General features: G+C 41.4%; 12 protein-coding genes across 30 annotated transcripts in view; 8 read left to right on the top strand and 4 right to left on the bottom strand.

The window, feature by feature from the left end:
• Positions 1-12,396: 12,396 nt before the first annotated feature.
• On the top strand, positions 12,397-20,429 carry rbpms2a (RNA binding protein, mRNA processing factor 2a). 2 transcript variants are annotated; one of them, XM_035523558.1, is made up of 8 exons: positions 12,397-12,912; positions 15,776-15,853; positions 16,022-16,060; positions 16,217-16,279; positions 16,690-16,840; positions 17,585-17,733; positions 19,525-19,597; positions 19,662-20,429. In XM_035523558.1, the coding sequence occupies exons 1-7, from the start codon at positions 12,859-12,861 to the stop codon at positions 19,588-19,590; spliced, it is 600 nt and encodes a 199-aa protein (XP_035379451.1). In that variant the 5' UTR covers positions 12,397-12,858; the 3' UTR covers positions 19,591-19,597; positions 19,662-20,429. The 2 variants fall into 2 exon arrangements, with proteins under 2 accessions (XP_035379451.1, XP_035379450.1); XM_035523557.1 differs by having other exon boundaries at positions 12,399-12,912; positions 19,688-20,429.
• Positions 20,430-25,784: 5,355 nt separating this feature from the next.
• LOC113571413 (AP-3 complex subunit beta-2) lies at positions 25,785-58,477 on the top strand. 7 transcript variants are annotated; one of them, XM_027000339.2, is made up of 29 exons: positions 25,785-25,996; positions 38,163-38,238; positions 40,924-40,998; positions 41,506-41,601; positions 42,104-42,264; positions 42,506-42,572; positions 42,693-42,875; positions 43,055-43,234; positions 43,510-43,607; positions 44,066-44,120; positions 44,377-44,448; positions 44,572-44,634; positions 44,722-44,854; positions 45,019-45,128; positions 45,435-45,611; positions 46,193-46,379; positions 46,781-46,899; positions 49,061-49,099; positions 49,987-50,101; positions 51,175-51,352; positions 51,492-51,660; positions 52,334-52,421; positions 52,558-52,667; positions 52,764-52,992; positions 53,435-53,519; positions 54,248-54,345; positions 54,841-54,855; positions 55,732-55,870; positions 56,169-58,477. In XM_027000339.2, exons 1-29 carry the CDS (start codon positions 25,884-25,886, stop codon positions 56,317-56,319), a joined length of 3,381 nt encoding a protein of 1,126 aa, XP_026856140.1. In that variant the 5' UTR covers positions 25,785-25,883; the 3' UTR covers positions 56,320-58,477. The 7 variants fall into 7 exon arrangements, with proteins under 7 accessions (XP_026856140.1, XP_026856168.1, XP_026856131.1 ...); XM_027000367.2 differs by lacking the exon at positions 54,841-54,855; XM_027000330.2 differs by lacking the exon at positions 54,841-54,855 and having other exon boundaries at positions 56,130-58,477.
• Positions 58,478-58,568: 91 nt separating this feature from the next.
• On the top strand, positions 58,569-61,228 carry tmem258 (transmembrane protein 258). The gene is made up of 4 exons (XM_027000322.2): positions 58,569-58,674; positions 59,327-59,436; positions 59,604-59,732; positions 60,214-61,228. The coding sequence occupies exons 1-3, from the start codon at positions 58,672-58,674 to the stop codon at positions 59,728-59,730; spliced, it is 240 nt and encodes a 79-aa protein (XP_026856123.1). The 5' UTR covers positions 58,569-58,671; the 3' UTR covers positions 59,731-59,732; positions 60,214-61,228.
• Positions 61,229-61,459: 231 nt separating this feature from the next.
• Positions 61,460-65,458, bottom strand: tmem138 (transmembrane protein 138). Of its 3 annotated transcripts, XM_027000299.2 has the most exons (6): positions 65,327-65,458; positions 64,031-64,142; positions 63,475-63,699; positions 63,066-63,237; positions 62,743-62,818; positions 61,460-62,522 (listed from the first exon to the last, which is right to left on the bottom strand). In XM_027000299.2, exons 3-6 carry the CDS (start codon positions 63,600-63,602, stop codon positions 62,410-62,412), a joined length of 489 nt encoding a protein of 162 aa, XP_026856100.1. In that variant the 5' UTR covers positions 63,603-63,699; positions 64,031-64,142; positions 65,327-65,458; the 3' UTR covers positions 61,460-62,409. The 3 variants fall into 3 exon arrangements, with proteins under 3 accessions (XP_026856100.1, XP_035377418.1, XP_026856109.1); XM_035521525.1 differs by having other exon boundaries at positions 63,475-64,142; XM_027000308.2 differs by lacking the exon at positions 64,031-64,142.
• Positions 65,459-65,794: 336 nt separating this feature from the next.
• On the top strand, positions 65,795-72,836 carry cracr2b (calcium release activated channel regulator 2B). Of its 2 annotated transcripts, none has more exons than XM_027001237.2 (10): positions 65,795-65,851; positions 68,702-68,943; positions 69,087-69,198; positions 69,311-69,419; positions 69,589-69,735; positions 70,050-70,140; positions 70,276-70,368; positions 70,515-70,702; positions 70,923-70,994; positions 71,347-72,836. In XM_027001237.2, the coding sequence occupies exons 2-10, from the start codon at positions 68,710-68,712 to the stop codon at positions 71,501-71,503; spliced, it is 1,203 nt and encodes a 400-aa protein (XP_026857038.2). In that variant the 5' UTR covers positions 65,795-65,851; positions 68,702-68,709; the 3' UTR covers positions 71,504-72,836. The 2 variants fall into 2 exon arrangements, with proteins under 2 accessions (XP_026857038.2, XP_026857030.2); XM_027001229.2 differs by having other exon boundaries at positions 70,273-70,368.
• Positions 72,837-78,417: 5,581 nt separating this feature from the next.
• cpeb1a (cytoplasmic polyadenylation element binding protein 1a) lies at positions 78,418-84,889 on the top strand. The gene is made up of 11 exons (XM_027000607.2): positions 78,418-78,781; positions 78,932-79,126; positions 80,068-80,282; positions 80,974-81,223; positions 81,399-81,512; positions 81,745-81,834; positions 82,248-82,384; positions 82,512-82,710; positions 82,793-82,887; positions 83,028-83,108; positions 83,500-84,889. The coding sequence occupies exons 1-11, from the start codon at positions 78,754-78,756 to the stop codon at positions 83,608-83,610; spliced, it is 1,515 nt and encodes a 504-aa protein (XP_026856408.2). The 5' UTR covers positions 78,418-78,753; the 3' UTR covers positions 83,611-84,889.
• Positions 84,887-91,173, bottom strand: sv2 (synaptic vesicle glycoprotein 2). 3 transcript variants are annotated; one of them, XM_027000585.2, is made up of 13 exons: positions 90,822-91,164; positions 90,591-90,671; positions 90,172-90,333; positions 89,553-89,592; positions 89,014-89,135; positions 88,525-88,688; positions 87,655-87,735; positions 87,252-87,347; positions 86,863-86,951; positions 86,590-86,717; positions 86,418-86,513; positions 86,077-86,236; positions 84,887-85,798 (listed from the first exon to the last, which is right to left on the bottom strand). In XM_027000585.2, exons 1-13 carry the CDS (start codon positions 90,922-90,924, stop codon positions 85,615-85,617), a joined length of 1,506 nt encoding a protein of 501 aa, XP_026856386.2. In that variant the 5' UTR covers positions 90,925-91,164; the 3' UTR covers positions 84,887-85,614. The 3 variants fall into 3 exon arrangements, with proteins under 3 accessions (XP_026856386.2, XP_026856377.2, XP_026856395.2); XM_027000576.2 differs by lacking the exon at positions 89,553-89,592 and adding an exon at positions 89,390-89,552 and having other exon boundaries at positions 90,822-91,161; XM_027000594.2 differs by lacking the exon at positions 89,553-89,592 and adding an exon at positions 89,390-89,552 and having other exon boundaries at positions 85,614-85,798; positions 86,190-86,236; positions 90,822-91,173.
• A 4,913-nt stretch (positions 91,174-96,086) lies between these two features.
• snx1a (sorting nexin 1a) lies at positions 96,087-105,403 on the top strand. The gene is made up of 15 exons (XM_027000962.2): positions 96,087-96,228; positions 97,587-98,352; positions 99,019-99,155; positions 99,402-99,468; positions 99,959-100,002; positions 100,272-100,413; positions 100,552-100,630; positions 100,738-100,813; positions 100,989-101,102; positions 101,247-101,340; positions 101,540-101,745; positions 102,046-102,189; positions 102,888-102,968; positions 103,095-103,166; positions 103,270-105,403. The coding sequence occupies exons 1-15, from the start codon at positions 96,106-96,108 to the stop codon at positions 103,318-103,320; spliced, it is 2,196 nt and encodes a 731-aa protein (XP_026856763.2). The 5' UTR covers positions 96,087-96,105; the 3' UTR covers positions 103,321-105,403.
• A 1,407-nt stretch (positions 105,404-106,810) lies between these two features.
• Positions 106,811-118,069, top strand: snx22 (sorting nexin 22). 7 transcript variants are annotated; one of them, XM_027000207.2, is made up of 7 exons: positions 106,811-106,900; positions 107,567-107,654; positions 113,220-113,400; positions 113,508-113,602; positions 113,976-114,014; positions 116,483-116,550; positions 117,286-118,069. In XM_027000207.2, exons 2-7 carry the CDS (start codon positions 107,632-107,634, stop codon positions 117,465-117,467), a joined length of 588 nt encoding a protein of 195 aa, XP_026856008.1. In that variant the 5' UTR covers positions 106,811-106,900; positions 107,567-107,631; the 3' UTR covers positions 117,468-118,069. The 7 variants fall into 7 exon arrangements, with proteins under 7 accessions (XP_026856008.1, XP_026855984.1, XP_026856002.1 ...); XM_027000183.2 differs by having other exon boundaries at positions 106,817-106,900; positions 113,212-113,400; XM_027000201.2 differs by having other exon boundaries at positions 106,849-106,905.
• A 78-nt stretch (positions 118,070-118,147) lies between these two features.
• ppib (peptidylprolyl isomerase B (cyclophilin B)) lies at positions 118,148-120,502 on the bottom strand. The gene is made up of 5 exons (XM_027000226.2): positions 120,164-120,502; positions 119,461-119,574; positions 119,261-119,354; positions 118,715-118,899; positions 118,148-118,523 (listed from the first exon to the last, which is right to left on the bottom strand). The coding sequence occupies exons 1-5, from the start codon at positions 120,296-120,298 to the stop codon at positions 118,401-118,403; spliced, it is 651 nt and encodes a 216-aa protein (XP_026856027.2). The 5' UTR covers positions 120,299-120,502; the 3' UTR covers positions 118,148-118,400.
• Positions 120,503-121,038: 536 nt separating this feature from the next.
• depdc7b (DEP domain containing 7, paralog b) lies at positions 121,039-126,352 on the bottom strand. Its single transcript, XM_027000239.2, has 9 exons — positions 126,203-126,352; positions 125,351-125,777; positions 124,967-125,088; positions 124,542-124,734; positions 124,048-124,313; positions 123,817-123,959; positions 123,155-123,280; positions 122,652-122,724; positions 121,039-121,351 (listed from the first exon to the last, which is right to left on the bottom strand). The coding sequence occupies exons 1-9, from the start codon at positions 126,276-126,278 to the stop codon at positions 121,128-121,130; spliced, it is 1,650 nt and encodes a 549-aa protein (XP_026856040.2). The 5' UTR covers positions 126,279-126,352; the 3' UTR covers positions 121,039-121,127.
• Positions 126,353-130,435: 4,083 nt separating this feature from the next.
• Positions 130,436-140,362, top strand: part of nuak1b (NUAK family, SNF1-like kinase, 1b) — a 19,513-nt gene continuing 9,586 nt past the window's right edge. Inside the window, exons 1-2 of the mRNA XM_027000251.2 lie at positions 130,436-131,652; positions 138,094-138,214. Of these exons, the coding sequence (XP_026856052.2) occupies positions 131,374-131,652; positions 138,094-138,214 (400 nt within the window). The 5' untranslated portion in view covers positions 130,436-131,373. The remainder of the gene's footprint in view (positions 131,653-138,093; positions 138,215-140,362) is intronic.

The raw sequence follows: 140,362 nt of genomic DNA, 5'->3' as shown, positions 1-140,362 counted from the left end.
TGGATATCTGAATGGGTTCACATCTGAGACAAAGCCATTGCGAAGTGAGTTTAGTTATGCCGGAGCTGCTCTAAGTTTTCCAAGCAAAAATTACCCATACCTGAAAGTCATATGAGAGGTACTGCATGAACAGGGAGCTGCCAGAGATAGGCTGGAGGTGAAAGGAGTGAGAGGCTCTAAGTTTTCCAAGCAAAAATTACCCATACCTGAAAGTCATATGAGAGGTACTGCATGAACAGGGAGCTGCCAGCTTTAACTAGTGATACATTTTGCTGAAGTGTAGTGAAGGCAAAGTCCTAAGCAGTGGAGTAGCACTCCATGGCCTAGGCTCCTGGGAGTACAGCTTAGGGTGATACACATTAGGTGGTGTTCTGATTTTGAAGATGCACCAGAACCTGAGAGTCAGTCAGGACCCACACTGGCTTTGTGCTGTGTGGCATGCTGGGTGAGTTCCCACGCTGTGCAGGCAGGCCTTCAGGCACTGCACAGAGGAAACAGTATGCTGTGAGAAAAGGGTGGGGGAGGGGGTGGTGCAGCAATGGCCTTCATCTGTGCTGGGGGTTCCTCCTAAACGAGACGCATGGTGGTCACAGGGGTAGGCTTTTAAGCAATGCAGTTTGGGGTTTGCAATCCTGGGAAACAGAGTAGGGACAGAGCTGCTACTGAGTCAATTTTGGTTTGCTGTTTGCAGTGATTTAGAATTGGCAGGGTCAGCAAAGGGACTGATCCGGGACCAGTGCTCCCACAGCAGGGGAGTTTAGTATGGGAAATGTGAAGATGGACACGGATTGCCCTCGGACCACAGGGATCAACTTTTCTATATGTGTAACGCACAGAAGGAACTGACATCCTTACAATGTGGGAGAGAAAAAGAAACAGAGAGGGACGTGTGCTAATGTTAACCCCATGTTTCCTCTGTTCCCTGCACATTCTCAGGGAGCTAAATTTAGCATATCTTAAGTCACTTGTGTTGCAAAGTTTCCTATCTTAAACTGGAGAGAAACTTAAACTGCATCATTTTATTGGCTTGTTCTCCTGAGGGTCAGGTCCCTTATGAGTTGTACCACTGAAACACTAATTTTGCCCCATGGGTTCTATAGAATCCCCTTAATGCATGGGTTCCCAGGCCTAGTAATCTGGACTTTTCTCCACATGTATGTAGGCTGGGAACTTTCTGCCCTTAGTCCTGAGCTCAGTTCCATCAAAACCTGTGGACCAGCACAGATGGGCCTGCGGCTACTTTCAGAACCTGGCAGGATCTAATGTTTCAGGTTTGTAACCTTTAGTTATCTATAGACATAAATGAACTACTGGTAATAACAAAATCTCAGCTCCAATTTTGGGATTCAAGATCCAGACATAAATAACTCTGGCCTTTTCCCAAACCTGTTACACCGGAATCATACCAGATCATGGCTTGAATTAATATTATATACTGTTATGCAATCTTTGCAAAATCTTATAAACTATTATGCATTATACTATAATGATGTACTAGTAAAGATTTAACTTATGCATTATGAAGCATTTTGTATAATATGTATCATGTATTAAATGCATTTATGATGTGTTATACACAAGACATATAGGAAATGTTACCGTCTCTTCAGATACATCACATTCTTGAGGATGTATCAATTTAATTAAACATAGTAGCAAGATATCATATTTTTCTCAAATGCAATATGCTTAATATTTTTTTAATACATTTTAGAAGCAAGGGAAGCTTACTAACTTTTATCCAGTCTGTCTGAAACTGAAATACTCTCAGAAATCAGAGAAGAGTCACAAAGCAAGGAATGAATGGGCCAGTGATCTGCCCCCCCACCCACCCACCCCCCTCGCTCAGTTATTCTCTTGCCCTCTCTCATTCTCTTTGACTTTTGCTGTCTAACATGGAAATTTCTTATTTGTATGTGTGATGTTGTGTGACTGTGTCTGCAAGTGTGTCTGTGTGCACATTACAGGCAAACAGGAGGATGTACTGGCCAGCAGCTATTGTATTCATTCATTATTCTTCATGTATGTAGTTAAGTAGGAGGTAAATGGGGAGAAGATGAAAACACTGCAGTGGGGGCAACATGGTACATGTACTCAGCTCTGGTCTGCTCCTCTATACAACCATGTCTCTCACTTCACTATCTCCCTCTTGCTACACTGCTGGCCTCAGTCTGAGTGTCTGTGCCTCTGTGCCAGAGGACTGTCCTCCTCCACAGAGAGAAGGAGTGGAAGAACCTTGGGGAGATGGGAAAGAGAAAGAGAGTGATAGAGAGAGAGGGCAGAGGGAGACAGAGAGGGGGGAGAGAGAGAGAAAGAGAGATGAGTAAAGAGAACTGTTATACAGAATGTAAACACAGCCCTGAGGACACACTGTTCTGTTGTTTAATGCTCTAGAGATTTATTAAGTTTAAGAGGACACCAGAAAGAGAGAACAGAGAATACACCGAGATAGAGAGAAGAGAAAGAGACAGAAGAGAAAGAGAAGAAGAGAGAGAAATACATATACTGCATGCTATTGTAGAGATATGATTTTGTTGGTTGTTTAGATTCTGTTTAGATTCTGTTATCAGTGTGTTGTTCCTTTGTTTCTACAACATTATTCTAAATACATGCACTACATCAGAGAGAGAAAGGAAAAGTAGAGCCCCAAGTGTGAAGTTCTCTAGAGGTGTGTGTTCTCTAGCAGTTATTCTGACATAAAAGGAGTTTCCCAGTTCCTCTGGCTCTCGCTCCATCCAGAACACTGCAGCGTTAATGTGTGCATGAATGAGAACAAGACCTCTTTGTTTCTGTAGATTAGTGGTTAGCTACTCCTGGCAAAGCCTCCTCCCAAAAATGACCACCCTCTGGAGAGTCAGTATCTGATTGGATGTAGGTCTGAATCATTAAGACAAATGCTAAAATGATAAGGGTAATGTTACACTGGAAAAAAATACCTGAGGTCCAATCACTATCAATGATAAAGCAAGACCAGAAAGAAAACAGCTTTTTCACTCCTGCCTCTTTCTGTGATTAGAGATATTGCTATAGTTAGCATTATATAGCAAGGATTGAGTCTCCATTAGCATTAAAGTGTTCTCCTTTGGCTTTGGCAACATATGAACACACAAACATTCTGTAAGACCCCTCCCTCAGATATTAAACATCCAGAAGTTCAAAACAGGAAACTGGTTAGGAAGGGCAGACATCCTTATACCAAAGCAACATCTGTGTTCTAGATGATCTTTGTCCAATGAGTGGGAGATTGGACATTTACGGTCAGAGATACTGAAAAAACAAACATCATGGTCAAATTATAACTCAAATACGATTCAAGCAAATTGCATTGGTAATTTGAAGTCATTACCACTATTATGTGGTAAGATAAAATAAGATAAGAGGAAAATCTTGTCTTATCAAATACAAACATTTTACAAGAAAGAGGGGTGGGGATCCTTCCTGTTTTCTGATCCTGCAGAAGCTTAAAAATGTTCCTGTGAAAATAGATGTAACATAGAGGACAGAGAGAGAATGAGTAAAGGAGAGTGTTTTAGCAGCAAGATGAAGCTAACACGACAGGACAGCGCCAGTGAGGTGAAAGAGGGTGAGAGTCACTGAGAGAGAGGAGTGATAAGGAGCAGAAAATGGAGGTGGATAGATGGAGAATGGTCTTAGCTCACCTCTGGGATGGTGAGATCACAGATCAAGATGGTCGCAGGAAACTTAGAAGAAAGGTTTCTCCACAGATGCAGACATTACCTCTTTTTTGCCATAAAGACATCAGATGTGAGTGTTTTTTGAGCTGCAAAAATGAGAAGGTGTGTGGTCATCTACACCCCCCCCCCCCCTCATCGCATGGGTGTGACTGAAGTGAGCTGAATGGAAGTAAGAGATCTGTTCAGCTGAAAAAAACAGTACTCAAACCTGCATATTCTTCAGAAGTACACTTATGTTGCCTACTCAGTCAAAATCAAAATCAAAGCCTTGGTAAATGACAAACAAGGTGGAAGAATTTGGAGCAGACCTCAAAGATGGAGATGCTTCTAATTCACTCTTCAGAGATTTCCAGAGATTTCCAGATCTCTGAGTTGTTTTACATCGAGCCCTTAAGCATCTGGTAGATGAAGACCAGATTCATTAAACATCTGTGCTCTACTTCTCCCTTAAACAATTGATCTCCCATTTCATCCCAGCTGCTGTTACTTCAAGTGGTGGTACAATAGAATGATGTCACATCCTCACTTTGTTGTGTTTCCTTCTTGTCATTTTGCTTAGTCAGCAGACCTTTCAGCTCAAGCTATAGCTACATCGCAAGCCATCTTGTGCAACAATAGCTCTTTGGAATAGTTCTGTGAAACTATTCATCTTTTTATCATGATGCTAAGAAAGTTCAAAGCTAGTCATTCAAATCCCCTCTATTAATGAAAAGAGTTGAGAAAGAAACTTTGCAGAGTCTGTGTACCCTCTGTAAGGCTCACAGCCCTGTCAATGATTTACCCTTTCTGATGTGTTGCTGCTGTGGGGCAATGAGATGCAGGCCCGCAACATAGCTCCTGGCCCCCGTGATTTGTGGAGCTCCAATGGAAACAGCAGCTCACTGCAGCATCTCCTCTCCAGTGAGAGCCACTCAAAGCTGGGTAGCATTAATAAGGCATAGCCCCCTCTGGGTCTCCACTGACTTGGTCAGAGGAAGAGGCCTGGATAGAGTCTAGGGGTTTGTACCCCTGTCACTCGTGTAGATGGTCCCATCAGACTGCATTAGCCTGCTGGCGTGTTAGAAGGATGCAAAGAGACCATACAGGAACCCAGGAGAACATAGAGGCAGGGGCACACAGACAGGCGGAGGCAGACAGTGTACATGTTGTGGCTGAGGCCAGTGAGCTTTATTCAGCATGACAGCAGCAGCATGAAAAGAGACTCAGTTGGGTGATGGACTCACCTGGGACTGGTCAAAGGTGGGGGCAATGCCACTAGCCAATGCGAGTCCAAGATTTGGCCCAATGATAGACACATCAAGTGTCTGTTATTGATCTAACCAGATGCATAATCGGAGATGCAGTGGAGCAGACCTATAACAAAGGCAGAAGCAGCACACTGAGTGGTCAGTAGTTGGACATTTGTCTGGCTTGCTACCTGACTGAAAAATTTCCTTAATTAAGTGGTCAAAATGTGTCCTTTGAGCTCCTTTCAGTGAGGTGGTCTTGGAAATACCAGTACTACTGTGTAGTTTAAACGGCACGGTTTAATTAAAAATAATGCATTTATTTTTCATTTGCTTTCCATGTCTGTGTAAGAGGGGTACTGAGCATGGTGGCTGCGGAAGTGCACCGCTGCAAGGTTCTGGGTAATGAAGTGGAAGGATCGCCTGTGCACAAGGCGAGGCAGTGAGACGGAAGCCTCGGAGGACTCTGCTAAAAGCCTCACCGGCCGGCCGCAACACCCACCCGCCCCGCCTGGCAGCCCCTCAGCCTCTCACAGTGTGGGAAGAATCCAGTGCCTGGAGCTCTGCCTGGTGCCCACACAATCCAGCCGGCACAAACGGGCCGCCGAGCCCCTCCTTTCAGCCGAGCTACTGGGGGTAACAACAGCCACTGCGGCCAATGCTGTAAGCTTTAGACTTCAGCTTTGCAATGCTGATCGATGACCATTGTTTTGGCTTTTCATATCAGTTATACTGACAGGAAGGTTCTAATGCAAGTCTGAGAAATCCAGCTGTGGCTTGGTCTGTGCTGTGACCCTGGTGCAGACAGAGTCGCTGTTACAATGGCAACACAGTGCTCTTATCAGGAAACCTCCCCTGAGGTTCACACACACACACACACACACACACACACACACACACACATACACACACACACACACACACACACACACACACACACACACACAAGCACACACGCACACACACAGTGTCCAGACATCGGTCACCTGCTAGTGCTCATGGAAAATGCGACTGACAAGCTGGCCCTTTTTAGGAAGAGAAGAGAAAGCCCTGCTTATCTGCCTGTCGCCTGGGCCTTCACCCTGCTGCAGCTGCCTGCTAGTGCAGCCCTGCCACCCTGCAGCTTCCACACAGCACACGCACAGCGAGGGAGGTTAGGCATTTGCACAGAGAAGTGGACCCACTGTTTCTCTAATGTGGTATCCTACTTCGGTTTGCTAGGTTATGCCTCTTTAGTGATGGTATGAGGAAATCAGGAAATCAGAGAGAAATGGTATTTTCCATATTTTCTGTGTGATTAAAAAGGAGTATGATAAAGCCAGGTTTGAGAATATGCCATACACAAGTGGCATATGTGAGGATTAATGACCACACAAACAGTACATCATTTGTCCTTCAGTCTACTGGTCTGTTCATTTGCACAAATGCATATGTATACACATACACAAAAAGTGTAACAATAGCTGGAAGAGAGATTTGTCTTTGATGTTCATGAATGACTCTCTTCCCTAAAAGGACTGAGGGCCAGTCTCTACTGAAAGCTCCTGAAAAATACTTTTTTTAAAACCACTAACTCCATAAACACTTTACGAGCTCTCATGACCACAATGCCTTATGAGCCTCCCGATCTTCCATCTGATAAGCTGAACTGACTCAATAGATTTCAATCCCTTCCTATTTTGTCCTGTCATTCCTGAACCTATTTCTATTGTCTTCCATGTTAACTCCACCTGCTAAACTATAGCGGAATGGTAAGTGTTCCTGACCAGTAACGGCGTCCTCCTTACCTCCTTACGGATTGGGAAGTAACCCGGGCAGCTTGAGCTCATCTCTGTACCTACACATGCCATAAAAGGCCCTGCTTCACTCAGCCTCATACTGTTTACAGTGATGTTATGGGAGAGTGATGCATTTCCTGCAATAATTTCCCATTAATAAAAAAAAGAAAGAAATCTAAGTCCATCCAAGGCAATATTAGCATGTGAATTCATTCTCTGTCACAGAACACCCATGAGCCGACATTGGTGCTGCAAAATGACAGCTGAGCTACTGATGAGATTCCTAAAACATTTACACTTTACATATGGCATATTTTATGGCTGTGTACACAAAGTACAGTTCACGGTTTGTGGATATGTGAATACTGTTGCAAGAGGAAGCACAGGGAGAGAAGATGGGAAGAGAGAAGGAGAGAGAGACAGAGCAGCCATAGAGTCGGCTGGGGAACATCGTTGTGACGGTGAGGGGAGGCACTCTTAATGTCTCCCAGCAGCTTTTGGCAGTGGATCAGCGAAGCAGAGCTCAGAGAAAATGGAGAAATCACCTTAAAAGGAGCCAGAGTGGGACTATAAGACACAGAGATCTGTGTGTGTGGATGCCTACTCTGAGAAAGCTCTAACCAAGAGTTTACACACACACACTGTTAGTTGCAAAATGCCATCCTTGTTATGGTTGCTTGCTTATATATTAGATTTTGTTGTGTGTATGTGTGTGTAGGAGGTTGATGGTGCATGTTAGAATTAACATAGGGTTTGCATAGGGTACAAACAGGGTGTTAGTCACTGCTGTCTTATCCATCTGAGCTCCTCAACACCATCATCACTCACACTGGAATTACTAGCAAACATACAATTTGTTAGAAGAATCGGGCTGTTATTGTATGAAAAAGCAAACTATTAATTTCATTTGCATGCTTGAAATCTTATTTGAAATATGTAGGATATGATCAAAGTCCTAACAGATCTGTGTTTTCTCGAGGTATAAATTCTAAAATAGACAGCAGTCTCAAATAGTTTATCATATGACTAAACAGCTCACAACAGAACACTGATGTTGATTGCCCTCTCAGGTTTTCATAGGGTATTTGTGGTAATTATTTAGAACAACAAAAACAAAACCACACAAACACATTTTAGCTATGCCAGAAAAAACACGGAAAAGGAGAACATACATCTTCTTTATGGTGTCATACATGAACAGAGGGTATATTTTGTTTTGTTTAATTTTGATATTTTTATTGTTGGCTACTTGAGATACTTTCGCTGTCTCCACTGCACTTGAAAAGAGTAATGCATCCATTTTGTTAAGTGTTTGGGTTGATGGAGTCATTATAGGTGGGTACAGTGAATAAATATAAGACTTTAAAATATTCACCTCCCTGCCAGCATCAGACAGATGCAATAAGGCCTTTAAATATTTCAACCAGAGCCTGAAGGCAGAGGGAGAGGCAAGATCATGTGTGGGTGGATGCAACCCCATGTGTGGGTGGATTCATGTCCATGTCTGGGTGGATTCATGTCCATGTCTGGGTGGATTCATGTCCATGTCTGGGGGATTCATGTCCATGTCTGGGTGGATTCATGTCCATGTCTGGGGGATTCATGTTTGACTTGCTCAGATCTCTGCAAGGTTGTTGTCCATTTTGGATCCTTTTTTGTCCCATAACATAAGTTACATTTTAATTAGTGTCTTATGATGCTTAAATATTTTGGATATGACAAAAGGTAGAGCAAATCCTCAGCAAACACATAGTGCTTTAACTAATCCAGAGTGATTTTGCATTCTATTATATGGTCTATTATAATGCTGGTTATAAGTCTCTTTTAATCTTGGTTTCTTGAAAGAAGCAATAACCTTTCAACCTCAAGTGCATCTAACAGCTTTTGTTTCACCGGCTCACACAAAGCAGATTCTGGGCGCCCAGGAGACAGCCTGGTAGTCCACATTTCCAGCTGATGTTAGACTCAAACCATCTACGCTATGCTCTCTGTTTGGAAGCAGTACATCTATCTTCCACAGGCTGTGTAAATCAGAAGGGCTTAGTGGGAACGACTCTTGTTCAACTGTCAAACAACATTGCTCTGATTTGCTGCATTGCGGCTGTGTTTGTGATCTGTATCCTGTCTTTCTAAAGATACCCAAGTGACTGTTCTGTGTACAGTCATGATTTCTTTGAGAAGATGGCGTGCACCACGCTTAGCTTTAAATCTTCAGCTCATTTGGTGCTCCAGACCAAACCATTTAAAGAATGTTGAGTCAAAACTCAACTTAAATAACTTAACAGCTACAGAGTAATGAATTAGGTTCAGGTCTAAAGACAGACATCATTGGTCAGGTCTAGCTCTGCTTCAGTGTGAAAGCTCTCACCCAGGTACCCGGTCTTATCTTGGTCTCTGTTAGCAATGGGAGAATGAGGTTGTTGTTATTTATACCCCTGAGAGACTGATAGCAAAGTGGCAAGTGAGCAGACATCCTTATCTTCATCAGCTCTATTTACATATGGAGTAGAGGGGAGATTGTAGCTGTGTGTGTCTGTGTGTGTGTATATGTGTGTGTGTGTTCCTCATACTGCAACAAGAACTAGCCCTCACAACACCTTTATCAACTAGGCCACTACTTGTTGTTTATCAAAGTACCACTCGGCTGTATAAACTCTAGTAAAATATACATAATCATTAAATAATTTTACTGTTAATGTAAAATATTTTTAAGCTTAAACCTAGGTTGTAAAATAATTTTTTTAGTTGATGTCAATTTTAGTTGATGTTAAAAAGCCAAGAAGCCAATTCTTTCTTAATTTCATTCATTTGAACTAAAGCGGAACTCTTTCAGAACTTTTTATAGCATCAGTCTTTTCCCCATCCTCACACACCAGTTTTGTATATTTTCTCTTTGCAGCCAAGATAAACATTCAAATAATGGAAGCTAATTCAAGAATAGCCTGAAATAAGGAATAGAGGCCCTGATATGATTAGGGGAGCAGATAAGAGGTGAGCAGTGAGGACAGAATCATTCTGTACTGGAGCTCTTTTTGTTCCCAACATCACTGCAAATTCTCTTTGTCTTTCTTACTTTGAATGAAAATTAACCCCAAAACATGTGCTTGCATTTAAAAGCCAAGAAAGGTCAACAAGTGACCCCTGAAAACACACCTTACAGCCACACTTGCCTTGGAATAATTGCTAATCGTGTACCTAAGAATGGTTCTATAACTGAAAGGCTTAAGATCCATTCAAGATTATGAACTGATATCTAACTCCAGATTGTTATTCTTGTGTTGAAACTCTTGGACCCTCAGAGAGGAAAAATAGGCAGTTTATTACATAATACTTATACATCTGGCCAAATATGGACAATAACAGACAAACGAACAGCTGAAATCACGTCATGAACTCCTGATCACCCATTACCTTTCCCAGATCAGTCACCCACACCATTTGTTTTTTTTTTTTTTTAATTCTTTATACAAACATAAATCATGCTGCATTTGCATAATTAGAATGGATAATATTTTACCTCTGCCAACCATGCAAAAGAGAATCTAGGAGTAAGTGCACATTGACTTCAGTCTATTTTTAGCCAGGCAGCAAGAAACAGCAGCAGGTCAATGATTACAAAAGAGTCAGATATTTCCAGAGCCTCCCTCTGGAGTGCCCCGCCTCCCCCTGATTGTGTTCTCACACAAAGTCAGGAAGCCGGTTGCTGTGCTACTCCTGAAGCAGCCTTAAACTCCCCAGCTATAGATGGTGGGATGTGCACCATGTAAGATGGTAACAGTCTCATACTCAACCCCAGTGTTTGTGCTGCCTCTTGGGCAAGAGGCTGATACTAGGTACATTTAAGAGAAGCTGGGTGCTGACCACCGCAAGCCTTAAACCTGCATGCAGGGACTTGCTACAGCTGCTGTATCAAACTCTTTAATACAAAAGGTCTGCAAGGGTTGCAGCTGTAGCACACTGTGTACTAGAGTCCTTTCCCAGGCCCCATTTACCCAGCTACTCTAGTTTGGAGAGTAAAGTGCGAGTCATGCATCACTGTGGAGCCCAGAAAAATCAACCTAGATAAGCTCACTAGAAGCCGCTGGCCCTTGTGTATATTCTCACACGTCTGTCTATACTTCATATAATGTATGTCTATCCTCATATGTAGCTTAGCCTGAGCAAACGCCAGACTCATTTGGAGCTCACATCACTCCTACGCCACAGCATCATCTCCTTTGGGAATTTCATTCCCATTTCAGGACATTTCTGTGTAATTTGCGGAAGAGGGGCTGTTTACAGTGGCCATGCCAGCGTGCGTCACAGATGTAGGGTGATAGCCCACAGAGAGAAGAGCAAGCCCAGCTGCACCTAAGGGCACAGCATAGCCACAGTAGGTCTGGGGAGAGGGCCCTTTTCAGAGCATAGCCACAGTAGGTCTGGGGAGAGGGCCCTTTTCAGAGCATAGCCACAGCAGGTCTGGGGAGAGGACACTTTTCACCAGTTTTTCTTGCCCAAACCTTCCACTGACATTAAGAGAAATATAATGCTGGTTTAAGATTAGCAGGAAAGGGAAACCTTGCAATGGCAGGAAATGAAATATTTCTGCGGGAGGATCTGAGCTTCCTCCCCATATTAGCCACCCAGGAGGTGCCATGAATGCCTTAGCATTCTGAGAGTACTTAGAGCCTTCATGTTCATCTTCATGTTCATCTGGCTCTCAGGGGGACACTGGAAATGAAAGGGGTAAAAACAGAGCTTGTTTAATTTATGCCAATTATAAATAGTATTTAGCACAGGTATTTAATCTCATGTTAATATGCCAGAATAATATAATATTATTATTGATATAGGTTATTATTAATTAAGTAATAAAAATATATATATATATATATATATATATATATATATATATAATATTCATATATATTTATATTGTCTTGTTCTTTTTGTCCTAAATAATTAACTAAATAAAGAAAACCCTAACCTATTAATATAAAGCATATGTTCATTATTTGTATTTAAAGTTAGACTGTAGTAAATTAATTTGGTAAATTAAATTAATTCATTTGTACCAGCATACTATCGTATTTTATATTTCTTCTTTAAATAAATAAACAATTTCACAAACCAGCATAATGGGAAGCATCTTAAATTCTTGACATTTTTATTGCTTTCGGGTCTTTCAAATATCTTCATGCTGTAAAACCACCTATAACGACAGAATACAACCCAAACCTGGACGACAGTGCAATGAAATCAAGGTACAGTCGTCAGTGTGTGTTGGGGACAGAGCATGACAGGATAAATATCGGACTAGCTCACCGATATGTCTGGATGAACAGACAAGAAAACAAAACAACTTTATAATTTTAAATGGAGCCTACCACAAAAATATTTTTCGCAATTTTAAAATCGATATTAAATGAGGTCTCTATTGCAACAGTAAAATATATATTTTGCCTCATTCTTGTCACAATGTGTTTCTTTCTTGGTTTTGTTGCTTTGCATTTCTTCTCGCGCAAACTATACCTTGTCCAAGAGTCTTGTGACCCTTGGAATAAAAAAGGGAAGTTATAAGAAAAAGATTGTGTGTCCAAACTGACGAGTGTTAAGACGAATGAATCCCAAGAAAACTGTACGCGCAAAGTTTGGGCTGTACTTATGACTGGCCCCCAGGTTTCCCCTGGAGACGGTGATGCAGTGGAGAAGGGGGCCGGGCCTTCCCCAGCTGAGCTCCATCTGAAGCGCTAGCGCAGAACGCTTTCCTCAACGGTTAATATGATTGATCAGCAAATGAGAAGGCAGAGGACCGGGGACGGCGGCGTAGACCTCCACCTTTAAATTTAACCTGGGTTTCCTTTTCTCTCTTAATTGAATTTAAAAACGAGCTTGATGTGAGCAAGGGGGGAAACAAAAAAAAAATCACTTCTTTTCCCTTCTCTCACCCTCACAGTGCACCTATCCACTACATCACCTTTAGTTTTTGCTTTTTAATTTGAAGGTACCTCCTTGGATACTTGGCTTAAAGCACGGCTTCACCTGGGCACATCTTTTCTGAAGTCTCACGAAACGGCACCAAGATTTCTTCTGCAACTTTAACGCACATCAGGGAAAAATCCACCGACAGGGAAAACAAAAGTTTTTTTTTTCTCGCACAAAGAAGCGTTAAAGTACACAATGAGTCTCAAATCAGATTCTGAGCCGAACAACAGTGTATCATTAGAAGAGGAGGTAAGGGGACCAAAGCTACTCTTTACTTAGTGAAGTTAAAGTTTGTTTTGCCTCTCCGGAACGGTGGGTGATTTAAGTTGTCCAATTGTGCGAACGTTTTCCCCCCACTTTGGCACGTACAAAGAAAACACCATTTTCAGCATGCTATACGCTTTCTGTTGTAAAAGTACCAATTTTTGCTTAGTTCCGTGACTTCTGTGATGTCGAAAAACCGCATTTAGACGCGAAGTATGTTCTTCCCTTTTTGAGGCGTACAGGTGTTTGGGGGTTCTTGTGTGCTCATGTCCGATGTTCTGTTCAGTGTTATCCGCGAAGATTTCTCTAAAACTATAAACAGCTGGAGGAATAAGAGCTGAAAAGGATTTGTTCTAGTTAGTTGATCAATCTTCATTATGACAACTTGGTGCATTACATTTGATAGCTTACCGTTTCATACATTTATATCGTTATTTTTACGCATGTAGCCTCCTTTGCCCTTAATATTTGCACTTGGCCTGTTTTCTGAGAACATTTCACCTTTTAAACATGTCTTGGTTTTAGGTTCACCTTTTTAAAAGACTCTACAGAGCAGAAAATGCGTAACGAAATGTACAAGATCGTGTTGCCTCTCCCCGTGTAATGTTAATGTTTGGTTAGAATCTGCTTCAGGCCTTCACGGGCTGTTCAAAATCCACCGAATTCCTGTCGAGTGAAAATGAAACAGCTTTTAGCTGCTAAGTATAATATAAACTTGGCTAATAAAATATCAGTGTTAGCAGTGTCTGCTAAAATGATAAGCCTGTTTGTACAGAAGCATATTTGAGTGATGTCTACATATTAACGGGAAGCCGAAATAAAACTTAAAAAATTGAAATAAACGTCTCTTGTCTTAAGTGAGGTGTTGCCCATGTCCACTTTCACCTCTGACCTCTGGACCTGTTCTAGAGTGCGATGTGGAGGGATTTCCTGGCTCGTGTCTATTCTGTTTAGTTTTTCAATTAACTTGTAGGAGGCATGAATTCACTGGTCTTTCCACGACTCCAGTACACTTATTTAAACGGATGGCTTAAAACAACTTGAAGACTCAAGAGGTTTACTGTTAGATTGTGTTGCTTTTGAATCAGGAGCACAAATTTTAAGCCTTTGTCTAATAGAGTTGTATTCCTAATTTAAAAATGATTCCTGGATGAACTAAACTTTGTTCTGCAGTGTCTTTGTTTCCTGAAGTTCAGCTGCATTTGCTGATCTTCCGTCAACGTCTCTGCTGTGTGTAAAGGATTCAGTATTTGGGAACATGGAGGGTGAAGACATCTTGTTTGGTATGTGGAGGGCCATTTTTTGACCCGACGGTTGCGGTACTAGGTCCATGCATTAGGTTACCTGTGTTCAGAGAGCTTGTGTTGGAGAATCCACTAAACGCAGAGCAGGAGAAGCACTCACCTCCCCTCCTCAGTGTCTGAGCGTGTGTTCTGGCTTCACCTTCAAAAGCGCTTAAGTATGTTAATTCAAGGCAATATGTTAGTTTTGTTGCCTTTGTCGGTTCTTTGGCATGATCTATGTGTCCAGCCAATGGCTATTCAATAAATATCCTCAGTTTCCTTATAATATTCTCAACCAAATTCAAAACCTGCTTCTTCAGTTTCACAGTGAGTGACTGCTGGATGTGTCTGCTGATTTGCCCTTGGCAAAAGTGAAGGGTTTGAGTTGACGCTGCCGTCGAACGTGTGCGACGGGTGTTGGGAGGGCCGCTAGTTCCCTCCTGGCATGGAGGAGAATTTCGGTTGCCGTTGTAAGGAGACCGTCTGGCCCTCAGCAGCCTGCGTGATCTGAACTGCAGGAAATGACTAATTTCCAGTGAACCTTGTATTGGTGGAAGTGACGTTGAGAAATATGAAACGGTGGGTGTCGATGGCCATTTTAATTGATGTGTTGGGAAGACTTCTCATCCCTTTAATCATGACCGAGGCATGGACAAGTTCGGCATGCAGATATGCAGGCTTGTGCAAGAATTTTTAAAATGTTTTTAATATAACGGTTTCCCCCACTTGGCTTTCTAATCTTCAATCTTGGAGTCTAATTGCATATGATGTGTACTGACTGCTTGAATTGTTGCTGTAGGTGTCTGGTCTCCATTTACAACAGTTGGAACATACTTTTAATAGCTTGTTTTTCAGAGGTGGATAGGAAGCATATTGTTGTAGTTTTTACCGTTTTGTGGCTATCGCTGAAGTGACTTTTTATATGAAACAAGGGTTCCTTTTCTGTTTTGCACAGTTCATCTCAAATGATTATAAATCAAGTTTTTACCACCTGTAGATTTTCAATCAACTATTTGTTTCCCCCTTTTGGCCATACTGACCACTTTTTCTCTATATCCACCACTGCCATTTGTTTCATCTGATTAATTTATGCAGTACAATTAGAACGTCTGCTTTCCACTGCATCAGAGTAAGGTTCCAGATTCTTGCATCCACAAACACTTTCCATGCTCGGCCTGCTCCCTCACACTCGGTAGCCATGCACACACTTAATGGCTTCACTTAACTAACGCAGTTTCTCATGGTTTTTGTGTACAGTCAATCTTTTAAGTACTGAACAAAAGCTGCAGAAAAATGGAGTTTCTGACACAGTAGGAAGGGAAAAGGTGCAAGCGAGCAGCACTGAAGGTAGTTTGGAAATTTGATTCATATTCAGTTTTTGTTTTTTCTCCCCCCTTTTCAGGGACAAGCTACTGTTCCACAAATTCATATTAGAAACCCATGTCACATGGTAGACTGCACCTTTCAAGCTTGCTAGCCCATTAATTTTGTCAATGTAGTGCAAATGTCGTCATATAATTCCCCCCCCCCTGGTCTGTAGTTCCTAAGGCGTTTTTGTTTTCTAGGTACGAACACTTTTTGTCAGTGGTCTGCCAGTAGACATTAAGCCCCGAGAGCTTTACCTGCTGTTCAGGCCGTTCAAGGTATGCAGACCAACAGAGTGCTCAAATAACGTGCGCATACACACATGCACGCCCTTATGTGGAACAGCTTTTGATTTCAAAGGTTTAGTAGACCAACTTTTTGTGAAATTGTGAGAGTAAGGGACATATAATTGTGTGTTTTGTTTGTTTTTGTTAATTTTGCTACAGGGATATGAAGGCTCCCTCATAAAATTAACCTCAAAGCAGGTAATTAGGAATCTTTCATTTTTAATATTTTGTCATATCTTTTTAAAAGTTGTACCCAATATTGCTTATATTCCCTTTTAGTCTGAGCGTAGAGTAATTAAGGTGAAAGAAGCTGTGTGAAGAGTCTCTCTGTCTCTGTCTCTCTCTCTCTCTCAGCCTGTTGGCTTTGTTACCTTTGATAGCAGGTCTGGAGCTGAAGCAGCAAAAAATGCATTAAATGTGAGTAAAAGTCTGTTCTCCAGTATGTAGCCGTAAATGCCTGAATTATTGACTAGATCCCTCACCCTGTGCACCACAGCTCAAGTTTTACTCTATCTTGGTTCTCTTGTGCCTAAAGAAGTTTCTCACTCAGCCCCTAAAAGTAGAAAGTTCCATGATGTCACAGGCTATTGGCTCAGTTTTTAAAAGCCCTTCATCCTGTCAAAATACAGTGGAAGCAAGATGGGTGTGCTAGCATTGGTCCACTTCAGGTTTGACATGTTATACTGACCAGCCCTTATCCATGAGCCAACACCTCCACTCACTGACTGGTAGAATATGATGGGCGAATGTTAATTCTGGATCATTCTCACTTACTAAAAAGTGAACCTAGAACCCCTTGGTCTCTTAAATTTATCACATCTTTTAAGGGGATTCGCTTTGACCCAGAGAACCCCCAAACACTGCGCCTGGAGTTTGCCAAGGCCAACACCAAGATGGCGAAGAGCAAGTTGATGGCCACACCCAACCCCTCCAGCCTGCACCCTGCTCTCGGTGCACACTTCATCGCACGGGACCCATGTGAGTGTGCTGCTCTACCCCAGACTGAAAACGCACACATGCATCTGTTTTCTGCCTCGGCCCACTGCCACTACCATCCACACCTGTATTAAATTTTCAGAGAAGTTTATTATTTCTGGTTCTCCCATTTACAATACTTGGTCTTATTGCAATAGGTTAGCATTTGAAGAAACCCTATGCTGAATTTAGTAGCATCAACTTCCCCCTTATGAGTGCAGTTTTTAATTCAAAAAGTAGTAGGTAGCATTGCTGAGAGATTTTTCATTCCATTTCAATTTTCAGTGTAGATAAATGGCACTTCAGACTAATTCTATGATATGAGAAATCAGTTGGTGTAAGTATTGGAGGGGATATATTCAGCATTCCTGAAACTTCTGACTGGCCTTGACCATGCTTTTGTCCTGTGTGGTTCTTGTCCTTTTGTTCTGTGCTTCTGTTGACCAAGTTTGAGGTTTTATTGTTGTTTCAGCTATATACAAGTACACAACAAAAACGAGACAGTTCCTCCAGGACCATGGTGCAACATAAAAACAACAGTGCAACAGACAACATGCTACACAAGTGCAAACAGTCCAATATAGTACAAAATGTCATTAAAAGTTGCTGGATCTTAAAATTGACTAAAAAAATGTCCCAGTGAGTATGGTAATGGAGTATGGAGACATGTCTCCTGCTGTTCAGCCTCTGTGCCCATCTGTCTGTTTCTGGTACGGCTGGTGGCGTGGCACGTGTGTCTGTGTGCAGACGACCTGACTGGCGCGGCACTGATCCCAGCATCCCCGGAGGCGTGGGCTCCATACCCCCTCTACGCCACTGAGCTGACCCCAGGTCTGCCCCACACTGCCTTCACATACCCTGCTGCAGCTGCAGCAGCCGCCGCCCTGCATGCCCAGGTGAGGTCCCTCTCCCTCCCTTCTCGCTGCACGTGTGTGCTGTAGCCCTGGTGGACAGCTTGTTCCGCTAGTAGTATACCTCCATTATGCTGCAGTACACCTTTTAGAAGGGTACAAAAGTCAGTGTGTGACGGGTTGGTTGCCTGGTTGTTTTTGCTTTAATTAAATGTACTGTTTGGGTAGTTATGAACGTCTGCCTGTGTGTGGGTTTGTTTGGGTTTTTTTTTTTGTTTGTTTGTTGTGCATCTCATGAGGCTTTTTTTTTTTTTTTTTTAATCGCATTCAGTCTGATACCACACAAATCAAATGTCACACTTCTAGTATGTTACTTGCTCATGCACACTAATGGAATTGTGGTTGCTATGCTGTCACACTTTCACACCTGAGCATGGAGTGTGTGGCAGCAACCCCTGAGAGGCACTGACCAACTTGCTGTTCCAATATCTCTTGAAGCATTTGCCAGTGTTGCTAAGAGATCACGGCTGTGAAAATCTGTTTTTAATTGCATCTCTGCTTGGATTATGCATTGGTAGCAGGGTGAATCTGTGGTCGCTAAATGGCAGTTAAACTTTAGCCAAAACAGTTTTTACAAGCCACTAAAACTGTACAGATGAAGGATATGACATCTGTTGTTCATGTATGTTTTAAACTTCTATATATTTTGACTTTTAATCATACGTTCTGGTATGATTTGCTTGTGTAAATTGTAAGAATTTAATTTGAATATTATGTATATAAATAACTTACTTTCCATCCAGGTAAAAGTATATCCATAAATGCCATAAATGAACTATGTACTTTTACAAGATACCAAAGTCTTTTGGTCAATGACGCACACAAGCAGTTTTGCTGCATGTTTGATTCTGCTAGATATTTTAATCTGACACTGGCCTGAGCCATTGTTTGCTGTCAGTCATCATCTTTAATATTTAATGCTGTCCATTTCCACACCTAATTCAATGTGACTGGTCTAGAGAAGCCTGTCTTGACAGCGTGAGTTTATTGATTGGGCAGCTGAGCTGTGCCTTATGTTGTCATGACGATGACCCAGGTCAGATATAAAACAGACTAAGCTTTTACCGGAGATCCTCTTCTGAGCATTTCCTACACACTTGGTCACATGTGGAAAGAGCTTGTTCTTTCCAGATTAATCTCACCTAACATGGACTGGCCTTTCCTTGTGTTCAGAGACTCATCGACACACTCTTCTCCCCATCCTCAGTACTTTTTGTGGAATCCGTTTCTGTTCTGCTAAAGACGCATATGATGACAATAGCAGTTTCAGGCCATTTCTCCATCTGCTGCACTGGGGGCTCTGAGTGACTTCTCGAGTTTGGTGGCGATTCTGTATCCCTGTGAATGGCCTTGTCTGGAAGGGTAGACCAACGTACTTCACTAGGAGTCAGAAGGAGGGAAAAGGGGGTTTGACGAATATCATGCTAGTCCCTTAGCCAAGGACTCGCACACATGTATAACTGCAGCACCCTGTCAACCATGCACTATTAACTAGACCTTAAGAACTGTCCAAACTTTCATTACAAGACTGAGTGCCAGAGAGGGGTAGATATTTTTAGGGCAAGGTATATTTTGTTGTCTGTAATCTATGGCTAAGCCCTTGCTTGATGTCTACTAATATTTTTGTCATAACTTGGTGTGTAGGGAATATAGTGATGCATTTAAAAGTACATATAACACTTATGGCATTTAGAAAATGCTCCTATCCAGAGCATCTTGCAAGAGTTATGTGGATGGCACGTTTCTATGATGTTAAGCTGCTCTTTTGTGCTGTAGATGCGTTGGTACCCCTCGCCATCTGACACCTCGCAGCCCGGATGGAAATCTCGCCAGTTCTGTTAAGTATTTAGTGAGTATCTCTAAATATGCTGAGCTGTGGGATTCTGTCAGGCTGCCTCTTCATTTCCCCTCAGTGTTTAAATTTGCCTTCTTTCCACAGATGCCGCTTAGTACCTGAAGGCTTTGCGTTTCTCTTCCCCTCTCTCCATATGGCGCAAGGTGTACTGGGCTCATTTAATTTAATCAGGTTTATTTAACAGATAAAGTTTAAAGGTCTTTTCTGGAGAAAACTCTTCTCTAATGGACTTTAGGGACAGGACAAGCGAGAACGGTTATCTATAGCTGGAGCCTTACAGGCTAATGGTACAGTGTCTGCATTTTCAAAACCACCCATGTGACGAGCCAATCACAAGCAAATTCAAATATTCTAGCTGCTCTCTCTTGGTTGTGTGTGTTTTGGGGTGGGGAGGGGATAATCATTATGCATGTTGAAGTATAGTGTATATGGCATGAAAAAACTAGAATGCAAAGTTTTGTCTTGGGTTCTCTCGCCCTGTTTTATTGCCATTGTGACTCAGTTGACCCCTTTAGCTTTGTCTGGATCCTAGGCCTGCTTCTGTGAAAAGCCTTGCACTCAGCTTGCTTTTTACATGTCTGATGCCACTTGAGAGGTCCAAGAGGACAGCCTCCACCTGGCAAGTGTTGTTGGTTTTCCTGTGTGTAGAATGAATCCTCATGCACTGGGTTTTTCCTCTTCTTTCTGACCCAACTGTAAACTCGTCTGTAGTGGGCGAATGCTTCTGAGACCCTTCTCCAGACCTCCAACGCATTGCCCTTGAGTGACCCCATCTGCCAAAATACCAGTATCTGTCTTGTTTAGAGTATATTTGAACAAAAAAAAAGTACAAGTATTTTTGTACATTTGTGTAATAATGGATATTTATGCTTTTTTTGTGCAATTAAATAAGTATATATGTAAGATGTTAAGTCTTCCCTTGTTATTTTTGGTATTATTTTGATGTTGATTCTGTCTATATCTTGTTTGAAGTAAAGAAGTGCAATTTGTTATTTTGTTTAGATTGGTGTCATACTGAACTACCCAGACTGTGGCAGGACTGATGGTTTAAGTGGACTGCTAACATGAGATTGCTGTAAAAATAATGATTAAAACATTGGAAAATGCTTTTTTTTTTTTTTTTTTTTTTTTTTTTTTTTTTTTTCTCCAGAATGTGAAACTGGATAATAAACAGATTGATCAAAGATGGCTTGCTGGAATTCTTTAAAAAGCAATCTGAGATTCTGTATTTCCATAAAAACTGAGCTTCATCTCCGCAAAGCATACACTGGACACTTTAATAGATTGCTATCCATTTATGGGTCCTGTCTGCTCATGCTTGTATAATTCCTGGTTAATTTGAGAGGCTTTTATCTCAGCTGTAGCAGTAATTTCCAGGTCTTGGTCTCTCTAGCCACCCTTTTAAGGCATCATGCTTAGCTTGGCTCTGAGATTCATAAACCTTATCTTCTGACATGCTTAGGATCTCACTACTTTTGTACATAGTTTCCAAAAGGTATGACCAGGGGAGCTGCTTGACTGACTAGTCACGCTTTAAACACATGTATTAAATGCTTTACACTCAAGAGGTCTGCTGCACACCTACATGTGCTGCATGGTTTTTGTGACATGTGTCTTGTGGGTTTCATGCTTGGAGCCTGTTTTTAGCAGCCTAAGTGTCCAGGGTAGGAATGTTTGAGGATTGATAGCATTGCAGGAGGAAATCCCTCTACCTCAAACCAGATGGACTGAGTACACAACAGATCCTGTGTGGATTCTAACAGGTAGTATCTTCTCCAGCAAACTGCAACATCTGCTCTAAAGGTTTGATCTCTCTGTTTTAAAACCTTTAATCTGTCATAAGTCTTAATTAGTGCCTGTCTTGTGTAATTTGCTGGTGTGAAGCAGGACACACAGGAGCCCTGTCTCCCTGTTCAACATGTCAGGATAGATGTGCGTCGCTGACGCTGTGCAGAAATATGGTGCCTGTTCTCTGCCTCCCTTCTCTGAGGAATTTCCTGATTCCAAGCAAAGATCACTGATTCTCCCACTCACTTATGAATGTTATTTGTGTGTGTGTGTGTGTGAGAGAGAGAGAGAGAGAAAGAAAAAGAATATAGAAACAAAAAGCAAGTGACCCTGACCCTATTTACTGAATAATGATCTAGCTAAATAAATGTGTTTTTTTCTGGGAGCAATAGGGGTAATGTAGTACCAATAGGTCACCAGCAGAGGGACTACTGACTAGTAATGACTAGGCCGGCTCAGTTATTGTGTCCTGATAATTACTGCTCTCCAGTCAGACAAAGAAGCTGCTATAGAGGAACCAGTCGTGCGATCATATTGAGAATGTGGTCGGAAAAGAGGAGGTGGGGTGATGAATGACATTCAGCTGTGTGATTTAGGAGGTAGGAGGGCAAACTGTCACGTCTGATTAATTTAAAATCACAATTACTCTAAATGTGCCCCCCTTCAAAAAATAAAAAATCAGACATCCAGAGCGAGGGAGTTTTGTGTGTATTCAGAGCTAGACGGAGTCAGACTTTGGCAACATATGAAAGCATATTTGTGCAGCAGTGTGTATTATAGCTCTGATAAGGACAGCAATAACATCTTAAAGGGACTCTTGACCCTGACAGGACTGCCTAACTGGAAATGGCTGGAATGTGTTGTAAACATTGCTCAAGCTCACATTTATATGACAGTCATTCTCTAAGGCTAACCTTAACAATTAACCTACAGTGTACAGCTGTGAAATGTATACGCACATAGGTAATCTGTGCACAGATCCACTCAAATGTGTGAGCTAAACACACAGATCTACACAAATGTGCAAGTTTCTCTACATAGTGTACAATGTACAAACATATCTAGACAAACATGTGAGCTACTCCACAGAGTGTACAATGTACACACAGAGCTACAGAAATGTGTGAGCTACTCTACACAAATGATGGGTCAAGAGGCTTTTTATTGTCATTCCAGCTATACAGTATAATGAAATACTGTTCTTCCAGGGCCATGGTACAACACAGAATAACACAAGTGAAAACAACAATAAATACAAAATACAGGACCAATAATCACGACAACACCAACCAGTACACAGCACTGAGTAAATGTTCAAAATATGTAACATACTATGACATATCATTTTTATCAGATATGCTTATAGCATATATGAACACAGAAGTCACTGAGGTAACAGCCAGTACAATGTAAGAATACAATATTTGTTAAATGGAATATGATATTTGTAAATAACATATTCTAGCAGCAGACATTAAGAAATGTGAAAAATGTATGTGTGTGTGTGCGTGGGCGCGTTTTTGTGTTTACGCATAAGGGAGTGTCAGATCAGATTCTGGGAGTTGAGAGTCAGACGGCTTAGAGGGAAAAAAACGTGGCACATTCTGGCCCTGTGGGCCTGGACGCATTGGTACCTTCCCCGGATGGCAGGGGAGAGAAGAGTTCAGGTGAGGGGTGTGTGGGATCATCCACAGTGCTGGTAGCTTCGTAGATGCAGCTTGTGGTGTAAATGTCCATAGTGGAAGGGAAAGAGACCATGTTGCGTGGTTTTGCAGACTGAGGTGATGCAACTCCCAAATGGGGCAGTGATGCAGCTGCGTGGGATTTTTTTTTTAGTCCATCTGTAGAACATGGTGAGGATGGTTGGGGAGAAGAGATCTTTCCTCAGGAAGTAGAGTCACTGTAGGGCTTTCTTCGCTATGGAGCTGGTGTTGAGCGTCCAGGTGAGGTTCTCCACTATGTGACCACCAAGGAACTTGGTGCTCATGATGATTTCCACAGAGGAGCCATCAGTGTTGAGCAGAGATTGATCACCCTGTACTTACCTGAACTCAGCAACCATCTCTTTTGTGCTGTCCACAATCAGAGACAGTTTGTTGACTTGTCTTGCACCAGTCTGTTGGCTCGTTAGCTTAACTCCTCTCTGTGTGCTGATTCATCCTCCCTGCTGATGAGACCCACCATGGTCGTATCATGAGCAAACTTAATCTGGCTCGAGTTGTGCATCGTTGCTCATTTGTGAGCATGCTTTAACCCTGCACATGGGTTACACACTCAGCCTGATATTTTTAAAACATGTAACTTATAAGCTACTGCTCAGTGTATGTTTATCCTTGTAGTTCAGATAGAGTGGACCCAGCTTCTTTCATTTAACCTTGTGTTTACAAAGTCTAGTGTAAACGTCAGTCTTCCCTCCACAGGACTTTAATTAGTCCCATCCCCACCCAGCTGCACATCCACAGTTTATCTTAGCAAAAGATAACACACTTGTCATGAGTACTGGGCTGTAACATTGCTGCTTCACTGCCTCTTTCCTCTCTCAGGCCTTCAGGCATGTTGTAAAAAGGCTACATATCCTTTCTAAGGTATTCTTTTGCAGTCTTCTTCACTTGATCCTTCTGTAGCTATGTAAGGAGAAGTGTGTGTGCACACAATGTGAACTACAGATTTATAGCATCCTTTAAAATATGCCTAAGATGAGCTCTTGGTTTCATTGTATATTATCACGGGATTTGTATATATCTTTCAGTTAGAAAGAGAAACAGACACCAAAATTGTTGTATTTCAAGTCAAGTGAAGTTTATAGTCTTTCCTCCATATATTTAGTATACATTGGAGTGAGATATTGTGTCTTCTGATCCACAGTGCAACACAACAGCTGTATAGCAGTACAAAGTGAGAGTTCACAAAATAATAGTACAGCAGAATGGTACACAGGACTACAAAGTGTGAATGAGCAACAGAGTAGTGCAAGAAGAATTAGGAAGGAAATACAATACACAGAAAAACACAGAGCATTAAGCACAAGGAAGAGTAACTCACCATGTCACACTGGACACACTAGCAGCTATGAGTAATACAGTAAAGCATGTTTTGGTGGATGGTTATGAGTAATCTGAGGAGGTCTGTAGTCTGTGAGGAACTGCATACTGTAACAAAAAAGAAAAAAATCTGAATGGGGCGAACATGTTCGGTAACAGAAGGAGAAGGAGTCTGTAGCCTGCTATGTGAAACTGCACTGTGGGGTACTGTGTGGAGGCTCTGGTGATAACTGGACATTTTCTGTAGTAGATGAATGATTAAAAATAAGATAACATATTTTATTGATCCTTAAGGAAATTGCAGACTCCAGAAAGAAAAAGCAAGAACTGCAGTTGAATGATGATGATACTGAGGAAGATAATTATATCACTAATAATTATTATTAATTCATCTGGCAAAATAGTGTACATGTATTTCTGTTTTGACCTACCTGTAATAGCTGAAATAATAAACATGAATTAAAACAAAGATAAATTGTGGGTGTAACTATCCAGACACATTGGTTTGGTAATGTATTATTCTTAGCAGTGTCTAATGTGAATTAACTAGAATGAGGTCACGTCGACTGAATCCTGTTGGACTACAGAATGCACAGCATCATAAAAGGTTGTGTAACTTCGCAAGGAAACCAGTCACATTTACAGCGACGCTAATCGTTCCTTCAGGATTATTCTCACGAATAAAGCGTTGGCGCCATCTAGTGACTCAAATTAAAACTGCTATTTTGGCTAAAGCCTTAACCGGACGAGTTTCTTCCACATTTGTATTCTTGGGTGAAGCGGAATTTGTTTCGGTGCAATAGTGATTGGTTATATAGTCAAAATATCTGGGGAAAAAAAAATTTTTTAAATAAATAAATAAAATAATAATATAATAATATAATTTTATATATATATATATATATATATATATATATATATATATATATATATATATATATATATATATATATATATATATATATTTGTTTGACTCCGCTTCAGTCTGTATTTGCTTCAGTTTCTTCGGGTTTTGATTTAACATTCATTTAAGGAGTAGATTCACAATCAGATTCCAAGATCGTTAAAAAAAATGTATTTTATATCCTTAATAATTATTTATTATTTAATTATGTTTATTTATTTAATTTTTCCCACAATATTGGTTTCAAGTTATATTCTTTATATATGTGTGTGTGTGTGTGTGTGTGTGTCTGTGTGTCTGTGTGTGTAATTTATTTTTTTATGTTTCACCTCGAATGTTGTTCCTCAAGGCCTACGTAAGAGGTTGAACATGTCCATTTCAGCACCACTGAATAAACACGGAGAGGGGCTCGTTTAGTGTCACGTGACAGGCATCCTGCCTTGCTTGCTGAGTGTGTACGTCGCTGGTGAAGGCTGCGGCTTAACTAGAGCGCCGATCTTCGCGAGCTAAGTCTCCATAGCCATACTGCACAGTAAAAGCCGCAACGATGTCTAGTAGTTCTGCCTTTAACGACGAAAAGGGGGGCTCTTCTAGTGTTGGGGAACCCGAGTATGGTCACGATCCGGCCAGCGGTGGTATTTTTTCCTCTGACTATAAGAGGTAAGGAAAGACGGACGGTTTGTTATGATTGTATTTAATGTCTTGCATTATCAAGGGGGAGGTGCGGTGTGGTAGCAATTTCCTACTGTCAGATTGTAAAGGAGAGGACATTTGTGCTCGCATGTATGTTTATGGAACTGGATGGTGTGTAGAATTAAAATATGTCCACTAAACAGATAATAGACATTTAAAACCAATAGTCCCGTTCTGCTGCGTTATAGTGTGGCCTATTCCTGTATTACAAGGACCGGGGCCTTCTGTTAGCTTCTCCGAGATTTAGCTGATACTAGCCGTATCGAAAATAGCGAAAATAGCCTATCGCGCAAAAAGAGAATATCGTGTGACTGTTTTGGTTCTAACAGCATGGTATCCAGCGTTTACGATTACTACAAAAAAGCTGGAGTTAACCCACGCTCAGTATCTAGATGCTAGGTATTTTTGCTTGCACTGGAAATGTTTCAGAACTGCTTAGTGGACAGCGCTCTGACAGCATCCTATGGAAAGAGGCACAGAACCTCTAGAACGGAACAGATGCGCTGCAAACCTGCGCGAGGTTTGCACGTGAACCAGGTCTGTCGTCATAAAGTACTGCCCAAGCGGAGTACGTTCCACGGTCACGAAGTTTCAGTCCAGAGCGAGCTTAATCTGCCCCTTCCCCCAAGCTTTTTTGAAGGCTGTAACCCGAAATGTTAGTTACAGAAACACCTTCCGAGGTTTCTACTTTAGCTTCACTCTTTAGCTTTTTTAGCTACGAGTCTGTATTATTTTTGAAGAACTTCCTTTCAAATGACCCTAGAGCTCAAATATTACGTTCCTACCCCTTCGTTAGCCATGAGGTATTTATGAAATGAAATGATCATAGCTTTACCTTTAGCTTACCATCTCAGTTAACAAATCTGCGTTCCAATAACGTTCCCCTAATTTCCATTGTTTTGGAAACTTTGAATGTTCTGTAAACGTTCATTGTGTCGCTGTGATTCCTCGTAGAATGTTTTTTTTTCTTTCTTGATTATAACAAACGTTCTCAGTACGCTACAGATCAAATGGTTAACTTTCGCTCTTCTTTTTAACGTTTATGGAACATTTTATAAGTAAGTTCCGTAGCATTACGCTTGAACGTTATCACGTACCTTTATGAAACCCTTCACATTATGTTACTTATACTGGGAACGTCCCTATTAGCTGGAATTCCTGCAGTAGAGGGAGGTTTGGGGTTTGGCTTGAATTGTACGTTGTGTTCTATGGTCAGTGTTAGCCTAATGCAGTAGGCTGTGCTGAGACTGAGCTTCCTCTGTATAATGCTCTGGTTCCGTGAATGCTATTGAATCACAGCTCTGGGGAGGGATGCTGTCCTCAGAAAGAATGATCTTTATAGATATCATCAGATCAGTCATTATGTAGGACCTTGTCTTATGTAGGTCAGTTTATGTTACCAATAGGTGCTCTCATAGAGCACCATACTGAGTATGGTATTAGTAACTGCAATTTCAATATGCATTATGTACAGCCTTTAAGATATGGTTGTTGTTGTTGTTGTAAACAAACAAAAATATTGCTTTTATATATAGATATCAAACCATTGTTTTTATTAATTCAGAATGTATAATAATCTGGATATCCATCTGTCAACCAGTTTGTCTCACTTAGTTACTGTAGTGCTATTTTTACTTGTCAATTTGTAATGTGGATAGACTATAAACAATTCATGAGTCACATTCCTGTTTTGCAGTCCCTGTCAGAGTCATGGATCTCATCCATTTATACCACGCTTGCCCTTACAGTAAAGTTCTGATTCAGTGCAGTGGCTTGGCCCAAGTCTCTCCCTGTTCATACTAATATTCCGATTCATAATTTCTTTCCAGTGATATACTGCATCCATTTGCTGAGCAGTCATAAGAAATTATCTCTGTGTAGCTAAGTACCATTCAAGAAAGTACTTCCCATTTTGGAAACAGTGTAGTATTCTCGGACTGATGAGGGATAAAGGGAATTAGGCACAACTCAACTGTATACTTATCAACATATTTCATTACACATAATGAATATATAGCATGGTTTGAAAGAAAGTCTAAAGATCTCAAAATGTGTGTAGATATATTAGCCTCATTGGAGCAAAATGAACAGAAATTTGTTAGATTTTTTCTAATTTAAAACAGAAATGTCAGTTCCTCACTCTGCCAGGAGAGAGTGCAAAACATCAAGGTTCCCAAGCACATGGCAGGATCTGCCCAAGACCAAATAACCACAATAAAATAAACATATATGTAACTGTAGCATGTCACATATCATAAGTACACACAGTTCATTGGCAAAATATTTTGGGGAAAGAATCACACTAAAAAAGTAAAAGTTCTACTGTTACAGGAAATATTAAGTTTGTAAATATGTGCATTTACTAACTAGCAGAAGAAAGGTTTTAATCTTACAGCACCCCAAAAATTCAAGTTGTAGCTCAAAACATGCATGGTATGAACTGTGAGTAATCACTTTTGTAAAGTTTCTTGTTATGATTATTTTCAAATAAGCAACTACTTTCATCTATATGAGGAAACATCTGGATTTAGTTGTATGTGTCTGTATGATAGAACCCCTGGTACCAGTAATGGTAGCCAGGCTCCTGTGGTTATTTCTAATGCTGGACTGCAGATACCACTGCCTTTTTAGCATACTGTGGTATGTGTTTTAAGTGTAGTAGGTGTTGCACACAAAGGGTGAAAATAGCTTTAGTTTCCTGCTTTCCTTGTCCTTGTTTTTTTTTTTTTCTACCTGCATAGTGACGTCAACCTCTGATGAGACAGAAGCTAACAGGTATGCAGTTTTGGATTACAGTTTTTGGGCTAAGGTTTGTGTGTGTGTGTGTGTGCGTGTGCGTGTATGTGTGTGTGTGTGTGTGTGTGTGTGTGTGTGTGTATGTGCGTGTGTGTGTGTGTGTGTGTGCGTGTGCGTGTGTGTGTGTAAGGATAAATGGCAGTTCTACTGGTTCTAAAGCAAACACAAAGTAGGAAGGTTCCGTCAATACTGTTGCCTTGGCAACCTTCCCTTCTAAGCCTGGCTGGTGTTTACTGTACACACCATATTCAGTCATCAAATGAAATTCATACCGATGACCATTTATAACAGGCCTGTAGGTTTCACTTGTCGGGTTACTCGGAGTGACAGCACACCATGAGCCTGAGGGGGAATCACAGGCTCTGTATATATACTGTGAGTGGTAATGGAGGTGGGCTTGTCTCTGCTCTCCGCTGCTTTGCCACACCCCTTTCTTCTCAGCACTGTGTGAATTCCACATGTGTGCAGAAGCACTCTGCTCTGCTCCAGCTGTCTGAGGTGTGCAGTGTCAGGGAAGAGACTAGATACTCTCTTTTTCGCTGTCTCCTGCTGCCCTTTTCTACTTGTGGACACATACACGGACACACAAACTACTGGTACATAAAGTCATAGATGTGTAGTCTGAAAAGGAGAGAGAACGTGGAAAAATTCCTTGTTGGCTATACCCAAAATGGAGCCACTATATTCAACTTAAAACTAGATTTCACTGTCATATTGGTTATTCTTTATACATATCTCATACTTACAATGCTAATACATGAGTCCTAATAAGCCCAATTGGGACAGGGCACTGCCTGTCTCTAATTCAGTTTACCTACAGACCAGTACAGCCAAGCCAGTCACTGAAAACTCTGTGTGTTAAGTTGTCAGGTAATCTCAACAGGTGTGTTTTGTGCGTGTGTGTGTGTGTGTGTGTGTGTGTGTGCTGGGTTTGCAATTGTAGTCAAGTGGTATTCTTGTGTTGTCCTAATGTTAAACAGCGGGGTTTCCCTGCTTGATAAAGGCCTGCTGTTTCATATTAGGAAAACAAGAGGGAGGATGCTTGTGTTTTTTATTAAAGGCACAGGGCTGTGAGGCAGATCACTCCAACAGAACTGCAGCAGCTGAGTCACGCCAGCCTGAGAGAGAGAGAGAGAGAGAGAGAGAGAGAGAGACAGAGAGAGAGAGAGAGAGAAAGAGTGAGCTGTGCTTTGAAGAGACATGGGAAGAGAAAAGGCTTAAGCCTGGGAAGAAAAGGCCAGTGTGGCTCGAGGAAGGCATGTGAGGGAGGGAATGAGAAGGAGAAAGAATGGAACGAGAGGCGTGAGTGAATGAAAGAGAACATGGGAGGATGGAGACAAATGTGCAGGAGAGAGAGAGAGAGAGAGAGAGAGAGAGAGAGACAGAGAGAGAGACATAGTGCGATGGATGCGTAAGAGAAGACTAGAAGGGAGGGGTGTGTGCTAACATGGCTGGGCTCGGGAGGGGGGCGGAGTGGAGCGGAGAGATCTGTAGCCTGTGTTCACGAGCAGACGCCTCTGAGCAGCCAGAGAAGAGCTCTCATCCCCAGAGAGCCCAGCTGAGCGCTGCCATACTATTCCTCAGTACCTCCACCTCAGGCAGGGCTATCCCTCACTCTCATGCCCAGGTGTGGAGGACACACAGCCAAGTCTGCAGTATACTTTGCCTGCTTCTAACCCCGGAGGACTGGAGGCACGTGGCAGTCTGACCTGACATCTGTCTAGGGGCATACATGCGCCCTTAAGATTCAGAGGAATTTAAAGAGGACATTTCAGAGCTATCCAAACTTGGTGCTGAAGTGGTCTGCTGCTCACACGTGGAGTTCCTCCAGGTGCTCTTCCGGACCCCTGGGCTGCATCTCGGGTGACCTGTGCAGACAACTCTGGGAGGCGGACCTTGCGGGCACACCTGAGCTGTGGGGCTGGCTTGCAGGAACTGGCGCACGCCGGCTAAAGAGTCACGCCAGGCGAGCACTTGACGTCCCCGCCGCTGGCCCGCGAGGATGACGACCATGCAGAAGCTGCTGCAACTTCCGGCCAACGCGGTGAACATCGTGAAAACGGTGCAGGGGGTGGCACAGGGCCACGAGGAGGCACGCAGCCCTGTGCTCAGCCCCGACAGCAGCCACCAAAACTGGTACAGCGCCGTGCAGCCTGAGGAGCTGCGACACCTCCGCACCGGCTCACTGGGGGGAGGTGTGGGAGTAGGAGGGGCAGGCACGATGGCAGAGGGGGGAGACGAGAAAGGCTCGTCGGAGGAGGGGCTGCACAGCGCCCAGGCACAGCCCCTGCGGTAAGGAGAAGCATGCTAGAGCATACACATCTTTGTGCCTCGTGGCAGGTCGCACACACACTGACACACGCACACACGTGTGACCCAGTCACCACATGACCACATCAGTGGTGATTTGATGTGAAATGCTGGTCTGAGGAATTGCTGGTAGCGAATACCAGAAAACCTACAGAGCCTGGTGTATTTGTGCATGTGTGTGTATGCATATGTATGTGTGCATGTGTCCGTGTGTTTGTTTCTGTCTGTGTGTGTGTGTGTGTGTACTTATGAATGTTAGAGGGTAATTTATTGGTGACTAAGAGACAGGCTCTGAACCAAAAGGCATATGGGAGGTTTGCCCACAGCACTGTATGAAACAGTAGATTTAGATGTGTCAGGGTTTGAGCCTGCTTCGCTCTAGAGTGCAGAATCACTTCAGCAGTGCCTTATTGTTTGCCTTCGTTTACTAGCTGTCAGCTCTGTCAGGTCTTTAATATCACTCACAAGGTCCAGTCTGTGTCTCAAAAATAAGCATTCCTTGTATCCCTGTCTATCCCAGGAAACACCAGGGGGAAATGTAGGTCTCCTTATAATTCTGCTGGGGAAAGGTAAACGCAGCTCTTTTGCAGTTTATCAGTTTTACAAAGGAAGCACATCTGAAATGTTAACAGGTTGGTGGAAATTATTCATCCTGAGTTTCATATTTCCGAGTTTGGTAGCTGAAGGAAAAATCTTTAATACAAATTAAGATCAGACAGGAAACTGATAAATATGATTCAGAAAAGATTACAGTGCCTGTGGGACTGCTGTGATCAGAGAGGCTCTTAGATTTTGTTGAGACACTATGAACCAGCTCAATTTGTCTGTACAGAGGTTATACATCAGTGTATCTGGGACCCGTGGTTAGAAAGGAAATACTTTTCATGAGGATCCTAACTATAACCATTGGACAGGGACAGAAAAGGCAAAACTAATTGTAGATCAGCAGGTAAGGGGAACATCTACCAATAGCAAATGTCAGTGAATGGCTGGAAATTTCAGGGCCAAACCTCCTGACAGGCTGTTATCTGTAATCTGATCCTGCAGGTATATTGTGTGTGCGTGCATGCATGCGTGCCTGCGTGCCTGCGTGCATGCATGCATATGTGTCTTTGTGTGTGTGTGTGTGTGTGTGTGTGTGTGTGTTTGTATGTGTGCGTGCGTGCGTGCGTGTGTGTGTATGTGTGTGTGATGTTGTGGAGCATTAAATTATGTATCCTTCTAATTACAAGGGCAGTACATTTGAAACTCTTCAGTGGTGTTGTGTTTCCTAATCAAGCCCTCTGTAAGAATAGGTAGACAGAGGAAAGCCTCTCTGCTTCTTAATCTACAGCACACCTGAATAAAACCCAAGGGAGATTTCACCATTCTATTCATTTTCCTCTGTGTCACGTTTTCTGGCTATTTCTCCTGCTGCTTGCAGTGCCGACACCTTTTAGGTTTTAATATAACGGATTAGTTCTTTCTTCTGCAAGGAGATTTTAGTGGTTCTGTTCTCAGCAGATCCAGCTGCGTATGTGATGAAGGCTCAGCCCAATTCCCTCAACTGCTTCAAAGACACACAAGTCTATCCGGCACCTTGTGATGAATTTATCAAGAACAAATTGCTAATGTAAAATCTTTTAAAATGCAAATATGAATCCCAGGCCCAAGCTAATTTTAGGACTTAAATTAACTTTTCTCTGCCCTTTCTATATACTTTTTTTGTGTACTTGGCCTCTGAGATACTGTAGTGTTCTTGCACTTTGAATCATTCTAATCCTAAAGGCCTTTAGTGACCAAGCTGTTCTTCTTGCCCAAAAGAAGGTCTGTTTAGATAGAATTGGTTGAGCTACTGGCTCTAAATCACCCATCAAATACAAAATAAGTAACATTCAAAAGTTAAAGTTTAATAAAGTTTTCTGGTCAACTGACCTCAGGCCTGTTACACATAAGATATATTAACCTAGGTACAAGCATCCCAGCTGATTTCTCCTGTCAAGCACCTGACATTGCAGGTAAATGAGAGTGGAAGATGCCTCGCCTTGACCTGCCTGTTCATCGACATTTACTGAATGCCCATAAGGCTTGGCTGGATTGTAGCCTGAAGTCCTTATTAGCTAAATGATGAAGAGGGACTCTGTGTGGACACTGTCTGCAGCCTGCATCTTGCACGGAGAGTGTGTGAGTGACAGTGCTCATGACTGCTAGATTCTCACACCAAATCCTCCAATTGCTCTCTTGTCATGACAGACCTCACACACACACACACACACACACACACACACACACACACACACACATGCATGCATGCACACACACAAATCAATCTGAGGTAGAGACCAGGAAGACTCACTGATGCATGGAGTTGTGGAGGAAATACCAACCTCAGCTGATGATGTACACACATTCACCACATGCACACCCACACAACACACTCACATAAAGCCTGCTTGAAAACAAGAAATTTTGTGCTCACATAACCCCACTTGGTCAAGAGCATTAAGACAGTAAACGTAACATTCCATTGTACTGCGAGATTGCATTACTTTACATATGTGTTTTTATTCCCACACACATAGTACTGAAATGTTGATGTGCTCTTTATTTATTGGGGCCTTTGTAGCACAGTGTGTCCAAAACACCGAAGACATTTGTGGAGGGTGTATTGTGATGGTTCGGGGTAAGGATGGGCCCCTGTTCCATCAGGGCTGCCACCTGAGTGGCAGCAGTGTGAAGCACTCAGAGCCGGCTGTCATTATACTCCTTTCACCCTATTGCTTTTTTTATTGTTGCCGTGGAAACAACAACCACGCAACGCAGTATGTGTAGTGAGCTACGACAGGCGTTGTCGGCCTCGCAGTAGCGAAGTAGCAGCCTTGAGGGGAATGGTTTTAATTAGCTTACTCTGTTATCTGAGCTAGTTCATGACATATTAATGCCTGGGCTGTGGCTGGCAGCAGTCAGATCAGCTCTATGGCTGTGGAGTTCTGTGCTCTTGGGTGGAAAGAGCCTGCTAGACCAGGTCTCTGGATGGTGTGGTCTGGTATCCTGGCTTCGTGATATCATGGGCCTTGTTGCCACAGTTTCATCACAGCACTCCTCTTGCTCATTATGACGTCACATGGGCATGTTAAATGCCAGTTTGTGTCCTCGACGGCATGGTGAGAAGCACACCTCTGTCTTGCTTTTATGTAGTTGTGTGTGTGTGTGTCTTTCTCTCATCCTCCCTCTGTCCATCAGCACTGTTCTCTGATGCCACAGCCTCCCTCTCTCTTCCTGGACTCTGCTCACCCGCTCGGTCTCCATCACTCTCCTGTTCCTCGAATTACTGTCAGACAAATAGTCGACAGATAAAGGAACCCCTTGCTGTATTCTCTCATGATCCAATAGGGTTTTTGGGAAGACAAAGCTGAAGTCAGATCAGAATAATGAGCATCATACATGGGTCACAACTCTTCAAAGTATGCTTTCTCTATAATTATTCTCATTATTTCCAAAGAGGAAATGACACTTTAATAAAATAGACCAATTATATTTCAAACCATAAATGAGACAACTGTGCACCTGTGACACCTTCACAATGGAATAGTCTGTTCACTGCTGTTGTACTTGGTGCCTCTAATTGTAATTCAGGGATGTGTGATTCAGTGTGTATTCCTCACATTCACAATTCATGGAGGCGTATGGTGATGTTTCCTAGCTATTCCTCTGATCTCTTTTTCGCCCAGAGCACTGGGGTAAAATAAGTAGGTCAGAATGAAAGTATTTTCCCACCTTTCTCAGCAATGGCCCACAACTTATCAGAGGTAGAGCTGAGCAAAAGTAGGACAGGCAGGCTAAGGATGCATCAGGCTGTTACAAGATCAGTTGTGGAGTTCCCTCAGCCAGTGCTGCTGCAGTCCAGGTCAGCGTGGACTCTAGCACTCTGAGATGCAAAGGACACATGTGTGAGGGTCAGCCTTTGGGGCCCTATAGATAACACGCAGAGTGCAGGACCCAACCGTGTAGGACCTCTTGTGTAGGAGCCAGCAGTCCAGTCCCTCTGGATCAGGATGGATGTGGCCAGGGTGCGTGTCCCCTCTGTCTGCACGCCCTCACACATGGCAGGCAGAACAGGGGGAGAGAGAGTTAGAGAAAGACAGCATTGTCTCTTTCTCTCCCTCCAATCACCCAAGTCATTGCTACCAGCAGCCAGAAAGGACTGGCAGTGAATACAAATCAGTTTTATTATCACATTGATGATATATTTCTTGAATGAAAAACTGCCACTGGCACTGCTAGAATCTAACTAAAATTGCTCTCCCTTTTACCACTTTCCAAATGTTAATGATTGTCATGGACCAATCATGGCTCAAAGAATCATTTGTGTATATGCCAAAGAACTGGTCCACAGAGTGACTCAGTATTGAACAAGCTGTTGCCTGCAGTCCTTTAAAAGAAAGGCACAGTTTAAAAGAAAGGCACAGTTGTCTGGCTTGGCACGCTGTGTGGATAGAAGGAAGCAGAGGCAAATGCACAGAAAGACGGTTTACTTTGGACCTGCTTTTACTGCATAAAGGGTCTTATGACCTGCAGCTTTTAAGCTACAAGCATGTCACTTTAGCACCAAAGAAAATACGATTGCTCTGAGGTGCCAGGGTCATGATTGTGGAAACATTGTGGTCATGGATGCTTTGACTAGTGAAGAATGACATTTACATTTACAGCCACCCTTGTCCAAAGCGACTTACAGAACTGAGTTATGTTACACCTGATAAAAGGCTGTCTAAGTAGGCAAGTCATTAATTAAGTAAGGACGTAGGAGGAAGTAGTAGACTATTTTCTGATTCTTAGGTAACTTAGTCTGGGACTGCTTTAGTACAGGCATGGAGGTGTTGTTGCTTCTTCTGGGGTTAAGAGCTGATTTTCTCATGCTCTTCTTGACTTTAAGTTTTTAAAAAGAGAAGGGTAATGGGTCCATTGATCACAAGCCCATTGCTAATGCACAGTCTCAGATACTGTTGCTATAGTAACTTGTTTTCTGACTAAGAGCTTCTTATATTAATTCAAATAGAGTTGCCTTATCTTTGGCTTGACATAATCCTCAAGGAAACTGGAACAGGTGTAGCCTTGATTGCAAGCAAATCTGATACACATAACAAGGTCCTGATTCTTGTCTGGTTGTTATGCCAATGACATTGTTGAAAATATACATCTAGGAAGCTTTCAGTCATTTGGGTTTAAGGAGTATAAAATGCAAGTTTGGTTAATTTTTCTGTTTGGAGGTTTAGAATGAACAGAAATTTAAATACTCTGAAGTATATTTAAATGTGATATTCTGTATATTTTATGAGCTGCTGAGTGTGGAGGTGTAGGGCCTTGGACGGTGACAGGAAATGAAGTCCAGGTTCCTCAGAGGTGTTCTTTTTTGTGCTGCTAGAGGTTTCTTCCTGTTTTAGAAATCACAAAAAGTTATATGATTGGCCAGTGAGCCAATTATATGGAATGCTCAGGAAAAACATGAAAATTCAACTTTGTCTACCCTATAGTTACTCAGTCATATAAAGCTAGCACCAGAATCCCACGTGTAGAACAGGCTTTGGTGTATTCCCCAGCCCCCAGACAATGCCTCTCTAATTCTCCCTTCTCCCCTCTCCCTCACCATCTCTCCCTCCCTCTCTCACTTCATCTTTCTCTCTCCTTCTCCCTTTTTTCTCTTTCATTCACTCTTACTCTCTCTCTCCCTTCTTTTATCTCTCAAGAGTCTTGTTAGGAAGCCCATGCTCTGATTAAAGGCAGTCATTGAGACACAAACCATGATGATTCTGATTCTCTGAAAATCAGAAAGATCACAAAGAACACATTCAGTATTCCCTCATCTTTTCACCCACTTTTTCGGTGTCTCTATGCATGATGCCTTGAGGAGATTAATTTAGATTATATTTATTTATATATGCAAACTTTTGAAAAGGTACCAACAGAGGACACTGATACTATTCAAACGAAGCCTGACAATTCAGGAAAATCTCTCTATATCATAACCCATTTAGCCACATATAAATCTGAATAATTTTTAGCATATTAGCATTGTACTACAGAACGAGCTGTGATTGGCCACTTGCAATGTTCTCAGATGCACTGTATGATCCAAGTGAGCCACTCCAAGTTTAGTTGGCTTTTAGAATGCTGTTTCCTACATCTGGATGAAGTCTCCACAAATGCAAGGTATCAACAGCAACTGCGCTTTGGTACCACTGCCTAACATGCACAAGCATCACATTTGCCACACTTGTACAGTGGCTCATTTAAAGATGAGCTGTTGTGCTGTAGACAGCCCAGATATATTTCTCACTTTCCATCCTCTCCTGAGTGTGGGCTGCTGTCTCCTTGTCATTAGGGATTTATCCTCCATCTCTATGAAATCTCGGGTCTGACGTGTCAGAGCTCTGCGTTCAGTCAAGCCTGTCTTTCCATTTTCCCTGGATAGACTGAGGAAATCACTTCAGCGAAGAGGGGCTTCTGTCGACTCCATTCACTGTATCCGTCTGACTTCTTTGCTGAGAGTGATCTACTTTAACAAAATACACTCAACAGTGTATGTCAGAGAGAGTAAGGAAAACAATAAAAATAGAGTGTATGTGTGTGTGTGTGAGAGAGAGTGCATGTTTCGTCTTCTTCTTTCAGGAATTTTCTGTACCTACAGCTACACTCCATTGCATACTAAACTTGTCTGTTCCACTAGCCCAGTGCAGGAGGATTAGAGGAAGGGAGATTTTAAAAAGCTGCAAAAAGCTGCAAAAAGCCCAGCACAGGCCCACTGAAGCACCATGTGCAATGAGCTGCTCTTCCAAATTCATGCTCATTCAGAAGGTCTGCTTTCTCTGTGGATATGAAGTCAGTCATTTACTTACTGTTTGCATGTGAGAGGAGTTACATCTTAAGTGTGATGAGTGTCCATCAAATAAGGTGTTTCCTGCCTAGAAACAAATGGAGCCAAAGCCAGAGATGAGCAGTGGGCCTAAAACAGGAGCCTAACGTGTGCATGCTAATGGCGTTTATTCTGCAGGCATGATGACTTGAAGGAGATGCTGGACAGCAACAAGGACTCTCTGAAGCTGGAGGCCATGAAAAGGATTGTTGCAGTGAGTATACACTAACCTACAACAACGCCTCCCTCAGTGAGTATACACTAACCTACAACAACGCCTCCCTCAGTGAGTATACATTAACCTACAACAACGCCTCCCTCAGTGAGTATACACTAACCTACAACAACGCCTCCCTCAGTGAGTATACACTAACCTACAACAACGCCTCCCTCAGTGAGTATACACTAACCTACAACAACGCTTCACTCAGTGAGTATACGCTAACCTACAACAACGCTTCACTCAGTGCCTATACGTTAACCTACAACAACGCTTCACTCAGTGAGTATACACTAACCTACAACAATGCTTCCCTCAGTGAGTATACACTAACCTACAACGCCTCCCTCAGTGAGCATACGCTAACCTACAACAACGCTTCACTTAGTGAGTATACGCTAACTTACAACAACGCTTCACTCAGTGAGTATACGCTAACCTACAACAAGGCTTCACTCAGTGAGTATACACTAACCTACAACAACGCTTCACACAGTGAGTATACGCTAATCTACAACAATGCCTCCCTCAGTGAGTATATGCTAACCTACAACAACGCTTCACTCAGTGCCTATATGCTAACCTACAACAAATATTCACTCAGTGATTATACACTAACCTACAACGCCTCACTCAGTGAGTATACGCTAGCCCACAATAATGCCTCACTCAGTGAGTATACGCTTACCTACAACAATGCCTCCCTCAGTGAGTATACGCTAACTTACAACAAAGCCTCCCTCAGTGAGTATACACTAACCTACAACAAATATTCACTCAGTGAGTATACACTAATTTACACAAATGTTTCATTCAGTGAGTATACACTAACCTACACAAATGTTTCACTCTGAAAGTGCTGAAAGTGAAAGCTGAAAATGTTATTTTAAGTCTCACACAACTGAAGGTGTATTGAATACCCTGTACAAAAAGTTTTTTAAGGAACCTGTGGCTTTAGCCCCTGTGATAGACCTTAGTTATTCAGAATCCTTGTTTTATCAGACACGGACAATATTCCCAGTGGGCAACATCTGTCTCATATTTTTATTGACAGATTTGTCTGATCAGTCTGATCACTGAGATAGTATGAGATCAGTATGAGATCTTTCAGTGAGGATCCAGTACCTACATGTGGTGGAGATCTTGGGCATTGTTTGTTATTTTGTGTTCTTGCTTGTAAAGGCAGTGTGGCCAGACAGTGCTTTATGACTTTAGTGAACTGGCCCAGATGACCAGCAGCTCCATACAGACTCACTAAATCAAGTGCAGTGGCTTCCCTGAAACACACTAAACACATTAGATGTTAGACTGCACTAGGGCAGGCACCGCCCCACCCATACGTCCAGGTCGCGCGAATCCAGGGCTTGCTTGTCTTTTGGGTGTTGACCATTCAGGTTTGTGCTCGCCATGCCAAAGTGCTGTTCTTTCTGTGATATTGTGGAGGCTAATAAACTACAGGTCAGACTGATATATCCACGCCATTTGACAAACAAATTAAAAGATAAGAGGGGGAAGTGGTTGGGTTGGATGCAGAGCTTTAATCTCAGAACCGTTGCAGGTGTTTGCTCTAAATTGATGCAGGAGCAGGTTCTTCTCTCTCTCTCCCTCAGTTGCAGTTTACGGCGGTTGCTGGAGTTGAATTTTTGTGCTGTCAGGCTCAGCCACAACTGTGAAGAGAGGGCTCCGCTCTGATGTTGTGGTATTAAATAGGGAGGGGTGAGGACTATACATGCTGGTGTTAAATATTCATTCCTGGTGTTAGATTCTCAGGGCTGCAGAGGAGCAGCTAACGACTGAAATATTTATCACAAAGCAGAGAGGAGCAGGGAAAAAGCAGAGTGCGTGAGTCAATTTCCATTAGCTGTACTGCAGCAGCGGACAGTGAAATTAATGTCAGGTTAAGACTACCTGTTAGAGCTCACCTTCTCCTTGTAAATCGAACCTTTAACTTTATAGGAGAGGCAGAAAAATTGGCTGATTAGGACTGGCCAAAACTGGATTTGTGAGGGGTTATCCTGCAGAAGAAAGCAGCATTAGACACAAAGTTTTGATATTTCCACTGAATCATGGAAAATTATGTTTAGTCATAGACCAGACCTTTGGTGCTAAAACAAGCCCCAAATTCATCATTAGTGGCCTCCCTCTCTCCTTCACTCTCACACTCACGCTCTCTCCATCTAACTCTCCCCCTACCTTCATATATATATATCCCTGTTTTCTGTTCTATTTCTCACTCGCTGTCACAGCTCAATGAAGACAATCAGCAGAAAGATGTTAAGCCTTTATTTCAGCTATCCACACCCTCCAGTCTCCTGTCATAATGCTGGCTGTGTAAAAGGACATTACACTTATGGTATTTAGCTGACAATCCCCCCCCCCCAAAGGGACTTACAATTATGACTGAGTACAACTCAAGCAATTTAGGATTAAAGGCCTCACTTAGGGACCCAACAGTGGCAGCGGCAGGGCTTGAACCAGCACCCTTCCAATTATAAATCAAGTACCGAAACCACTGAGCTATCACTGCCCACACAAACATACCCAGCTCCTGTAGTGTTCGTAATATTCTGCCTTAAAGCATTATATCAGGAGCCATTGGTCGCTTTATTGTGACAGTGTTTGGTTGCAGATTTTGGTTGCTAGTGTTGTGGTTGTTGATGATATTGTTTTTACTGCCAGATGGTTGCCAGAGGGAAGAATGCATCTGATCTCTTTCCTGCTGTGGTGAAGAATGTGGCCTGCAAGAACATTGAGGTGGGTGTGAACTGGTATCGCACTGTCAGCGTGAAAGAAACACAGCTGTAAAAGCACATGGATGAAGCCTGTCATTAGAGGATGAGTAAGAGGAAGAGGTGTAAGTTTTGTGGAGTTCAAATGATCCCGTATTAACACAGAACAGGTCTTCACTAACCTCTCTGATTTAGTGTGAAAACTCAGCTGAAGTGCTGAATCATAAGCTCATGAACAGCCCCATTAGTGATCATTGGCAAAATGTGCGTGTGCATGTGTGTGTGTGTGTGCGCATGTGTGTGCGTGCATATACTTTAAAATGTTGCAAGGCTAACAATATACCAATCTAAAAGCACAAACACAGGTGCACGGCCAAACACAGAACAGGAAAAACAGAACAGAAAACAAACTAAGATCCTCACACAGGATGTAACGGTGTGTGTGAGAGAGATGGGACATTGCAGTGTATGTAAAAGAGATAGTTTGTAGATGTGTATCTCTTAAAGCTCTGTGTTTACTCCCTCCTCTCAGGTAAAGAAACTTGTGTATGTGTATTTGGTACGATATGCCGAGGAGCAACAGGACCTGGCTCTACTCTCCATCTCTACTTTCCAGCGGGGACTCAAGGTCGGCACTAATAGTCTGTCTTTTAAAACCCCTGCTTAACTATCCAGCTATAACTGACCACAAAGCAGCAGTTGGCAGGGCAACCCTATCTGCTTTAAGTTCTTGCATTTTAACCGCCCTGCTCAGAGTCCAAAGCCCCCTAGCTCATAGTCATTGTCCACTGACTCAGCCAACACTCTTTCAGAGGCAGCTGTAGTGATTTCACTTTCCACGGAGCCATGCAGGCCCCTCGCTGTGTGGAATAAAGCTTCCTAGGCATGCACTGTCAATGAACACAACTGTGTAATGATCTATGTAGTGTCCACGTGTAGGAAACGCCACCTAGTGGCTATTTGTGGAAATTACTTTTCTCCCAATCCACTGTCACAGCACATAAGGGATTAGCAGTGTATGTCACAGGTCTTTTTATCATGTTGTTTTGCTATGATATACTGGATGATGGCTGATAGTTTAAATTACAGAGTTAATTTCCTTTAATCTCCTTTCTATGGTAAATGTCCAGGATCCTAATCAGCTGATCCGTGCAAGTGCCTTGCGTGTCCTCTCCAGCATCAGAGTCACTATCATCGTGCCCATTATGATGTTAGCCATTAAAGAGGCTGCCTCTGATATGTCTCCATATGTCCGTAAGACGGCTGCCCATGCCATCCCCAAGCTCTACAGGTAAGAGGTTCGGATCGCTGCTCCTGTCCCCAAACTCTGCACACCATCTCTGCTTTCACTGCTTTTACTTTCAGTCCTCATATGAATGCCAGCTTGGTAAATCCCAGTCATTATTAAGAGTTGCATTCTCTCCATTTTGTACTATCTTACTTTTCTTCTCTTTTTTATCTCTTTCTGCTTCTCTCTCTCTCTCTCTCTCTCTCTCTCTCTCTGTCTCTCGCTCTCTCCCGTCTGTTCACAGCTTGGACCCTGAGCAGAAGGACCAGTTAATTGAGGTCATTGAAAAGCTGCTTGCTGATAAGACCACCGTAAGTGCCATTAGTGTGGTGGTACTTCTTAACACGGATTACCATCAGTAGTAAATGGAAGTGGATATGCTTGTAGCTTGACCTTTACTTGACCTAATACTGCACTGTTTTTTTCTCCAGCTGGTAGCAGGCAGTGTAGTAATGGCATTTGAAGAGGTGTGTCCAGAGCGGATTGAGCTGATCCATAAGAACTACCGTAAACTCTGTAACCTGCTCATCGATGTGGAGGAGTGGGGTCAGGTGGTTATCATCAACATGCTCACCCGCTATGCCAGGACCCAGTTCCTCAACCCCAACATTAATGTAAGTGCTCTGCCTGAAAATCTCCACCGCTCTTTTGTTTTTCACTCCATATATATGCAATAAGGGTGGATGCATGTAGGCGTGTGTACGTGTCTGTGCTTACATCTGTGTGCGTGCGTGTGTGTGTGTGTGTGCACATGCATCTTGTGATATGTTTTTCCCATGTGTGTGTCCTGTAGGAGTCCCTGCTGGAGGAGGGTGGAGAGAAGGAGTTTTACGCCTCTGACGATGATGAGGATGATGAAGAGAAGAAGGCTGAGGCAGCTGCTCTGGCCAAGAGAAAGCCTTACGTTATGGACCCTGACCACAGACTGTTGCTCAGGAACACCAAGCCCCTTCTCCAGAGCCGCAACGCTGCTGTGAGCACAGGGCTCATGCCGGATCACACCCACACACACATCTATCAGCATGACTGACTAATATATAGTGCACAGACACTGCTGTTACTTTTGGTAGCAACAACCAGTGACAGCTCCCATCACAATATTAAACTGTTGCTCTCCACGAATACAGTAATATCTAACTTTGTTTCTTTTTCCAAGTTTGTCATTCCGTCTCTCTCCGTCTCCCTCTCTCCCTCTCTCTCTATTTCTGTCCCTTTCTTCTCTCTCTCTCTCTCTCTCTCTCTGTGTAGGTGGTGATGGCCGTAGCTCAGCTCTATTTCCATCTTGCCCCTAAGGCTGAAGTGGGCGTCATTGCTAAGGCTCTAGTGAGGCTGTTGAGGAGCCACAGGTGAGTGTGTGAGTGAGTGAGCAGAGATGGGACATGCATTTTCCCTGTGGCTGATTAATAATGTGTAGTGCGGGGCCGCTGAGGCTAAGTGAGGAGGAGATTTCATAGCCCTTGAGTCCTGATGAGTGCAATGCTGCAGTTCTGCCTCTGACTCTGAGAGGTGGGGCATAGTCTAGCACATGGTCTGGGGCGTAGTGAGACAAGCATGCCTGAGAATTGGAGGATTCTTTTTAAAATGCCAGTTGATGCATTTTTTCCTGAAGCTCACATAATTTACATTGTTGCAAAATGTAGTTCTCCCTGGCATAAATGGCTGTTCTAAAAAGCGCTAATATATAAGCACTTGAATGAAGGACATCTGTCCGAAACGACCTATTTCTCGGGAAACAGTGTACTTCACTACAATTTTGAATATCTATCTATCTATTATTTTGCTTTGTTTTTTTCTTTTTCTGCAGTGAAGTTCAATATGTAGTTCTACAAAATGTTGCCACCATGACGATTAAAAGGAGGGTGAGTGCTATTCATTCTACTCAGGTCTTAAATTACAGCAGGCTGTTTGTGAAGATGTGTTTACAGTATTTCCCAAACATACCTTACCTCTGTAAAATGCACAAGCTGTTGGATTTGATTTATGTATTGTCTAGTCATTTATGACAGCTTCTTTGGCATCATGGATTTAAACGCTCTAACGGATAATGATTAAAATCCTGAAATGACTGATTTGTTGGTGAGTCTTTTTGCAGTGGGTTTGCTTTCTCCACTGTAGGGAATGTTTGAGCCACACCTGAAGAGCTTCTATATAAGGTCTACTGATCCCACACAGATCAAAATTCTCAAGGTGATTTAAGTATTCTGCAATTAATTGCATTATGTCAATACTCTAGAGCAGGATTTTAACATTTTGAATCCTTGCTGTTATCACAAATTACTTTTTAATGTTCCTGCTATGTCAATATTGCAGCTTGAAGTTTTAACCAACTTGGCAAGTGAAACAAACATATCTACCATTCTGAGAGAGTTCCAGGTAAGAAAGCATTTTAATACAGTGACCATGCATTGACAGGGCACACGAAAGCCTGCTAGCCTTCAATGTGCTTGTGGCTCTGTGTAGACCTACATCAAAAGCATGGACAAAGACTTTGTGGCAGCCACTATCGAGGCCATTGGCCGCTGTGCCACCAACATCGGGGAGGTGAGAGACACCTGCCTGAACGGCTTGGTGCAGCTCCTCTCAAACAGAGATGGTGAGTCAGACGGCTACAGACAGGGTTGTCACAGCATATGTGTAATGTAACAAAAGCTGAGTGGTGTCTAAAAGATTGTGTGTGTGTGTGTGTGTGTGTGTGTGTGTGTGTGTGTGTGTGTGTGTGTGTGTGTGTGTGTGTGTGTGTGTGTGTACATATGTCAGAGCTGGTCGTAGCTGAATCTGTGGTGGTAATTAAGAAACTCCTGCAGATGCAGCCCGAGCAGCACAGTGAAATCATCAAGCACATGGCCAAGCTCATTGATAACATACAGGTGAGTTTATTCTGATAACTTTCAAAATAAACTCTATCAATATTCTCCATCAGACCTTTTTAACAAACTCTCAAAGTAAGCCATCTACTTCCAAATCCTCAAAATTAAGTTTATGAGCTACCTTTTATTGGAAATAAATTCAGTGTTATCACCTTTATCCTCACTAACCAGAAATGTGAACATAGAAATGTAATTTCCTTAATTTTGAAGAAAACCTGACACACCCAGTGCAGTGAATCCTAATGTAGCTGTAAGACGTTTAGCTAGCTGTGCCTCAGGGTGCTAGCAGGGTCTTTTCTTCTCCAGGTGCCGATGGCCAGAGCCAGCATCCTGTGGCTGATCGGCGAGTACTGTGAACATGTGCCTAAAATTGCTCCTGATGTTCTGCGGAAAATGGCCAAGACCTTCACCAATGAGGAGGACATTGTCAAGCTTCAAATCCTCAACTTGGCTGCTAAGCTCTACCTAACAAACTCAAAGCAGGTGAGATCGTGGAGTCTGAATTCAGCCCCTGAAAGAGGATTGGTGGTCTTTGCTGTTCTAGTGAGGGAAGGCACGCTTTGGTCTTTCAGCAATCTGGTCTGTGGTGCTGTCCAGGGTGCTGACATGTAGACATCCAGTGAAAGAAAAGCTTAGACTTCCATGCAGTGTTTTATTGCTACATTGCATTGCACCACTAAGCTGGAATCAGCGCTGTCCATTGTGAAGCTAAAATTTTCAGAGGCATAACAGATATAATACCTTCCTCATTAAACTGGAAAGCGTGGGCCTAACCATCTCAGAAGGAGCAAGTTACAGTGGAAACACGGAGGCCATGCTAGAACACAAGTATGGATCATTGTTTTATCAGGCCAGCCCAAGACAGTCCGTTACATACATATCTATACACACACAAGCCACATGCACCCACAAACACACACACAGACACACACACACACAAGCCATGCATACGTACACACACAAGCCACACATACACACAGAGAGACATCACTGTCTTACCCAAGCAATGAGTTGCTTGATTCATCTGTCTCTCTCTCCCACTCTTTCTCTCTTGTGGTATTCAGACCAAGCTCCTCACGCAGTATGTGTTGAACTTGGCAAAGTATGATCAGAACTATGACATCAGAGATCGTGCGCGCTTCATTCGTCAGCTCATTGTTCCTACTGACAAGAGTGGAGCTCTGAGCAAATATGCCAAGAAGCTGTTCCTGGCCCTCAAACCTGCTCCTGTGCTGGAGTCTCCATTTAAAGGTACAGCACCAGCCAGCACTGACCATGCAGAAATGAAGCCTGAGGAAAAACTCCAAATATATGTAATTGTTAATGTAAATATAAATGTAAATGTAAACATCCATTTAATTACAGTGTTTGACTGTCTAATTAATATTACTCTGCTTTTTAAATAATATTACATTCAGAAGCTCAAAATAAATTGATTGTAGTTTTTGTGATTTTTACTGTTCTGGTTTATACTGTTCTGATTCTCTTCTGAATAATCAAAAAGCACATGCTGAAGTGGTCTTCAGCACTACTTTTCTGATTAATCGTTCCTTTCTTTTTCTATCTGAAAATGTGATGCCCATGATAATATGTAAAAAAAAAAAAAAATTTTATAATGAATCATGTATATTGTGTGCTTATATCCCTGGCAGACAGAGACCATTTCCAGCTGGGCTCTCTCTCTCACCTGCTCAACACCAAAGCAGGCGGCTACCAAGAGTTGCCTGAATGGCCCGACTCAGCACCCGACCCCTCCGTGCGCAACGTGGAGGTGAAGGATTCTGTGCGTGCAGGGGGAACAGTTATTCTCAAAGGCAGGGCTCTGGAGCTCAGGCCTGTGGGCACTGCTCCTCTGCCCCACCAAAGGAAGCCCCAACATGCAGGACGAATGTCAAAAATGCCCAATTTACTGCACCCCCACACACACCCCCAGAAAATTGTCACTCCCCTCAGCTATATTTTTATTATTCTTCTCACTCATCAGCATAACCACAACCACTTCATGCATAGCCACACATCCTGCATTCCAGTTGGCTCTTGGCCACTCAACTTGCTCTCCTATTGGCTTTTAGATGTTATAGACTGATATTTCCCTGCTATCTCTTACAGAGGAGTCTTATGCTTTTGAGTGTTGATAAATCAGCAGGCAGCAGTTCAGAGGGAAGACACTGTAATTGCTTTGCTTTTGTATTCAGAGTCAGGTCTTTTTCTGATGCCAATGACACATGTCCATGCCATGCCATCCATGTCAGTCTTCTGATGGGCCTTCTGGAAGAGCAGTGCCCACAGAGTCCTCCACCCCTCATAAAGCCAGCACTCCACACTCAGACACAAGCCATCTCAACTCAGTCTATGTTATGCATTACCAGGCTTTGCCAGTCTATATTCTGTAGTACTGGGTCTTTAGAATCCACATGAAGTTAAATGGAGTTCTGTATTAATCAGCCACTTAACTGGAGGTCTAGAATTACTAACAGTTTTAAGGTATTGCAGTGGTGATGAGCTGAGTTTGAGTTTGCTGTGCCTAGCTGTGGAATGCAGTCATAAAATGAATGACATGATGGCACATGAGATAGAGGACAGAAGGTGCATTCTGTATGAAATGGTTTTGCCACAATAAATGTAAAATCCAGCCAAACATGTACCGCTCCTTCATAACCAGTATCTGAGAATTTGCAAAGGACCAAGATCAAATCAAAACCGCCAGTGCTTGTACCAGGCCAATCTATGGCCTGTGCATACACAAGCAGGGTGCTGTCTTTTGATTTGTGTTTTGTCCTTGTTTGTTTTTTGTTTTTATTTGTTTGTTTCTTTGCAGTTCAATAATATTTTTTGTGACGTTTGAGCCATATAATTCATAATGCACAATTCACTCAGGTCATAATGCAGATTTCCTGTTGAAGAGACAGATGAGTGGTTTGTAATGTGGTCCACCCCAGTGACCCTTCACACCTTGATTGTTCCTCTCTCTAACCATTTCTGTCTCTGTCTCTATATAATCCGCTCTTTCCTGGCCTGCTGCCCTGCCATAACCCCTGCCCCCACCACGCCACCATCCCACAGCAAGAAGAAACTGTAGACACCACAGAGGGCCGGCTCGGTCTCCTTGGAGACTGGCGAGAGGTGCCTGCTAGTGTGCAGTGGTTTCTCCTCCTGCTGTCTGCTCTCTCACTCCAATTGGCTCCATATCAGCAGTGCTTCCCTGGAGCTCCCAGAGCAAAAGCGTACACATTCAGACCTCCCTAAGGACACTGTAGTGAGGAGACCACCATGAACGCAGCCACTATTAAATCTAGGAAGTGGTGGTTGCCTGTAAAATGATGATATGAGAAACTTAAGCAGGAAAAAAAATCAGGCCGTGTTTTTCTTTACCAGAGTGTGTTTCTTTATTTGCTGTGTTTCTGTCTGTGTGTTTATCCTCTCTTACTCTGAAATCTGCTGTTGGACGATCTTCAACTTTCATCTCACCCCAAACCCAGGTGTTCATCCCATTTCTGTTGCACTTCCATTGCTGAATTACAGAACATTACACTGTGCTACGGAACTTTAGAGATGATTACATGTGCTTTATAACCTAAGAATCCATTTCAGATTTTTCTGAGTACGAATCTGTCCATTCTACAGACTAAAACATAAGTACAGTAATATGGCTATATTCCTTGTAGGAAGAGCAAGTGCTAATCAGTTCACAGTCATTCTGACTGTAAATTTTAGAGTTATTAAATGCAGAGAGATTTAACTAAAACTTAGTCTATTGTATAATGGGATCACACTTGATATACCTATAGTAATATGTTTAAAAAAAAAGTGCAACCTGAATCCTTGTGTGTACCTTTAAAACCTTTTCTGTTCTGTTTTTTTCTTGGCTCTTCTTCTCATCATCTCACCTCATCACTCTTTCGTTTCTTTTTTCTTTCTTTCCTGTCCGCCAGGTTATTAGGCTGCTCGAAAGAGTCACGACTCTAACCAGCGTGAGTCTGTCAGTTCACAATGAGCTCTGCGCACCCTTGAGTCTCAAACCGTGTAGCGCCAAATCCAGGCTGCTTTGTGCCAGTTAGCATAGCCTAGTGTCTTGTCAGTCATAACCTCTCTCAGTTAGCCAAGCCTGGGTCCAGCCATAACCACTGTCAGTTAGTGTAGAATGGCCTGTGTCAAACCATAACCCTTCTAAGCTAGCCTGTCCTCTCCTGTGTCAAGTTCTAGTCTTTCTCAGCTAGTCTAACCTGGCCTGTATAAAACCGTAACTCTTCTCAGCTAGCCTAGCTTGGCCTGTATCAAGCTCTAGCTCTTCTTAGTAACCCAAGCCTGGCCTGTGTCAAGCCCTAGCCCTTCTTAGCTATGCTTGCAGGTTGTCCAGCGTGCAGATCAGCCTAAGCCCCCAGCTCAGCTTCACTGTCTCCAGATCCTCTCAAAGTGCCAACTGCCCTCCTCTGTTACTTTACCTAATCAACTTACTGCATGCTCCACTCATATTAATATAGCCTATTGGTAATAACTTCCCTTAGTTTATCAAGGCAGCTCGTATGTGTAACCATGCACTAATATATGTTGACGTAGGAGGAGGTATATTGGTACTTTTTTAGGATGTGGTTTCTCTACGGAGACATTTTCCAGTACACAATAAGCAGTGGCCATGAATGCATCACCTTAAGCTGAGGTACAAATAGGCCTCTGAAGTAGTAGGGCAACGTGATCAAGCAAAGCTCAGATATTTGCAAACATACTTTGCAAGCACCCATAAGACAGGTGTAAGCTATGGGAGAGGCGTTCATGGCCACGCAGTGCCTGTCCCTAACACTGCACAAGCACAGTCCTGTGTGTGCTCTGTGGGGTCACACTGTCTCATTGTCTTTCCCAGGTTCCAGAGTGGAGTAAATGTACCAGCAGGAAGGAGCGTAAGGAGAAGAAGGTGGAAAAGCCATTCTACTCTGACTCGGAGGGAGAATCTGGACCCACAGAGTCAGCTGACAGTGGTAATTATGGAGACCAGGCCGTGGTGGCACTTGGTTCTTGGAATATTGTCTGATGATCAGTAATGTTATGTTATCTCTCAAAGGATAAATAGGACAAAACTGCTTCATTTTACCCTGGATTGGAGATAGGACCATCACAATGTCATCCCTTGAATTTTATTCTAGAGCAAACTAAGATGGCAGAGTGGATCAGCAGGAAAGGTTTGAAGGCCAAACTGATAGTAGTACCATAAACTCTACCAATATGTGACTCTTTATTACTCTTCTGAGCACATTTACAGTAATATTATCAGCAGGAAGAGTTTGATTGAAAGGCCAGGCTGATAGTAGTACTGTAAATGTGCTCGGAAGAAAGGTGAAGAATCACATATTGCTAGAGTTAAAGTTCTACTCTGCCATGATTGACCTGGTTAGGTTAGAAAATATCTGGTGCCCAAGCAAAGTTCTGTGTTCTGTGGAAAATGAAGAAGTTATTTTGGCAATCTGTTGAGTTAAATTGTTTTCTTTCGTTTCTGTTGGTTGTTTTTGAGAGCTGAGTTTTTTTCTGACAGATTTTGTTTATATGTGCTTTATTCTTTGAGTAATTGTATTTGGTTTGCTTGTTGTTGTAACGCGTGTCGGCCCGAGGGCCGCAGGGCGTGGAGCAGGACGCCCAGACTTCCTCGACAGGGATGAACATTTATTACATAAATGACAGCAGCACTCACACATATTACAAATTATAAACATGAACATGAAATGATTTGACATTTAAACACGATGCACATGCATACGCTTTCACAAGGACGAAGGAACATTTAACATGTTACATCAACAAGTTACATCGAGAATGACCAACAACGCCGCACACCCTGACGTGAGTTTAAATACAGACAGACAAAATGAAGTACAGGTGTGTGCAGGTGTGGCCACAAATGAAGTCCTCCCATTGCATGTGGCTGGCCAAACCACGTGCCTCGCGGGAAGCGAGCGTTCCATGACAGTTGTAAACTGCCTTGATTAATAACATTTTGGTAATTGTCATTCTCTGTCTTTTTCTCTTGTTCACTGTTCACTGTTCTCTCACTCTGCAGAGTCAGATTCAGGTAGTAGGTCAGAGAGTGACAGTGAGCAGACTGGTTCTGGCTCAGAGAGTGAAGAGAGTGTGGAGGAATCACAGTCTGAGGAAGAGGAGGATGAAGAAGAGGAGAAGATGAAGAAAAAGAAGAAAGTAGACAAGAGCCAACCAAAGAAATCTGAGAGTGCTGAGAGGTCCAGTTCATTTATATTAGCCACAAATGCTTGAAGCAAAATTGCTTCTGAAATTGTGTTTGTACACATGTATGCAGAATGAAGCATAGCTTAAAATCTCCAAAACACATACACATGTGTTGTGTGCTTCCTTTACCAGTGATCAAAGCAGTGGAGAGGAGCAGAAAAAAGAAAGGAAAGGAGTCAAACAGCGGAGAAGCGGCTCTGAGTCGGAGAGTGAGGAGGAGAGCGAGTCTGAGAGCAGCGAGTCAGAGTCAGGATCAGAGGAAGACTCAGAGTCAGATACAGACACCAGGAAGAAGAAGAAGGTTTGGACTCACGCGCACCATCCCCAACACGCACAATCCCCAACACAGCAGGCTGTTCTGTTTGATTCAGCTGTTCCTACCACATTCATGTGTGGTTATGTTGCATCACTCATGGGTTGCAATGCACCTATGGCAGACAGAGGGCAGTTGTGTCTATGATGTAATCCTCCCCCTGTATCTGTGGCTCTCTCTGTGACCCCCACCATGCTACTCTATAGCCCAGCACCCCTACACAACCGCCTACCCCCCCATGGCAAGAGGAAGTTATTGACAGTGACGCGGGAGAGCGCGAACTCATTGGCAACCCACAAGAGGTGCCCACTTGTGTGCTGTGGCTTCTCTTCCTTCTTTCTCAGTAAAAAAGTATCAGTGAAATACTCTGCCCTCAAAAATATATTTTAATATCAGTGAAATACTCAGCTGAAGCCTAGCTGAAGAAAACAATATAACTACTATTTGATCCCTCTGAGTTTTATTGGTTGCCTATGAAATTGCGGTAGTTAATATGTAATATATTCCTTCCTACCCCCTCTTTGCAAATCTTATTGAGTTTACTGAGAAGATTTTTGTGTTGCTTAGCTGAAAGTTATAAAATATAGATGACGACACACACAGGCAACAAAATATTTTAGATTAGTCTGTGTGTAATTTTTCTTTTCATATATTTTCTCAGACACCTGCATCAAAGCCAACTGCAAAGGATACCAAAAAAGAGAGCAAGAAAGAGACCAAGGAAATATCACTGCTGGATCTGGATGACTGTAAGTCGGATCTGTACACTTGAATTTTTTTTTCATACCTTTGACAGGGACACTCTGACACTAAAGTAGTAGAGCAAAAGAAAATAGATGGAGTAAGTGAAGTGCCATTCCCAGCAGTTCCTTCTCTCTACTTCAGTTGCACCTACTTCCTCACCTCAAGTGACTCCAGTAAACAACTTCCTGTCCAGCAGCCTGGCAAGTGATCTAGAGGGGTTGTCACTCACTGACACTGTACTCGCCCCCACCGTAAGTTCTATAACATCTTTTTTTTCTAGAACATTCCCAAACAATTCTTATTATTTCACATATTGACCACTTATTCCCCCGCCTACTTGTTTCCAGACCATCGCGCCATCGGCCTCCGTGAGGATGTACGAGCTGTTGCACCGAATCACGGGCGAGGGTCTGGGAGTGGAGTACTGCTTCAACAGGCAGGCCTTCAGCCCTGACCCACACATGGTGGCTGTGCAGATCCACTTCACCAACAACACCAGCTGTGAGACAAAGAACCTGCACATAGAAGAACCCAAACTGCAGTCCGGCATGAGGATCAAGGAGTTCCCGGAAATCGGTCAGCCTCAGAGGCGTGTCATAGTGCATCATTTACAAAATGTGCCTTAGAGAATAGTGGCATGTTGAATGGAACTGTAGCGTTCTTGTTTGTGTTTTCAAGAAGATTTACTGATGTAATAAAGCATTATTCTTCTGTTGCGTGTATGATGTGCATAGATATTTATACTTTTGGCCGATGCACTTATCCAGAAAGATTTAAAATTTCAACCATTTTAGAGTTAGATAAATGTAATGTAAGGAGTCTTGCCCAAGGACTCTTTCTGGTGGTGCACTTGTTCAGATAGGGGACTGGACCACAGTCCCCCACAGGAGATGCAGTGTCGATACCCACTACACTAAAATTACATGTGATATCAACACTCTGCCTGTGAGCTATGTGTGCAGAGCAAATGTTTGCTTTAATTACATAACTGTTTCCTCTTGCCTGTTTCTCTCCTCAGATATGTTACCTGCTGGAGAATCAGTTAGTGTGGTAATGGGCATCGATTTTTGTGACTCCACGCAAGCAGCCAATTTCCAGCTTTGGTGAGTATGACCAAAAGTTATTGTAAATGTCCCATCACCAGCTTCCTTGGCCCCAGCACCAGCTCAAGGAGACTGTAAGCAAAACTAGCCACTGGTGAGCAGTTAAGATCAGCAGCTGCTCATGTCCACGTCTACATGCTTCCTCAGCATGACCCATACTTCCATGTTCAGGGATGAAGATAAGTTAATGGGACTGCAGGTGGTTATTATTAATATTATTATTATTTACATTTATATAGCACCTTTCTCAGGAATGCTTTATATATATATATATATATATATATATATATATATATATATATATATATATATATATATATATATATATAATTAGCTTTTTCAATCACTCACACACTGATGAGAAGTGGCAGCCAATTTGCACACAGCGTACAGCCCCCTGGGGGACTGCACTGGGAAGGGGATGAGGTTAAGACTAGAACAGAGCACCAACCATCACTTGACCATCACTTGGCCTACACAGACACACACACACACCCATACAGGTCCCTCCTTTCATACAGAACAATTTAGAGTGTCCAATCAACTCAAAACAGAGACCCTGGAGGAAACCCCGCAAATGCAGGGAGAACATGGAAACTCCACCAAATAGGAACTTCAACCCAAGACCATATCACTGAGAGGCAAAATGTGCTAACCACCAAGTCACTGTGCTGGTTATTGTCGCTGGGATTCTTTTGACCTTCTTGGTCTTTCATTGCCTTTATCAGCACCCACACCCGGAAGTTCTTCGTGTCAATCCAGCCACCGGTGGGAGAGCTGATGACACCTATCTTTCTGACAGAGAATGAGTTTAAGAAGGAGCAAGGTGAGAGCAGCCATCTTCACCATCAACCCCCACCGCATATATCCAGCAGTTCTCCTATGCTGAAGTAAATCCTCTGCTGCATTCATCAAATGCTGCTGGATTACTTCTAGTTGGCTCCTCAAACCCTTTCACCTGACCAACTTGTAGTTAAATATGTGCTGCTTATTCATTTTTATCAGCTTTCCTCATTCTGGGCTATTTCTGCTTTCAGGCAGACTGGTCACAATTGACTGCCCTTATACTAGCATGTAGCTAATCTAGTAGAGCCATACAATAAGAGTACCGTTTTGAATATTACAAAGGGCAGAGTTATTACCAACCATGAGATCTCTCATTCTGGTACACGGTGTAACTGAAAAACTGGTAAGGAACACTAGGCCTGCATCAACCTGGACCTCTACACCACCTGAAAGTAATGAATGTGCATACTTAAACCTCTGTCATATTCTTCGTTTCTCCCTCTGTGTGTGGGCATATTCTGTTGCCATCCAATAGAGACGTTATTACATGGTAAGTTCTTCCTGCAAACCTCATCCCTTTTTGCTAATAGTCTGCCACTTGCCTCCAACCCCAGACCCCCCGCCCGTCCCACTACACATTTGTCAGCCCCTCTTATCTTGCTCCCTCTGCTTCTAGCTGCTAACCCTCGTTGTCAGACTCCAGCTATTGCCTTGGCGACAGTAACCATGACTATGCATTTCTCGCCTCATGGAACACCGGGCGAATGGTCCACTGCATCCTACCAGAATGTGCCTCACAAAGCCACTAATGCGTGGGAGTGTCCCACATGCCGCAAGGCAGGAAGCACTCTAGCAAGGAACGCTCCGGGAATGCATACACAGAAAAAGGAGTGTCTAAGTGTTTCTAAACTTTCGCAGCAAAGTGTAAAAATACCTAGATCATCTATTTTGACCTCTCATAGTTTAACTTGTCAGTTGCATTGTAGTGCAGGTCAATGAGAAGGATTAGGAGCTGTCAGATATATGTCAGATATAATATGCAGTGTTTTATGCCAATACACCTACAGTATATCAGCAATTTTAAGCAACATTTACAGAATCAGGGGGAATAGATGAGTCTTGATTTGTTGTGGATAGTGTGAGAAAGCATGGTAACCACCAAAGCCTAGAAATGCAGTGTGTGATCTCTAGCACCTGTTGCTGTAGTTATTCTAGAACCTGCCTACAGAGTTGATGCATCTGTATCTGAAGACACTGTTTTCTGTGTGTCTTTCATACCAGACTAATCTGAACTGATTGTGCATTATGATGATTTGTGGTCCTCCCTTCTGTTAGAGGTACACTAACCCTGATGGATGCATGCATCATGGATGTGGGTCTTGGATGGCGGATGATTAGATGGAATTATGTTTTACCACCTCTGCAGGTCAGTTAATGGGAATGAATGAAATCTCAGACAAGCTGACCCTCGGGGAGAAGTGTCAGAACGATCATTCCATCATAGAGCGGGTCAACGCCACGGCTAACCTCGGCAGGGTACCCTGTGGCTCTGACAAAGACTGCAGGTAGTTCCTACCACACCTTTGCACCTCGGTGACTGAATATTATGTCCTTTTGGATGCACAATATACACTCAGGTGGTGAAGTCTGAATTTACTTTCACTTGAAAGTAAATTTTTTTTTTTCATAATACTTCTTTGGCCAAACATGCAACATATTGATGTCGTAAACTGGAGTATTAATATGTTGTTTGCCTCTCTGCTCATTTCTTTTTTGCTGTCTGTATTTCTGGCCTGTTGTTATCTTAACTTTATATTACTCCAGTCTTCCTGTTCCTCCTCCATCTTCTCCACCTGTGTCCAGGTTCGCTGGCAAGACGGTGAGCAGCGGAAGCCTTGTGCTGGTCACCGTTGCCAGAAAGGAAGGGGGAGGGGCCCAGCTCACGGTGAACTGTGAAAAGATGGTGATTGGTACAATGCTCATGAAGGACATCCTCCACGCCCTGATGCAGTGATTTGGCCCCTGACTTCACTGAGAGAATACTGCATACATTTGGAGCTTTGTGTAGATGCTGCCATGATCCTGCGTGGTGATGTTGGACCATCTTATGTTATTCAATACTTATTCAATACTTATTTAAACAGTGGTGAGAGAGAATATGAATTGATCCCCAAACAGTTATTAGCTGGTGACCTGAAACAATGTAACATCTACAGATAACAATTTAAATATTAATTTTCATGTTCCTGGATGCACAGGAGGCCCTGTGAATGCTCTGTAGTGGACCTTTAATCTGTAACCTGTGACCTTTTCTGTTCCTTTCATCTTCTCCTTTTAATTTGCACAATGTTGCATGATGAGAAATCCGGCCTGGTTTTAAATTTTTTAAATAAAGTGTGACAAAAATATCCTACATCCAAATCCACTGAAGGGAAAAATCTGGGTTTAACACTGTAAACATTCTGAAATGTAACTCTGAGCATTCTACAAGGAGCTATGACTACTTCTCTACTAATACAGTTTTCAGCAATTGTGTAATGGGTCCAATAAGTCATGACAATCAGACTATTCCTGCAAAACCTCATACATGGTCTAGGAAATGGAAATCTAAATTTGTTTCACGTCAATATTGTAGAAATTATAATTTGGGGTGAATGTACACATCTTGTAGACTTTATATGTAATATGACACACTTGCATTAATATCTAACCAGACCAGTCTAATGCAACATGTTTACACCAAACAGGGTACTTTATCACTCAAATCACATCACTCAATCATAGCTATCTGCTAATGTTAGTGAAGTTATCAGCAACTTTGCTAATAGAAAACTGACCATTTGGACTCAGTATAATGTACAGTTCATTTTCACATGTCATTGAACAGAAGTGTCACAACATAACATTTTTTATTTCTTTGATTTTGCCGATGACAGAAAATGAGAGTTTGTTTTTATTAGGTCTCCTCAGAGGAATATGTGGGTTTTTTGTGATACAAACCACACTGTTCAAGTATCAGGTGTTGCATTAGTAAATAGCAATTCACAACTACATCCTTCTAAAGTTTGATGCTTTTTATTGTATTGTTATTTTTCCCAAAGAGAACTATTGCAGATTATGTGTTATGGAACATTAATGCAAAAAATACTATTGTTGTTACATGAATAGAGTTAGCATTATTCTCATCCTCATAATTTGCATTTTGACCTTAAGGATGAGGTGTTCTGGGGTGTTTTGACCTTAAGGATAAGGTGTTCTGAGACATTTCTGGAGTGTATTTCATGGTGGAGGTAGCATTAGTTTGGCAATAGAAATTTTACTTTATTCTTTCTTGTAATGTAATATTTATTTATTTAAAGAACATTTTGTTGCAAACAAACAATTCTAGAACCAAATGGCTCAAACTGTACATTTCTCAAAGGCCTGTGCTTTTTCATGTATTATCATTGAAGATGGAACATTTTCTCTCATTATGATACAATATTCTGGTAAAGGTCTACTTGAAACAGATATAAAGGACAAACTGGATGATGTATATTGTGTCATGTATGATGTTTCAGTCAGAACATGGTGGGTGGGGGTAAATGCAGGTATCCATAGTTTTATTAAAGTTAAGGATAGGTACATATTATCAGTTGTCCTTCGTGGTTACATCTACTATCCAGTTGCCTATCCATTATTCAGTCTATCACCTTCTTACGTGTGATTGTGAAACAACGTGGTTGAATTTATTTTACTTGAAATTTTCAAATGCCAATTAAAAAAATGCACTTAAGCTAGTTTTATGATTCTGTGCATTTACTGCCTCCCAACTGTGACATTTAATGCCACATAGCCTACACCATGACTATTTCCTCTCATTTCCCAACTAGCTTTCTGAAAAGAAGTAAATACAAATCAGTTGAATGGTGCATGTGTTAAATGCAGCAAATGTAGTCAGTGCTTTAAGAAAAACTTTTTTTGTGAATCTTTGAACTTACAAAGTGAGCATTTATTAGAAGAGGTCACTTGTTTCATAAAATGTATCCAGACTTGCCTTTGCAAAGCTTCTTTAGAAACAGCAGCAAATGTTTCTTTGTTCTTTCTTAGTTTGTGTCTGTTGATATGTTTTGCGTAAATTTGATTCATTTCTTTTTCAAAAATGTACAATAATAAACCAAGATTCTCAGTTATATGCCGTGGATCCTGTTTAGCGTACTCTCATGAAGAAACCTCCAGTACATAGTCCAAACAGAAGCTCTTAAATTGAAACACCTCTTTCAAGCGCCAGTCTTTCACATCTCGCGGAATTTGCTCGTCTTCACATACGTGGCTTTTCCTTAGCTTTTCCATCCGGCTAGAGAGAATTCAGTTAGCTGCCATCATCATGGTAAGTTATATGCGTAGTCAGTGATCAAAAAATATATATATACTTTTGTGAATCCAGTTATTTTGCTGAGTTGGTGAGAGAACTGATTGTCGATTACTGTTTGTTAGCTAGCAGTCTGCCTTTCCCTGGTATACATTTTAGCCAACGTTAGCTAACCTAGCTAGCGCGCGCTTGCTCCCTTAAGATTCTGTGTAGTTAGTTAGCTAGCTAGCTATCAGTGAATAGACCTTTTAACTCAGTAGTGCATGTTACCTGTAATAAATAGTCGAACGCAGAAATCAGTAAAGTGGGTAATTTTGAGGAACATAGTAGCATATGTACTAAAAAATTCCACAGTGGAGTATTTGTTTTAGCTAGAACTCAAGGTGGGATATAAGATAGCTAAGCTAGTTTAGCATTTGATCCAGAGATCCCGTGCCCTTGCCCAGCCTGTGAACTCGGAACCTGAGGAGTGATTTGTAACGCAAAACAGAATGGTTCAAGAGCTAGACAGACTGCGGAGATTTAGCATGCATTATTAAAGTCTGGATGCTGTTATCCAGCCAATAATCTTCTCACATTATAGACACTACAAACCAGATGGCAGTTATCACATATATATATATAAACGTATCGACAAATATTAATTTCAGCATTTCCTTTGCTTGTGCAGGAATTGGAGGCCATGACCAGATACACAAGCCCAGTGAACCCGGCTGTCTTTCCCCACCTCACTGTGGTGCTACTCGCCATTGGCATGTTTTTCACAGCGTGGTTCTTTGTGTATCCTTTAACAAGAATATGCAGAAACTTTACAAATAACTACTTAATATTGAAGATAGCAACGTTGCTTAAGCACCAATATAAACAAACCACCCCCTGTTAATTACCTGTAATTTTTCATACATCAGTTGTTGGTGCACTTGTTGGCATGTTCTTAACTTCTTCAGGTATGAGGTAACGTCCACAAAATATACACGAGATGTATACAAAGAGCTCCTGATCTCACTGGTTGCATCACTGTTCATGGGCTTTGGTGTTCTCTTTCTGTTACTTTGGGTTGGAATATATGTCTGAAGGTGAGGTTTTTAAACATTACTTTGCTTTTTGGGCAAGTTTACTGTTTAAAATTTAATTACTTTTGATGTCACTTTACCTAGTTTGACCTCTACAAAAAATAAACTAGAAACATTTGTTGCTGTTGACGTTGACAAATTGGTGAGAATTGTTGCCTAAAATTACATTACTTGGTAGATGTGCGCTGAAAAGGATTGGCCTGAGGGTGTACCATTTTGCACGTGTGATTTTATTTTGTAACAGCTGTTGTCTCCTTTGTATTCAGGATTCTGTTCTGTTACTCAAAATGTGTTGGTGTGGAATTACTAACAGGGAATATAAAAAACACTGGTATTGCTTTAATAGCATTTTTATCTTGATGTAGAATAATAATATGAACATTAGCACTAGTATACAAAGATTTTGCAAATGGTAGGAGCTAAATAACTTTTGGGATCTTTACTAAAACACAGTCATACTGGCTCATGTGTTTGTGTGTTGTAGGTTGCAGATGGTGAGGAACATTCCAGCAGCTCTGGACACCCACAGTGGTTTGAGCTGTGATGCACATAGCAATGGATTTGGACAGGCAGGAGGTTGGAACGGACTGGGGCCGAATTAACAAATAAAACAGATTTTGTATTTAAAAAAAAACCAAAAAAACATTTCATTATTCAAGGTAATATAATTGTCTGGTATTGCAGAATGTGTTTAGGATTAGTCTTGACCTAAATTACACTATATCTTTTGCTTAAAGTTGTCCTTAGTCTAGAACCAGGCTTAATTTGTATCCCAAAATATAAACCCAGATTTCTATAAACTAGATAACTGAACTTGTTGGGTGTCGGGCAAGTGGAAGGTATCTTAATAATTAGTTTAACTACTTTTTATATTTGTTTTTTGTTAGGTTTTTAATTTTCTCATTTACAGAATTCTAGTACTGGCCCCATATGGTCTAATACAGCTGGGATTATCTCTAATAGACTATACACAAGTTTGTCTAATCAAGGTATAAAAACATCTTGGTGCTCTGTATTATGTCCTAGTAGTACAGTATAAAACTTCACAATTCCCATGCCTATACTTTTCTTAAATGACCGTTCTCAATCCTCTCCCCAGCCAAACTGTTCTGCTGCACTTCTAACATACCTAGTGAGAGGACCAATGGCTCATGCATGATTACCTGGCAATATGTTAAAGAGTTAGAACACAGCAAAAAATTGCAATGGTTGGGGCCCCTTTTAGGATTGGATTGAGAATATCTGGTTTCGGACAGATATCGTGGACTGTAATTCTGGAACAGTTTAGATCATGATTTACATGCTCAGAGTCACTGGGTGTGCTGGATGAGTACGTGAAACACTGGGCTAGCTGTTTATATGCATCTGGTAGGCTGTTTGTGGTGCCTAAACCCCCTAATCCAAACTTAATATCATGGATAAGAATAACGCAGTCTGCCTCTCAGGGCCATGGCATGTAACAAAAATGTGTGCACATAAAGATGCAAGCTTCTGGTTCATTTAAGGCCATGACCCATTACATTTTTGTTTATGCATAATTTGTAATATGACTCCCAGAACACTTCAGTTGATTTAGCATAGGCAGCCAAGATGCTGGAATGTAAAACATTTATTGCAACATTCATGTCTGGCAGAAACAAGCAATTGTCATGGCAGCTGTAATGACCTAATCACTGAGACTGAGCCACAGCTATTTCTGCCAACCTGAGATCTGAGCAAGACAGTGTAGCAAAGTAATAATATTTCACTACTAAACATTAATGCAAAGTAGTGGCTACAGACATGGAGCATGATTAAGAGGCACTTTTGGTCATGCTTTCTGACAGACAACTTTACATCATGTAAAACTAGTTGCAGTATACCAAAAACATATGAATTCAGCAAAAAGAAATGTACAAATCAGATGATCAAACATACAAAAATAAAGTTACATAAGTACAGCCAATTCAATTAATCAACACTTGGTCAGTTTCTGAAAATTTACAAAATTTGACATTTACAAAATCTCTAATCTACCATTATCTTGAAACCACTGTTTATCTGTAAAACCATTCAACAGTCATAAACCAACATAAACATCTTTTAAAACTTAAATACGATATGCTACTTTCCTGATACATTAGAGCATTTATTCCTAAGGAGTAGCAGGAAGATCTATGCAAGTATTCACAGGTGGCACGTTTTTTTTTGCAAACCTAGATATTTTGTATACCAAATGAATAAACATTTAATAAAACTAAACACTACAGTTTAAAAATGGCTTTGTGAGAAATTGTACACAGTCTAAAGGTGATAAAGCTAAAAGTGGGAATTGGTTTGAATACCTTTGTGATCAACTTTATTCCTTTATGCTTATTATTGCCATTGAAATGACTAAAAATTCTCGATGCAAATGCCTAGATCTACTTTTTAAATTCCATTGGTTTTGGTGTTTATTGGTGTCCTCTGCAAGGAGAGCCATATTGGCTCATGTTTGCACTCGAGCTGCTGGCTCCACGTATAGTACATGCTCAACACTTGTGTTCATTCAGCCATACTTAGGGATCCTTTACCCCTGACATTCTAGTTTAGTTTCTTGACATTCATGCACTGCAAACACATGCAGTGTCTTTATTAAATCACATAAATGTATCAGACTCTGCTCAACATGCTATCACTTCCAGTTGTTTGTCAGGCCTGGTCATTGTCGAGCTCGGGCAAAGGCATCACGGAGCCAGGGACAATCTTCATAAAGTCTTGGATCTCCAAGGTATTCTGTGGTGCGTTTGTAAAAGTAATAGTATAGCACAGCAGCTAGACAAAAGAACAGAAAATTAAGTAATGGAGTCTTGTCATCTGGTAAGTAATTATTTATTTTATATAGAAACTATTCTTTCACAAGTACTTGCTCATACAGTCAAGTTGATAATGTAGGAAATAAATAAACATTTAGGAATCCTTGCCAAGACTAGTGACTAAAATCCTAATTCTAATTTGGGCCACTAATCTGAACACTGGCTGTTTTGGGACTCACCTAATCTCTGGAAAACAAAAAGCGCCTGTAAGCCGCTTGTCCACACGAAACTGTTTGACTCCATCCACCTCAGATTCTGAAAGGACATTGCCAAAATAGTAATTGTCACTGCTGTAGGCTTTTGCAATCTGAAGGATTTACTGAGTAGTGTAATGCACATCTACTACTTTAAACCTGAAAATTAGAATTGGAGAGCACCCAAGAAATGTACAGGGGTGTTTTAACTACTTTGATGAAACATACTTTTCCTATTTAGCTTTGGTTTATTGGAAGTTTAATACAATTAGCTTCTTATACTGTGTTGTGAGAAAGAAAGGCTGTACCATGATCCAGCAGTGAAGGCAGATGCTGAGAGTGAGATAGAGAGCAGACAGGATGAGCAGTGCTCGGAACCTCTCCAGCAGCAGAGACACCAGCCCCACTTGGAACACGTATGTGTTAAACATCATGAGCAGGATAATGATCACATTAAACAGAATAGCAATGTCCTGGATTCTGGAGAACGAGACAGTGGGGAAAAGGGGAGAACTTAAACATCAAAGAAGTATATGGTATATGGATATCAGTATAAAATTTCAGTTCAGTAAATATCATACATTAATTTATACACAAGTACATAAATAAATAAATGTGTGTTTACCCATATTTATTTGTATGTTTCCTGGCATGTATTTTATGAGTTCTTTCATCTGTCCTCCCCCCCCTTCCCCCCCACCACCCTTGATGACTCACATGAACAGCACTAGCTGTATGACTGGAGCTGCCCTCAGAAGTTCACTGAAGGAGTTGACAAACAGGTCAAAAGCCAGAAGAGCTAGCTGGATTAGCAGGACCAGCGAGTAATTATTGGTCTGGAGCATCTCAGGGTTGGATGGTGTCCCACAGCCCCAGCCAGGAGCTCACAGATGGGGCTTCAGCAAGTCCTCCAGCCACTACGGTTATTGACCCACAGAGGTTCTTTTTTCATAAATGAGAAATATGAATTAGGGCCGTATGTCTCCATTTGAGTTTAAAAAAAAATATCAAACAAAGGAATCAAATATTTGGCTTCTCATCTGAGCAGGGCAGCATCCACATACAAGCTTTTTTCTTTTGTGGAAAATGTACTGTCCTGTTAAATATTTCTGCTGCAGTGAGCTGAAATAACTTAAGAAAAAGAAAACAGGGACCAAAACATGTTTCTGATTTTCATCTCTTTTTTACAAACTGTTGGGCATGTCAGGGTCACTGATTTGGCCATGGTGTCAAGCATATTTGCCAAAACAATGTGACTTAATTAAAAATCTACCAATGTATCTTTTCTCAAATTATCAGTTATTTGAGAGTAAGGACTGTCTCCCCATTTGAACACGTTCAATTATGTAAGGATCAGTTGATAAGGTCATCATGGTCTCTTCCACCTAAGTGAAATGAGATACAGTGGTATCAGGAATTAAAAACATCACATGAATCAAGACAAAACAAACAAGAAAAGAAATAAAGATGCCATTACTGAAATCATCCTTCACATGATACACAATTTTTAATACTCTTGAAGAGAACATTTGGGACAGATCATTGCAACATTGACCTCCTTGCTCCCAAATCACACCACACAGTGTGGGAGTCAGCCCCCCTTTGTTACTAAGGACATTATGCAGTAAGGTAGTTAGGCATGCAGAGCTTACACTGGGGATTCAAGTTTAATTTCACTGATCTGACACAAAGACCTTTGTGTCCCTTTTAATCTTTGTCTGATTCCTTCACTAGACAAAGCCACTAGATTACGATGTACTATATAAAAGGTGTTTTCAAAGCACTGGATTGTGAAACCTATAAGGTCTTTAAAATGATAACAGGTAATCATATAGGGAGATTCAATATGTCAGTCGGTGACAGTGGCACGGATTAGGACCTGTTTCTCTATACAGGATGATTCAAAGCCTATCTAGTAAGAGCTTTTTGTTCGGATAGTTGTCTGTAACTAGACTATTAGCTGGCATTCACGTTATACTACTCAACAAGAAAATCATTGCCTTCGTTTTATAGCAATGTCTAGCAATGTAGTTTTACAATCTTAACAACATACCGCGTTCAGAGTGCATATTTTTACAGTGCATAATATTTACATATGCCAGCTAAATAATTGGCTAGCTAACGCTAGCTAGCTATAACTTTTGCGGCTAGAAATTCGAAGTTAGTCTGCGGCATTGAACAAGTAACCTAGTTAGGTTATCCAGCTATTTAACACTAGCTAACTAGATAAAGCTAGCTAACCTACCTACCCTAACTCTAAAATGGTTTAAGGTTAGTGTATGGATATATGGAAAATGTTGCATCACATGTAAATTCAGTTCCTTAACGTTAGCTTGCCTATTCAGACATTTTATGTGTACTAGGTTAGTTTAAATTGCACATGTAAAATCTTATAGTTTAGGACTGCGACGAGTGATGCCGCAGTTTATCATCATTAATTTCAAGTTACTCAAATCGCCTAGTTAACAGCTAAGTTAATTAGCGTTAGCTAGACAAATGTAACGGTTCTGTATCTAATGTTAACACTGGCTACCTGGATACTAGTTAGCTGTCTGAATAAAACACACACCTGAAATGCAGCAGAGTTCGTTGTAGGGGTTTGCAGATCGTTAGCTTAGCTAGCTGGTTACGTTTGCTAAAGTGATCCGAATTGATTTGACGAGTTGTAAACCAGCGCTAGCTGCTGTATTAGCCAACGAAAGCGTCCCTGGAATCCGAGAGACAACGACGTCTCCCATGGCAACTAAAGCACGTTTACCGTAAAGGCCGATGGAAGAAACGACAATCTATTACACACTATTAAATTAAAGATTTGCATGGTCGTTAATATAACAAGTCTGTACATTTTATACAGTATACATTTCATACATACATATGAAAGTAATACAAGCTGTAAGTTGCTAAAGCATAAAGCTTCGTTATTTGAGAACCTTTATAGTTGATATTACGGTATTAATACCATGTACGGTTTATGCCCTCTTGTGGATCGCAAAGTACAATGAGTGTTGCTATTGCTTGTGCTGTTCTAGTTGGCGGCATGCGAACACCTGTGACGGGCGGTTGGGTTAATAAAGATCTTCAAACTCCAGTAAAGGTGAGTTCGTCACCTCTTTTATACTTCAGATACATTTGAAATAGAGATAAATGAGATTCAGAATTTCATGTAACAGGCTGCAAATTAAATGTACATAAATCTTCATTTCCATTTTCCATGGCACATGCTTTCCAGGATTTTACTTTTCAAGATCGTTACGCAATAACCATATTAATTTTGTGTATATTCAACTCATTGCTCTTTTAACTACCATACCTTTGTGTTGAATAAAACATATTCTTGCATTTCTCTTAGATAAGATATATCGATTATCTTTTTTTTTTTTTTTTTTTTTTTTTTTTTTTTTGTCGACACAAATGACCTAAACTTAAATTATGGCAGATCTCTCAATCTCTTATTTTTATACTGTAAAATTGGCTTTCTCCTTTAGCATCTATAAATGATTTACACTCACATGAAACATTTATCTTAAGTTCACTGTGAGAGCTCTAAAATTGGTATACAGCCTGTTTGTCATGAATAATATTCTCATGGTCATTTAGCCTGTTAGACTCTGGATGAAAGCAGGTATTTATTTAACCTTATGTATTGCAGTGTCTCTGTAGACTCCAGAAGTTAACACTGCTGTTGAAATGTATTCTGTGCTGTGGTGTGACATTGTGCAGGGGTATTGGTAATGTGCAATCTAATGAACTGTCAAATATTAATTGCTGTATCTACATCATGCAAAAATACCTGTTTAACGGGGTTACACTGAAAGGTGTTGAAAATATGTGGAATTTGAAAAATTGCCTGTTACATATAGGAAATATTTAGTGTCTCCTGGTGACTGCAGGGTTATACATTTATGTGAAAAACTATGCTTATATTGTGTGTGTAATTGTTATTTACACCTTACTGTGATTACATTTTTTATACATTTTAAGCATGGTTTGATTAAATATTTAAAGCCGATATAATATCCTTCCAGATTTCAGTTGTTCAGATACACAGTGCTCATTTTTGTATTCAACCTGTGGATATGCTAACTGCGGAGTTAACTATTAAGATCCTTATAAAATTATTTGAGTATATTTCTGCATGGTATAGCAATATTTATCATTATTCTTATTTTAGGATGCTAGTTGATATTGGATATATTTATAGATACAGATATAGATATAGATATATAGATCTATATATAGATACAGGGCTGCTGTCTTTTAGCACCTCTGGAGCATCTTGGGCTTAGGTTCCATTGCTCAGGCTACATAAGTAGTGGTCAACTTCAAGTTGTTCGCGCTTAGGTCAGATCCTACTCTCCACCCTGCTTCATCCCTTCTGGTCAACACAGAGCCAAAGTTGTGACTCTTTCCATTCATTTAATTTCATCTACATTCTACAGACATTCTATCTACAGTCCTACACACAGCTGCTGCTACTTGTAAGAGACGGTGTCCAGTGCGCACTTGAGTAAATACTTGTATCTCACTTAGCTCCAGGACTCATTCCCTGTCAGCACACAAACCTCAGATCCATTACATGACCACCCTGTTCTGCTGTCCACATCCTGGAGCTTACAGACAGGGAGAGAGAGTGTAAGAGAAAGCAAAAGCAGAGGAACGTTTCTGTGCATGGGGGGAAGCCCATTGCTTTATTTGATTTGTGTTGTAATGGCAGGTGTGTATTTCAGAACGGAAAGTTCCCTGCTGGTTCACACCAAATTAACCTGCCCTTACTGCCATCCTACATGTACCAATATTCAAACCAATAATGATGATGGATTTAGGTTACCTGATGTTGTAAAACTTTTTGCAAAAATTGTAAAATTACATCTAAATCTGTTTAGAACTGTCTGGCTAGGACTCAGAATGGTGTGTGATTGTTCCTGTATCTACACACTGATATTTACTAAGGGCAGAGCTCCCTTATGTGTCAGTTCAAACAAAAGCACTATTCAAACAATACTGTTGTTTATTAAACATTGTTTAGAGAGGTTTTTTTTTTTACAAATTTGCAAAGTTATTATTCCATCCATATGCTATATATATATGTATATTATTGCTCATAATAATGGTGACAAAGCCATCCTTATGTTGACCCAAGTCTGCATTAATGAAGACCTAATAGCTGGTGTGTCTCTATGGTGATGTATAGCCACCTGCTGTAATCCACAATGACCTTTCCAACCAAAAGGATTTTCAAGAACACCTTAAACCTCTTTGAAAGCACTTAATAAAATTGTAGTAATATTAAGGTGCAAGTCATAAGTGATGCAGGGGTAAAGAGAATGTCTTCTATAATTAATGCTTCAGTGTTTTGTTTTTTGTTTTGTTATTTTGCCTCATCTCTGTTGACCTCCTTTGCATAACCATGGATAATAATTTTGAGATGTTTCCCTGTACTCAGTGAAGATTAGAAAAAAAACGTTGATCCAGAACACACTTATAATGGGTGCCTTGAGGGCAATTGTTGCACTTTAACAACTTTAACAACTGCCCCAAAGGTTGTATTCTCTGTCTGTTTGGACTGATTTTCTGTTCCTAAGTACATTATTGTCTGTTTTAATCCATCATATGCAACAGATGCATTAGATAGATGTTGGGTTGAAAAACACTCAAGTATTCCTTTAAGATTCCTGGTTTGTGTTCCTGACTGTCTCTCCACACTTCTTACTTGGCATCCTGTTTTGCTAAGATCTGCAGTTTTAACTAAACGAAACTTTATCTGTTATGAATTAACTCAGAAGTTCTTTATTTCTGGAAAAGACTTCTGAGAATATTGAGCAAAGGGTACATAACAACAGTAACTGCTTAATAATTGCTTAGAAAGGGTTGAAATGCTAAACAGGATGTAAAGGTAAGTGTAGTTAGACATTTCCACTATACTAAATCTATCCCCTCTCTCTAGCTGCAGAAATGTCAGTCTGGTTGAAGGATGGAGAAGTGCTGGAGGGTGAGGGCAGCTGGCAGACGTCTCCGTGTAGCCTCAGACAGAGGAGTCACATGGTGGGCAGAGGGGCTAACCTGCAGGGACCATCACCCAGCAGCAAGGGGAAGAGGCTCCAGCAGGACTGCATGAGCAAGGCTGAGGAGCTGTTCAGCCTGTGTGATAAAGAGGCCAAGGGCTTCATCACCAAGAGGGACATGCAGGTGCCCAAGGAGCTTGTAGCCCAACAAGTGCTTGACTGGTCTAGAGCTTTATGTGAAACCCTTTTCACGTGAGGATTAGAGTTTGTTGCAATTTGATTTGTCTGACCAGGTTGCCTCAGTTTCTGTATGTGTGTGGTTGTAAGCGGTTACAGGGAGAGCTGCCTCTGACCCCAGAGCAGTTGGAGTCTGTGTTTGAGAGCTTGGACCGGGAGAGAAATGGTTTCCTCACCCCTGCTGAGTTTCACACAGGCCTTGGTGGGTGGATGTGTGTATGCATGTGTATGTGCGTGCATCTGTGTGTGCATGTGTGTAGACCTGCAATGGAACACCATGCAGAAATGGGTAGCAAACTAACTAACTCTCACAGGGGAGCTGGTAGGAATGGAAGAGTGTGACGAGGTGAGGAGAATGGATCCAGCAGATGTGAGGTTTACGCAGCTTCTTATGAAGCTTGGAGCAGATAAACTGTTTAGACAGTGAGTGGGACTCATCTCTTTATTTCTGTGACTACAAGCATTACTAACACATCAGCAAAAATAGTTTTTAGAATATTTTATAGATAACTTTGCTGTTGTAGATCTGCTTTTGAGTATGTAATGTTTGCATGTGTGTGTGTCTGTGTCTGCGTGTGTGTACTGTGTGTAGTCAGAGCGAGTTGTTCTCTCTGTGGTGTGGTCTGCAGAGAGACAGGCCGGACTTGATGAGTGTGCTGGAGCATGTTCTGTCCCATGCTGTTGCTCTTGTGCAGGACTACCAGAGAGAAAGAGACAGTTTGGAACAAACACTTCGAAGGTCAGCATGTGGGCTTTTCTGCTCATTCAGCATGCCTTTAGATAGAAATAGCTCTTATATACTGATATTGGATCAGCTCTCTCAGCCCAAACAATGATCTAAACCATAGTAGCAGAAACTGCAAAACTAGTCTTGGATCAGTGTAAAAGGGCAAAACTGAGTAGCTCCAACACCTGATCAGTTCTCTCCTACCAGTGCACATGACCAACTGGACTGAAGTTGGTTAAACCACGCTGTGGTATTGTAGTGCTTGGATATGTCCATAAAGCAGTGTGTATTTGTTCATTCGCTCATGGTTTCATCCGATTGGTCAGGCGAGAAGATGACCATGACAAAATGGTGCGCTCCCTCTATGAAGACCTGGAGAACCAAATCAAAGAAGAGCGAGAAAAGCAAGTGAATGTGGTAGGTGTTTATCAAGAGAAGGAAAATCATCATTTTCACAGTAATTATAGTAGTATTTAGGACTTTGACAAGAAATATAATGGCATTGGTGGTGGTGGTGGTGGTGATGATGATGATGATGATCTGATGAAGGAGAGCACAAGGCAGGGCGACAAAAGAGAGCAGCTACTTCAGGAGCTGAGGACACGGGAACAAGAGCTGGAGTTCACACTGACCAAGCAGAGAGAGGTAAACCCAGTTCCCTCACCTTTTCACCACATTCATCCAGTCATCCATTCAGCTTCCAGACATTCATTCAGCCAATCACAACCCAATTCAGAGCCTTTTGTCCAAATAAGTAGTTACTATTGCTCTCCTCTCCCCCATCCTCCCAGCTGGAGAGCAAGATTGCAGCCCTGGGCCATGAGCAGGTGGAAGCATGCAGGCAGAACCAGAAGCTGCAGTGCACCAACAGCGAGCTACGTGAGCAGCTGGAGCAGAGCCGCGAGGAGCTGGACAGAGCCCTCCAGCATCTGCGTTTTCTGCAGGACATGCTCGCGCTTCAGCATAGGAGGAAACAGAGGTGAGAGTGGCCTGCCCAGGCCGGGGCTTTCTGCCAGGCTTCCTCTTTAAACATGTCGGAACGGAAACCACAGAAGGCAATTATCCAGCACTTCCACTTACCCTTTCAAGCTGCATGAGAGATAGAAGCAAGGTCTGCTGTAGCTGTAGCTGTCCTGGCAAGAATGCAACTAGCTGCTCCCTTTTCTCACTGCTGTGCCCATGTTCATGTTTCTGGATAGGGATGTGCTGAAAGTGTCCAGTAACATGCAGAAAGAGCGAGAGAGCCTGAACAGGCAGCTGGAGCTACTCAGGTAAGAAACTGTGAAGAAGTACAAGTAGGTTTGTGTCATGTGCTGGTGGATCTCCAGGTCTACTTGCAGGACATGTTTATTTGCTTTTATCAGTCAGATAGGGTGGGGAAAATTGGATAGTTTACAGCTGTTTCTTTCCAGTGTGCAAAACAGGAAAGCACACGATAGCAGATAGAGGACCACATAGAGAAGGGAGTTCCTCTGGAATTTAGCCCATATGTAACAGTAGTAAAGATACAGATCAGATACACAATTGCAAGAACATGTAATCACCAATGGAGACACTTTTTTTTTTTTTGCTCATGAAGCGCAGAAATTTCTTTCATTGTTTCATCGTTGTCTCTTTTCTCAGGGACATGAACAAGCGCTTGCGGGACGAGAAGGATGCTCACGAGGACCAGAAGAGGGTTAGTCATAGACAATCCTTCATGGGTCCACTCATCTCTTACCCACAATGCCACTGTGGTCAAGGCGCTTCCCCCTGGGTGTACTCCTTCTACCCATACTGAACTAGACTCTGCTGGGCCACTTGAGGTTGCTCCTAATCACTGACGCAACGCTATAGGACAGTGCTATGCATGTCTGTCCCTTGGTCAGAGGATGCCAGCGAATCTTCACCTTCTCTCTTTGCATGTGGCTGTTTTATGGGCTTGTGCCAGAATGAAGGTCTTACCCTCCGCTGGCGGAGTTTTTCCTGTTGTTTCTTTAAGCCAAGAACAGAGTGTGGACTGCTTTCTTAGACCATGGAAGAATAAACCAGCCCCATGTGAATCGAAAAATTCATAACATTTAAGGGATGGTTACTTATGCAAATATTGAATTGTTCTTTTTTAGTTCTCAATAGTGTTTTGTTTTGTTTTGGGGTTTTGTGTGTGTGTGTGTGTGTGTGTGTGTGTGTGTGTGAGCAAACCAACGTTATAAATTTAAGCTGCAGGGTATGGAAAATGTTATATTATCTGAGACAGATCACCCAAAGGCCCAAAATTCGAACAAGGTTGAACACAACTTGTATGAAGTTCTAGACATATGATGGGTTACATTTCAAGTGGTAACGCATTGTTAGACGCTCAAGGCCATTTTGGAACTGTGAATGTAATAGATGTTTTCAATTAAAAAACTTACATTTATGTATTGATAAATAGAAAATCCTTTCCTCATTGTGTCTGTTACAGAAAATACAGCAGTTTCCCCCTGAACCTTTCTTACTGCACCTCACATAACTGCAGAAAATTACTTTTATAATTTATTAGAAAAGTGAGAAAAACTGAGGGACATGGAAAAAAAGCACGCCGAAAGAGCCATGGTGCGGCAAAGATAGATTACTGGAAGGCAGTTTCCCTACCTTGCTTTCAGTGGCAACTCCACCCATGAGGTAATAATGCCTGCTACTAGCTTTAAGGGAAACACTGCAAACGAAACTGTAGTCGGCTCAATTGCTGTGCCTTACTGCTTATCTAAACCAGTTTACTTACATAACCTGGATGTTTGTTTCTTCCTCGTTCTTTATCAGAATTGGCTGTGCTGTAAGTGCCAGCCCCTGTAGCAGTGTCATGAGTGGCCTCAGTAGAGGTCACTCTAGGAAATTTACCATAGGACAAATCTATTGCTGTTTTCGTCTGTACATAATATGCGTGTACCTTTTATGTGTCATACTTCTGAAATATTGGATTAATTTATTGTCCTTCTGTTCAGCATGTTTGTTTGTTGCTGATATCTCTGTAGTCCTACTGTTGTTTTCTCAAATTAAATGATCTTATGAGCAAAATATAAAATTTGTATATCAGAAAGTAGTCAAGTTTTGAACAAATTGGGTGTGTTTTCTAGCATGGCCACTGTGCATAATAAAAGTTTATTAACGGTACACTTCCTTATCCGTGTTCTTATTGTGCAAGATCCAAAGTCCTATACACACATACACAAAATTAGATATTTCTACGTGTAAAAACAAAGCCCTGTACACATAGGTGGATGAGCAGTTCACTTGCTGATTATGGAAAAGCACGTATCTGTGTAGTTGTATTATTTCTTTGACAACCTCTTATGTATGTTTTACATTCTACTTCTAATTTCATCTAAAGGCCAAATATATCTGTCATGTTTCATGGACTGTTCCCTAGACAACAAAGATGAAGAGGCCCTTAGAGAAGAAAGGATCAGTAATTGGAGACTATGTCCTGGCTGAGAAACCAGTCAACAGGTGGGTTATCAAACCAGTCCATTTAACTTTTTTACATAAGCAGTCAATAACTTCTTTATATGTAAAGCAATCAATATAGCCATTATAAACATCTTCAATTATTTATACTGCATTGTAAGAATTGTATGCATGTCTTTAATAAAACATTGTATAAAAACATTATATATATATATATATATATACACACACACATTATATATATATATATACACACACACACACACACACACACACACACACACACACAAAGGTGTGTTCTCATTATACTTAAGGCAGCCCAGTATTGCCAGCATGTTGACCATGGGCTCGCCAGACGTGATCCCTGAGTCCGAGCCCATGCAACTCTCTGTCAGCAGCCTAGGAGGAGCAGCAACTGTCGCACAACTGCACAGCATAAAGGTACAGCTGAGAGATCTAGCATCCTAGATCAAGAGGCAAAAACCAAGGTTTGCTGGATTCATATGTTACATGCAAATATAGAACTTCAGACATTTGCATGGCAAAAAGTGAATATGAAACCGGTCCTAAAGAAATCTCTTTTCCCTCATTTGTTTCTACAGTACATCAGATCCTGATTGTTCATTTACTGTGATACTGAGAGAGATAGCCCAGTCTTCTGAGATCCCAAATATCTGAAATGTATATTTGAGCAAATATAAAATATTGTTTAGAATAACAAAAGTTGCTTATCTTTGCTTATTCTCTTGTTTGTTTGTTTACCCTGATCTTCTAAAGAGATTGTTTGTTATTTATATCCGTAAAATCAATCTTTGTCGCATATGCCTACTACCATTACATTGTTATGACTGTTTCAGTAACCCTGGTAATCTCCCACTCAGGCTGGAGAACCTGGGCGCCGACGTGTGTTTAAGGTGGTGCTTATGTGGGCAAGAGTTCATTCATCCACCACAATGTAGAGGGCATTTCCCTAACAAAATGAGGGCTATAGTAGGTAAACTGAAAATGCATTGCCATGAAACACTTATCCCATGCATAATAACAATAGAAAACTGACCCCAGATCAGCATCAGTAGGCAGTTTCTTCCAAAACCAAATATTATATGCATTTGCTTTACAGGTATGGACTTCCAGGTAAGGAGTTTGGTGCTTAATTCCACGCACATTGCTCTTCAGCTCTGGGATACAGCAGGACAGGAGAGGTAAGAAAAAAATACAATGTTATTGAAATCAAACAGCTTTCACTAGTTGTGGAAAATCAAACATATGAACTCCAACAGTAAATGACCACTCCATCCTCTCAGATTCCACAGTATCAGTCAACAGTACTACCGCAAGGCAGACGGAATACTGGCTGTGTATGATATCACTCAAGCCACCTCTTTCGTGTCAGTGCATGAATGGCAAATGAAGTATTCTTAGCAGATTTTGCATTCCCACAAGTGATTAGTTGTGGTTGGCAAAATGGGATTCTCTGAAGTTCAGAGATTTGGTTAAATTCTATTGCCACAAGATTGCTGAGCATTCTCTTGAATCTTCTGTTGAAGCTTTTTAGAACCAGTAAAAATATTTTGAAAAGAAAAATTATTTGGCAAGATTAACGAAAGGTCAATAAATGCATTATCCAAAAGGCAATTTACACAAGTTTTTAGTTGAGGATGTTGTGTGATTGGCTATTCTAACTAGTGGCTATTTTTAATTGTCCTGGCAGAAATACATGGCTGAAGAGACATGTTTCGTGTTGCTAGGCAATAAGACTGACAAGCAGGAGAGGGGAGAGAGACAGGTGTCCACCAAGCAGGGCCAAAAACTGGCTGAGGTGATAAACCACATAGGCTTTTCTATTCATCATCACCTTCTATCTGTAGCTGTTCTGATTTTTTCCCCCATGTTTCTTTATCAGGAGTATTATGCAGAGTTCTTTGAATGCAGTGCTAAGAGTGGCCATAACATCCAAGAAGTCATGGCACACCTGGCTAGGTGAGACTCCAGAACAATGATGTTTTGTAAAAGAAATAAGAAGAAGCAAATATCCTGGAAAAGAAGTTAATGTGTTGAGCACAGGGTCTGCACTAAACATGCTCTACTCAGACATGACTTCTGTGTTCTGTCTCTGTAGACTGATGATGGCGCGGCAGGACAGGCAGTGTGAGTCTGCACTTCACCTCGACATCAGCTCAGGCAACAGGGGCCGCTGCTGCCAGTAGTTAGAGAGGCAACATCATTTGAGGATGCACATAGCCATGCGCCAAGGAATGGATGACAGAGGCCTGTAGCATGACATGAAGAACATGACCTTATCTTTGAGAGCTAAGGGAACATGGGAAAATTATTCCCAAATTAAGCTACTGAATGTCAGTATTAATTAAACAGGCCTTATCGATATAATACATAGACAGAGAATAGCTATGCATTTATTATACATAGACCTGCTCTTTTATGCCAGATATACAGTATAGTATATACATATAAGTATAGTGCGTTGACATATATGTACACTTATATATAGTTATATGACTTATACATTAATATGGCATACATGTACACTGAACAGCCACTTTACTAGAAACACTATGCTGTTCTTACTATAATCTTAGAATAAGTGTTATTCTATTCTTCAATCTGTTAGCATGCATAATTTGTATTAACCATCCTGCAGCCCCTCGGCCAGTGTTTCAGGGAGGTGCAACCTAGTGACACGGAGGTGTAAAAACCCCAGCAACACTGCTATGCCAAATAAAGCTAAAGAACCAGGTCAACACTCACAACATTCCACTATACTATCAGTGTTAATACTGTGTTGAACCAAACAGCATTAACTGGGTAGCGTGTGGCTGTTCACTGCAGTAATCTGTAATGTATGCTTATAAAATGCACCTATAAAGTAGATGTACGTAATAAAATTGTAAGTGATTGATTCAAGTTTTCTGGTGACAGTATGCATGAACTTACATTCAGCGGGTGCATCAAAAACAAGCACCAGATGGTATGCACACATATATTAACATAAAAGTGTTGTCTTGCATATATAACCAAAAGCCATCTGATGTTGAAGACAAATAGACTAATCTAGCCTGACAACTCAGTTTAACATGACAAGCAGGAAGACATGATTCCAGACTGTAAGGACAGGAATCTGTCATACATCTAGGAAAATGAATTACTACATACACCAAAATGAATTACAATACATCAAGAGGAATTACTACACTAAGATATAAAAAACAATGTACATCAATGGAGCCATCTAATCAATCATACACCAAATTGCCACTTTTTTAGGTACTGTTTATTCCTTAGCATTCTAGTTTTTGTGATATGTTTGTGCTTCTGAATATTGACGTAAGCCTTTAAAAATTTAAGCGAAACTTTTTTGTGTGCTTGTGCATGTTATGGTGAGTGGGATATGCTAGTTAGCGCGTGACACACAACTCTCCAGATGCAGGTTTTATGTTTAAAAAGGTGTCCACGCCACAAATGTGTTAGCTTAGTGAAATATGTCTTTCTTTGGGGTAAGTAAACGTAATTTCTAAATTGAAGGCCGACAGAGTGGATAAGGATTATGTAGTTATATGTTTTGCTTTTTTATGTATTAATTCTGGTAATTGCTAGCTACATTAGTCGGCGTTTCGTTTCCATATCCGTTTCCTCAGCATTTCTTTCGTTGTCCGTTGCAGACTTACCCTTCTGACCTCTTTGTTATGGTGCCTCATACTTTATCTCGGAAACGATTACAGCACAGTCGCCGACAGCTATACTGGATTTATGATTGAGATAATTTAGCTTCCCTGTTAGTTAGATAATGCCCTGAACAGACTTAAGTAAAACGTCCAGTTTGCGGAAATTGTTATGTAATCCTCAAGTGAACGTGGGTTAAATGAATATAACTAAAAATAACTATAACTTCATTGCCCACCACTCCATTTTTGACTAGAGTGAAGCTCTAGAGAATGATTGCCCTGACAGATTCCATTTAGAGCCCACAGCCATCTGCAGTGATGAAGAGCCCTCCAGCACATTGGCCACCATGATAGACAATCCTCCAATAAGAACGCATGCTAAACCCACCCAAGGCAAGTTCTTCTCGACTCAAGTTCTTATTGCCTTGTTACAGGTAATAGAGCTGCAAGTTTGCTGGTAGATGGAATATAATAATCAACTAAATTATGTTCATAGTAGTTGCTGAGGTATATCTGAATTTTAGGGTCCTGCTCACAAGATTATTTTGTTTATTACACTGTAATAGGTTATAGTACTCCATTAAGTCTCAATACATGCACTTCTGCATTCTGGAGGTCCATTACGTTGTGTTATATGACCATGCTAGCTGCATGACCTTTATGTCCTAATGACAATGTAGTCTTGGACTGGTCAAAAGGCTTGCCATCATAATAAGCCCACCATACATACAGCTGTTTTCCTGAGCCTAAGCTCTCCTGATGTTTGTATGCGTGTGCTTCCTCTGGGTGTTCCAGTGTCCACGCATCCCCCTCACTGCTTCCACAAATGACTCCATCTGGCATCAGAATGGCCTTGTCAGCTGCTTTTCCTGTTTTACCTTATTGCTGAATCATGCTGCTCATGTGCATACTCACAGGCCTGCCAATGTGCACACACACAAACAGATCGACTGCCCTTTATTGTACTTAATTAAGCAGTTGTAGACACAGCAGTGATGATGTGTGTCTTCTGATAGCCTCTCTTTATTGTCATCCTACATCTTTCTGATGTAGGATGACATCTGTGCTTAGGCTTCTTGGGTGTAATGCATGCTGCCTGGCAATGAATACAGCCCAAATTAATTGACAGAGCTTCTTAGGCCTGTCTGTATGTGCTTAATGGGTTAAAACAGGGTGTGTCTGGTCATTCACTAGAAAGGAAAAACAAAACTGTTCACTCAGAACCTCTGAATCACTGTGATTATAGGAGCTAGCTGGTGGGCCCTCCCTCTCTCTCACTCTCTACTGCTCTCTGTCTCTCCTCTCTCCCTCCCTCTTGCTTTCACTCTCCCTTTCTCTCCCTCCTCCCTTTCTCTCTCTCTAACTCTCTCTTTCTCCCTCTCCCTCTCTCTCCTTCCCTCTCCCTCTCTCTCCCTCCTTCTCTTTCTCACTCTCTCTCTCTCACTCTCTCCCTTTCTCTCCCTCCTCCCTTTCTCTCTCTCTAACTCTCTCTCTTTCTCCCTCTCCCTCTCTCTCCTTCCCTCTCCCTCTCTCTCCCTCCTTCTCTTTCTCACTCTCTCTCTCTCACTCCCTCCCTTTCATTGCTCCCTCCCTCTGTCACCTGGCCAGCCTCCAACCCTAAGCCTGACTCAGCACAAACAGGAAGGGCGCAAGCAAGCAAGAAACTGCTGCTCCTCTGTCCTCAGATCAGTGAGTGGTGAGACTCGGCTACTGAGAGCATCGCAGCAGAGCCTGGCAACCCAATCGCATGCGCGCAGAGTTTGCTTAGAAGTATTTGGGTAGCCGAGTGAGAGAGAGAAGCCTGTGTGTGTGTGCGTGCACGACTGTGACCATTTGACGTGCTGGAGCTGGGGATGGATGTAGCAGTGAGAAGCTCACTGTTCCAGCCACATGTTTAACCTGTCAGTGATGCGCACGGAGGCTCATGGAAGCCTCGACAGGCAGCGTGGGAGGTTGGTCTCTGACTTCTGCTCTTCCTGGTCGTCAGGCTTGTTTTGCTTCTGTCTGTGCTGCGTGTTTGTGTGTGCGAGTGTGTAGAAGTTCATGTTTGCCATCCTGGACTACTGCATTGTTTTAGGTGACGTCTGTGTTTCCTCCCATAGACCTGCTAGATGCAGGGTGCGCCGCTGTGGCTAGCAGGATGCCATTCTCCAGCCCGGAGCAGGACTCTCCCCTCGGCCTGCCCAGCATCGCTGAACTCAGCTTGGGCCTGCAGTCTCTCGGCTTGGCCTGCTGGGATCAGCCCTGGAGCTGTCCTGAGCCTGAACCTCTGGCCCAGCACTACTCTCCTGCAGCCAGTGAGTACCACACCCCCCTCTATGTGTTTGCTTATGTTAATTCTACTTTTAATTATGTTTCTTTACAGTAAAGATTCATGGATGAGGTCGTTCTAATGGTTCAGTGTACTTTGGAATGATTTGTGAATGGATATGTGTTTTTGTGATGATAGATAGTGGAGTTTTAGGAAACCTGTTTGTCTGTATTTGTGTGTATGAGAGACAGATACTGAGTGAGAATGTGCTGGTATGATGATAGATTGTTCTGGAAGGTCTGAGCTCAGTCTTAGTGCTGTCTCATATCTTTAATTCATGCATGACTAATCACTTTACCCATAAGCCAGTCCAAACACACCAGAGCTAGCTTTTCTGTTGATCCATTAGCATTTGTTCGGGTCACTAAAAACCAAAAATCTCCTTCCCCTATTTAAGAAAATGCTTGTATTTTGTATTATGCTTGTGACGTGATGATGTTCACAGAGTTTACACGTCTAAATGTGAAGTCCCTGTGTGCTTCACATTTGCTCTGCCCCAATTCTTCTAATAGAGCAGATGACATAGACACTAGCTAAGCACAGTACCCAAACCAGTTCATTTCTGCTGTCTCATTCAGGGCTGGTGTCACTTCAGGACAGCTCTCTCTGTCTCCCTCCCTCTCTCTCTGTCCCCCTCCCTCTCTCTCTCAGACAGATCTCTTTATTGCACATCACACCATTTTTGAGGTTGAATAATACACTTAGTTGGACTTTGTTAGATTTAACATTACATCCAATAGTAGGACATGTTATTGTTTTCAGTCATTCCTATATACTGCTGGTGAAGTAGGTGGGTAGCATGCTACCTCTAGTTGGGCTAATTTAAATTCATGAAATTTTATAATTTAATATAATTATGTAATTTAATTCTTCTTATCTGGGGCCATATACTTTGCATCTTAGATCCATGTTGTGTGTCTGTGGCAGTGCTTGGGTTGTTGACCAGGCCCTTGGGCAGTGCTCTGGACAGACCGCAGGGCTATCAGAGCCAAGGCTCCCTGGGTGGAGGGGACCTGTTGGAACACTTCCCCAGCCTGGCCCGCATTCCTCTAGGGATAGAGCCTCGCTCTCTGCTGAACTCCGGATCCAGCAGTCCTGTCAACTCGGAGACCAGCGGCGTCTCTTCTGCATCTGACCACCTGGTAAGCAGCTCCAAAATATAGGGTCACACAATAACCACAGCTGTGCAATCAACCTCTCCTTCCTGAGGTCTGGCCGCCATTTTGATCACAAAAACAAGGTGGTATTACTTCTTTTGTTGCGTTATTATAATTAATCTAACATTCCCCACAAAGAACTCCACACAAAGAATTTTCCTTTACTATCCAACATTTATTAAAAAACATTTATACAGAAAATTGATTAGAAAACCCATCTTCACTTCATTGTGACAAATGCTTAGCTAGCTAGCTGTTACCACTTGCTTGACCATGTGTTGTCTTCAATTTCATGCCTAATGGAGGATCAACCTATCTGGGTGGTACCAAAAGGTTAGGCAGGATTTTATAGACATACTAGTCATAGACACAATCACAGCCAGCCAGATTCCATTAAATGTTGAAACATTTAAAAAATGTTTTCCTTTAACCAAGCACCCTTGCAGAACACAGGATGTCTGGTGCTGAGTCTACCTAGTGAGTGACCTGAACTGCTTCAGAAACCCTGGTGCTCAGACAGGAGGCACAGCACAAAGAAAACATGCTGAGTAGAACTGTCATTCAGGGCACAGAGAGAGTGCAGCATGCTCAGAAATCTAGATGAACTACGACAGTGATGTTTGAACATGCTCTGTTGAAACAGGAGTGTCACTCTGCATCACCTTTCCTTTACTAGTCTAGCCTGCGGATTTCTCCTCCGGTGAACTTCCTCCTGTCTGGCACTCCGAAGGACACAGTGAAGCAGGCCGTGAGGCATAGAGAAGCCCCTGGCTCTCCTCTCCGTCCCTGTCTCCCAGGAATATCTGAAGGCTCACTGGCTAAGTGCTGGACAAAACCACCCACCTGGCCCAGTTGGGACACCCTGGGATTGCCAGATCACACCATCAGCATTGAGAAGAAGGCTCAGCTACACAGACAGGCTGCAGGTACTGTTCTGTTACTGTGACTACATTAGTCATGGCCGGATTATTTATGAGGTCTCGTGCTTGTAAGTGCATTTCCATTTTAATTTTACAATATGGTTGCAGCTAAGTTCTGCCATTAGTTAGCTCAGTTTTCTTGGTGACACTAGACCTAAGCCTTCCTCACTGTTCTTCACAGCAACAAATGAAGCCACATGTACTTGGGCTGGACAGCTGCCTCCACGCAGTTATAAAAACCCCATCTACTCCTGTAAAGTGTTCTTAGGAGGAGTTCCATGGGACGTCACAGAGGGTGAATAGTAAAAACACGTGTGTGCACAAATAGATGTCTCAGCAGAGGAATATATCATAGAAATTCATTACAAATGCATCAGATGTGTGAGATTTAAATATATGTTCCCTTAAATATAAGTTAAATATATGTTGTGTGTAAGTATAAATACGTTAAATATTTTTCTGTAAAAATCTCTCTCTCTCTCTCTCTCTCTCTCTCTCTCTCTCTCTCTCTCTCTCTCTCTCTGCAGCCAGTCTTTTGAACACATTCAGTATGTTTGGACCTCTGAAAGTAGAGTGGCCTGGTAAAGATGGCAAGCACCCCCGATGTCCCCCTCAAGGTAACCAGCTAATGCCTTGAGCCTATGTCAGCATACATCAAAATGATTGATTCATGACTGATCCTAGAAGTCATAGAGCTGATCCTCTTAGGTCAGTTTGGTCCTTAGTGGGTGTGGGTCCATGGGTGAAGGAGAGCTAGGTAGAAGATGTTAGACCCCTGATACTCAATCCTTATTCTCTGAGGGCCAATTTCTGTGGTTTTTGCTCTCTTCATAGTTGTGCAATTAGGTGCCCAATTTAAAAAACAAAACAAAAAAACAGGTTCAACAGATTCAAGAGCCAGAATTGAGTATTAGGGCTCTACACTTTAGATCTTACCAAGATAATGTGAGCAGCAGCAGCTAATTCTGCACAAAACATGTAAGTGGTGGGATCGGTCAGCATGCGCATTAAGACTGCACGTACTCTGTAGGTTACGTATACCTAGTCTTTGATTTGGACAAGTCAGTGAAGGCTTTGCTGCAGGCCTGCAACCATCGCCATGCCCATCCAGGAGATTGTCTGGAGTACTACTACAAGATGTCCAGCAAGAGGATACGCTGCAAGGATGTGAGTGTGGCACACATGTATACATTGTGCTTCAGAGTGCCATGTGGTCTGACACAGAGCTTCTTGGTCTGCAATGGAGGATAGCAGCTCTCTCAGCTAGTTCTCTGTGCCTTTCGTGTGTACACAGGTGCAAGTGATTCCGTGGGTGATCACGGACAGTAACTTTGTGCGCTGCCCCTCGCTGCGGCTCTTCCCCAGCAGAACGGTGTTTGTGGGAGCTCTGCACGGCATGCTGAACGCAGAAGCCCTGGCACACATCATGGAGGAACTGTTCGGGGGTGTCACCTATGCTGGGATTGACACAGACAAGCACAAATATCCTATAGGTCAGTCTGCCTTTAAGCCCCTGAAGCACAGACTGTACTGGGTGTGCTATTACAGTTCCGCTTACATGGGCCGTCTTTGCAGGATCCGGACGTGTGACCTTCAGGAACCAGAAGAGCTACCTAAAAGCAGTGAGTGCCGCATTTGTGGAGATCAAGACCTCCAAGTTCACCAAGAAGGTAAGAGAGGAAGTATGCACAGAGAGCACTGAGTACCTTCTGCATCCACTTCATCATCTTGGACAGACTACAACCTGTTTCTTTGTTCCTCACTTAAGTAAATCTGCCACTTCATGATTTGGTCTTTTCACCTGTTTTAGGTTCAGATTGACCCTTACCTTGATGACTCCATGTGCGAAGTGTGTACTCATCAGCCGGGGCCATTCTTCTGCAGAGACCAGGTGAGAGAGTGCTGCTATAATCCCTGATCTATAGTGATGTACCACTGTCCCACCAGAGTCATACAGCAATACTTGCATGTGTTAAAGCCAAAACCATAAATTTGAGACCAGGAAGGTGCTACTCCCTTCAAACCACAGTTCTTCAATAACCATTAGAACAGCGTTGACATGGTCCCCTCGTAAAATTTACAGGTTGAGGCCTGGATGCACCAACAGTCCTAAAGTGTTTGTGTCTACTATTTTGTTCAGTGGTTGTGTTGAATAGCTCTATTTGTGAATTAAAATCTATATAACCCTTTGTATTTAGGGTCAATGGCAGTAGGCAGTGAATATGATGCATGTAAAACTGTCTCTCCTCTGACTAATTCATGTTTCTCTGATGCACTTTTAGGCATGTTTTAAGTATTATTGCCGCTCCTGCTGGCACTGGCAGCACTCAATGGATGTGTTGAGCAGTCACCGGCCCCTCATGCGCAACCAGAAGAGCATCCACTCGTGCTAAACAGACAGCAGCATCCATATCTCTGCTGCTAACCCAGAGGCTCCAGGACTGAGGTGCCAGGCGTGGGCTCACCGGGCCCTGGGAGGTTAGCTGTGCCATCCCCTCTCCAGAGTTGATAGAGTCCCCGGGAGAAATACTGTAGAAAGTTCACGTATTGCACTGCTTTCTATATTTTCGCTGTTTACTTGTTCACTAAGGCACTATGCAGAGTGAGGGTCTGGGCGATGGTGACCCATTTGCACAGTTACCCAGACAACAGTCACCATGGAAATAACCCCAGATTTCTGCAGGTAGCAGAAATTTTATTTTTAGAGCTGTTCCACAATTTTAGTTTGTTTTTGAATACCTTACATCTAAATTCAACATACAGGTCTGGAAGCCTCTTATTTTCACTGGTTTTGCCAGTACCTTATTTTTTTTGCGGCATGTCAACTGCCTTGTTTATTTTAGAGTTTGGAGTTAATTTAACCTGTATTTTTAACATGTTTTACCTCTTTTATGTGTAGTATTAGATTGAGACATGGGAATATAACCAGATTTGCACTCTCTGGTATTTTTAGTTAGTATTTGCTATGTAGTTTTAACTACCTGGGGGTATTTGTGGTTTTGAATTATTATTATTATTTTTTTTTAATTAACAAGCAACATAACCTGGTTGATGCATGAGCTGGCTACACAGCAGCTCCCCTTATCAAGTCTCACTTTGTTGGATGCCACTGCTGCTTAGCAATATTCTTGCAATCAACGATCAGTTATATATGGTAACAACATTGGAAAGAACTTTGACCTCTGAGATTGTTCACTGTACATAGTTTTAATCAAATTGTTGCACTTTTTTAATTTGCACTTGGGGGACACAGGAGATGGTGGTTGTAAATCCCCCTCTTGTACTCTTGGACTTCTGTAGATTGGGACAGGCAGACTCATTGAAAGCATGACCCTTTAATTTCCTTGCCAGTACTGTTGTTTCTGCTGATTGTAGGACTAACTGTTAACCAGGTCTATTTATTGTGAATCATTATAAATAAAATGCAGCCCAACTCCCCATTTTTATTTAGATCTAAAGTTCTGTGCCAAAGACCTAATGTCATGTCTATGTCTTTCGGTCTGCCTTTCTCCCTTATGCTCTTTCCATTAGGTTTGTTGTGCTGAACCTGTTGCCTGGCCCAGCTGCTTTTTAGAGTTTAAAATTCTCTACCTCATTGGTCTGCAAGTGTTGCCATAGTTACCTAAAGTGGAGGTTGTTCCAGTTGGGCACAATAAAGTTGTTGAAGCATTACCAGTCTGTTCATTTTATTTCCGTTGAAAAACATATTTCAGAGAACACTGGTTTAGAGTCACATTACAAGTATGATATCAGAAAAAAATGATTTCACTATTTTTCTACATATTCCTTGGTCCTATTGTTGCAGATAAAAATACTGCATATGATTTACTGGTCAAAAAATGAAATGCCTTATTTAATAACAATTCTAAAACATTTATTGTTTATTATAAAATAAAAAAATGTGTTAACAGGTGGTAAGTGCAATTACACAAGGCTAATTAATTAGCTGTTGGTTGATAAGTATAATGTGACTGTTTCAAAGAGAGACTTTTCTGTAAGCATGAAGCCTGCATTCTGCTAGGAGATCTGCTTCTGGCTTTATCTCATTGATGTGGTAGAACCTGAGTAGCTCAATCCAACAAGAGCCTAGAGTGACTGAAAGCACTGGACCCCAACATGTGTTCTTGCTGTGATGTTTAGGTTGTGTGAATAGCTATGCTTTGGAACATCCTGACTCTTTCACAAATGGAGGCCAGATTTTAATTATTTGATTTTAGTAGCTCTAGTCAGAAAATCCACCTGGAAATCTTTGCTAGCTACCACCAGACTGAATAGATTGTAGGATCCCAATAATGCCTGTGGCACAGGCTTTTAAGGAAGCCAATGTCCACATGGACTTTGTGTTTATTCAGGTGAAGTGTGTGTGTTGGTTTTTGTTAATTTCATGCACGTGTGTTTCATGTCAGTTCTGTCTGTTTAGTGGGAGGCAGATGTAGAGCTGCTAGGCTGCCAGTTAGCAGTAGAGCTGCTACCAGCACAATAGGCAGTGCGCAGTTAGAGTCCACCAGTTGCCCAAAAACAACATTTGCCATGATTGCTGCTACGCGGCCCACTCCATTGAAGAAGCCCAGGGAAGAGGACCTAAAAGAGAATGTAATAACATTAGACTCATGTCATATATACATAGCCAATATGGAAACAAACCCAAATGTATTCCCAGAGGACAGGCTAAGGGATAGGGTACACTCATTCTACTTTAGCCCTTGTATGATTGATATGAATATTATTGTTAAATTAGAAACTAGATAAACAAATGAACATTGACAGGCCATTTTGAGTTTAGTAAGGTTGACTAATGAGAGATAAAACTGTATAGAGGTGCAGTGTATGTGTACCATGGTGGCAGTGAGGGTAGTTACCGTAAATGTGTGGGATAGAGCTCAGTGCTGATAACATCCAGAGCATTCCAAGAGATGACAGAGACCCCACTGAACACACACGACATCAAGAAACTCTGGCCTTTAGTTTTTACCTCATAAATCAGGAAAACACTCAGACTGGACACCAGCAGACTCCCAGCTGAGAGACAACAAATAAATATTTCAACATGAGCTCAGATGACCATTTAAATGAGCCTTTTTAGTGACCAGTAAAGTTTAACTATAAGCAAAGCTTGATAAAGGGAGGGAACACAATAGGAGTTTTGTATACTCACAGCAGGTTACCTCAAGAGAAACTAGGTGCCTGGATGTTTACTCACCGAGGAGGATCTTCCCTCCCACTACATCCATCAGCAGGATGGTGAAGATGCTTCCAGGGAGGTTGGATGCTGCAGTTATAAAGCCCTCCATGTACACTGTAAACAGGAAGTATGGATATTTCTTATTCTGGAAACACTGAAACAGTATTGATTGATAGTTTAAATGTCACACCTGCAGTTTTGACTGGATAGCAGCTCTTATTCTCATAGCTTTGAGCTTCAGACATGTTGGAACATGGAGAACCTCCAGCTTCAGCCCTCTTGAAGAGCTCAGGAAGCCACATCCACAAACCATAAAATCTACAACTCGAAGATTTATTCACATCAGCTTTGATGTAGTTACTGTATAATCTAGTTAATTAATAAGCGTAGGGTTCAAGAGTTTAAATGAGTACGTGTATAGATATATTATACAAAACTAACAAGTCCTTTTTTCCATACATACCCAAATGATATACAATAGAAAATGATGAGCAGGGCAATGCTTCTGGAGGTCAAAGGGCTTACAAACAGCTGTGTGATTGGAGCCAGCCCCTGGGGCACAGAGAAAACAACAGCAGAAAGTTCATATGGGGCTAATATTATACAATGAACTATATACATATCTGCAGATAGATATCAGATTCCACTTCAGTCCAAGATCCCCTTTTCCACTAGACATCATTTCAGAAATCTCAATGTCTGGAAGTCAGTCAGCTATAGAATCCTTTCGAGTCCCCAAATCAAGACACATCCCAGTGACATATGATTCTAGGTACTGATTGTGTAAAGTCCATCTGTAAATATAAAGACTCTCTCTAAAACAAGAACAAGGATAGATGGGTCAGTACTTACCCGTTTAACAGAATGATATATACCCTGAGAGCATCGAACTCTGATCCTCGGATCCCCTTTGTCCCCATCTTCTCTAGGGATAACTAGCCCAGCAGCCTATGAACATGCAAACAACCCAACTCTGTTCATTATTAAAGAACGTGTGCATGCACTAGGTAACTAAAGTAAACAGAGGGCTTCCATGCCAATTTATCCAATAAGTGAAAGTTTTGCAATTATATTTATTCAACCATATATATCAGTGTTTGTTTCAACAGGGCTACAAAGCTCCAACAGGCAAGCTTGATGAGCCGACTTCATTCTGTTCGTTATTTGTAAATCACTCTGTAATGTGAAACATTAAAACATAAGTAAATGGCATGTAAGACAACATTACATGGTTAAGCATAACACATTGTCGTACTGGGAATGAATTGAGATCTCCTCGGTGGTTGAGTTTGTACATCCACTGGAACACAGTCAGTGCCTCCTCCTCTCTGCCAGCCTGAGTTAGCCACACACACACACACACACACACACACACACACACACACACACACACACACACACACACACACACACACACAGACACAGACACAGACACAGACACAGACACAGACACAGACACACACAGACACAGACACACACAGACACAGACACACACAGACACGACATAAAAGTTCCTTGAACCTTTGCTACAAAACAATGTGCATATAATAAACAGCTAGTGTTTGAATACAAATATATACATATGAATTACTATAGCTAGTAATTCATATGTATATGAATTACTGTGCAACATAATTATGTAGTAATAATAATCTCTAATTGAATAGAGAACATTGACAATAGTCAATTTTTAGTAGTTAAACAGCTCGATTCTTAACAAAATTAAGGCACGTTTTTAGACTGAAGTGTAGTGAATTTTTGTCAGTATAAATATAAACATTATAGAACTCAAATAAGATTTCATATTAAAATCACCTTCTTTAAAAGTGGGAATAACAGAATATTATAGCTACAATTTAGCATGTGTCCTTCAAGATAAGTAGTGACAATCAGGTGGCCACAAGGAAATAAAATGGAATTCCAGCAAAAGGGATCCATTGTAGACCAGACCCAAATTCATCCACAAACAAGCATCTTAGAACCAGCTGAGCTATGCTGAGCTGAGCTGTCTTCACTTATGCCCATTTCCTGAAGAGTAACCTATACCTCCAGCAACACAGGGAACACTGTGTAAACAGAAACATTTCCTGCTTGAGGAAACCACATGGAAGGGCCATGGGGCTACCTCCATTAAGAAGCGGGGGCTCTCTGGCATGACCAGCCTGAAGATGAGGGCTGAGGTTAAGCTGGGGATGGAGCATACCACCACAAACACCCTCCAACTTTGGAAGTCCAACCATCCTAGCTCAATATGCAGAAATGTCTTGGGGATGATCAACCAGGCTGCACCTGTACACACAGTCACAAACATGGTTACAGAAACATCAGTGCCTCACCCACTTTGTGAATTCTTGTGCTGTAGTTAGAAGGGTATTATAGAAAAAGCAGGGGCAATAAACTGTCACTGAATTCACTGTCAATGAATCATTTGTAAACTTGTCTCATGTAACTTTCTTCACAAAGTAAGGCAATGTACCTTCCCATTTTATATGCATGCAGTGACAAAGAACAGAAGCACATTACACACACAGTGTTACAGAATAGCAGAGCACAGCTCAGATAGATAAACCATTACATTCAAACAAAGAATCAGGCTAGTAGATATATGCTGTACCTGCAGCTAAAAGGTTTCCAGCCATCCAGAACGTGGCCAGAGCACTGATCATGGCCCCTCGCCGCATCCTTGGCTGGAACTCAGAAAAGTAGGAGAAGATAACGGGGATGGAGCCGCCCACACTGCAGATCAAACACACAGGTACTTGTCTTTGGCAAAAGAAAGGAGTTATGTCACCCCTAAAGAAATGTCAAACTCTATTGCAACAACCGATATACTTCTCCTTTGAAAATCCATGTCAGTTCAGGGTGAGTCTTAATCTATAAACCCTAGACATCCAAAGATACACACACCGTAGAAATACTTACACGATTAAGTCAAGTACACTACAAAACTCTGAAGGTCACTGTTTCAGAATATTCATAGAGCCTCTAACCCTATTCCACTAAGGATCCGTAGTAACAGGAACAGCCAGAAGCTCTGGGCTAAACTGGCCACAGCACCAAATATTCCGTTCACTGCTAGTGAGATGGCCAGCACCCTCTGTCGGCCTGTCTGATCAGCCAGATACCCCCACATATATCCACCAAGCATCATACCTGCACAGGAAATAGGACCATCTTGAGTCAGTCATTAATACTACAGGGAAAAACAAAACAAAACAATACCCCTCGACTCATTTGTTGTTTTTACTTCTCAACCACATTAAAAACATGAGACCATATTGAATAAATCTACCTGAATTGCTCAGCAGAAACAATTTCATGTTAGTTAGTATTAGAGTTTGGTTCAAGCAATTTTGATTATTTAACTTTCTGATAGTGATATTAGATTATATCCTCATGTTACAACACTTGTTGGAATCTGCCATTATATCAAACTTCTCAGAGTAAGATTGCTTATTCATGGATATTTGCCCTTTATGCTTTAAATAACATGACATTGCTGAAACTACATTCATGGGAAGGGCAAATTAGACCTACTTAAAAGTCCTCTAAAATTTCTAAGAAGGGACTTACTAAACAACTGCCTTATGAACAAGCCCAATGTTATCCAATATTTTAGTTCTATAGAGCCTGCTTAGGACTACGTCCCAAGGCTGTGACAAATGCACAGCATTTGTAATACATGATTTACCAGCAAAATAAAAATGATACTTATCGCTCGATTAACCCGAAGTCTGAAATGCAGTGGACAGACTGATATTCTATCATCTACCAAGGAATATGCTGGCGGTCAGCAACCCCATATCTGCTGAGCTGAGCTGCATATCACAGCGGGCGGTGGGCAGAAGGAAGGACACACACAGTATCTCCACTGCATCACTGGCATTGGCCCAGCCACACACCACCAGCAGAAGGCCATGGGACAGACCAAACCCTGAGGACCCAGAACGAAGTAAAGGCAAACAAGATCACTGTGACTGGACAGCACATATTTAACCACAGTGATCACACACACTTAAAGAGCCATAGTGATCACACACACTTAAAGAAATTAGTTAACAGCACACAACCCCCGCCCCGCCCCGCCCCAACATTAAACAGTGTAAAATAGGAAACAGCCTCTTTTATATTGTAAAAAAATTACATGCAAAAAAAGATTCAAAAATCTAACTGAACTTAACGTGGTAATACCTGCTTCCTCGACGGCCTCCTCATACGACAATTTCCTGTGATCATTACTGGCGTCTAGCGTCCTCTCAAAGACAACATCCCCTGTTTCCCAGATTTACGTCACATCACTTAGTCACAATCCGCAAAGTTCATGAACATTTTCAATCGCAAACTAAATTACTACCAACTACGATCAGGCAAATTGCGAAATAAGTTAAATTGTGCTAAATTAATTTGTTGATATTAGCCTACCTTCATTATCCGAATCATGGGATGTAGTCACTATGTTACTGGAGGCAGCAAGCAGGGGCTCGCGTGCTGTGTCTCCGTACGCCTCTACATATAGTTGAGACATCGAATGCTGCCAGTAAATACAATTCTCGCACCAAAATTATCTTAGACGTTCGTAGCTGCACATAGCATCGTTGCGTTAAAAACAAAAAAACAAACAAACTGAGGGAGAGAGCTAGCTTAGCTATCAAAACGAAAGCACAAACTCCTCCCTTCAATTTACGCGATTACATTTAATGGTTGTAAACAAAGCACGGGATTGTGGGAAATTTCTTTTGAACGCTCCGTCTGATACCGCAGTCAAGCTATCCGAGTTTTAGCGACTCATGGTCAAGTCACATTTACAGTCTGCGCTTTAAAGTGGAATGCGCCTATATGTCCAATTTTACGGTATTTGCTGCTAATCGCACAGGAACGCTCCCTAAGCGTTATGGAAAACAGTGACGTTCGTATTTTTTGAAGAGCTTTGATTTTGGTTTTTCTCTATAATGTTTCTCAGAAGTTTATTATAGCGCTTGACTGCCAGCTAAAACAGGGATTACAAATGTGCAGGGCAGGGGGATACTCCAGGGCTGAAAAATTCCACTGACAATTGAGTGGTGGCCCATGGCTATCACCAGATCAAGGTGGAAAAGATTCTACTGCACCAATTCTTAATTAATCTATATTGAAGTCCTTGTATTTGTAATGATGTTTAAATGTCCATTTAATGTAGAGAAAGTATAGTTAACTATTTCTCTGAATTTTCCAATAATGCCAAAACAATTCTACTACCACCCAGGAGTGGTAGACTTTGCCTATTTGGACAGATTTGGACAGATTCTACTGTACCATGCTTTCAAAAATCCATATTAAAATCCTAATGTTGTTATTGGGCTTGGAGACAGTATGGTTGTCTATTTCTCAGGAAATTTCCACAATGCTAAAATAGATCCACTACCACATAAGAGTAGGAGCCCTTGGCTATCTCCAGTGTAAGTTTGGACAGATTTCACTGTACCATTTCTTCATAAATCCATATTAAAGTTGTACTACCTTTAGGTGAATTAATGCACTCATTTCTTATAGACTAAATTTGGATATCTATTTCTCAAAGTTTGTCCCATAATGCCAATGCAGTTCCACTACCTCATAAATGTAGGAGCCCTTGACTATCACCAGTGCAACTTTGGGCAGATTTTACTGGTTGGTTGTCTGGTTGGTTCAACACTACTTGTATATTTGTATGGATCTGGAGGTTCCACAGGATTTTAGCCTTATTTTTGTCCACCAGTCTCTGTAGTTCCTCCCATCTGGATGTGGGGGTGTCCAGTTCATATGTTTTGGATATGTTTCTATATATGATGTATATCATCAACAACAGCTCTAGATGTGCTACATGTACATTTATTAACACAACCACTATAATAATTGACACAAAAGGATCAATTGTCATCACCCATTCCTACTCATGCATTACTGCAGGAGTTGTCTAATGTATTACTTGCAAATTATCAACTTTACATAGAAACCAAGAGAAGGCTTGCTGATTGGTTTGCTGAATACCTTTAAACTGCCAGAATTAAGAATTTGATGTTTCCAGTGGCAAGTCATTTTAATACTATTGGACACTGTATTGATGAAATATCTATTTGCATTGCGAATTGTAGCTATGGCAGCAATGGAATTAGGAATCTCAAAGAAAAAGAACTGATCTACACTCTTGGAATTTTAGAACCCCATGGAATAAATGTTATAATTTAAACAAAATATAAACTGGTTCCATCATGTAGCATCAAATATCTGAGAAGGGTTCCAGATACCTTAAATATCAAATAAAATATTTTTTAAATTAACTTCATAATGAAATTATTTTAAAGTAACTTCATCTTGGGGTGTTTTATGAAATTATGTAGGTGTTTACATTTCTACATTTAGTTACATTTGGCTTCAACTCGGGGAAAATATAATAGTAAAAATCTTTACAGTTCTTACATTCTCCATTTAAACCTTCCAAGGATTCTGGAAGTTATTGAGGTCTGATAGGAATTTCAGGAGCTTTGGATGAGTTGCATAATGCTTCTTCCTCTTTGAAACAGCTTTTGAGCCATGTTCAATTTTGAGCCCCAAGAAACCCCTACAGTAAAACACGGAAGGGCAAGGAAATTATATTGATTGTTTAGTACTCATTAAAATACTGCAATTTGTTCATAATAAATTGTACTTCCTATGTTGATTCTCCTCTTGACTATCATTTATTTCAGCACTAAGCTTAATAGTCCTGAGAAAATGTCCAACGCCCCAGCCCTAGACAGTTCTTTTGATTTGACATGATGCAGTCCAAGAAATTGATATATACAAAAAATATACTTTTTTTCTTTTTCACCACAACCAAAATACGTTTTAATAAATTACAACAAATGTCCTCAACGTCTCCTCACCAAGACATGCTTATACTGTACTTACCCATGATAATGATGCAAGGAGTAGTACAAAGTTATTTTTGGCCATCTTGTGAAGGCAACAGAAATCATCTTAACTTCTACTGTTTTACTGTTATCTATTATTGAAATATTAGTTTGAACCTCAAGCTAGCCTGTATGCTATAATTTTAACCAAAGTAAAATGCCTTATTTCATCACACATAATACCAACTCAAATTTGGCCCAAATATAATTCATATTTCAGTGAATGGCTGAAAACCAATTTATATCTGGTGTCTAGGCATTCAGATGTAGCTGAAGTAGCTGTTGGGGTATCTTATGTCTAAAAGGTCCTTTTGTCAATTTGTCATATTTTCACGTGCCATATTCTAAGTAATTCTTTGTCGCTGACTCAGCTACCATGTAGCCTACTCTTTTTTCTTGGAGTTGTGAGGGGGACAAAAACATTCACTTTCAGTCTGTCATTTCAGTAACTAGCTACTTTTTCTCTAACTGTATTTAGCTAGCTAGCAACTTAGTACGCACACTTTCAAAACTGTTTAAACATAAAAAGAAATGCAATTCGTAGAGGTTTTAACACTTAAAAAAATGTCAGTTACATTTGATAAAGTTAATTGGGGCACCAACCTGATTAACAGGGCAAATTTATTAATTTTAAGAATTTTTTTAATGATTAATAATTAAATCTCAAGTTGCCAATTCAGTATGTGCTTACTTCTTATCTACCAAACATTAGGATATTAGGAGACAGGGCATAGTTCTTATTGAGACAAAAGGCCTAGTGCATGCATATCGAATAGCCTTTGTTTCTGTGATGGAGAGAAGGATTTCTCTAGGACATAGGAATACACAAATCAACTACATTTACCTGATGCTTTTATCCACAGCAACTTACAATTACAACTGAGGCCTTGCTCAGGGGCCCAACAGTAGCAACTTGATAGTGGTGGAGCTTAAACCAGCAACCTTCTAATAACAAGTCAAGTACCTTAACCACTGAGTTACCACACTAAACAACACAAGGAAAATCATACATTTTTTACCTCCTGAGCTTAAACTGAAGTATCATAAAATACACCGGTGTGTATTGAGACAAATGCGTGTGCATACATACAAAAATTATTTAACCTATACAAAAAAAAAGAAAGGTTTAGAGAATCTTCTGTTTAGCTTGCACCCAGACCATCCAGAGAAACAAACACATACACACGCGATTTAACCTTTAATGGACTATAATAAAAAAAAAATAATAATAAAAAAAACCTTGACTTTATTTTAGTATGTTTGTAGGTAAAAAAAAAAAAAAGTCAGCTTTGTTTTGGTCACCATTTTGGTCAATCACTACCCATGTTGAAATATTGCAGGAAAATTTAAACAGTTTAAAAACTCTTTCTGCAGAGCATGTATTCCCAAGTCTACACAGTGTAGCTAGAATATAATTCCAAGCCTGAGTATCTATATTTGACAATATTTGGGTAACATCTTTAACAATATTGTTTGATTAGAAGCTGTTAAGCTTTCATGCATGAGAACTAGTTCTGGGATGGTCAGTGGCAGCCACAGGGTTTCTATGCAGGTATTTAAAAGTGGAATTTATTTAAAAGCAGGAACTTGAATATAGGAGATTATTACTAAAACTTGTTACTCATTAGATATACCCAGAAAAGTGCAAATTAATCAAAACTGTGTGATTGTATACAGTTAATAAATGTACCTATTTCTCATCCACCTTCTCACATTACCTGTAGACTCTCAAATGAAAAAGCCCCTCCCTCAAATTCATCTCGTTTAGAAGCTGTCCACTCTCTCGCGCGATTAAAATACATCGAAAATGGCTAAGAAAGACCCGGTGGCATAGCAGACATTTCGCTTGTTTTGGACAGCAGATGGAGCTGGCTGTTATTTTCGAGAATACTGCTGCATAAACCTCGACCAGAAGCTAGCAAGTGTTCAGTGAGCCCACATCATCACTGCAAACGTATTGTCAAGACTTGAATGTAAGCTACCATGCGATCTACAAATAGGGCATAATTTAAAAAACTGCATCACATTTTCAGCTATCCATGACACATGCCATATGTTGATATCAGCCGTCTCAATCTCTCCAGAACTGAAGCTAGCACAGGGGTGTGTTGGCTATTGGGCTATAGCCGCGGGTATCTTAGTAAAAACTCTTCTACACTGCTCAACAGTTTACCATAACTTCACTCAGCATGGTAGTCTACGGTCCGTTTTTCTGACCCGGTTTACAAAGTTACTTAGTACCCAGTCATTCGGCCTTCATCGTATCTTTTTACAGTACAAGAAGTACCATAGCCAAAATGAAACCAGAATTTTCCCTTTTTTAGTCAGTGAATAAAAACACTGGACATTTTAAATGATATATTGACCGCCGACCTGTAAATACCCCCAGTTTTTCTTTCAGAAATCTGGTCAATTTATGCTATCCCCTCCCATGCAGGCTTGCGTTTGGGTGGAAGGGGGGTAATCTCATTGAAAGGTTGCTTACCTGAGGACGCCGCCCCCGGCCGCTCGGTAAAACCTTGCTATTAGACATTGGGTCTAGATTTGATCTACTTCTGTTATTTAATATTGAACTAACTGCCCCGTAGGTGTAACTGCACTGCAATTTATCTTATATTTATTTGCTCACACCCCTTGCGAATTGTTATTAAAACTACCCAGAAGTCGTTTTGAATTTTTAGATGGGGCAGATGAGCGTATGTAACAGTGTGCACCAGTAGGTGGCGATGTGCTGTGCATTTTCCCCGTCTTTACCAAAGTTTTATGACGCTGTCTCCAGCTTGTCTACTGTAGATTGAATGAAGATGGCGGCCAGTTCAGAGCGTAGTCCCCCTCCCTTCCCCGAATTAGAGGACCAGGAACTAGAGCCCGAATTAGAGGATGAAGACAGCGATGAAGGAGCAGATATTTTCACAGGCAGTGTGAGTAATTACAGTGTCTTAAAGCTAAGTGATGAGTCTTGTCACTAGACAATGCTAGGTTGGTGCTAGGTTGGTTGTGACTAAACTTTGGGCATGAAGTCATCTTCCAGTCCACTTTCACTGCTCAGCTAACGCTAGCTTGACTCGCAACCGAAAACCTTCTGCAGCTATTTAGCGATTAGCTAGCTAACTCAATATTCCTATTTTCGTCTTATTTCCATTCACAGCATTGTCCAGGGAGCCATGTCATTTTCATAATGTCTCAGGTTAATTAGCTAGCTAGGTAGCTATCACATTAGCCGTGGCACCGTGGCTTATCAGAATCCTGATAGCAAGCTGTTTGTTAGCTAGCTAGCTACCTCCGTAGATAAGGAAACATTACCTAGCTAAACTAGAGTTTTGCACTTCTGTTAGGTTTAGATGCCTGACTGGACAACTGAAAAAGTCTGTGGCAGATGCACAGTGCACGTAAAGTAGGACTGGAGCTGCAAAGTGACTTTATTTATCTAGCTAGTTAGCTACCCTTGCTAACCAAGTGTCGTCTACCGTTAGTTTCTAATGCTCTGTTCTGAAGAGTAAACAGTGTCATTTGTAGGAATGTGACCCTGGCATTGCAAGTAATCTTGTGTTGTCACTGACTAGGGAGTTCACACCATACTCACTGTTTTTTCATATGTGGTATTCTGAGGAGTGTAAATGTTATGCACTTTTGGATTATTTATGAATCATCCTATCCTATTGAGTCAAACCATTTTAGCCAAGTTATTGAAAAGACTGTCAGTGAAAAAGATGACCAGGAACACTGTCCAAATTTAGGCTGAGTAGATGATTAGGGTCAGTTAGGCTAGGCCTAAAGAAAAAGTATCAAGGAAAGCTGTTCTGTAAAATGTAATTCCTTCTCAAATATGTCAGCAAGACTGTTAGTGAATGTTAACTTTGCCAACTGAGTGACTTAATACCTGGGCAAAGCAGTGGTTTTGAAGACAAAGGAGTGGCCAAAGTTCTCATATGCCCAGCGTGCTGGTAAAACTAGGACAGCCCCTGGTCATGTGAGTCTCAGATGTGCTCACATGTACAGACTGCTGTTTGTCATTCAGGAAGACCATACCTAGGCCTTCTGAGCAATGTGTAATATGCAACTCGGTGTCTTTAGTGTTGAGTTCTCTAATGCACACAAACACAATGTATGTTACATGTTTATTAGTGCTTATTACAGATAAGAAGGGATGTAAGAATCAGGCCAATGTTTCTGCATATTTTATAAATGAATAACAAAATCATATGTTGCATTTTATACATTGTTGTCAAAGTAAGGCCTCCTTTGATTATTTTGGTTTTGCTCTGTCTGCTTTTTGCAGACACTCTCTTCAATGGATCCCCCTCTTCCTGTGAGCACCAGTGAGCCTGACAAAGACATCTTCAGTGGACCACGAGCAGAACCCTTGAATAACCCACTGAGCGAGACGGCTGCTGAGCAACTGAAGGCTGTAAGTGGAGCATCTAGTAAAGCCAAAGGTGATGTCCCTGTGGAGGAGGCCGGCAGTGAGGAGCCGGATGACCTGTTCAGTGATCCCCTGGGGGAATCTGGAGCTGAACTGGAGACACACACAAGCAATGCTCCATTACTGGACTTCAGTGAGGAACCACCAAAGAGTGATCCCATCAAGAAGGCAGCAAGTGCCGATGATTACATCAAAAAGCCTCAGAAAGACATTTTTGAAGAATCCACAGAAGATGGTGTTAAAGCAGCTGCCGCGCACGTAGGCAGCGTTGCGGCTGAAAAGAAAGTGCTGCACACCGACCTGTTTGGCGATGGCGTTGATGATGACGAAGACAAGGATGACCTGTTCAAGACACCTCCTGGAGCCATGATGAAGAAACCTCAGGCCTCGCTGTTCAGAGCAGAACCTGACGACATCTTCCCTGAGGCGAAGACCGAAGCCAAACCAGCCACTAAAGCCAGTGCTAAGCAGCCTAACAATGCGCCGACCGACCTCTTCACCGAAGAACCGTTCACAGTGATGCCTGCTGCCAGGGCTGCTGTGAAACCTGCTGCGATACCCAGTGCTAACACCAGCTCCAAGACCAATGGACTGCACTCGGATGAGGAGGATCTCTTTGCGGGTATGCAGTCTTGGTCGCTTGCTCTTTTATCGATTGTGGCCTCTTTGGCCAGGCTTTTGTTACATATTGGGTAGAACTTGGGCTTAGTATGAAAATAGAGTGCTTTTCTGTCAGCTTTACAATTGAATGTTGTCCTTTGTGGTACTTAGTAATTTTCCAAAAACAATGTGAGTGTATTGTCCCTGGTGATAAGGAAAATGCAATTTCAGCAGGACACTTTAGGGTTCAGGAATAGCAATAGAAACATCTTTCACATTGGCCTGGCCCTTGCCTTTGGATGGTTTTAGCTCAAAAGACTGTGGGAATGTTTAAATGTGTGGTAACACCTGTTTGGTTTCAGCTGTAATGTGTTTTTATGTCTGCTGTAATGGTATAGGATAGCAGTCTCACCACCTCTTTGTTGTGTTTTTATTAGCTGTGCTCTTTGTGGTTTAGTGTAGTAGGCAGGCTGATGATCCTGTGGCCTTGCACTGAAGAGCCCTGCACTGAAGAGCCCTCAGTATTTCGCTCACTTCCAAGGAACTGAGTCAGTGTGTCATGTTTGAATTGCAAAATTCCTTCTGCTAATCTCTTCCTCTGTTCTCTCTCTCTCTCTGTCTCTCTCTGCCTGCCTCTCTCTCTCTCTCTCTCTCTCTCTCGCTCCACACCTCTTTACCTCAATCTAAGAGGCCACAGTTGAGCTGTCTCTGGACAGTCCTCGTAATGACCGCAGAAAGAGAGACGCGATGAAGCCCTCGGAGCCAGTTCCCTGTCCGTCTACTTCGACTAGCTCCTCCAAGCCTCAGCCCAAAAAACTGGAGGAGGTAGGAGACCCAGCCCAGCTCACCTCTGCTAATGGCAGTTGGAATGTTGTTTAGGGTTATAGTCAACTTTGCTTAAACTCAGCCTTGGGCCTCAGGGCTCCTTTTCTGTTCTAAGTCTTATGAACCTGATTACACTGAGTGAGTGCTGATCAATTATATTTCTTTCTGTCATGTCCCTACCTCTCTTTTTCTGTTTTTCTCTCTCCATCTGTCTCTCTCTCTCACACATACACACACATCATACAGCTGGAGGAGGAAGAGAAAGAAGACAAATTTGATTTGAACATTTCAGTCACAAACCCAGAAAAAGTTGGTAAGTATATCTTCTACTGTTCTGATAAATTCTACTTGTCTTGCTTCTAAAAAAAAGTCATTTGGATAAATGCATATCTTATCCACATACGTCAGAAAACCATTTGTGCATGTACAGCTTTCTGTGCCATTTGCGGTGGGAAGTGGAATACAAGTGTCAAGCCCATGACATTTTAACTGTTTGATTTATGATACCACAACACAATGCTCAACAGAAACTTTCTCTGACAGTGTCCCACTTCCCCTTTTTTGTCTTATGGCAGCTAGTTCATGTTTCCTGCTTCCATCCCCTGGGTTTAAGTAGGCATGGCTGTAGAGCTGCACTGCTTCCCCTCTCTCAGTTGTTTGGTATATTTTGTGGTCATGTTTATTTTCCATAACCTCTTGTGAGTGTAATGATTTGTAGTACAGGAGCCTGTGGGCCTATCAGCAGAATGAGATGTGTGTATGTTATATGTTCAGACTAATTAACTGTGGCCCTCTTCTTGCAGGCGATGGTATGAATGCTTACATGGCCTATAGGGTATCAACACAGGTATTTTCATTTGCCTGTTGATTTCAAGGTGTTTCTTGAACAAATAGCCAGGCTATGTCTTTGCATTAATGGTGTAGAGATTTTTATATTGTTGCATCCTTGTAGTGCACTTAACTATGTGTAGATGCACCTTGCTTTGGGCTCTAACCATTCTCTCTCTCTCTCTCCCTCTCTCTCTCTCTCTCTCTCTCTCTCTGTGTCTGTCTGTCTGTGTCGCGCACTCTCTCTCTCTCTCTCTCTCTCCCTCTCTCCATCTGTCTGTCTCACAGACAACATTGTCTATGTTTCGCAGTAAGCAGCTCACAGTGCGTAGGCGCTTTAGTGATTTTCTGGGTCTGTATGAGAAACTCTCTGAGAAACATTCGCCAAATGGATACATCGTGCCTCCTGCACCAGAGAAGAGCATTCTGGGTAAGTAGGCCTCCCTCTGTTAGGGGGAGGACTGTTTCATTTTCTGGTTTTGCTTTGTTAATATTCCATTTAGTTTTCTGTCATTTTGGTTCAGTGTAGTTCTGACTGGCAGTTGTGTACTGTGCTGGTTTTGTGTAGGAATGACTAAAGTGAAGGTTGGCAAAGAGGACCTGTCTTCAGATGAGTTTGTAGAGAGGAGGAGAGCTGCTCTAGAAAGGTCACTCACTGCACATCTTTACTGGAATTGTTTAACAGTGATGACACAATTATTGTTGTAAAAAAATAAACTCAATCCTGAGGCTCACACTCTCAGCATCTCCTCAGGTACCTCCAGAGAGTTGTGTCCCATCCTTCCCTGCTACAGGACCCAGATGTGAGAGAGTTCTTAGAAAAAGAGGAGGTAAGATCACTTTCACTTTCTCTCATTGATTATCATAAGATATCTGTCCATTGTTATCCTTCCTCTGGTACCTCCACTAGGGTTAATGCATTCTGGTATGCCTCAGATGCAAAAGAAAGTATGTCCACAGCCTTATCTTTGCTGTGTGATCACGGTTGTGTGTATGTATTGTTAGTTACCCAGGGCAGTTAGTACCCAGGCTCTGAGTGGAGCAGGTTTCCTGAAGATGATCAACAAAGCTACAGATGCAGTCAGCAAGATGACCATCAAAATGAATGAGTCGGATGTGGTAAGTAATTACCGCTGCATTGGCTTCTCATGAAGGCGGTGTTCTGAACAGCCTTAAAGCCCGCTGTGCTGCACGTCTGCCACAGGCAAAAAACTGTCAAGTATTTGATTCCAGTGGATTGAGTGTGGTGATGTGCCTTTGCAGTGGTTTGAAGAAAAGTTGCAGGAGGTAGAAAGTGAGGACCAGCAGCTACGGAAACTGCATGGCATGGTGGAGTCCCTGGTCAACCACAGGAAAGGTGGTGCCTGCATGGTTTTGGGTTCAACCCCCCTATGAGTAGCCTCCTAATTTGTCCTTTACTCTGTCATAATCTAACTTGTGAGGGGCTTTCTCTATTTTTGTTTTGTTTGTCAAGTAAAAGATCTATTGTGACAGACAGAAAGGCTCAGGCTGGAGGGAGGGCGTGGTGATGGCTGAACTGTGTCATTTGCTTGCAGAGTTGTCTGTGAACACAGCAGTGTTTGCTAAGAGCGTGGCCATGCTGGGCAGCTCGGAGGACAACACAGCATTGTCGCGAGCCCTGTCTCAGCTGGCAGAGGTGGAGGACCGCATCGAGCAGCTTCATCAAGACCAGGCAGCCAACGACTTCTTCATCTTCGCTGAGCTCCTTGCCGACTACATACGGCTGCTGGGGGCTGTGAGGGTAGGGAGACGCATCCACAATCCATGTTCATGCAGACCAAGTTAAGTGTTCTCTTCAAACGTAGCTTTAATGGGCACAGCTTGTCACATATTAAACCTTGTGCTAGACTGAAACTCAGCATTAACATAGATGTTCACTGAGGTTCAAGCTTTAATTATTTCTAAATGTTTTTAGTACAGTAACTGAGGTAGTTCATAACTATCTGTAAGGATGGCTATGGTGCATAAATCATATTTAAGGGTTTAATCTTTCACCCATACACCGATAGATACGTACGTGTGTATTTGTCTTTGTGTCCAGGCTTGCTTTGACCAGCGCATGAAGGCATGGCAGCGGTGGCAGGATGGTCAGAACATGCTGCAGAAGAAGAGAGAGGCCGAGGCCAAACTGCTGTGGGCCAACAAACCAGAAAAACTGCAGCAGGCCAAGGATGAGATTGGCGAGGTAGTGCTCCCCTGGAGGCCAGGCCACACCTAGCCTCTCTGTTGGCTTGTCTTTCTTTTTGGTTCCTTTTTTTTTTTTTTTTTTTTAAACATTTTGTTTATATTGTTAAAGTTGGTTTATTCGACAGCCCCAAAATAGTGCACCCAGGGTGGTAACTCCTTTCTCTGCTTTTTAAATGTTCAGATGTGCAGAACATTTTCTTTTTGAGCTTACTGCCTGAGTTGTTTTTTCTTGTAATGTCAGTTTGCTACCTGCTGAAACCTGCCGCAGCGCCTGAGTTTCACTAGAGAGAGGGGGAATGCGGTTGAAGCGTGAGGCGTTTTAACAAGTGTTTCTTGCCTGTTAACCTGGCAGAAAACAGCTAAATCCTCTGTACTCCAGATATTAACCAGTTCTACTTTAATTGATTAACCCATATGACCCTAAAATAGCTTGCTGCTCAGTTTTAAGAAATAAATAACCCTGACTATGAGAAGTGAAGTGGACTCTCTTTTTTGCTTTTTGTTCTGTGTTATAACAAAGTAGAGATGCATGTCTGCTTTGATTTCAGTGATGGGGCACCCAAGGTTTGCACGAGTGCTTCCATGTATATAACACTTGAGCTGACAACACCCACAGTAAATTTAAACATTTGTTTAACTTTGATTCCTGTCCCTCGGGTGGGCTACTGTGACTCTGGACTGTGTCTTGTGTTACAGTGGGAGGGCAGGGTCAGTCAGTACGAACGAGACTTCGACAGAGTCTCTGCTACCGTGCGCAAAGAGGTCATGAGGTTTGAGGTGGGCAGAGAGAATGGGTTTGATGTTATTGAATAGAGTTTGTGAATTCCAATTTGTAAAGTGTTCTTCAATGTGATTATAAGCAAAGTTAATAAGATATTTGTTGTACTTGCTTTTCCGTAACAGAAAGAGAAGACTCGGGATTTCAAGAAGCAAATTATTAAATACCTGCAATCTTTGTTACATTCAGAGCAACAGGTAAAAGGATTTTCCTATATGTCTACCTTGCCATTTCAAAGACATTATTGTGAAAAAGACTATGAAAATAACTTTTGTTTGTATTTCTTTCTCTCTGTTCTAGCTGATAAAGTACTGGGAGGCATTTTTGCCAGAGGCAAAAGCAATCGCATGAGAATGTACACACTTATAAACCAACACATACACAGGCCTGCATAAGACTGTGTCTTTTCTATACACTTTACCTCTTGTCTATAAACCAAGAGAAGAGACCCAATTCAAAAGGGAAAGAGAAACAATTGATACTTTTTTATTGCCAGAAATTTATAGCTCTTCACTCTAACTGTTGTATTAATAATTGTATAGTTTTCATTTAACCTCCACGTATATTTTCTTATTGACAACTATTACTAGGGGATGTACATGCATGGTGGTGGGGTGGGTGTTGTCTTCCTTATGTGTATGCAAATCCTTTTTTTTTTTTTTTTGAGGGGGGTGTGTGTATTATTACGTGCCATTAGTGTAAATGGTATTCACGCCACACAGAGGGAGGAGGCACTCTGAGATTTGACTCACCAGAAATGTTAATCGTTTACAGTAGGGGGCCCTCTCCCTCCACACAAATGCACTTAACTATATATCACTTCCTTTTTCTCCTCTTTATGTGTACTATTTCAAAATCTGCAGAGTCTCATCTAGCCCCTTCCTAACACTCATGCCTTGTGTTATTCAGGCTGGTTTGATGTCTGGTCTAGTTAGGAGGAGGAGCAAGGGACAGGATGCTTTCTCCACCTTTTAAGAACTGGGCCATTGTGAGCATTAGGTCAGCTTTTAAGTGTTTCATTGAAACAATTCCATGGAGTGGGAGATGGCAGGTGTTAGGAAATCTAATTGCTTGCAAGTAAAGTCAAGAAAAAATACTTTCTGGAATCAAGGCAATGGATTCCATTAAATTCCATTTAAATTTCGACTATGTGTTTAAATAATTTAGCATTTTGCTCAGATCGACATTTTTCAAAATGTGTAGAGTCTCATAAGAATGGTTACAATTACAGTGGCATGTCACACAGTACTGTGCATCTGTAAGCAGATATGCAGTGGTTAAGAGACTATCATTAAAATGCAGTAGTGCTTTCTAGGACAAAGTAACAGTGTCTGCCATTCCATCCATTCATTACACTTGTTCTCTAAAAGCAAATTCTCTCCTTTTTTTCCTTGGACATTAAGCTGCAGAAATATGCATATCACCACTTAATGGATTTTCCTTGATCACTCAAATGATATTCTGCACTTTGGATTTTACAGTGTTCATCTTTAAAGAAAAACCTCATCATGGTTCTTATGGACTGGCTTTAGTTAAACTTCATTTATATAATAAAGAAAACTCTACAAACATACTAGAGGCAGTGCATTGTAAAGGCAACTGTCACTTCAGAGGAAGCTGTTGCATAGTTTATTTTGAAAGATGACGGAGAGGTTGAAGAGTGTTTGAGCACTTATGCTGCGAGCCAGTGATTAAAAAAAAAAAAAAAAAACAAACACAAAAAAAGTTCCCATCCCAAAATAGCATTCTTTTGTTTTTTGTTTTGTTTTGGTTTTTTTTGGAGGGGGGGTTCCATAAACTGTAAGCATAGTAAATCGGAAGCAAACGATCATCGTTAAAATTTAAACACTGGCTTGTGTTGCAGCATTCTTTTTTATTCTTCCTTTCTCCTTTTTAAAACCATGTTGTCCATTACTCTGTTAAGAACAGATATGGGCCAATGTCTTTGACTTACCACTTTCATTTGTGTAGTTTAAGTCAACACAGTTATCATGTTACTTTTTTTTTTTTTTGCCAACTTTTTTCCTTCGTATAAGTGACAGTGATAATCATGGGATTTGTTGTATCTCTGCCAATAATGATTAACTTGCGGTTTTTGACAAATAATCAGTTTTCACTTAAATATGCTGTTAACAGCTGACATTTTATTGGAAGATGAGACTTGACTGCAGCTCCTCCCACCGGTTAATAAACTGAGTTGGGATTTCCCCCCAGGCCTGAGGGCAATGTTGGCCCTCTAGGTGGCATCTTTATGAGCCAAATTTGGATAGTGCCAGTCATGGGTTTGACATGAGTCCCTTTAATTGCTATAAATGATCAGAAAGTAAGATTTTCTTTATTAGACCATATGTTTTGTTATCTTTCAATCAAGCCAGTAGATATCATTTAAGTGCGCCTTCTGTTGGGATACCCAATAAAGATAGTTTTAAAAAAACTGTTCTCTAGTTGTCTTCTTTCTGTTTGTTGGCAAAGTTAGATTCATTCAACAATTTTATCAGATGACTGTTGTGTAGCTGAAAGCCCTTGACACTTGAGAAAGAAAAACACCTAAATGTTGGCATATATATGATGTACATGTAGTTTTTGCTTGATGCAATTAGTTAACTGAAACATTGTTCCTGTGTGTGACTAAAAAATTACACAATTTTATGTGTGACTAGAATCCTTTTGTTTCCTGAAAAGGCATTGGTTGGTTTGTTTGTTTTTGTTTTTTTTAAATCAGCTTCGGCTCTCATAGCTCGTGCACAGTAACTATTGCACAAACACGATGTGTTATCAATTGCTCCTTAAGTGTACTACTCATTCAACTTTCAAGGGTTCTAGAATTTTTTTGAGGTACACAAAGTAGCAGGACATCTGTCTGTTCATGCGGAAAAATTCTTACCCTACAACAACGCTGCAAATGTGCGGTCACTTCCATTTGAAGAGGGCTTGGGTTTTAGCACAGCTGCCCTGAAGGGGTCTTTTGTCTCAGAATGGGAATGTACTTCCCTTTTGTACACCACAAAACTGCATGAATCAAGACTTCATCAGTAAAGTAAAATGTATGTATATAGTGCTTTTTATAACAGATGGTGTCAGAAAGCAGCTTTACAAATGTCCGAGTCTAAGCCGCCCAGTGAGAAAGCCAGGGGCAACAGGGGCAAGGAAAAACTCCGTGGATCACGAGGAAGAAACGATTAGAGGATCGAAGACTCCGGGGGGGGGCAACAACGGACAGACTGCAGCATTCTTGGGTTGTTCTGATAGTATTGTCTGCTTCATTCTCTGAGAGGTTTTAAGTATCTTCATGCACATTTATTTTAAAATAACTTGTTAATGCATAATATTTTATTTTCATCCGCACATGGCAAGACATCTTTGTTCATCTAATTACTGTATGTGGGGCACCTGATATGGTTAGTAGTACTACTACGTTTGTGTGTGTGTGGGGGTCAGAGAGAGAGAGGAAAAAATGGACTGACTTGGACTATGTTCTTTAACGTACTTGTTTGCCCTTGTGTACATGGTCAGTTTGCTGATGTCATTAGGGTCTCTCTCTCTTTCCCTGTGTTATGATTATGCAACATGTCAAGTTTCAAAATTAAAGCAGTACCTACCTAGTACCTGTTTGATTCGTCTGGGAAATTAATTTCATGAAATTAAATTTGGACGCACAGTTTGGAAACAGCTAACATTTGCTATCAAGAGGCTAAAATTGCCGTTGTGCTATTATGAAATGTTCAAATGAATACATGTTTGGAAAATTTTCTTGCAGAGGTGAGGGTGTTAAATCCAGACTTTACTGTGGCTATAGTCAGCAATAAAATGAATTGTCTGAGTGTTACAACATAACATGTGATCTGTGTGAAAAGAATAGATTACACTTACAGCTGATCTCTGAACAGCAGCGACTGAGCCTGGACATTGGCGAGGGAAAGCATATCCAAAAGTAAGGTATATATAACTTTAGATCAACTTCATAGAGTGATCGAGTTGGAGAAGTCTTTTTAGATTTTTTTACAAACATTTGAAAAGGGAAAAGTATCTTTTACACTGGCGTATTATTAATATTACTGTTAAAGCTACTTAATGATTCAAAACGAATCAAGAATGAACGAACGAAGCGCTACAGAACGGCCAGTGTTTACTAAGGGCGGAGGAGCACTCATGATCGCCTTATGATCAAACACTCCAAAGAGTACGCATGCTTTTTTGCTTACATTTTTTTTTAGATTGTTTATTTGGACTTGACAAATCCAAATACCGATAGACAACAATAACACTTGCATGAACAGAAAAATAGATTGTTGCCTATTTATAATTTCTGAAATTCTTGCTAAAGTTTTAGTATCAATGTGGATAGACACACCAACTAATCAGTGTGTTTGTGGGAGGAGCGGTGGGAGTGTGCGAGGGCGCGACTCAACTGCTCTGCTGTATCGGATCCTAAAGCTACCTGTTGTGATATCGGATTTAATTTGCAATTTTCTCTGACACTATATATCAGAGGAATTTCTCACTCATACGCTGATAAGATGACGGATGGGTGCTGAGTTTGAGCGAACACTAGAGTACTTATTTTCGACCTATATGAAAATACACAATTGCTTTACAGTCGGGCGATGCTGAATCTCTCTCCGATGATAGAGGTATCAGTACCTTCTATAGAGAGGGAAGTGGATGAATCGGGGAAGTTACGCAAAGTAAGTAGGATATTGTACATCTAAATTTCGTTGAGTTGTAACCTTTAAGTCTAACATTTACACTGTTATTGTGATATGTCTGGATCAAGCCTGAAGTAGTGCCAGTCCAGTATTTATCTAATCCATTATCACTGTGTCTATGATTTATGTCTATGATTATTTGCAGTTTAATCGAATCTGAGCAGATTTATACACGTTTGAATTTAATGTGTGGCATAAAAAAAACAGTGAATATGTAAGTTTGCCTACTTGGCAATTTGCGAGTAATACCTCTGAACATCTTACCTTAAACTCATCACCATGGTAGTAATAGCTAGTGAAAACCCCTGTTTTAGTATGCTTCAGTGAACACTATCCAACGTAACGCTGAACAATATCTCATCGTTTTGTACATTTTTACTGAAAATGCTGGAATACTGTAACATTTCATACTTCACACAAATCACAACAGCTGAGGAATCAATTAACCAGAGCTATACATATTGACTCTGCTCATTTTCTGATACCACGGTAGCTCCTTACACAGGTCCATACCTTGTAGAGCTACATGTACTGGCAAACTATAGTTCATTGTTAGGGTGTGAGTTTATTCCACAAGTGAGTCACACACCCAGCAGTGGACCGCTGACATTGATTCTAACAGTAGAATCAGAATGTGGTTTCTGAATCTGTTGTGACTTAAAGAACATAGTTCTTGAGCTCAGTAAGTGCTGAGTGAAGTCTGATCTGGGGTCAACAATACTGTTTTGGGACGATTTGTCCCTAGCTGGAACGCATGGAAGTTTGTTTGGGCCACGCACTCAGCCACTTGCCTGTGTCTCTGGGTTACTGCCATATCCTATGCTCCAGTCAAACAGCAACAGATGATGATTATTGTACTTTCATACACAAACTCTGGCACTGACACCATGATACAGTGTTACTCATGTTATGATTCTCTTTTCAAGCATCACATTCTTTATTATTATTTGCATTTACAATCTTGCCAATACAATGAGGGTTTCTGGCACATTCAGCTGTGTTCAACTGGAGCAGACAAGTTGAAACACGTGGTAGTAGCATTTGCCACAGGTGAATGTGCCAATTTCAGAGGTGTACTCTTAGACCTATGTAAACTGAGTAATGTACATATCGGGTAACTCCATTTAGCTCCCCATGTGAGATGTTTATCTGCAGGCTAAAATTGGAGCCTCGTGTGAGACAGCTGAATCACAGCCATGCTGAAAGGTGCTGATGTCACTCAAGGCTGGAATGCCATTCCCTCAGCCTGTGGGACCCATACACCAACTGCATCCACTGCAACACTCTCATGAAACAGAATTATTACCAGCTACAGAACTAGTTTCATGAATTAGTGTTGCGTCTGATGCACTGGCCATCCAAGGTGTACCAGAGGCACATAATCAAATCTCCAATATTGTAAATTGTAGAAATAAAGAATGTTTGATTCAGGGAGTTTGGGGTGGGAAGCAGATAAGTCAGTTATATCTAAATATATATATAAATAAAATGTGTGTTCAGGCCTCTATGTTAAGAGCTCTATGTGTTAAGGCCTCATCCTGTTGGAAACATCCAACTTTGTCATTGACGACAATGCCTGCTCTGTGTGTGCGTATATGTGTCAGGCAGAGTGTGCATGTCAGGGAGGGAGGGAGCGAGACAGAGAAGCTGAATAGAGCTCTGTGCAAGCAGCACTTCTGACCCAAAACACACAGCAGGCTACACATAATCTGTATGGCCCCAAATTTCTCACCCCAGGGTTCCAAGCAGCACAGACCAGGCTCTCCTCCAGTGCCAGTTAGTCTCCAGCTGGCATGAAAGAGATTCCCGTATTACCAAACCTTCCCTTTTGACTTTTCATGTAGATATTTTTTTCTCTTTTTACAACCTATTCCTTCATACCATTAACTAAGGTAAGGGTTTAGCTAGAAAAGACTGTTTGGGCTTTAGCCCAGATTTTATGAGCTACTCAAGCTCTCTCTCACATTCCTGCAGTGTCTCCAGAGTAAAAATATTTGTGTTTGCTAGCTAGACTGTCCCCTCTCACCACTGACTTCCATTCTACTCACTTTTTAAACTAATTAGTAAAGCTGGTATAACACAATACCTATCATGTTGCTCTTCTATGTTTAAACTAGAGTTCTGTGCAGAATTTATTGAAAGAAGAAGTGATATTCCTAGTTTAAGTAATATCCCCTCTGGTGAGTGTTGCAGTTCTCAAGTAGCTTTGGAGCATTCAGTTGGGCACAGTTTCTCCCTGACTTGTCAATGCTTGCTTGTATAGGCCTCTCTCTGTCTTGCTGCCATTTCTCATTTGTGAGAAGCGAAACATTTTGCTCAGAGTGAGAAAATATGAAGCGGAAGTGAGCATTTCAGATTCTGGTGTAGTCAGGGAAAATGAGAAACTAAAGATGTGAAGTCTCTGATGGTTCTTACTGGAACCCAAACATAGCACCATTGGGCCAATAACATTATAAGCACTGTGGTTAAGTCTTATAGACCTTTCAGTACACACATTTATAAAGAAATGTGATGGACTTTTTGTCTGATACATCTGTGGGCCTGGATGTAGTCTGCAGTTTTGTAGCAGTTGAAGGGGAACACTAGTGAACTGTAAACCTTGTGAGATTTTTAACCAGGTGCAGAGGATCTACATTTAGTTCATTCTCTTTATCTCCTATACAACAGGGAAAGAGGAGCACAGAAAAGTAGGTCCTGTCACTGAGCTACACTACAGGACCCTGGGCGTGATCTAGCTCAGCTTACTCCTTTGACTGAATAGTTGCCTTATTATCCTATTCAAACTACCCTGACTAATCACCAAATTGAAAAATATGGGATAAACAATAAGTTACTGGAAAGAACTAAGGCACATTTTTCTTCTTCAGGTAACAGGCAAATTTATCTTTACATTTATATGCATACATATTTGGTAAAAGACCACCTGGACTTACATGTGGTCATAACCACATCAGTTCATGAGAGGGCGCACTTCTCCAATTTGGTTCTCTCCCTCATGATTTCCAAAAGTTTTTTTTTTTTTTTTTTTTTAAAGGTTCAAAAAAGGCTTTAATGTAATTTTAGCTATATACAAGTACACAGCAAAAACGAAACAATGTTCCTCCAGGACCATGGTGCAAAACAAGTGCAACAGACAACACACTACACAAGTGCAACAATACAATGCAGTGCAATAATACCATACAATAAATACAATGCACAATGATCATTTATTTTGATCAGTACACAGTGCTGGGAATATGTAATGTGGGTTTGTGCGTAGGTGTCAGTGACATGCTATACCGAACATAGCAGTCACCGATAGCAGCCAGAAACAGTTCAGAATACAGTACTGATTTAGCACAGTATTCTAGCAGCCAGTAGGAAGACTGTGCATGAATGCAAAAGGAGTGCATATTATATGTGTGTGAAGTTTGACTTCAGCAATTTGTCCAATACAAAAACAAAAAACAACGTGTGTTTGTGTGTGTATGTGTGTGTGTATAGAAGTGTCCATTTGTTTGGAATTGGAATTAGCCATAGTTCAGGAGTCTGATGTCTGTTGCACAGTCTAGAGGTGAGGGACAGGATGCTGTAGTACCTTTTTCTAGATGGCAAAAGGGTGAACAGTTTGTGTGAGGGGTATGCAGCGAGAACAGTTCAGAGTACAGTGCTGGTTTAGTACAGTACTCTAGCAGCAAGTAGGATAATGTGCAAGACTGCAACAGGAGTGCATATTTTTTGTGTGAAGTTCGACTTCAGCACTAGTCCGATGCAAAACAATGTGTGAGTGTGTGTATGGATGTGTGTGTGTGTGACTGTGTATAAGCATGTGTGTGTATAAAAGTGTCAATTTTTGGAATCTGATTGGAGTTAGCCAGAGTTCAGGAGTCTAATGGCTTCTGGGAAGAAGCTGTTGCACTGTCTGGAGGTGAGGGACCGGATGCTGCGGTACCTTTTTCTAGATGGCAAAAAGGTGAACAGTTTGTGTGAGGGGTGTCTGGGGTCTTCCACAATGCTGGTGGCTTTGCAGATGCAGCGTGTTGTGTAGATGTCCGTGATGGAGGGAAGAGTGACCACAATGATCTTCTCAGCTGTTCTCACTATTCTCTGAAGGGTCTTGCGGTCAAAGACGGTGCAGTTCCCAAACCAGGTAGTGATGCAACTGCTCAGGATGCTCTCTATAGTACCTCTGTAGAAGGTGGTGAGGATCGGTGATGGGAGATGGGCTTTTTTCAGATCTGAAGGAAGTAGAGATGTTGCTGGGCTTTCTTGGTAATGGAACTGGTGTTCAGGGTCCAGGTGAGGTTCTCTGCCAAATGAACACCAAGAAACTTGGTGTTCTTGACGATCTCCACTGACAATCTCTCACCGTTGATGGTAAGCGGGGAGTGATCTCTCCGTGCTCTCCTGAAGTCAACAACCATCTCTTTTGTTTTGTTAACATTCAGATGCAGGTTGTTGACCTTGCACCAGCTCACCAGTTCTCGCACCTCCTCTCTGTATGCTGACTTGCTGTCCTTCCTGATAAGACCCAGCATAGTCGTGTCATCAGCAAATTTGATGATGTGGTTCGAGCTGTGCATTGCTGCACAGGCATGAGTCAGCAGTGTGAACAGCAGAGGGTTGAGTATGCTGCCCTGGGGAGCACCAGTACTCAGTGTGGCGGTGTTGGAAATGCTACTCCCAATCTGAACTGACTGAGGTCTACCAGTCAAGAAATCCAGGATCCAGTTGCAGAGGGAGGTGTTCAAGTAAGCTCAAATTTCCAATCAGGTGCTGAGGAACGATGGTGTTGAATGCTGAACTGAAGTCTATGAACAGCATTCTTACGTAGGTGCCCTTTTTATCCAGATGTGTGAGTGCCAGATGGTGTGTGGTGGAGATGGCATCAACTGTAAAGTGGTTGGAGCGGTACGTGAACTGCAGGTAGTCCAGAGAAGGGGGAAACTGGGTCTTGATGTGTCTCATGACGAGTCTCTCGAAGCACTTCATGATGATGGGTGTGAGTGCGATGGGACGGTAGTCATTGAGACACGACACCATGGACTTCTTTGGCACGGGGACGATGGTGGTAGTCTTGAAGCATGTTGGGACAATGGTGCAGCTCAGAGAGATATTGAAGATGTCTTTCAGGACATCTGCAAGCTGGTCAGCACATTCTCTGAGCACACGACCCGGGATGTTGTCTGGTCCAGCAGCTGCCCGTGGGTTAACTCCATGCAGAGTTCGCCTCACATCAGCCACAGTCAGGCACCTGGCACCTGGTCATTTTGCGGAGGGATGGACTTTTCCGCTGTAACGTTGTTCTGTGCTTCAAACCGTAAATAGAAGTCAATCAGTGCATCTGGGAGGGAGGCATCACTATCACAGGACGGTGATGTTTTCCTGTAGTTCATAATGGCCTGAATGCCCTCCCACATGTGTCGTGTGTCACCAGTGTCTTTGAAGTGTCCATGGATCCTCTGTGTGTGTGCACGCTTTGCGTCCCTGATCACATATGATGTTGATTTGCATACACGTGCAAAAAACTGCTGTTTAGTCTCTATTTTTAAAGCTCTTCAGGATGGAGATATTGTTCAATGGAAGGAAACATTTTGTTCTACGGAAGCAGACTGAATTCCAGATGCTGCACCGCAAGCTAAAGAAGATGCTGCAGCCACCTGATTTCCCCAGCAAGAGGAATCAGCATTTGCGCACTAAACCCCTGGAGCAGAGGAGGCAGGAGCTGGAGGACTATATCCAGGTGGATTGGGGGGTGCTGTCTCTCACTGCTGTCTTCAGCACTATAGCGCATGCTGATGCAGGTGTAGGTATAGATGTAAGTATTTCAGTGTGGTTTTCTGCATACAGGTGATTCTGTACCAGAACGAAGTGGTTCCTCAAGAGTTGCTGGATTTCCTGCAGGTGAAACACTTCCATTCGGCGAACAAGATCTGCAGTTTTCAGTACGTACTGTTCCTGGCTTTGACGTCAAGTTTCAAGTTTCAAGTTTCAAGTTTGGTTTATTTGTCACATACATAGTCATACACAGTATAACTTGTAGTGAAATAGTTGAGAGTGCTCTGTCCAAACTGAGGAAAAAGAAAAACAGGGGTGCATAGAGGAATATATATTCTATATATGTACAAAAATATATTAACAATGTATGTACAATATATGTATATTATGTTTATATACACAATGTACAATGTACAATCATGCACTTCCACCGCTACTGTAAAACTGACCTGTCCGGAGGTGTCTGATTGTGCCACCTCAAAGCACTCTGACTGACGTGATAATCAGCTTGGCACAATGTTTTTTTCTTGTTTTTTTCAGTGAAGAAAAATTGACTGATGGCCAAGCGCAGGGGTACAGGTAAGAGTCTCCAGGAGTCTGTCTCATAAGAAACAAACAACATATTCTCAGCATTAGGGGTGAAGTGCAGAGTTACTGACATGCTTGATGAACATGAACAAAAAGCCTTCACAAAAGAGCAGAGATAATGAGCTGTTTTATGTGTCCACATAACTACATTTTCTAAATATACCTTGCTGGCCCCTTGATTAAGTACACATATTTTATAGGTGCATTTTACAGGTTTTAAAGATACATTTTCATACTGCAGCCTGTCTGATGTCATGTGCAGTTTGTCAGCCACCCTGGACCCTGTTCATCACTGATCAATTTCTGACTGCAGGACCACTGCTGACCAGATTTGAGTTGACTGATAGATCTTTATCAAACTAGCAGTGACACTGACATAGTCATGGTGTAGTAATGGGTGCTGCAGTGAGTGTATTAGATACTGATATTAGATGAAAAGGTAGAGGATGGCTAACACAAACTGCACATGGAAAATAAATGACCATTGGCTCTAACTGTACACCTACAATGTATTTCAGGATGGTGAGTATCATTGTCCTATTGAAAAAGTGATCAATCTAGTTGACATTCCTAAGGATAAAGGAACCAATCAAAGTTAAATCTGAAATAAATGTTAAGGACCTATTTTGATTTTATTGTCATTCCTCTTCTGCTGTTGGCCATAAAAGCATGTGTAAAATCCCAATGTCACTCTATACTTTGGTATCCATCATATCCAGAGCTGAACAGTTGTTAATCTAGACAAAGTAGGATATGTAATTAAAGAATTGGTTCAACATGCAACTAAAGGAAATAAAATACACCTGGAACATTTGCAGATGGGCCACAAAGACTTAATGCACAGTGTAGAACTGGATTTCTACATTTGATGCACCTTTAGGTCTTACACATATTAAGTCAGGCATAAGATGCCAATTCCAAACAAAAAAAAATGTTTTTAAACTTTTGGTGGAAATGCAGCTCTAAATAGGAGAAGCCAACAAAACCATATGCCTGGAGTTTGTTGTGTTAATATTCAGCGCCATGGTAAGAAGTGGTTTACTAGTGGACCGCCATCTCTTCCTCCATTATCTTTGGATCATTTTCATTAATGGCGTCAGTAATTATGGGCATGAGTGCATTTCACACACAAAAAGCCTAGTTTATTTGTCTTTACTGAGTAGGGGAGAGTGGGGTAAAATGAGCCACTTTTTACTTAAATCAACCTATAGCAGAGGGAATATGGGTTGTATGCAGTAGTTTATTTCTGACTCAAGTTCATGATGTGTACCTTCAGCTGAAACCTTATCAGTGTACCTAATAGATAACAAAATATGGGGTCCCCCCAAAAAGCGGTCTCGTGGCTCTACTGTTCCCATGTTAGGCATAAGATGAACAAGCTGATAGTTGAGCCATCAGAGAAAAGTTACTGTTGTGTTAACCAGATTTTTAAGTATATTTCCAAATATTGTTATTAATAATTAAATCCTCCATTGTATTGATAGTATTGGTGTTCATGAAATAAACATAAATTATTAATTTGTCTGAAAACTGACGATGGTTTGCCATGTTTTTAGGATTAAGAAATAGACATAGCAGTTTTAAATTGAATGAAACTTTTTTTTTTTTGAGGAACATTCACACATTGCTTTCACACTTTCAGTGTAGACTCCCAACTGTATGTTTTGCATAATAGCACATACCATTTCTTCCTAATTATTTTAAAAAATTTAAGCATACTTGGATATGACAGCAATCAGTCATTATTATTTAATTACACATTTTAGAAATTATTCAACATTCAATGCATGTAAGTTGCAGTGAAATATGAAATGTTGCTCCCCAGGGATGTGGAGCCTCTGTTTTTCTTCTGTAATTAGCTATGCGGCATGTCAGCTGTTCAGTTGCAACATCTAAAATATGAAATATAATGTCAGTTAACAATAATGTTAATGGCAGTAATTCAACATCAATTTAAACACCAAATATCTGACTTAACTTTTTGTAGATCTAAGGGGGCAGATGGAGCACTGGTTCAAATATCACCGAGGTTCTGGCTCAGTTTACCCCACAACCACCATTTTGGGAAATGTGTTTAGTCTAGCAGCCCAAAGCTACATTTCTGCAAACTCGGTCACATGTGTACATAATGGTAGTTCATAAACATATCTGATATAATCTTTTAAAGTGAGAGAAATTACATTTGATGTGAGCTGTGATTATACTGGATAGGCCAAAAAACTTTTGAGAGGCAAAAAATATGCCTACTACTTCATCCACATGGTTCTTCCTTCCATAGAAAGATAGAAATGCAGAATGCAAGCTAAATTTAGGATCTTGACAAAAATTGTACATGGTTGCCCAGATATAGTGGTGGGTCAACTTACCAGCTGGCTCATCTTACCCTGTTCCACCCTAATATGTGGTAAAATGCAGTTCAGAGATTAGTTCACTTGTGAACACCCCGCTGCTCCCCACAGCTGTCAGCTCCTGCATCAGAAAGTTGTGGGATTCTCATGTGACCCCTATCTCCTCGCATCAGATTCAGGTAACGCATGTCATCACCATCACCAGTGAATGATCCCTTCTATCAACATAAAATTATCATCATTGCTGAGAATTCAGTTCAGTTGTGAATTTCACTACTGAGCAGCTCTACCTGTGTGGATATGCTTATTTTGTGGGCCACTGCATATTATTGTTACTTGAGGAATGAGGATGTCTTTTATTACTTGACGTTTCCACTCCAGTGCCATAATGGCATTATTGCAAAGTTAACTCACCCAGTTCTACTCATTGGCTTATTAAGCTGCAAAGGATGGGGTAGCTGGGTATCACCAAGATATGGGCCTGTCACCCATGATGAAACAGATGCAGCATTAAGACTTTCAAATCAAGTTCCTCCAGTGTGGTGTGCAGTGGCAGTTGAAATCCCAAAGAACCCATTCATTTAGCAGTGGGGTTTCAGAATAATTTTAGACCATGTTATGCAGTTTTAACCTTTAACAATTCAACAAGTATGCACTGGCTAGATCTCTTTAAAGCTTAGTCAGATATTGTAGAATATATACATTTGAACATTCCAATGTTGATGCAATATTTTTATATTTTATGCTCAAACATTTAAGGAGGACTTAAGATATCAGTCATTGTAGTTTTTGGGACAGGTCCTCAGTAAGTGACTTTGAAGAGTTGATTTTAGTCAGTGCACAACACAAATATTAATGCAAAATCAAATGAATTTGTTTAAGTGCTTCCACTACCTTTGTACTTTTACATGCAGACCTCCCAGATATGGTTGTGGCCGGTGTTCTGCAGGGCATCTACCCCAGAGACACCAAAGTGAGATTTATGCCCTGTTCCAAACCATACCCTGCTCCCCTGGAGCCAGAGCATCAGGTTGTGCCTGCCATCATCATAGACCGTGGCAGCCCCATCTTACCAGCGGACATGCAGAGAACCTGAGTCAACTCCACACCCGTTAGCCATCCTGCTGCCATACACTCGTGAGGAAGCAGAGTCTGTCTGATTTCAGACCAGATGGAGACGGTGCCCTCAGCATTGATGTGGCTACTGTAACAGCTTAACTAGAATCAAGATCATGGTGCTTTCTAGTTTTGTTTGCATTTGTCATAAATGGCTGCAGGGAAAGGTTTGTACCATCACATGTTTTACTGAGACTTTTACTAGATTAGAACAGTTGTGTGCTTAACTTTTAGAACAAACCCCCAGATGTAACTTAGTAATTGCAGCACAGATGAGGACCAATTATGACTGTCACAGTAACGTCTGACTCAATTGATATTGGGTACGTGATGCACTTTCACAATCAACTACATGCATTGGGTACCTTAGAATGTATACCTGTTGACAGCTTGATCATTTCACACAAGGATCATGTGCAATTTTGATGCAAAGCAAATGTTAATTCAACAGATTTTTCACCCAAAGTAGCAACTGTGCATGCAGAATTCTGCAACTATTTTCAGACTAATCAGTATTTAAGCATATGTGGATCATTTTGTTTGCATTTTTCTTAAAATAAAAAACAAAACAAAAAAACCCAACATTGACTCTGTCCATAATCTGTGGTGATTGGATAAACATTTTTTAAAGGCACCTATCCAGAGTGAGACATAGAAAACTTAACAAAACCTGGATCCTTTATTGAAGATTTGTTTACAAAAAGCAGGTGTTAAGTTAGTCAGTGTGATATTGTGGAATGCCTCTGAGATAGACCCAAAGTGTGCCGTTTGGCGGACCGCTACAGGTGTAGGATAATGGGGAGTGATGAGCTGACTTTGTGCCGCGCACACATTCACCACTACAATATTAGTGGTACAGCACAGCTTTCAAATCCCCAGAATCCCAGAGTCCTGCTTCCCCCCTGGGGGCGACTTACTCCTTTGCAATAGCAAAGGGTTTCTCAACCTCGATCTTGCCACATTCATAGACGGTGACATCTTTCAGAGGTTTATCTCTGCTGTCTGTTTTCGTGCCTTCAATCTTCCGCACCACATCCTATAGAAACAATCAGCAAATATACAGTGATAAGTGGGCCAAGACCCTTGACCACCCCTTCCCAAGTTGTACAATAAAACTACCCTGATGCCATTCATTTTCTAATACATTTTATTGGGAGTTTGATAAATGTATCTATCTGGGCAAAGGGCCCAGGACTACTCCGCTAGTGTTAAGCACAAGCCACTCACCATTCCCTCCAGGATCTTGCCAAAGACGACGTGCTTGCCGTCAAGCCATGGAGTCTGCACTGTGGTAATGAAGAACTGGGAACCATTGGTGTCTTTGCCCGCATTAGCCATGCTCAACCAGCCGGGACCATAATGCTTCAGCTTGAAGTTCTCGTCAGGGAAACGGTCACCATAGATACTCTTTCCTGTCAGAGCACACCCACAATACACATTTAATGAGGGCAGACAATGGTTGTACCAACCACTGAGGAGAGGTGCAATGTCCCTGTTAAGAGCAACTATTTTAGTTCCAATCAGGACAAATTGTCTGAAAGGTGCATGTGCAGGGGTGGTCAGACACTTAAGTAAATTAATCTAAACAAATTAAATTTCCCCCAAGATTAATTTTAGTGATTCAGGATTTAATTTTGTGGAATCACTTCATATTTAACCATCACCTCTGCATTTTAATTTTAAAGCACTGCAATACCTTTTAATGCAAACATATACACAATAAGAACAACATTTTTCAGGTTATTACAGATATACAGGATTTTCATTTCAAACCTCCAGTTCCATCTCCTCTGGTGAAGTCGCCTCCTTGAATCATGAAGTCTTTAATCACCCGATGGAATTTGCTGCCCTTGTAGCCAAATCCTTTCTGTTGAGAATATAGTTGGTACGTTTATTCAGCAGATTATAACATTATGCAATTGGTCATGGCTAAATGCACTAGACAAATAGCTACAGCTGATTGAAACGAGCACCTCTCCGGTAGCCAAGGCGATGAAATTGTCCGTGGTCTTCGGAACGGTTTTTCCAAACAGGCCGATAACAATACGCCCTACATCCTCATCTCCAATTCGCATGTCGAAGTACACCTGAGAAAATATTGGTTAGGCGGATAATTAGCAAATTAGCCAGTCAAACAAAACGGATACAACGCTGTAATACAGCAGAAACACTGCAGAAGAAATAATTTTTCGAGAGGACAGCAAAAGGGATGGTCTAGGCAAATTGGATTCGCCGTAAACGCAATTGCGTGCAAGACAAGTTAACGTAGACGTGGCCTATGCGCCATTACAAATTAGTATCGTTTGCAAATCCCTTCTATATTTCAAAACTCTTTGCATTTACTTGCTTAAACAAACAAGGCCAGAATGGACCTCAATAAACTCGCCAGTGGCAGACTTGATTTCACCGGTAACTAGCTAGTTAGCTAGCTAGCTAGCAAACGGGTGTCGTCCTCATTTAAAACTCCACACCTAGCAGGCTAGCTAACGGTACATTTCAAAGTGAAATTAATGCGCCAATCGACACAGACGTTTGGCAATACCTCGCCATTGGAAAAGCTTAACATTTCAAAAGAATGACGTGCTAGCTACATAGCTAACGTAATCATTGAATCAATGAAAATTAATTGCTCTTCTAGTATTATCCTGGAAGCATATTTGTTAGCAATGTGTTTACCTTGGCGGTAACTTTGGGTCCTTTCTTTTTCTCATCAGCATTGGACCCATTAGGGAAGAGCAGGAAAACGACAGAACCGACGATTACTGTTACTGCTACCAAGAACTTCATCTTTCTCTCACAAATCCGCACCATGAACAACCCAAAACGTGTGTGTGTGGTAAATGTTATGGTTAGGCTAAGGGGGAGGGGAATGTGTGGGCATCCGGGGTGGAGATTTGCAGCACCACGCAGCGAAATCCCAAATTCCAGCAGATATTGCTACTATGCAGGAAAATTGCCTGATCGAGGAAGTCTTTGTGCGTGTCCAAGGACATTCACGAATCTGTTCTGGAAAAAAAAAAAACGAAATTGGCCCCAGAACAACTGCCAATAGGTGACGCTTCATCCGGATTACGGGTTAGGCGACGTTTTCAACTATGATTGGACAAGAATATCTTCATTGAATAATAAGCCAATGAGAATGTGAAACGCGTAAAGACTGGACGAGCCCAATTAAATCTGTGCTTTTCACACAAAGGCGTAGAGACGATCTTAAAGGGGAACACACTTTAGAAGTTGTAGGCTGTTTGGTTCGTTGGACTTGAATTCTTGAGACAGAAACTTAGTTAGGGCTAGCGAGCTAAGAAGCAGCATTTAAAAATACTAATTTTGAGAATATAGCTGTATATTAAATACGACATTAGGCAAATAATACAGGAGGGCAACATATGACCAGATTGAAATTAAGATATTTAAGGTGTACGATTAGATTGTGGGCAGTGTTAACTTTGTTAGCATAAGTGTTATAGCACTACTGTCCACTCCGTAAAGTGGATTATACACACATCCATAATGAAGATGTAGCTCAGTGTATATGACAGACAACCAATCCATTAGGTATACAGTTGTTTATTTATTGCATACTTTTTAAAAATAAAATGAATTTATTTAATATACCACACCTTTCAGTACATAAATAGGGTTACACGTCTAACAAGTTGATTGTGCAAAGTCTAGATCCAAAATACTGAGCAAAAATGTCAGGATGGCCTTTGTAAAACTGTGCCAAGAGTCGATTCTTCTCCTTCATAGAGTAACTTGGGTTTTCATCGATGTTCCTAAGCAGCACAAACAACTCACTGTTTGTTAATTCCTTAACAGTCTCTTTATACAAGTTGCTTGAAATTTGCTGACAGAATGCAGCATCTAGGGGGAACAAAGTTTTAAGAGTGGGTTACAGATTAATTCAAATTATTCTCCAGAGTTGGGGAGTGTTAGATCCTCCTCTAAAATGGTCCAGCCTCTGACATCACCCATTTTATGCATCTCATATCCTGGCCTATGTTTACCTCATGTTTTACTTTTTGATGTTTTACAGTGCCTGTCATATACTCAAGGTCACTTTACATAATTCATACATGAAAAATATGACAGTCGACAAATTAAAAACAGTAAAGGACCAAACTCAGACTAGAGTGGAGAAATTTAGCAACTATTCACAGGAGGAAAGTGAAAAATGCTGGGGGGGGGGGAGTTAACTTGTTTTAAAAGGAGGAAAGTGAAGAGTAGGGATGGAGAGATTGTGGTAAAGTATTCCATAGTTTGGGGCCCCTTGCAGAGACCAAACTCAATTTAGGAATATGGAGCAAAGACCAGCATCAGAGAATCTAAGTGTGTGGTATGGACAGTGCAGTATAGGTAGGGGGGGGGGGGTGTAATTCTGTGCAGAGATATGCATGTGAGGAGGAGTAAACAATGTGTAACCAGTATAGCCGATATAGAATTGGAGTGATGTGGGCAGATTTTTTTTTTTAGTATGCGATAATTCTGGCAGCTGAATTTGACATACTGAACTCAGTGGATGGTTTTGTTTGTAATGCCACTGAAAAGAGCTGCAATTATAAAAAGACAAGATGAGATGAAAGCATGAATCAGTGTTTCAACATCGTATTTGGTGAGAACACGCCAAAGCTGAATAATAATTACCAAGGTAGGAAAAGGCATTTTTAACTTGTGACCTGATGTGGGGTTCAAAGGAAACTGAGGTGGTCAAAGAGTACACTAAGGTAATGAACTACTGATGAGGGTTTGACAATCGCACAATCTAGGTTCAGAGTAAAATCAGAAAAGGAGAGGGCCAAGGACCAAACCCTGGGGCAGTCCTTGAGCAACAGAATGAATGTGAGATTTATGTTCATCAAGGGCAACAAAATGAGATTGATTAGAATTGTAAGATGTCTTGTATTCCACATCTTAAACAGTGGATGAGCATAAGTTTCTTAATTAAATCCTGCCAAAACTGAAGTTTTTACTCACTGGTCCTAAATACACAATTTCTAAACTTTTCTGATTTTACCTGCAATGTTGGTAATTCCAACATATGAAATACAGGTGAAAAATGTGTTATGATTAGTGCTGCATTTGACACAAGGTCCAGAAGGAAAATAATTCTAAGGTTCCAGAATCAGTGTAGAAGAGCTCATTAAGGTTACAATAAGAGACATACCCTTCGTGTTGGTGTCCTTTTTCAACATGCTGTCCAGTTTGTCACTGACCAGCTTGTGCAAAGATCCTGGAATCTAATGAAAAATCATTTTACTACACAATTTTTAAAAAGCACATCAATTCCTAAGTAACAGCTAGCAAAAATCATTAGAAAGCAATATATAATTTTATCCAAGATTTCTTGAAATAGTAAATAGTCAAAAGTAAAGAGGCAAGTTCCTAAGCCCCAAGATTTTAAGCCCACGAACAAAGATACCATTATTCTACTGACTCATTTTGAAACATTTAAGATTGTTCAATGCAACAAAAGATGTCAACCTAAACCACAAAGGCTGCCAGTATTAATGCATTTAGATTACCTTTCCTACAAAAGGAGACAGAACAGAGCATTCTCCTATAACGTAAGATCTCTAAACAATGTGTGAGAGATCACCGACTTCTGTGAAAGATCCAAGAAATATATACCATATATACAGATATAAAGCAAAATGTAGTCTTCGGTACCTTGAATATGTCCTCATGGTTGTCCAGCATGAAGAGCAGTAGCAAGTCCACTTTGCCCTTAGGAAGACTTTTGCTTTGTATTATGGCTCTACCAAATGTCTTTTTCACCATCATCCGATTCTCAACCTAACAATTAAAAGTTATGTTAAAAGGAGAAATTAACATAGAACAAAATTAAAGCTCAGAATTGGACAAATCTAGTATTCCCCTTCAGCATTCTACAATGGGACAGATGTAGGTTCCTTTTGTAAACAAGCTGAACATTCAGCTGCATTACATCAGCTGATCTCAGTTCAGTGGTGTAATTATCATATGGACAGACACCACATGAAACCTTATAACCACCTTTGTTAGAGTGACATGAGCTAACAATGACCCAAAGTTCTTTGATGACTCATGTATTCAAAGTCACTTACTTATGCTTAGAGACATGATCACTGATCAGTCAGCATTCAAAGAGAAAGCTACAAAGTGAACACTGACTAAATCCTGAACAGTCAGCTGCAAACTCCTAATGTGTCACAATAATTCATGAACTACAAGTATGAACAGCTGTTGGGCAAAGACATCTTGGGGTCACGTACATGAACTTGATCAATCCAACCCTCAAAATTTATGACTGCAACTATAAAGGGAAAATGCACATTGTACTGCGTTCTGACCTCTTTATGAAGTCGGATGTGTTGTGGATCTGCAGCCAGTGACATGAAGCCCAACAGCCTGTACAGCTCCTCTCTACTGGCTGCAGGGAGCAATTTCAAACAGAGCTGCAGGACCTCCAGAGCTGCCTCAGCCTTCCCATTGACTACAAACCAATGACACCCAGGTACACATGCATACTGAAATTTAAGACTTAGTACTTCTGGAACACCCATAACTGAGTACCAACTTACCAAGAAGTTCAGTAATCTGTGTGTAGACGTCATTCAAGGGAGTGGGGAGGAGAGGCTGCGGGTTAGCCTGTCCATAGTGTTTAGCCAGAATGTCAAACAGCAGTGCTTTGCACCGCTCACTGCATGTAGAATTGGTTTGGTCATGTTCTTCATCCTCCTCCTCATCCTCTGGTAAGAAGGCAGGCAGCTCCCTGCTCATCTCAACCACCTGCTGGTCTGGGAGGAAGTCCAGCAGGTCTAATGCTGCTGAGAGCCACTCCTCTTTTCTGCAGAGCAGAAACAACATTTTTTCTACTCTACCCTCACATGGCAAACCTCTCCTCTCTCATCCATACAGAGGCAACAATATAAACAATACACAAAGCAGTAGAACTGCTAACTAACTGAGGCTAACATTTCCATGTAGGCCATTTTGATGCTCCAAATTTAACTCATGGTCAAACTTTATCTTGTTGACAACAGCTCCACAAAAGGTCACTATGATTTTAACCCACTGCGATTCCTTAAAAGCCTTCAGTATTTCTCTCTCCAGGTAGTTACTAGTGAAGAGTAGATCAGGCTCATTATTGTGAACACCAGACTGTGTAGGGTGATATTCTTTGCAGTCCAAAAGTCCATCTAAAATGGGGAGCTCTATCAGCTGCAGCAACCGCTGAACTGTCTGCTCCTGCCACACCTTACTGACCACTGAGAGAGAGAGAGAGAGAGAGAGAGAGAGAGAGATTCCTTTTTAATCACTGACAGTGCTGGAGTTCCACCACTTTAGAGGAGCCTAAAAATATATTTTAATTTTTCTGAAAAAACAACTACTTTGTACTACAATATGTAGAAGGTGTACATCTATTTTTATTAATCAAACTAAAAGCTAAAATGATTAGATGGTGACCCCTGTTCAGCCTTGCTAGACATCAAGTGCTACCTGACGGTGGTAATGTCTCAATCTGAAGAAAGCTGGGGCTAAGGTCGAGCCCCTCCAGGAGTACATCCATAATGTGGTCTCCTTTGACTGGAGTACTGTGGGAGAACAGCAGGTCATCCTGCCTGTAATGTCATCCAAAAGGTGAGCAATAATGCAAACCATTTCAAGCCTCATACTCACTTTAACAGAACTGCATTAGCCTAAATGGAAAGTTATAACTAATAAAACAAATCTCCATTTGAAGGACTTTTTATATATATATGCAACAGGTTTGTCTTAAATGGCTCATTTCTGTGAGAACAAATCAATAAGTTTAATTCTGCCCAGACAGGCCAACTTTGACAGATGCTAGGACTGTCAAAAAGGTTTGAAAAAAAAAGTCACCTGTATGACTGACTGTGCGCTTTTCTTTGTTCATCAGGGGAGAGAAGGGTGTTTTCAGCACTGCACAGCAACGGGCTGTTGTGTGTCGTGCTGAGGAATCGGTACAAGCTGCCATCACTGTCCTGAAACACACGCAGCTTACTCTCCTTACCGAACGTTCTAGACGCTACTGCTTCAAACACCCTGCAGTCCAGGAGGGCCTGGCACACACGTACCACTTTCGCCCTGGGTACCTCCATGTTCCCCAAAATCTTGTTCTGGTTTATATAACCATGTATCACGTTCACTGCATCAGAACCAAGGAAGCAATTGCTGTGAGATTTCAAGTAGTGACGTCGTCGCTTCACCTTCACCTCTGCTTGGAGGTGGCTTATAATTTGTCTCCAAATGACGCTGGACTGGAATGGCTTACTGACCATCCGGTGATCTACAAAACATCAGCAACAGATCCTCCGTTGAATTATGCAAGTGATAACAGAGAATTCAAAGTCAAATGTATTTATATAGCACTTTTTACAAGTTATTGTCACAAAGCAGCTTTACACAAGTCCGAGTCCAAGCCCCCAGTGAGCCGGCAAGGAAAACCTCGCTAGAGCATGAGGAAGAAACCTTGAGAGGAACCAAGACCCCCCTCCCCCTTCTCCTCTGGCCTTCAACGGACACCAGTCTCATGGGTTGTTGCATTTTGACACCCGTTTAAACGCTTAAATAAAAGCACCTTAAGTAAAACGAAGCAGCGTACAAAATGAACCTCACATAAGCACTTTTAAACTGACTGAAGTTCGACCTGATCTATTTCTAAGTTTTTGTGGCCATGAAGACGGCTTCGGTCAACTGGCTACTTCACCTTACCGGTAGGAAGATGCATAGGACTGTACAATTTCTTAGCAAGATCTAACGCAGCAGCCCTTTCCCGCACTGTGGCCATTTGATCTTCCACACAAAATTGAGCTACGTTAATCAGAACTCTCCAACTTTCAAACGCACGCTTGAGGTAATCAATTAGTCGGTCTTCGGGTCATTGGTTTACAGCTGCTTTATTACTCAGTATGGGCTGCAAGTGTCGGCCAATCCGCGTCGAACAACGATCAGTCATACACAGATTACTCCAGACGCCAGGGGGCAGCAATGCACTTTGGCCGTCACGCGGTAGTCGTACATTTTTAAATCGTGTTTTTTCACCACCGAGTTGAATGGCAACTGCGCTGGACATTTACGCTACGGCTTACCTGAATAAATCAGTACGCCTTGTAATCAGATTGTCCTCTCTTTTTTATAATTGTATACAATTTCACCCTTCCTCAGTATAGCACACACGCTCTGAAAGGTTAGGTCTCCTTTGCTTTTCTCGAAATCTAAATCTATCCCGATGGAGGATGAACGGCGACAGCTGAATCGTCCTGACTACCAGCTGCTCTAAGTGTTGTGCTTATTGAAATCTTTTATGAGCTTTTTTAAATTTCGGCCATTCTAAATGTCCCGTAATAAATGACATCTTCTGTAGTCTGTGATGCTACTTGTCACTGGTTTAAATAACAATGGATCAAGGATATTTCTATTTTAGTTTCTATTTAGATTCCATTTTAGTTCTAGAAACTTCAACGGTTCATTTTAACATTTTATAGCAGACACTTTGGTATCAGTAGTGAATTCAGTAAACATGAACCTATACTTCTATGATTTCGAATACACAGTGTGACCTCTTGTATGTCAAGTGTTTCCATTATTTTGCTCACTTCCTGTATGTTTCTCAGACGAGCACGGTCCAGTCCTCCCGCATAGCTTAGTTAATATACTAATATAGGTGATGTAGTTCTAAAAGGATGTGTTGCATAGAGTGTGTTGAGCATGGAAAAAAATACTAAACTGAACATTTACTGACATTCCTTGTTTAATTTTGTAAGGGAAACATTAAGGAAACAATACAAATATTGACAATGAAGCAATTATTTCAATATCAATCTTTGTTTGCACAAGTATTATAACTATATTAAAAGACTCTGCTTGGCTGCGTGTATGCTTGTGCCCTCTATTTTCCACATCTGACATTATGTCTGTCTGCGTGTCCTCTTATGTACAACCTTTCAACTGCACTATTCTCATCTCTCTGCTGGCACTAAACTGGGTTTTCCATCTCTGAAGCAAGAGGATCCCTGTCAGGGTTCAAAATATAAGATATACTTGTGATCTTACGTCAGCAATGTTACATGCCATGCACATAAACAGGGGGTGAAAAATACGGCTCTGTGTGCGCGCGCGTGTGTGCGCATGTTTTATACCTCGTGAGAACTCGGTGTGCCCCAATGGACTGCCAGAACATGTACTTTGTGCAGGTATTTTGCAAGACTCCATGACGAAAAAGACCCCCCTCCCCACTCAAGCCTTCTTTGCTATTAATTTAATTACTTAATATTACACATTTAGGGTTAAGTTAATGTTTATGGTTATACATCATTTTAGGGTAGTCTCTGTATCAGGTACATTGACTTTAAAAAGGTGTGTGGGTTTATTCTGGTTTGTAGTTGAATACCGTAGCGAATATAGTAGTATATAGAATATAGTAGTAGTATTTGATAGCTTCTGATGGCTCCCATTTCCTGTCAGCAGAAAGTCCCACTAATCTTTATCTCCACCCAAAGACACTGAACCTCAAATAACACTCTGTAGCAAGTAGTGCTAACTAGCTATGTACATGTTTAGCAGTAAATGGAAATACATCATAGACACTGTAGACATTTAATAAATAAATAGTAGGACAGCTGTTTCTACATTTTATTTTAAAGGATACATTATCTGCCCTTTCTGAATTATAACAGATTCATTCGATCATCTCATTTTGATTCATCATATTTGTAAATGATCTGATATTCAAAATGAGGTGTACTTGAGATGTTTAACAGCAGGGAATGGTAAAAACTTTATCAGCCTTGGCCCTCTCTCAGACTGTATGTTAACCAACTAGTTGTCCACTTGAGAACTATTTATGAACTCACAGGAATCCCTATTTGGATCCACAACTCATTTCCATGCCTTATCCACAAGACAGGGTTGTGATGATCAATGTCCCTTAAAAACAGAGCTTATTCAGGGCTTATTCTGGTTTTATGTATCCATGTGGTACTATATGACCTGGAAGACAGAGCTAGATTTAGAGTTATTATTGTTCTTATAGAGTTCTTAGAGCTAGGTTTATAGATAGGGCTATAGTAAAAAATTATGGGAATAGTGCAAGATCAAGGTTAGGGTTTTGGATTATTAACCTATAGTTTATACACATATATAATCCAAGAAAGTTAACCCTATGTTTCTAGTATATTATTTATTCCGTTTTAATATCTTTCAGCCTTGTTTTGGTAAAGAACTCATCTTCTCTGTGTGTGTGTCTGTCTGGCTGTCTGTCTATTTGTCTTTCTGTCTGTGTCTGATTTTATGTGTGAGGGTATTGTTCAGCTGCCCTCTCTCCATACAGATACTGCTGATGATCTGACAGGATGGCAGTCAGCAGCTTGTGCCAGATGCCTGCAGGGCCTCAAATACCTGAAGAAAATATCTTCAAAGAAATCTTTGTTGGAGACCCTGTACAAAATAAAAGCTTCAAATTTCAAGACATAGATTCTAGACAATGAATAATTCACAGACCTTTGTATTCACAAAATTACATAAAGTGTTTTTTCTTTATGTATAATCAGCAGTGGCAGATCAGGCTACATTATTTTGAGTTATTATTGCATTCTTCTCTAGGCTGTACTTCTAGTGCCCTAACCAATAACCATCAAAAGGGTTCATATTTGTCAGCAGTAAGAATGCAAATGCATTATGGAATTTATTTTGGCATTTCTTATTTCTTGTGGCTATATATATATATATATATATATATATATATATATATATATATATATATATATATATATATATATATATATTTTTTTTTTTTTTTTCATATTTCTAGAACAACTTGTCCTTTTACCTACATTTTTAATTATAGCTTTTCAAAAGGCCTGGGTAGTCATTCTTGCTAATTTTGTAATTGAAAATTGCTTTGGAGTTAGCGTTATACTAAGTTATCAATGGGTTTTAAATACTCCTGGATATCCCCCATGGGTTGGCAGAGTATGACTGACTGTTGCATTTTCATCGCTAGATGACGGTGTTTGACTCTTGATATTTGATACCAGGGTGCATATAAGGCCAAGCTTTGACTGGGATGCAAATGGTGGACACAAACACACACACACGCACATCAGACACACACTTGCACGCACGCAGGCACACGTACGCACACACAGAGTTACTATTTCAGTTTATGCTCTACTGACCCACTGCAGACCGAAATGCCTCACATTCCTAAGGCACAACTTAATTTCAAGTATGTTTCACTCAGACTTCCTCTTGTCCAATCAGTTTGGTAATTGCACTGTACTGAATCAAACAGAAGCAAACAAAGGAAAACAAATCTGATTTGCAATGATATACTTACCTTGGTCGTGTTTCTCACCATGTCTCCATGCCTGAGTTCATTCTGCCTGCAGGGGAGATTTTTTTTAACAAGCTTGTCTGTGGTAATAGGAATGTATGCTAGTTTAAAGCCAATGAACACTCTACAGACGTTGGATCTGTTCTAACCCTGCCTTCTAGTTTTAAAAATCAAGTAGAGTCTTGAGGGCAACTTTAATGGAGTACAGGATGTGTGTTGTGAGTTAGGCACAGCAGTCGCTAGCTATATCTACAGGAAAACGCTTTGTGTCAGTTTATTTTAAAGCAGACTATTTCATTCCAAAATTCCTGTTTGGGAGTGATATGCAAAAGCATTTTAGTTTTTCCATATCAGATTTGTAATATTTTATTTCAGTGTGGCAACTCTGTCTCCACAATTAATAGATACTTTTTAATTAACTCGGTGGTTTGCTGACTAACATTTATTCATTTGCGCTTTAAACCTTATGTTCCACAATTGAGCGTGTCAGAGGGGAAAGCCCCAAAACAGAGGGCCGGCGTCGACCAAAAACACATGAGCGATAACTCCGCCTCCGCTTCGACCATCTCGCCTTCTTTATACCCTTCTCAGTAGATAGGAGAAGACTAGAGAGAAACGGAGACGACCTGGCCACGCGAGAAGGGGAGTCGGAAAGAACATGGCAATATTCAAAACGGCGCAGCTATTTCAAACTGATAGCAACACGAGTCTGACATCGATTTGGGCATGGATCGCTCACACCTTTGCCAGTACCCCGTTGAGTGAGGTTGCACCGAGGCTGTGGACAAAATGAGGGTCATCTACATCCAGAACGCCGGCTTCGTCGCTGCTTTCTCAGGAAGCAATGACGGTTAAGGATTTTTGCTTCGGTTTTGTGATTTTTAGCGATAGATTGCAGGCTGCGCACCGCCCACTGTAACAAAGAAATACGGGGAGGCCATGGTCGAATACGGCAAACGAAAGAGAAAACTGGCTAGTTTATGCTGAAATTATTAGTCTAACGTGTTCTCATATTCTGTAACGTTTCTGTATGTGCCAAACTACAGCCTACCAGAGCGCAAATAACATTAGGCTAGAAAACGAGAAACTGGACGCAGCAGCGTCCTTACTCGCAGCATCTCGTTAGAATCTGATTTTATAATAAATAGCTACATTTAAATATGGCTTGTAACATATACGTTGTATGCCAGTTTATACGCATAATGGCCACATTCATTTTTTACCATTAGTCAACATTGTTCGTTTTTAGCCTTTTTTAGCCTAGTGAATAGAATTTTTAGATAGCATACCGTAGCCGGCTATAGGTAGATTGCATTGACAGCTGATTTAAAAAAATGAGTAAAGCAAGAGATCACTTGATAGCGTGTCATTATTGACAATCATAAAGTTTATATGTTAACATAAGTAAACGTTTCAGTGTAATTTATTTATTAATTAATATACTATAATAGGCCTATTAGTACTATAACATATTATCAATATTTAAAAACTAGGTCGTTACAAACATTTAACCAAGTGGGAGAATTGTAACTGATATCCTCCCCTAAACATGGATATTGCATGTGCATCGCCTCAAAGGCAAACCCATTCAGAGGCTGAAGGTGTTCAGTCCTCAGCGGGGAAGCCTAGAGGTGATCAGCCGATCTCCCCTTCATCGCCCACCGTCTCCTCAGTCGCGGAGGGCATAGGTGAAGGCAAACGTAGTTCCGGCGTAAAGAAGCATCACCACAAACACAATCTGAAACATCGCTACGAGCTACTGGAGACACTGGGAAGAGGGACGTATGGCAAAGTCAAGAAGGCCATCGAGAGACACTCTGGTAGAGAGGTAAGTAAGGATTCCCTGCTTTATTTTTAAGCACATAAATAAACTGTCTCAGTAGAAATAAGATGTTGGCCGAATAAATGTGCATACAGTCAGCTTAAGAGCGGTGGCTGGTAGAGTAATGTGTTGTGCTTGGCTCGAGTGAGTTTTTTTTCCCTCATGGGAATTCTCTCGCGCTGAGCGCGTTGGAGGCCAGAGGACTCTTGTCAGCACGCGCGGTCTGTGTCTCCAGGGTTACGGCGCGTCTGAAGACAGGGCGAGGGCAGCTGTTCTGAATCCCGTATTGATGGGATTGATGCGTTTTTAATGGCCCCAGTGAAACGCATCATTGGAAAGGCCAATGACTCTGCTCTACTCTTGCAGTGAGCACATGAAAAACGCTTTTTTCCCTGTTTGCTAGCGGGTTGTGAAGCCAATGCGAAGTGCCATGAGACTGACGAACATACAAAGAAAGACCATACATTAAAAAAAAAGTCATTACCACATGGTTTAAAATCAGTTATAAAAGTCCATCTGACTTGCATTACTAACCCAAAAATAAAATTTTGAGTACTGGTGTTTTTGATATGTGCTTGTATTTTTGATGGGTCAAGCACAGTGTACCATCTGTGTTGACACAACGTCGACATTTGTAAGCGCAGGAGCTGTTTGGTCATCTGATCAGTAAAGAGATTCCAGGAGAACATGCTTAGGTCTAGCTTGGTTATTTTGATGACCTTTATCACAGTTGTCAGGCATCTGACCCCCAGCCAGTCCTTATATGGAGCCTTTCCACATGTTGCAAAATCGGACCTGGAAACAGCAGGACTGCTTGGCTGCACTGGGAGATCTTTCCTTGGGTGAGGAGTGCCTGGCGAGTACTTCAGTTCTTCGCTAATTCCTGTTAAGTGGAGCAGCTTTCACCCATGGTTTGGTCGTTATGAGTGGTATATGGCAGTTCTGTTTGTTGGCTTATCCTTAAGCACAGAGAGGAGGTCAAACTTTACACACACACACACACACACACACACACACACACACACACACACACACAGCATATATAGTCTACACACATAGCATATATAGTCTACACACATCTCTTAGTATAAACTTCATTGTCTATTAATGAAAGTCTATTCTTTCCCTGCAGGAGAGTGTATGTAGTTAAGAGACCATGAAATACATGAGTTTCCCTGACAACATGAATAATTGATATGGCATGTTATGACACTACAGCAACAGCATATCCACTAGGGGACCTTTGCACTGTTATAGTTTTGTAAGTAGTGTAGCCCTCTGTTCATTTAAAATTACTGTATGCCCAGTGTATCTGGCACACAGCAGTGTTTGCTTAACACTCACCCAGACAAACACACACACACACACACACACACACACACACACACACACACAGACAGAGAGAGAGAGAGAGAGGCTAGGGTGTGTTTTTTGGTCCAGTTCCAGGACCAAGTTTTTGTCCATCTCCCCACCAGCTGCTGAATGGGAGTGTGACTTTGATAATGAAACTAAAAATAAACTAGAGATGTATGTAAACACATAATTGTATCCAAGGCCTTCTGCGTGTCTTATGGGTGAGTACTGAACAAATGCATGCTGTAGCAATTAATTACATGTGTAAAGTTACATGCATAAAGATGTGTACAACTACATGCACATTGTGATTCTTACATCCAATGTTACTTTTGGTCAGAAATTAGCTGTTCCATCGTACTGTTGCCTGAGTAACCAAAACAAAAAGAAGAGGGTGTGCATAGTTACTATGTGTATGTGTCATTGTGAGTGCTGCTGTCCAGACTAGGAGTTATTTGTTCTGCAGTGGTTACTCACAGTTCTGCATTCCTGTCTTATCTCTCTCAGGGACAGACGTTTCCTTAAAGACCCTTAGCCTGGCAGTGGGTTCAGGCATCCAACAGACTATGGCTCCAGCCCACAGGGTGGCAGGCACTCAGGCCTTGATGGCTCTTCACTGTTGAGTGCTTGCAGGGTACTGGGTTGAATCCTGCTTGGGTGGAGCACCCTAGAGCTGCTGGTCATCAATAAAATTCCACTTCACCATGCTGTAGAACTTTCAACCATGGGAATATGGGTATAAAATCCCTGCATATCCTACACTGGCTCACGTTTCCCCCAAAATTAATTAATTGTTCTCTACTTATAAAATAGTTGCTTAATGTACAGGTAAATAAGCGTAATGGTTTTGGGAAAGCACCTCAAAGCCTTTATATGGTACAATGTTTTTACAGCTACATAGCATTTGGGGAACTCTGCCCATAGAACCATATGACTTCAGCAGCTAATTGGATCACTTATCAGTGCAACAGAAATGCAGTGAATATGGTGAATATGGCTGTAAATATGGCTGTGTAAGGGTGTGCCGCTTGCAGAATCACTTTATGTGTAGAGAGCTCAATTTAGTCATACACCATGCTGAACTTTCATCTGCCTGCTCTCTTTAGCACAGTCCATCTGAAGTGCAGATTATGCTGTTGTGAGTGTGTGCAGGACTTTAGCTGGGATTGGTACCATTATGTCCTTAATCCCTCATTTAAGGAACACTTTGATACCAAGGGGTCACAAAAATAATAAGGAGACAGTTATGTAATCTCTTTTCACCATATTACTTTACCATCGCTACTTCTCTAACCTTAATGGCAACTGCAGAAAGTGGGTCATAAAGAAGATTCTGGAAGACATACTGAGTGTGAGAGAGTGCGCACATTTGCATATGTGTACGTGCATGAGTTTGTGGTATTAGTATGTACCTTTCCAAAGCTTCACAAATATGTTCCCACATGTATACATGTGTATGTGTTAAAATGCATTTATTTGGGGCAATGGAATGTCGATGTAGTGTCTCCTTTGGTTTATTAATAGACAGATACGAGTCTGAATGTGGAGTGGGTAGATTATTTGATGAGGTGCACATTCACGTAAGTCTGCAGAGCTTCTTCGGTCTATCTGCGCCTTTATTGGTATGCAGAGGATGATTGGCTGTGTAAGAGGCAAAGAGAAAAGATCGTGGTGACAGCATGACTGAAGGCAGAAAGTGATCCATGAAAGGTCATCTTAAACAGGAAATGAAAATATAATGGAAAAACTAATATCCTGTGGAGGACCCAAGACGAAAGAAAGCAGGGCAATAAAGCCTACATTCCCATTAGAGCTGATTTATGACCAGCATCCTTGATCAAAGTCTTTATTATAAGTATTATAACAACTAGAAAATATAAAACAGCCTTCAGACAATCAACAAATAAACGTCTAACAAGCCTAGCAGCTAGGGTCTGTCAGAATGGGCTAACTAGCTGTAAAAAATACAGAATCACATTACATGCAAACACATAAACAGAGGCATACACACATGTGCGTGCAGTCATGTTCTGATCAACAGCAGAAGCACTTGGTATTGTGGGATTTCAACAATGGCTTGGAATGGCAGACATAAGGTTTGGATTGCTAGGTGGTGGATTTACATTAGTTGGCTAGACTTTGGTCCTGCATGAAGGAAAAGCACTGGTCTCTGTCTGTTGTCCATTAGAGTCGTGTCCGGATGTTTTGAGAAATGATTCTTTTTGGGGGCTGTTTGAACTGCTGTAGGCATAACATTTTTCATTTTCCTTTTTGAATGTTAGGACTGTTGATATACAAGTTAAAATTGCTTTCAGTGGGTGGAAACTATATACCTCGGAAAGGACCAAACACATTTTTGCTAATAAATCTTCTAGTTAGAGGAGGGGAGAAATGTATAACTCTTATTCTTCAAGTGTTCTTGTTTTTCAAGTGTTCCTGGGTGCCGTTGCCTGGGCTATGGAGGTAGGAGCCAAGATGACTCAAGTGTAATATGTTACACAGTGCAAGTGTGTCCGATCCAGGTCTTTCACTAGAAAAGGCTGGAATGAAGGCTACAGCTCCATTACAATAAAACACTACGTGACAATTTTTGGAGAGGGTTGGTGCTGCTGTACGAGCACCTGTGAAGCCATCACATTCCTGCACTCTTATTGTGAGGCTGGCAGGAGGCACATACCTGAGCTGCTGATAAACTTCATGAGGTAATGGAAAACAGTTTGCCGTGGCTTACCAATAAAGACCTAAAGATATTGCAGGATTTCATCTGAGCGTGCAGCAATCGGGCCCCATTTATGTGTTTATTTATACCTTTTTATTCCACATAATCAAGATCTGAGCCATTCCGGTTTGGTTTCCTTATAGGGATGTGCTGGATAATTTACCTTCTGCTCTGTCTAACATGTGGTTTTCGTTTCTCAGAGAAAAGCAGGGTTTGGGTGCGCTGGGCGCCTCCTTTGGCAGAGACTACAGTTGTCTGTCTTCCCATCCTATCATTACAGTAGAAGAGATGATTCATGGACAGAGTTGCAGTGAAGAAGGATAGGCAGGACTTATACTATCATTATAACAGTATAAGTTGCTTACTGTTATATTGTATGCAGTTAAAGCAAAGATTTTCAACCTCTGTGAGGTTTTGCATTTCTATATAAGATTCCAAGTTAGGATTTGGTGAGTTTGTAGAGACTGAAGAGGAGGTATTCATAAATATAGATGTGGACATTAACTATTGAATCAAACAAGGCATGATGAGTGCTTATTAAAGGTAAATGAATGGCTATATCATTCACAGGAACGAGACACAGCAATTTTTAAAAGCTTGCAGCATTTTTGTGCCATAGCCAATGTGTGGCTTTGTCAGTCAGAGTTGCTCTTCTGCAAATTCACATCAACATAGTTAATCTAAATAGTTCAATATAGGTAGTGTAGTAGTTTAGACAAGTTTATTAGTTTTTTAAGAAAATGCTTGTAACAAAAATAAAGACGTGAATTGTAAAGTTTCCTTTGTTCCCTCACAAACATAAGCCTATACAATGAAGAGTTTCAAAGTATTTGAGTTTAAAATAAATGGTACCGTTCAGTCACTTTTGTAGTGTCACTACATGTTTTTAATTTTGCTATATGGATTGGAAAGTAACAGCCTAGAAACAGAGTTCTCAAACATAATAAAACAAATGTTCTTGCTAACCTCACCTAGGATATCCTCGTTGTCTATGATCATTTTTCATTCCACTTCACACTGTTCCGTCAACCCTAAAGTGGCCATGCAAATAGGTGGGAGTGTGACACAGACAGGAAATCCCTGCAGGCACTTCCTTTTTCTCTGTATGACATCACCAATCAGTCAACATGTTTTCTCCTGTCTCCATTAATCTGAAATTAACAAAAAGATGGACAACACATCTAGAAACTGCACAACCTTGGAACCTCATGCCTGCTGCTGAAATTGACATAGGTGGGCCTGGGGATGTCTTTGTGATATTATCCTCTATCTTGGATTGAGTGTACTGGTGTAGGGACACCTCCCCATTCATACATGTGTGCTCCTCGGAATGTAAACAGAAGAAGCACTGATCATGCTCAGCCTTTGGATGCTTTCCTGAGCCTGTTCTCACAGGCATGCTGGGAGAGAGACCAGCAACACGAGGCCCTCCACACTGATTACCCTACAGAGGCTAGGTGCACCCCTATTATGTAATTAAGATATGTAAGATATTATGTAATTAAGATATATAAGACATTATGTAATTAAGGAACAGACAAAACCACTGTGATGTACTCCAATGTACTATTTACTAAGAAATATGTCATGCTCCTCAGTGAAGTGTTAAAACTGATGAGAATATTTTTTTAAATGTTAGAGGAGCAGAAGCCATTTTCCCTCTCGGAAATACAGGCTATTAACAGTAACTGCGAGACCACTTGAGCAATGTGCCATCCACATTTATTTTGATCATTATATACTTATGCTAACACTAGATCATTCAGGAAATCTCTAATTGAACATGTGGACTTGGGGAGAATATATATGTTCCCTAGACACTAGAACATATGGTATCTGTTCTCTACACTGCAACTTGATCCTTCCATTATTGCTGAATGTGTCTTGAGTCCTACGTTTCAATGAGAAGGCATTCACAACAGCGTACAGCGATAGAAGCACCCATTACTGAGGCCCGTGCAGACAGTGCTCTTCCCCAACCAGTGCACCTTCATTTTCAAACAGAAGGCCTGGAAATGCCATGCTGAGCATGTAGAATGGCCTTGTTCAAACCATACACCTTCACCATCAGGCCCATTCTTTGGTCTCAGACTTTCAGTTAAGGTCTGACAAGGTGGTCTGAAAATCTAATGGGCCAAGAAAGCTTTATTTCATGTAGTACATCACAGCAAAATGTGCTGAACTGTTTTCTTAACTGTAACAATTAAATTCATTCAATGCTTACATTTGATTTTACAAATAATTGTAATCAGATAGAAATGGAAATATATGTTTTTAAGTTTGAATTTAAGACCTATTATAACAGGACTGGAGCTTTTATGGGACCTGGTTACTAAGTGATGTGCTGAAGCTGTTCCTCTGTTTCTTTCCTTCAGGTTGCTATTAAGTCGATCAGGAAGGAAAAGATCAAGGATGAGCAGGATATGGTGCACATCCGTCGAGAGATAGAGATCATGTCCTCCCTCCGCCACCCCCACATCATTTCTATATATGAAGGTTTGTCTTTCTGTCTGTCTTACATCCATCTATCCAGCCATAATTTTTTCATTGTTCAAATATCAGAGTCAGACCTCCAGCACAATTTTCTACATACATCTCCATTCCAGTTTACTCCATTATTTAAGTTGTCTCATAAATGTACTAACTTATTTTGTCATTACTTGAAGAAGATTTTTATCTGTTTATGAACTAGTTGTTTCACAGTGAAAATGTCATTGTTATATCTGAACAATAGCTCTGGGTGTTGTTTATCATCTGTCTGTGTGTACTTTTGGAAGTGCATATGTGGTAGTGATTGTATGCAAATGTGTGTGTATGTATTTATGTGTTTAGAGGCAGATCTGTCTGTTGGTATGGGGTGTCTGTGGCAACTTTCCACACATCTAAGGGGTCTCTTCTTTTTCCTCTCCATCCTATTGATCATAAAGCCAGACATCTGTGGCTGGTTTCTGTCAGAGCAGCTGGAAAGCAGACCCAGCTCTGGGAGAGAGGACTCGCCGGCTCACCAGCTCACTCTAATGCACTAAAAGTCTGTAACTTGGCATTGAATTAATCATCATGCTCCAATGAATAAATAATAACCCCCTTTCCACTGGTAATGAATTGATAAAGCTCCATACAGTACTGTTTCTTTTTTACAGTGCATTAATGTGCGCCTGTTTGAGCCAAATGGGTCAGTCTGGGTGTCAGAAATGAACAGAGGAGTGACTGTGATTAATGGGCAGCACCTCTCTTCCCTTAGCTCATTCTGCATGTGAGGAGCACGAGCCATGGTCTGAAGTCCATATGGCTGATTTCCAGTGGCGTTTTGCCTGCCCCCGTAGGCCTCTGTTGCCCCGGTTGCTCCCTTTGTGGGAGCTTCTTTGCCACGTCAGGCCTGGCACACACCTAGTTATCTGACGGGGCTGTTTTCTTTGCAGGATCTGCACGTGGTCTGTGTTTATTGAGGGGGGGGGGGGGGTGCTTTTGTAGAGGAGCTATATATGCTGCCTTGCAGCATTGGATCTCAGGCTATGTTGTGGTCGACTCGGCTCGGAGCGTCTGGGACCATGATGAGGAGAAAAGACCCCAAACGAGCCCCTGGAGTCAGACTGCTAGAGTGAGGCATTGCCTTGCCTGCAACAGTTCTGTTCTCATTTTTCTCAGGGGTGAGAGCTGGAAGCCTGTGTGGTTTCTGGTGTACCTTGTTAAAATGTGTTTACTGTTGTGGGTTGGCCTCCTACCAAAATAGCACCGGAAATGTATAGACACAGAACTGTATATCCGGCAACACCCATGTCACCCATTAAGTGCATATTGGAGGCAAAGCTGAACCAGATGTGCTTATGACTGAGGATTTCCCTCTAAATCTGGTCCTACCCAAATGGTGCACACCCGCATATGTCACTCAAGGGCATAATTTCGAGAAAGACCTCATTTTCACTGTATCACCGGCAGAGTTGCTCAAGCAGTCTCTTTCCCATTCCTGTCTCGTTGGGAAACTAGAGTTAAAGATTGACTGCAGCACTTGTAGCACTTAGTTGAACCCAGAGGCTGCTTGTTTTTGGCTCACACACCTGTAGTGCTAAATCTAGCCCTCCAGCAGGGGGCTGAGCTGGGTGTAGGCATTGTGCAGTCTGAAAGGGCTGAGTGGCACATGGACAATGAGCAGTAATTGTGGCATTGTATGGAGAACTGCAGGACAAGTGGGCCCTGAGACATGCGAATGGAGCCATTGGTTTCCTGCCACAAGCGCAGGTTATGTAATCTGGCTAATTATCCCCTGCAGAGGAGAGAGAAGCAGGGATATAGGCTTGGAGTCATGTCAGCAGTGTCACAGACCCAGAGCATCACCAAACACTGGGGGGTGCTTCAGAGGGACTTTACAATGCTTCTGAAGGGACCTTGAATCTCTAGATAGGCTGCAGTGTGTGGATTCTCTAGGGCTGGAGCTTCTCTGCTCTGTCCCTTGTCGCCAAGCTCCAGTGGTTCCATACAGCTCCAGCAACACACCCTGAACTTTAATAGATAAACATGATGCATGCTTTTGGCTTGCAGGCAACAGCATCAGCCTCTGTGGCTCATAAAACGGGGAGAACTGTGTGTCCAAGTTTATCGACCATTGAGATCAATGTCTGATATGTCTAACACACAGCTCAACCACTG

This window comes from Electrophorus electricus, chromosome 2 (genome assembly GCF_013358815.1).
Source record: "Electrophorus electricus isolate fEleEle1 chromosome 2, fEleEle1.pri, whole genome shotgun sequence".
In the NCBI taxonomy this organism is placed as follows: domain Eukaryota; kingdom Metazoa; phylum Chordata; class Actinopteri; order Gymnotiformes; family Gymnotidae; genus Electrophorus; species Electrophorus electricus.
The sequence above is the reverse complement of the archived record's forward strand: the minus strand, read 5'-3'. Positions and strand labels throughout refer to the sequence as shown.

Coding starts and splice junctions, on each gene's coding strand:
- sv2 (XM_027000576.2), bottom strand. CDS start 90,924: ATGTCTCAACTATATGTAGAGGCGTACGGAGACACAGCACGCGAGCCC. Junction 89,553..90,171: donor GACCGCCAGCATATTCCTTG/GTAGATGATAGA, acceptor TTTCCTGTGCAG/GTATGATGCTTGGTGGATAT. Junction 86,718..86,862: donor TTCTATTGTATATCATTTGG/GTATGTATGGAA, acceptor TTCGAGTTGTAG/ATTTTATGGTTTGTGGATGT.
- cracr2b (XM_027001229.2), top strand. CDS start 68,710: ATGTCAGTCTGGTTGAAGGATGGAGAAGTGCTGGAGGGTGAGGGCAGC. Junction 69,199..69,310: donor TGAGTTTCACACAGGCCTTG/GTGGGTGGATGT, acceptor TAACTCTCACAG/GGGAGCTGGTAGGAATGGAA. Junction 69,736..70,049: donor TTGGAACAAACACTTCGAAG/GTCAGCATGTGG, acceptor CCGATTGGTCAG/GCGAGAAGATGACCATGACA.
- tmem258 (XM_027000322.2), top strand. Junction 59,437..59,603: donor TTCACAGCGTGGTTCTTTGT/GTATCCTTTAAC, acceptor TAACTTCTTCAG/GTATGAGGTAACGTCCACAA.
- ppib (XM_027000226.2), bottom strand. CDS start 120,298: ATGGTGCGGATTTGTGAGAGAAAGATGAAGTTCTTGGTAGCAGTAACA. Junction 119,575..120,163: donor GACCCAAAGTTACCGCCAAG/GTAAACACATTG, acceptor ATATTTTCTCAG/GTGTACTTCGACATGCGAAT. Junction 119,355..119,460: donor TCGCCTTGGCTACCGGAGAG/GTGCTCGTTTCA, acceptor TATTCTCAACAG/AAAGGATTTGGCTACAAGGG.
- LOC113571413 (XM_027000330.2), top strand. CDS start 25,884: ATGTCTAGTAGTTCTGCCTTTAACGACGAAAAGGGGGGCTCTTCTAGT. Junction 25,997..38,162: donor TTTTCCTCTGACTATAAGAG/GTAAGGAAAGAC, acceptor TTTATTCTGCAG/GCATGATGACTTGAAGGAGA. Junction 51,661..52,333: donor ACACCAGGAAGAAGAAGAAG/GTTTGGACTCAC, acceptor ATATTTTCTCAG/ACACCTGCATCAAAGCCAAC.
- rbpms2a (XM_035523558.1), top strand. CDS start 12,859: ATGAGTCTCAAATCAGATTCTGAGCCGAACAACAGTGTATCATTAGAA. Junction 12,913..15,775: donor GTGTATCATTAGAAGAGGAG/GTAAGGGGACCA, acceptor TTTGTTTTCTAG/GTACGAACACTTTTTGTCAG. Junction 15,854..16,021: donor TGCTGTTCAGGCCGTTCAAG/GTATGCAGACCA, acceptor ATTTTGCTACAG/GGATATGAAGGCTCCCTCAT.
- snx22 (XM_027000173.2), top strand. CDS start 107,130: ATGATCAAACACTCCAAAGA. Junction 107,655..113,211: donor AATCGGGGAAGTTACGCAAA/GTAAGTAGGATA, acceptor CTATTTTTAAAG/CTCTTCAGGATGGAGATATT. Junction 113,603..113,975: donor AACAAGATCTGCAGTTTTCA/GTACGTACTGTT, acceptor TGTTTTTTTCAG/TGAAGAAAAATTGACTGATG.
- tmem138 (XM_035521525.1), bottom strand. CDS start 63,602: ATGCTCCAGACCAATAATTACTCGCTGGTCCTGCTAATCCAGCTAGCT. Junction 62,819..63,065: donor GCCTTCACTGCTGGATCATG/GTACAGCCTTTC, acceptor ATGTCCTTTCAG/AATCTGAGGTGGATGGAGTC. Junction 62,523..62,742: donor TTTTGTTTTCCAGAGATTAG/GTGAGTCCCAAA, acceptor TCTTTTGTCTAG/CTGCTGTGCTATACTATTAC.
- snx1a (XM_027000962.2), top strand. CDS start 96,106: ATGAAGATGGCGGCCAGTTCAGAGCGTAGTCCCCCTCCCTTCCCCGAA. Junction 100,414..100,551: donor ACCAGAGAAGAGCATTCTGG/GTAAGTAGGCCT, acceptor GGTTTTGTGTAG/GAATGACTAAAGTGAAGGTT. Junction 101,341..101,539: donor CCTGGTCAACCACAGGAAAG/GTGGTGCCTGCA, acceptor ATTTGCTTGCAG/AGTTGTCTGTGAACACAGCA.
- depdc7b (XM_027000239.2), bottom strand. CDS start 126,278: ATGGCCACAGTGCGGGAAAGGGCTGCTGCGTTAGATCTTGCTAAGAAA. Junction 123,960..124,047: donor ACAGATTACTGAACTTCTTG/GTAAGTTGGTAC, acceptor ATTGGTTTGTAG/TCAATGGGAAGGCTGAGGCA. Junction 123,281..123,816: donor ACATCCGACTTCATAAAGAG/GTCAGAACGCAG, acceptor TTTAATTGTTAG/GTTGAGAATCGGATGATGGT.
- cpeb1a (XM_027000607.2), top strand. CDS start 78,754: ATGGAAGCCTCGACAGGCAGCGTGGGAG. Junction 82,711..82,792: donor CAAGCACAAATATCCTATAG/GTCAGTCTGCCT, acceptor CCGTCTTTGCAG/GATCCGGACGTGTGACCTTC. Junction 82,888..83,027: donor CCTCCAAGTTCACCAAGAAG/GTAAGAGAGGAA, acceptor CACCTGTTTTAG/GTTCAGATTGACCCTTACCT.